Source organism: Marmota monax, unplaced genomic scaffold (genome assembly GCF_021218885.2).
Source record: "Marmota monax isolate L192 unplaced genomic scaffold, Marmota_monax_Labrador192_F-V1.1 WCK01_AAM20220418_F8-fsc00108, whole genome shotgun sequence".
NCBI classification, from domain to species: domain Eukaryota; kingdom Metazoa; phylum Chordata; class Mammalia; order Rodentia; family Sciuridae; genus Marmota; species Marmota monax.
Window position 1 is genome coordinate 3,845,243 of NW_026694593.1, and position 144,179 is coordinate 3,989,421.

A 144,179-nucleotide genomic window follows, 5' to 3' on the forward strand; every position below is an offset into this window, starting at 1 on the left:
ATATGACAAATCTATGAGTATGTGTGTATGTGCATATAGTCTATATATAAATATATAGACTATTTCAACAAATTCTGAAAGACATTTTGACAAAATTTATTGGATCTCAATTTTTACAATCTTATAAAATTTGGAGTAAAATGGTTTATAAGCTGATAAACAAATTTGTTGCAAATGAACAAATTATAAACATTATGGATAAATCATAATGCATCAAACACATAATAATTTAGTTTTGAGCTAAAATTTTAACAAATCTGACAATATGAAAATACATATGAGTGCATATATATTTCATAAAGGATGACATAAAAATATTATTATCAGCCAATAACAGGATTACATATTGAGAAAGAAAAGACAATTGATTTGAAAATGGTTAGAATTAGTAATAAAATTCTCTAAATTGACTACATGAATTCAAAATTTAGAATGAAATTATGAGCAGATATAGCCCTTTCCATATGAGTCATTAAACATGAAACATTTAGAAATCATCTGAATAAAAATTACCAGCTGTATTTCACTGCATAATCATTGCAGACTTTATGTACTTGTTTCCTTTTTTGCAAAAAATGATGTTGCAACCACCATGTGACACTTTTAAAAACTGTGCCAGTAATACTTGGAAATCATTTTTTATAGACCTGTCTTTGGTGCAAGATTAGGATGCACAGAATACTCGTGAATGTGTTGATGCTGTGGTGATGATTATGTAGTGAAATATGGTATTTAGAACCCGGAGGATGAGATTACAGAATGACCTAAGGAAGAGTCGAACTATGAAGAGTTCTTGCCATTCTCTTTTAAGAGAAGAATAATTTTCATAAGTAATAAAACACCAAAGGAGATTTTGACATTTGTTGAGGATATAGATGATTAAGTTAACGACCTTCAAAATCTCATGTGATTGATAAGAGAATACTCAGAGCATAGAGATAAATAAGCAATGGTTACATTTAAAAAAAAAAAACCTCACAAAATGGAGGAACAAAAGTAACAGTCAATACTTGGGCCATGTTCACTCTCAGGCACATGGAAGTGGCACAGCGAATACACATGTAAGAGAGTATGAATACCTTATGATTCTGCCAGCTATACAGCTTACTTCCAGATACCCAGGGATCCAGTTATATTCTCCAGAGAGAAAAAGGCAACAAATAACAGAGAATAGGACCCCCAAACCTAGAGCCAGACTGCTGGAGTTTGATTACCTACCAGGTAGTATCTGTGTGACCTTGAGCTAGTGAATAAACTTCTCTTTTCCTCAGTTTTCTTGTCTCTAAATAAAGATTATAAAAATACCTTTTCTAAAGGGTGGCTATGAAAATAAATGAATTAATATTTACAAAGATTTAAACATTGCCTGCCAGATGGTATAAAGGCATTTGATTTGTACATATACAAATGGAACCGTCAGTTTCCAGATGGATGTATTTTTCCTCTATCAAACAGAATCCTTGTATCTCTAGGTTAGCCACATGCTCAAATAAAGGATCACATGTGGCAGATTCTTTGTACACAGGGGTAACTAATAAGATACAATGAAAGTCATGTTCTGAGGCTTGGAGAGCTCTTTCAGAAGGATCTGCCCTTATACTTTTCTGGTTGGGTGACTTTCTCTCTCTTTGCCTAGTTGCTCTCGGCAGCACCTCCAGTATTGTGAACAGAAGGAGCTAGAATAGGCGTCCTTGTGTTGATCCTGATTTACAGGAAAACTTTGAGGTTTCACAATGAAGTATGATGTTGGATGTGGTTTTGTTATATGTGGCTTTAATTGTGTTGAGGCACATTCCTTTATACCTGATTTTTTTAATCATGGAAGAATTTTGTCAAATGCTTTTCTGATCTATTAAGGTGATCAGATATATATATTGATTGTCTTGTGTTAAACTTTTATTTGTAAATTAAACCTCAATAAAGTTGGGGTGGGGAGAAGAACCTATCATGTTCTCTCTTCTGTTTTTTCATTTCTTCCTCCTTAGAAGAAAGATGGTTGAGTCTCGGGTATTCTGACAGCACTAAGGATGGAGAAGTGGAAAGATACAGCGGATTTGGCCGGCTCCATTGCTGGACCCAAAGTTAGGCAGAGCATCATGGCAGAGGGCATGGCAGCGGGGATCTTCTTGGGACATGGCAGCCATAAAGCCAGAGGCAGAGACTGCAGGAACGACGAACCCTCCAGGTCATACCCAGTGACTCCTGTCCTTCAGCCATGGCCACCTGCCTTTATTTACCACCCACTGTATTCAGACTAGGATGGACTGATGAGGTCACAGCTCTCATAATCTAATCGTTTCCCCTCTGAATATGCCTGCATCGGGGAGCACCTCACATCCAACGTAACTGGGGGCTTGCTGACTGGGCAGAGACTGCTTTACCGGGGCCAGCTAATTCCAGATAAGGCAAATAACTTGTCCATGAGCTTGCCTTGCATACACAAATCAACCAACCCAAGCCCGTACTCCCAACCAGCTCCTCACCCGAGTCCCCACACTAAGCCAGTGTTTCCCCGACCTCAAGTCAACCAGGGCCAGGTACCAGGCCACGAAGGACAGCCCCTACTCCTCAGAGTCCACCGGGATTATTCAGAGTAGCCAGCTCTGAGCTCTATTCCCTGCCCTTCTTTCCTCTGCTGGAGGAAAATGCAATAAAGGTTGTGGCCTGGGCTTTTCCTGGCTCCTACCCAAAACCTGGTGCCTCCCCATGGTCTCTGAATGGCATGGTGTGCCCCTCTTTCTTAGGAAATGTAAATAAGAAATCTAAATCCACAGGAACGTGAGCAATTATATTTCTAGATAAGGCAATAAAAATTAAACTGGTGAGATATAGGGTATTACATTTTATTTGTAATCAAATATGCAAATTAACTGCTGAAGTGATCATACCAACTTATACTCCCATCCTGGCCTAGATTTATTATCTTTCACCCCTATTCTAGTTTTCTCCTAGTGCACATATGGTTTTATTTTTGTATTTTTTTCTCTGATGCATTTGGAACTTATACTGAGGCATGATGTAAAGAATAGATTCAAATTTTGTCTTTTCCCACCTGCCAAATCAATTATTTCAACGCATACACATTTCTTCTACCTACTTGAGAGACTGCCTTATTGAATACTAATTTTATATGCAGTTGGACCAATTTCTGGGATTTATTTTACTTTGGTTTGTCTATTCATGTACCAACGGTACATTGCTTTAATTTTATACATTTTATAATATATGTTAATATCCGACACCCCTCTCCATTGATAACACCCCTCTCCACTGATATTCTTCTTTGGAGTTGTCTTCTTTATTTATTTCCTGTTTGTTCTTCAAAATAATCAATTCACCTTGCTCCAGGGGAAAAAAAATAAGCCCATTACATTTTTAGTGGAATCAGAATTGTGTTGATTAGGAATTAGAAGACTGATCCCTTTATGTCATTCACTCTTTTCTAAATGATTCCTATTTCATTATGATCCAAAAACATGATATTACTCCTACTATGGGATTTTTAAAGGTGTCTTTTGTGTACTCACAATAGTCATTTTGTGAAAATTTCATGGCCATTTGAAACTCAGGTATATTCCAGTTATGAATTTGGTATACATATTCAATGTATTTGATTGATTATAATGTTTATATCCTCTATGTGCTATTTTAATATGTTTCTCTATACTTGTCCCCAAGTATCCTGTAATTTATATTTTATAAAAATTTCTGCTATGTTACTTGGTACACATGATTATTACATTTTTATATTAATTATTTAGCTCAGCAAAATAAAATATTTTTATCTTTTGTTACCATGTTTTATTAGTGCATTATAATTACACATAAAAGTGGAATTCATCAGTGCACATTTATATATGCCCACAGTATAATAACATAACCAGGTCAATATCCTTCCCCAATATTTCCCCTTTCCCTCCCTTCCTTCCTCTTCCTGGTCTGCTACCTCTTCTCTGCAGATCTCTCTGATTTTCACAGGATACCCCCCTCCATAATTCTTTTTATTTTTTCTGTTTAGCTTCCACACGCAAGAGAAGACACAATCCTGTCTTAACACAATGCTCTCAAGTTAATCCATTTTCCTGCAAATGGCATCATTTTATTCTTCTCCATGGGTGTGTAAAACCCCTTTTTTTCTGCCCATTGCCAGACATCTAGGCTGGTTCCACAGTTGGTTATTGTGAATTGTGCTGCTATAACCATGGGTAGTTATGCACTGCTATAGCTCACTGAGGAGTGGCAGAGCTGGTTTATGTGGGGGTTCCATTCCTATCTTTTGATTTCCACAGTGGCTGTATTAATTTATAATCCCACCAATAGTGTAAAAAGTGTTCTTTTTCCCTCATGTCTTTGTCTTTCAAATATTGAAACTTGAATTCTATCTTGTCCAATAGGCAGGTTTCTTATTTGTGTTTTACTGGTGTACATTTATCCTCGATTCTAGTTCCTGAATAACTAACTGCCTCGTGAGTATAGCACACAGTTGAATTTTCTTTGTGAACTAATCTAAATCTGAAAACTTTTTTGAGGTGAATTTGTTTGTACTTATTCTTTTTTTAAATATCACAAGTATCTAATGCTTTATTTTCCAATATTTCTGAAATATAGCTTACAGACAACTTCTAATTATCCAGTTTACCCAGTTTTCCACCAAACTTCCAATATCAACTCTTTCCTGATAGATACTACTGTACAGGCTCTCACCTCAACAACTTCACTCTTCTCTGGGTACATGTAGTTGACTGTAGAGAAATAATAAATAGGAAACAGGGCTGGGAGACCTATCAGTCCTAGGCCAGTCACATTACTTTATGCAAATGCCTTTTGTCACTATTACCACCACCGTTAATTGGGTTGAAACTGTAATTCCCAGGTGACCCCATGTTTGCTAAAACTCCCCACCCTCTCCCCACATCCTCAGGGGCTGCCGATCATCTGGTAATTTCTTCAGAAAAAACTCAGCAAGACAAAACCACTGAGATCCTGAAAGTTTAAGCTGTTTGCTACTTGAAGACTGGCCGACCGAATCAAGATTTCTTGCTCGCTCTCCGGCTCCTGAAATGTCTCCTGCCTGTTACTCCCTGTCCTCTGGCATGGAGAGATCCCTGGAGAAGGCTGATTTTCTCTGCCTTAGAGTGACTTGACCTTTCTGTCTGCTTCACTAGAAGATTCTCAATTTATTCTTAAAGTGCCGTCATTTTACGAGGCTATGTCTTGCTATTTTAACCGGTATGCTCCCTCAAAATAGGGACTCAGAACCTTTTAAGAAATGTTTTTGAGCTTTTTTAAAACACCTGCTTCCTTCATGATTTTGACTCCAACTACATATGTAACTGGATTTTTGCTTGTCTTTTCTATCATTTCTTTATAATTTTTTACATAATTTAAAATGTCTGTTTTTCTTATTTTTTTTCATTTCTAATCTCAATGTTTCTTATTGTGTCTTCCATTGAATAGTCTTCTTTGCTTTTGCAATTTTGTCTTTATTTCTGAAATAGTTTTGTCATTTTTATTCCATTTTATTCCTGTTTTTATTCCTATTTTGACCTAAAGTGCTACCACTTCTATTTGACCTAAAGTGCTTCACCTCTATTTTCTAGTCATATATCCCCTAATTTTTTAATTATTATCATTAGTATTATTGTTATCACCATCGTCATCATTTGTAGCTTTTCTTTGTAGTTTCAATTGTTTCATGGAATTTTGAATGTTCACGGTCAATGGTAGGTCATTCTTTTCATCTCTTTGTGGCAACATTCGACTCCTCTGCGTTTTTGTACACTGGACAATTTTAGTGCACTTTTTCGCAGTATTTTTGTTTTTTACAATATTTGTGTTTGTTCTTTTTTTTGTTACAAATATGGGATTTTTCTTGACAACCTTTTAGCCAGTTTCTGCGCAAGAGATTGAGACAGGAAGAGAACCTGGCTCGGCATTTTTCAGTGTTTCTCTGTTCCTTGGTGGAGGATGGGTGGCCACACTTCATCTGACTCTCAGCATCTAAGTGCTTCAGGAGAGGCCTGAAGGGCCCCGAGTTCCCGTCACTCACTGCAAACTCAGGACCGACCTCTGCACTCCATTCCCTTTCCCAAAATGCCGTTTCTTCAGATCTGCTACTCTAGGGTGCCCTGGGCCATCGTGGCAGTTAGAGCGCCTGCAGACACCCCCGTTCAGCCTTGGTCCTGTTCACAGATGCTCCTGCTCAGAGCCCTGCCTGGGAGAGGGTACTCTCCAGTGACTTCTGAGAACTGTCATGGCCACTCCACGGGCAGAGAGGATCCCTCAGGAGAGGATCTGCCTAGCAAGGTCCTGGGGGGCCCAAAGGCGAGCCCCATCCCCATCTGCATCCCAGTGAGAAGCTTTTGACTTAGGTTGTTCTAAAGATTGCCCCTCTGGAAATCAGCAGAGGAGAGCAAGCACATCTCGGGAGGGAGGGGAGAAGGACTAGCAAAGAAGACTGATCACATCACGAGCATGTAGAATAGAGTATGACGAATTCCACTATGTGAATAATTACAGTGAAACAATAAAAAAAAAAAAAAACAAGGGAAAGATTGCCCCTCTGAACCACTTCTGGCTTAATTTTCTCACTTATCAAGGGATTTCGCACTTATCAAGAGATCCTTGAAAGTGTGCTTCTGGGGCCCTGGGCTTAAGGGATTTGAAAAGAAGAAAAGAGTTGATAAGCACCAGGCCACACCACGAACAGGCAACAGAACTCTGTTGTTGCAAGAGATGAAGGACCAGCACCTGGGTCAGCAGAACAGACAGAACCCCTCACAGGCCGGGTCTGCCCCATGGAGAGACGTGTCACGCTGGGGCAGGTCCAGGTGTTGAGATGGGGCTTAGGGGTTTCTCCGTGATGTTCAAGGCCTAGGACAGCAGCAGCCCCTAGAGCCAGAGCTGGGGCAGCAGCCAGAGCCCCCGAGGGCTCACAGTCACAGCTCTGGGGACTCCCGGGCCTGTGCCTGTGGAAACGGCAGGGCCTATGGTGGCTCAAGCAGCAGCCCCCACCCCCAGAGCGGCAGCAGCCCCCAGAGCTGGAGCCGCAGCAGGAAGAGACTGGAGCTGGGCATGGGGCTGGGCACTTGGGGGACACTTTGGAGGGTCTTTGGGAGGAGGCTGACACTGCTGCTGGTTTTGCTGGAAGGCACTTTGATGGGAATTTTCCAACCTGGAAGTTAGTAATAAAACTTTAGGGGAGAAGGAAGATGGCGGCGAGGGGAGTGCATTGCCCCCGTGTGCTGCTTCACTGTGTGGGAGTATGACAAGTCAGGACGGCTAAAAGATATCTTGTTAGGAATTTCCAGCAATAGTGGGGTGCGCCGGAACCTGGAGGAAGGATTTCCATCGCACGAGGATCGGCTACGGGGACTCAAACGCGAGAGGTTTGTCGCACGGAGGGTAACACTGCTTATTCAGCAAATCGCCCCGCGGCTAGAGTCTGCGGCGCGCGCTGGGAAACGAGGAGATAGCGACGCAGGGTTACAGCGCTGCAGTTTCTGCCAGCCGTGCAAGCACCATACTCAGGGCTGAATTCTGGGTTCGAGACGGGGGAAGGAAGCGGTCCATCTCGGTTCTCCACACCGGTCAGACCACAGAGGAGGCCAGCAGCCACCATGTTGGAAAGCTGACGTCACCATCCCTGTTTGCGACTGACCGCAGCTCATTCAGCCATAGAACAGGTAATTTCAGGCTGCAATTCGCCTGCGGCTTGCAGACAGATTGCTAGGGTTCAGTGCCTGGGGGCTTCTTAGAACATGCTCTTATCGGAGCGGACACCGAGCGCGGGGCGGCCGAGTTCCGGCTCCCAGAACCGTCCCGGAACCGCCCTGGCCCAGGGCTGCGGAGCCTGCGGAGGCTGCTTCTTGGACCCTGCTCCTATCAGAGCAAACACCAAGCACTAAGCAGCCGAATTCCGGCTCCCGGAACTGAGCCCGCGGGGACTGCTTCTTGGAGCCTACACTTATAGGAGCTTACACCGAGCACAGAGCGGCCGAGTTCTGGCTCCCGGAACTGCCCTGGCCCGGGGCTAGGAGCCCGCGGAAACTGCTTCTCGGTCCGGGTCCTGCTGAGGGCCGGTCAGGACTCACCCGTTGTTTTGGTTGCCCGGCAAGGGGAACGAAATGCTGCCATTCGCATAGGATACCAACATGGCAGAGATCTGATGTCATCAGAAAGCGGCGGAGGAGAGAACTTCATCAATACCAGCGGCGACAGAAACAGTTGGTCTCCTGGTAAGGGGGGTGAAGCACAGACACCCGAGTCTCCTCAATTTGTCGTCGAGCCAGAGGGGAGGAGCCGGGCCGCCGCCAGCGCCCGGAGCAGGCCCAGCGGCTCGCCAGCGTGGTGACCGCGTGACCCCAATTGGAGAGGGGGCGGAGCGGAGCCGCCACCCGCGCCTGCAAGGTGGGCAGACCCGCGACCCAGAGGTACATGGGCGTGGTAGGAGGGGCAGGGCAGAGCCGCCGTTCGCGCTTGCAAGGTAAACAGACCTGTGACAGCCTGGCGGGTCAGGCCCAGGGGCCTGCCAGTGTGGTACACACGTCACCCCAACTGGAGTAGGGGCAGAGCAGATCCTTCTCCCACGCCCGGATCAGGCCCTGCCGGGGTGGTGGTCACGTGACCCCAATTGGAGTGGGGGCGGAGCGGAACCGCCACCCGTGCCCGCAGGGTGAGCAGACCTGTGACCAACCTGCAGATCAGGCCCAGGGGTCTGCAGGCGTGGTAGGAGGGGCAGGGCAGATCCGCCGCCCGTGCCTCCAAGGTAGGCAGACCTACAACAGACCGGCGGATCAGGCCCAGGAGCCTGCCGGCGTGGTACACACACCACCCTAATTGGAGTAGGGGCAGAGCAGAGTCGCCACCCGTGCCAGGAACAGGCCCAGCGTCCTGCAGGCGGGGTAGTCACGACACCCCAATTGGAGTAGGGGCAGAGCAGAGCCTCCACCCGTGCCCGAAAGGTGGGCAGATCTGCGACCGACCAGCGGGACAGGCCCAGTGGCCTGCCGGTACGACAGACACGTCACCCCATTTGGAGTAGGGGCAGAGTAGAGCCGCCGCCCGCGCCTGCAGGGTAGGCAAACCTGCAACCGACCGGCGGATCAGGCCCGGTGGCCTGCCGGCGTGGTACACTCGTCACCCCAATTGGAGTAGGGGCAGAACAGAGCCGCCGCCAGCGCCCAGAACAGGCCCAGTGACCTGCCGGCGTGGTAGCCACGACACCCCAATTGGAATAAGGAGAGAGCAGAGCCGCCGCCCGCGCCTGCAGGAAAGATACGCAAGCAGTATGAAAAGACAAGGAAAGAAAGGACCACAAGCAATGCAGGTCAACTCAACTTTAGAAGAAGTAACAGCTGCAGCAGATGGAATGTCAGATAAAGAATTCAGGATATACATGCTTCAGATGATCTGGAGTATCAAGGAAGACATTAAACAGCAAAATCAGACAATGAAAGATCACTTCGACAATGAATTACGCAAACAAATCCAGGAAGCAAAGGATCAACTATACAGGGAGATAGAGGTTATAAAAAACAAACAAACAGAAATCCTAGAAATGCAGGAAGCAATAAACCAACTTAAAAACTCAATGGAGAATACTACCAGCAGAGTAGAACACTTAGAAGATAGAACATCAGACAATGAAGACAAAGTATTTCAACTGGAAAAGAACATAGACAGCTCAGCAAGACTGTTAAGAAACCATGAGCAGAACATCCAAGAAATATGGGATAACATTAAGAGACCAAACTTAAGAGTCATTGGGATACAGGAAGGTACAGAGCTCCAAACCAAAGGAATGAGCAGTCTATTCAATGAAATAATACGAGAAAACTTCCCAGACTTGAAGAATGAGACAGAATCCCAAATCCTAGAAGCCTACAGGACGCCGAATGTGCAAAATCATAAGAGATCCACACCTAGACACATTATAATGAAGATGCCCAACATACAGAATAAGGAGAGAATTTTAAAAGCTACAAGAGAAAGGAAGCAGATTACATTTAGGGGTAAGCCAATCAGGATAACAGCTGATCTTTCAACATAGACTCTGAAAGCTAGAAGATCCTGGAATAACATATTTCAAACACTGAAAGAAAATGGGTTCCAACCAAGAATTGTGTATCCAGCGAAATTAAGCTTCAGGATGGAAGATGAAATTAAAACCTTCCACGATAAACAAAAGTTTAAAGAATTCGCAGCTAGAAAACCATCTCTTCAAAACATCCTCGCCAAAGCATTACAGGAAGAGGAAATGGAAAATAACAATGAAAACCAACAGTGGGAGGTAGGACAGTAAAGGGGGGGAAAATAATCAAAGAGGAAAACAAACCATGTTTAGTAACAGAAATAAACAAATATGGCTGGAAGAACAACCCATATCTCAATAATAACCCTAAATGTTAATGGCTTAAACTCACCAATTAAGAGACACAGGCTAGTAGAATGGATCACAAAACAAGACCCAACAATATGCTGCCTACAGGAGACGCATTTGATAGGAAAAGACATACATAGGCTGAAGGTGAAAGGTTGGGAAAAATCATATCACTCATATGGACTTCGGAAACAAGCAGGAGTGTCCATACTCATATCAAATAAAATAGATTTCAAGCCAAAGTTAATCAAAAGGGATAAAGAGGGACACTACATACTGCTTAAGGGAACCATACACCAACAAGACATAACAATCATAAATATTTATGCCCCAAACAATGGTGCAGCTATGTTCGTCAAACAAACTCTTCTCAAGTTCAAGAGTCTAATAGACCACCATACCATAATCATGGGAGACTTCAACACACCTCTCTCGCCACTGGACAGACCTTCCAAACAAAAGTTGAATAAGGAAACTATAGAACTCAATAACACTATTAATAACCTAGACCTAATTGACATATATAGAGTATACCACCCAACATCAAGCAGTTACACTTTTTTCTCAGCAGCACATGGATCCTTCTCAAAAATAGATCATATATTATGTCACAGGGCAACTCTTAGACAATATAAAGGAGTAGAGATAATACCATGCATTTTATCTGATCATAATGGAATGAAACTGAAAATCAACGATAAAAGAAAAGGAAAAAGCATACATCACTTGGAGAATGAACAATAGGTTACTGAATGATCAATGGGTTATAGAAGACATCAAGGAGGAAATTAAAAAATTCTTAGAGATAAATGAAAACACAGACACAACATATCGGAATCTACGGGACACATTGAAAGCAGTTCTAAGAGGAAAATTCATTGCTTGGAGTTCATTCCTTAAAAAAAGAAAAAACCAACAAATAAATGATCTCATACTTCATCTCAAAATCCTTGAAAAAGAAGAGCAAAACAACAGCAAAAGAAGTAGAAGGCAAGAAATAATTAAAATCAGAGCTGAAATTAATGAAATCGAAACAAAAGAAACAATTGAAAAAATTGACAAAACTAAAAGTTGGTTCTTTGAAAAAATAAACAAAATCGACAGACCCTTAGCCATGCTAGCGAAGAGAAGAAGAGAGAGAACTCAAATTACTAGCATAAGGGATGAAAAAGGCAATATCACAACAGACACTTCAGAAATACAGAAGATAATCAAAAACTATTTTGAATCCTTATACTCCAATAAATTAGAAGATAGTGAAGGCATAGATAAATTTCTTAAGTCATATGATCTGCCCAGATTGAGTCAGGAGGATATAGACAACCTAAACAGACCAATATCAATTGAGGAAATAGAAGAAACCATAAAAAGACTACCAACTAAGAAAAGCCCAGGACCGGATGGGTATACAGCAGAATTTTACAAAACCTTTAAAGAAGAACTAATACCAATACTTTTCAAGCTACTTCAGGAAATAGAAAAGGAGGGAGAACTTCCAAATTCATTCTATGAGGCCAACATCACCCTGATACCTAAACCAGACAAAGACACTTCAAAGAAAGAAAACTACAGACCAATACCTCTAATGAACCTAGATGCAAAAATCCTCAATAAAATTCTGGCGAATCGGATACAAAAACATATCAAAAAAATTGTACACCATGATCAAGTAGGATTCATCCCTGGGATGCAAGGCTGGTTCAATATACGGAAATCAATAAATGTTATTCACCACATCAATAGACTTAAAAATAAGAACCATATGATCATCTCGATAGATGCGGAAAAAGCATTTGACAAAGTACAGCATCCCTTTATGTTCAAAACTCTAGAAAAACTAGGGATAACAGGAACATACCTCAATATTGTAAAAGCAATCTATGCTAAGCCTCAGGCTAGCATCATTCTGAATGGAGAAAAACTGAAGGCATTCCCTCTAAAATCTGGAACAAGACAGGGATGCCCTCTCTCTCCACTTCTCTTCAACATAGTTCTCGAAACACTGGCCAGAGCAATTAGACAGACGAAAGAAATTAAAGGCATAAAAATAGGAAAAGAAGAACTTAAATTATCACTATTTGCAGATGATATGATTCTATACCTAGCAGACCCAAAAGGCTCTACAAAGAAACTATTAGAGCTAATAAATGAATTCAGCAAAGTGGCAGGATATAAAATCAACACGCATAAATCAAAGGCATTCCTGTATATCAGCGACAAATCCTCTGAAATGGAAATGAGGACAACCACTCCATTCAAAATATCTTCAAAAAAAATAAAATACTTGGGAATCAACCTAACAAAAGAGGTGAAAGACTTATACAATGAAAACTACAGAACCCTAAAGAGAGAAATAGAAGAAGATCTTAGAAGATGGAAAAATATACCCTGTTCATGGATAGGCAGAACTAACATCATCAAAATGGCGATATTACCAAAAGTTCTCTATAGGTTTAATGCAATGCCAATCAAAATCCCAACGGCATTTCTCGTAGAAATAGAGAAAGCAATCATGAAATTCATATGGAAAAATAAAAGACCCAGAATAGCAAAAACAATGCTAAGCAGGAAGTGTGAATCAGGCGGTATAGCGATACCAGACTTCAAACTATACTACAGAGCAATAGTAACAAAAACATCATGGTACTGGTACCAAAACAGGCGGGTGGACCAATGGTACAGAATAGAGGACACAGAAACCAATCCACAAAACTACAACTATCTTATATTTGATAAAGGGGCTAAAAGCATGCAATGGAGGAAGGATAGCATCTTCAACAAATGGTGCTGGGAAAACTGGAAATCCATATGCAACAAAATGAAACTGAATCCCTTTCTCTCGCCATGCACAAAAGTGAACTCAAAATGGATCAAGGAGCTTGATATCAAATCAGAGACACGCCGTCTGATAGAAGAAAAAGTTGGCTACGATCTACATTTGGTGGGGTCGGGCTCCAAATTCCTCAATAGGACACCCATAGCACAAAAGTTAATAACTAGAATCAACAAATGGGACTTACTCAAACTAAAAAGTTTTTTCTCAGCAAAAGAAACAATAAGAGAGGTAAATAGGGAGCCTACACCCTGGGAACAAATCTTTACTCCTCACACTTCAGATAGAGCCCAAATATCCAGAGTATACAAAGAACTCAAAAAATTAGACAATAAGAGAACAAACAACCCAATCAACAAATGGGCCAAGGACCTGAACAGACACTTCTCAGAGGAGGACATACAGTCAATCAACAAGTACATGAAAAAATGCTCAACATCTCTAGCTGTCAGAGAAATGCAAATCAAAACCACCCTAAGATACCATCTCACTCCAGTAAGATTGGCAGCCATTATGAAGTCAAACAACAACAAGTGCTGGCGAGGATGTGGGGAAAAGGGTACACTTGTACATTGCTGGTGGGACTGCAGATTGGTGCAGCCAATTTGGAAAGCAGTATGGAGATTTCTTGGAAAGCTGGGAATGGAGCCACCATTTGACCCAGCTATTCCCCTTCTTGGTCTATTCCCTAAAGACCTAAAAAGAGCATGCTACAGGGACACTGCTACATCGATGTTCATAGCAGCACAGTTCACAATAGCAAGACTGTGGAACCAACCTAGATGCCCTTCAATAGACGAATGGATAAAAAAAATGTGGCATTTATACACAATGGAGTATTACTCTGCATTAAAAAATGACAAAATCATAGAATTTACAGGGAAATGGATGGCATTAGAGCAGATTATGCTAAGTGAAGCTAGCCAATCCCTAAAAAACAAATGCCAAATGTCTTCTTTGATATAAGGAGAGTAACTAAGATCAGAGTAGGGACGAAGAGCAGGAGAAGAAGATTAACGTTTAACAGGGATGAGAGGTGGGAGGGAAAGGGAGAGAGAAGGGAAATTGCATGGTAATGGAAGGTGACCCTCAGGGTTATACAGTGGAGGGGGTAGAGAGAGAGGAGGGGAGGGGAGGGGAGAGGTGGGGAGGGGGGAGGGTGGAGGATGGGAAAGGCAGCGGAGCACAACAGACACTAGTATGGCAATATGTAAATCAATGGATGTGTAACTGATGTGATTCTGCATTCTGTGTATGTGGTGAAGGTGGGAGTTCATAACCCACTTGAATCAAAGTGTGGAATATGATATGTCAAGAAATTTGTAATGTTTTGAACAACCCACAATAAAAAATTAAAAAAAAAAAACAATAAATATACTTTGATGTTGTAATATTTAAAAAAAACAAAAACAAAAACAAAAACTTTAGCTTTTTAGCAATATACAATGAAGGATGGTAATTATGTCTCCTTAAAACTAAATTGTAGGGATGGTGAATGAAATGCGACATGTACATGTGTGTGTGCATATGTATATACACATATGTGTGCGTTTGTGTGTGAGTATATATATATATATATATATATATATATATATATATAACTTGTATATGACCTGTATACACACTCCTATAGCTATAACATTTCATTCACTGTCCTATACACACACAAATGAAAAAGAAACAGCTTAAATCTTAATAAATAACATATATCGTTGAAAAAATTTATGTAATAAGAGACTTTTTATTTATACATAACCAGACCAGGCACAGTGGCACGTGCCTATAATCCCATGGCTTGGGAGGCTGAGGCAAGAGGATTGCAAGTTTAAGGTCAGCCTCAGCAATAGCAAGGCACTCAGCAACTCAGAGATACCCTGTCTCTAAATAAAATACAAAACAGGGCTGGGGATGTGGCTCAGTGATCGAGTGCCTCTGAGTTCAATCCCCAGTACACCCCCCCCCCAAAAAAAGACATAACAGTATTTCCTAATCTTTATGAGCTTAAAGCATTCACACTCCAATGAGGTATCCATTCTCTAAATATAAGAATAAGATCCTGATGAAGTTGTGAGAGCCACACTTTTCTCAGCTCAAGACAAGGTATCTACAGTCAGCCGGACTCCTATTCCTGCTCATTACAGCCCAGGGTCAGGAGTACATCTCCCCTTTCTCCGTCTCCCTTGCCATCCTTCTGTTCTGCTCCGATCTCTCTGGTCTCCCAAGTTCCCACTCACCCTGGCACACACAGGGGAGTCCCTGGGGAGTCAGAGAAGATGAGGTGCTAGAGTGGGCATGTCTCTTATAGGGCCTGAGTTGGCTCTGGGATGGACAGGCATGTGCTTGGGTCATTCCTGACATCCCCCTGCCTCTTGTCCCTGCCTTCCAGGTGGCCTTGGGAATGCCGAGGACTCTGCTCTAAGGCTGGGGTTTAGAGAGGCTTTGGCCAGTCCCTCTCCTTCCTGTAGCTGGGTCCCTCCAGTGCTTCCTGGGAAATCTCAAGGAGCCAATGCCTGGACAGAATCTCAAGGAGCCACTTCTGAGGAAATCAGAGATCCACACCACAGCCTCTTTGGGGAAGTGTGCTTCTGGGGCCCTGGCTTAGGGATTTGAAAAGAAGAAAAGAATTGATAAGAACCAGGCCACTTCATGAACAGGCAACAGAAATCTGTTGTTGCAAGAGACAAAGGAGACTGGGATCCAGGAGCAGCACCTGGGTCAGCAGAACAGACAGAACCCCTCACAGGCCGGGTCTGCCCCATGGAGAGACGTGCGGCACTGGACAGTCTTATTCCAGTTTCTTCCCATTCCCAAGGATAATCTTCTACGTTCTGATTCCAAGGCCAGGTAGATTTTCTGAGGCATTGAATCAGGGACCATTCATTCGTGACCCATGTAAGATTATTAAGTGGATCAAGGTGGTTTCCTCAGATCTGGTGGTGTGCCTGAAATTCTTCACTTAAAAAATCAAAATGCCTATTAGATAACAGGAGTTTTTCTTATAAGGAGATAATTTCTTGAACTGGAGATCAGAGTTCAAATTATAGCTCTGAATTTATGAGCTGAGTGATCTCAAAGACTTCACTTAAGACAACAGAAATCTACAACTATATGATGGGCATATTAGCACCTTCCTTTCTGAAACACTGAGATCAGTAAGTATGACGTAGCACATGAGAAGACACAAGGGAGATGCTTAAACAAGGCCAATTTTTAAAAGAATATGTGATACATTTAGGCATTTTCTTGGGCATTGTGAGATGGACAATATTTAATTCCTGTCCTCAGTAATTCCATTTAAAAATACAAGTAGGCTAGTGTGAACTTTTAAGGATGTGCAATATGTCATCGGGATTCTGAGAAGCACAATTATTTCAGGTCAGAAGGGCAAGGGGAATCAAGAATTTTTTAATCTTGTTAGTGAGGAAAGAGCAAGGAATTTTATGTCATTTGGGATTAGATGTGTGTGTGTGTGTGTGTGTGTGTCCCTTCATCGTTTCATTTATTGATCAGAAATGAGCTTACAATACAACATGAACTTAGAATATAGCTTCTGAAAAAGCTAGCCATCCTTCCTTCTCAAACCCTTTGGCCAACTAAGGCACGCTCCTTCTTTGATTTGTTTTTCTTGGAGTCTCTGATATATCTCCCTACCTTTGAGAGTGTTCAGGTCAAGAGTGAAAAAAATTTTGATATCTGAACACAGAGCAACTATTCAAGATACTGTATAATCTCCTATCAGGTGCACGGTGCACATCTGTCCAAATCCGTAGGTTTATTGAGGCAAATGGCATGTCTTGGGACCTAGGAACTCACAATCCAGCGGACAGTCTGAGGACCACTGTGACGCCCATGTGCATACATGGTGAGAATTGGGCTGGGAATCTCCTGAGTCACTATTTCCCAAGGAGATTGTTGGGACACTGGATCATCTGATAACGCCCTAGGTGACACCATGTGAGGTTCCTCATTCTCATTGACAAAGACGGTAATGACCGTGAAGGAAGAGACGAGAGAGGCTGTGCCTGTTGGAGTGTGCTTGAGACTTGGCACCTGCAAAGCCAAGTACGAACACAGAGGCGTGGAAGAAAGCTTGGATAGGAGACTGCGAAGGTGAAGGGCACCTTGCCCCCAGGAAGCCTGTCTCAGGGGATGAAATGTTGCCTGTGTTTCTTTCTGTCCAATATGGGCGGCCACTGTGAAGGAATCAGGCTCTGAGCTGTTGATCCCAGAGCACAAGTATTCCTGGCATTCTCAGGTCCGTGTCCTCAGTCATTGCATCACCAGAACACTAGCACTCTGAACGGGGTCTTTTCCCTGTTTCTTTGTCTAGGAATTACAGCAATTGCCTGTGTAACACTGATAACATGAATGGAGGGTGGATGAGATGTTATTAGAAAAATGACTTGGGAATCATTTGAGATACTCTCTTTACATTACTTCCTCTTCCCCAGAAGGTCACTGCCCTGCAGGCTGCTCCTGTTAAATGTCTCCTAAAGACGCAAGGGGGACTGGGATTGCAGCTCAGTGGTAGAGCACCTGCCTCGCATGTATGAGGCCCTGGGTTCAATTCTCAGCAGCACATATAAATAAATAAAGTTTCATCAACAACTAAAAAATGTTAGAAAAAAAAAACTATTAAAGATGCAAAGGTTTGGGTGTGACCTCAAACTAACTCTATTACAAAACCTACTCACCACCAAACCATGATCTCTCATTGTGGTGTTACCTCTCCTACTCACCAGACACAGGACTTTACCAACGTCATTCATCCCTGTGCTCTGTCTTCTATGAACAATAGAATCCTTTACAGTTTCTTCCTGTAAAATTCATCTCTTAGCTCATTCCAACCTCTCCTCTCCAGTCCTGAGCTCCCAGCTCTTAATGCAGACCTAGAGGTGAGGGAGCCACCTATGGTTTCCCAAGAAGGGATGGATGCACAGCAAGCTGAGTCCCTGCAACCACTGCACCGTGTCTAGATCCTTCCTAAAGCCATTTGTAACTTCTGGACACCAATCTGTTAGATGGCTGGGAATCTCTGGTGACCTTTCAAGGAGGGAAGAGAGGAGGAGACAAGAATATCAGGATAACCAGGCATGCACCCTTAATGTGTAGGTGTCACTTCTTGCTCCTCTAGGATCCAGGAAGGGCCCTGGAGCTCGCCCCTGGGTCCCCCTGAAAGGCATCCCTGACCCAGTTCTGCCCCCTTTTCTGCTTACTTCAGAGGGACTTGACCTTTTCCTTCTGCCATCATTGTGTTTCTCCATGGAAGCCATCAAGGGGCTCTGAGCAGGGGAGAAGCAGGCAGACAGACAGCCCCGTTTGGAGACTGTGTTTTAAGGAAGGACAGAGGGACATGGAAGAAAAGAGCATGAGAAAAGGGGGTAGTTTGTGCAGAACAGGAACTAGCCCAGCAACAATTGTACGTGGGGCCAGAAAATAAGAGCACAGCGGCTCTGAGCTGATCGAGAACTTACCCTAAGCTGTCTGAATTTCACATGCTGTCAATAGTACAGCCCTTCCTAGCTCCATCCTAGAGAACTAGTTGGGAACACAGACTCCGCGGCCCAAGCACCTAGGCTTGAATTTTAAAGAATAGGAACTTGCCATTGAAACCTGAGACAAATTTCTTCAAGTGCCTGTGCCGCTGTTTTTTCCATCTATAAAATGTGGATAGTAGCTGTAATTACCTAATAGCAACATCGCATAAATTAATTGCTCCCTTTGTTATTTGAGTTACACATAAAACATTCAGAAGAGTGCACGCCACGTGTGAAGAATGTGTTTGGAATTATATATTCCCATAATTGCATAGCTCTGAGTTAGGGGTGGCAGAAGGAGATGCAACTTGCATGGTGAAGAGCTGGAGTTGAGATCCCACCTAATGCCTATCTGCAAGGTCAAAGAGCAGCATGAAATGGTGGCAAGGATATGAAAAGGTGTCCGAGTGTTAGGGGCTTTTTCCCATTATTATGAGCAGAGAGATAGTTGTTTAGAAAAAGCAAGAGCGTCCACGTTCTAGGTTTAAACACAGGTTCTAGTGTTTAATTCACTTTCAACTTGAATTAACTCGTGTTGAGATAGCCTCTCAACAAATAAAGTGGTCGCAGGAATCCCTCCAGGAACCTGCCCACGTGCCCTTCCTATGCCCAACTCCAGTCCTCCCCTGCACTGTCTCCGTAGGCACCAAAGGACTCATCCCCTGAACCACTAAATCTGCCACCAGCGTCCGCCACCTCTCTGGGGGACTGCTGTTGTTCCGAGGGTCAGTGTTGGTATACCCAAGGTCAAGAATCCGTCCTGACCCAAGGTCTCTTTTCCTTGTCCACCCTTTCTAGACTGACCCTTTGGGAATTCTCTACTTGATGGGAATTTGAAAGTGCTCTCTGGTGATTCTGGCCCCAATGACCCCAAATCCCCCTTTTGCCATGTGTTCTGACTACTGTTGACCCCTCTTCAATTGGGCCCTATTTCCAATAGCCCAACTCATAGTAGCCCTTAATGGCCCTCTCACCCTCCCACTTACCTGGGCTTCTCCCAAACACAGATTCCAGTACCAAAAAAATCTGTCCGTCTTCCCCGCTGCGGTGCCTTTCTGGGCTCCTTCCGAGTCCAGGGCTGGATGGAGCTGGGTTCTGGATAAATGGCCCTTAGGCCACACCCACCTCTAATTAGAGGCTTTATGGGGAGCCCACAGCACCATCCCTAAGGGTTCCTTATGCCCTTGCTCCACACAAGGGCTCTTCTGCAGCCTGGCCCACATGCTCTCTGAGACTCAGCTGAGCCTGGTCACCACTTCCACGTGATCACTCCTCCTTTCCCACCTGCTTCCCCCAACACTGCTTCCTCTCTCCTCCCTCAGCCTCCAGGGAGGCTCCCAACTCAGCCTCACGGGAGTCCTGAGGGCAAATGGGCACCACTGATTGGCTGCTGGTATTTGGGAAATTCCTTCTCCATCTGTTTGGTATTTGACTCCATTCCAAGGAAGACTTTTATGTTACCTAGGAACTCGGTAACTTTACATTTTGTTCTCAGGGTGGCCTCAGAATGGAACAAAATTGGAAACAAAAGAAAAAATAATTCTACACTAATGTATCTGGAAGTGGGACCAAATCAAAAGTATTTCTTAAAGGCTCTCCCAGGTGGTGCTGAAGTGCAGCCGGCCTTGTAGACCTCCAGACTAGACAAACAGCAAGTATTTGATGCCAGAAAAATCGATCTGGGAAGGCTCTCTACAGGATGGCAGAGTGAAGGGGGACTTGGAAAGCTACACGGGAGTTTCAAATGTGTATTCTTACAGAAAACTGGATATAAGTGTTCGTGTCTAAGAATTAAAAAATAAATCAGTGTTTGCCCCCAATACCTCCAAAAATTAACATGCTAAATCTTCATTTAAAGGTGTTAATTGGCTAAAATATTTTTTCTTAAATATATAGTCTTATTCAGTAAAATGACTAAAATGCAAGCATTTATAAAAACATGTTTTCCCACTGTACAATTTCTTGGTAGAGGTTTCAAATCTTTTCCAAAGGAGTAAAATCAGCATACTACATTGATTTTTTGTTTGTAGCAGTTCAATTCACAATATCTAAACCAGGGAGCCAACCTAGGTGCCCTTCAACAGATTAATAGATAAAGAAAATATGGTACATATACACAATGGGATACTCATCTATAAAGAAGAATGAAGTTATGGCATGTTAGGGCCTGTAAACAAGTTAGGATGGCGCCTGGCATTTTGCAGAGGGAGTGGTTTGTGAAGTAACGCCAGCGAGCCATTAAGTGTGGAGATTCCTTATTGGTTGACTGCTGTATCTAGTTTATGTTAACTAAGATAAGCTGTGTGGAATGTACATATACCCCTCCTGTCCTACAATAAAGGGCTCCCACTCCTGCTGTATCAATCTACACAAGTTGTTCGTCCCCCCCCCCCCAACCCGGTTATTTTGCTGCAGCCGGACTGCGGCAATGGCATTTGTTGAAAAATGGATGGAACTGGAGACTGTCATGCTAAGTGAAATAAGTCAGTCCCAAAACACCAAAGGCCAAATATTCTCTCTAATACGTGGATGCTAACAAGAGAGGGCAGGGAGGGGAAGTATACAAGTTCATTGGACTAGACGAAGGGGAATTAAGGGGAGGGAGAGAGAATGGGAATAGGACAGACAGTGGAATGAACTGGACATCAATTTCCTCTGCACATCTGTGGATACATGACCAGTGTAACTCCACATCATGAACATATGACTCTGAATTCTTGCTATAAGCAGCGGGAGCCATTGGATTTTCTGAGCAGGAAGAAGGGGAAGTTTTAGAAACCAGCATTCCCCTGGAAATAAAGAGAACTGTGTTTAAGTCTCAGCCTTGCCAATCTTCTTGCTTGCAACTTTTTTTTAAAAAAAAGTCATAGAAACAGCTCTGTGGCTGTTTCTTCATCTAAACTTGTCTTGACTCCAATAAGAGTCTATGGTAATAATGGAAAATGCTATTTTCCTATTGATTCATTAACCATCCATTGTTTCAGCTAATAATTGTTGAATGCCTACTTTATTCTTTGTGCTATAGGGAGCACAGAAAGCAGACAAAATTCCTGCTTCCTCAGAGCCAACAGTCTAGAGGACATGATTATCACAGCTTCTCTAAAGAGAAACTTGAAAAAAATTCAACACTAAATAAAAATCCACAAGAATAAGCAAGAAAATCCTTGTTTAGTTAAAAAAAAAAATCTCAAGCTGACCAGACACTATTACATAATAGAAAAATAAAGTTTGAAGCTCTGAGGGAAAATCATATTGTTAATAAAAACAACAAATGCCCAGAAGTGACCTCAGTAGAAATCATCTTAAGAAAAAATCACCTTGGGCTGGGGTTGTGGCTCAGTGGTAGAGCACTTGCCTAGCATGTGTGAGGCCCTGGGTTCAATCCTCAGCACCACATAAAAATAAAATAAATATAAAAAAAGAAAAATCACCTTAATAAAACCTTGAAAACTTATGTTAATGAAACTACAAAACTTTTCTATCAGAAGTAAAATAAAAGAATAGAGAGGTAAGTTTTTCCTCTGGAAAGGAGAAATAAATGCCGTAAAAAAGTCAGTTCTTCCCCAAATTATGACTTTGTAAAACTGAAAGCAAAATCTGAGCATTTGAGCACATGAAAAGATTCCTTAATTTAATATGGAAGTGTAGTTATGTGAATGTAATGTCTATATTTGTAAAAACAATAATGAAAGGACAGGAATGTATCCTACTAGACTTTTGCAATTTCTGTTAACATGTATTGATTGTACATACTGATGGAGTTCTGTGGGATATTTCCATACATGCAAATAGCATGCACTGATCAAATCCAACCTCCTGTTCCTTCCCTTTCCACCCCTACACACACTCTTCTCCCGCTCTCTAGATGCTTTTTAAAGGAGCTATAAAACTTATTGTACTTGCACAGCTCTTCTCAGAACTGAATAGTCAGGTTCTGCCTCACATTCTTCTTGCCCCTGAGAGACTGATGGACACCCTGGTCCTTGGACCTCCTCTGGTTGATGGGTGGAGTTCAGGTGAGAAAGAGGCAGAGGATTGAGTCTGCTCAGGTGTTGGCATGTTAGGTTGTGTGCCTTCTCCAGGAACTCCCTGCGGACCTACCCAGCTGAGGTGCTAGGTCATCTCCTGCCTAATCGACCCTTCCACCCACACGTGCCTCTGGGCATAAGTCCCAGTCCCAGTGTGAGGCATTGTGGGCTTGATGGTCCACGCTGGTATGTTTATGTAAATGCTTATGTTGAGAGCAGCCCTTTCACAGTTTCATATATGAATGAAGTACCCCAGAACAGTCTGTGGCACCCTTTCCAGATGACCAGCAACCGGCCATCTTTTCCTAGAAGGTCATGCTGTACCAGGAACTAGATATGTGCTCGATACACATACCTTTCATTCTTTCTTAGATCTTTGAATTTTGTCCAGAAAAAAAAAATGTACGTATTGTCCAGATATCAAGAGCTGCACTTCTCCATCCCTGTTGTACAAACAGGCAGCCCATAAATAAGATTCAAGAAGTTATTGGAACTTTAGAACTTTAGAACTTTAGAAGTTATTGGAACTTTATTGGAACCTGCCTAAACCACAGCTTTTAGGATCAGAACTCACCTGAGGTCCCTGAGCACATTCCCAGAAACAACTGGCAGCAATGTCAAAATAACAAGACCAAAGGGACTTCTTCTCTGCTGTGACATGAAGCCACCACATCCGCCAGGATCCAGCTACCTGATTTCACAATATCTGATTGGAAATAGCCTTTTTAAAACAAAATTGCTCTGATTTTGAGTTTCCATTAGAGTAAGAGAATTGCTAACCCACATGCACACAGACCAAACACAAGGTAAGACAGATCCAAACTTAATTAGATTTGAAAATACCCCGAGTGTGGAAGGCCAGATAGGGAAGAGGTTCTGCTCACCATGAAAGGAAATCCAGCAGCCCAGGTAGCAAAGGCCCTGGGGAAAGGAAGGGCAGGACAAGACCCTTACTTCAGGAGGAGGCTGAAGTTCACCAAGACCACCTCCCGAAGCCCACCTCCCTTTAGGCTGGTCTCCCTGGGTCCGGCCAGAGTAACTCAGGCTCCCTGCTTGGTAGTGTCCTTTCTATACTGTTTTGGGGATTAATTTAGGGGATTGTTTGTCTGTTTAATTTTTTTATTGTTTAAATTAGTTATACATGACAGTAGAATGCACTTTGACACATCACATATAATGGAGTATAATTTCTCCACTTCTTGGTTTATACCCAAAGGACTTAAAATGAGCATGCTACAGTGACACAGCCACATCAGTGTTTAAAGCAGGTCAACTCACAATGGCTAAGCTATGGAACGAATCTAGGTGCCCTTCAACAGATGAATGGATAAAGAAACTGCGATTAGATAGATAGATAGATAGATAGATAGATAGATAGATAGATATATGAATATTACTGCCTTAAAGAAGATTATTTGTTTTTTTAGCTGACAGGTAAACACTAAGGACAAGGGGCCTGGGGTGTAGCTCAGCGGTACAGTGCTTTCCCAGCATGTGCAAGGCCTGGGGTTCAATCTCCAGCACTGCAAAAACAAACAAATAAACAAAGCAAAAGCAAAAATAAAAACAGCAAACATGTGGACAAGAAAAACCACTATGGACAAGGACATACATTCATTATTCATTTATTTGAAAGAGCTGTATTGAGGATGAACTTAGAAAACATCACGCAAATTGGAATAGGCCAGCCACAAAGGACCCCATAGTGTATGACTTTAGCTACAGGAAATATCTAGAATTTGCAAATCATACAGAGAGGAGAGTAAGGGTCTTCCAGGTGCTTGGGAGAAACTGAAGCATAATTGCTAAAGGTACAGCATTTCTTTTTTGAGTGACGAAATGTTCTGAAAGGAGTGATGATTGCCCAAATTTGAGAAGATCCTTAAAACCATTGAATTTATGCTTTAAACCGATGAGCTGTATAATATGTGAATTATATTTCAGTAAATGTTACACAATTAGAGATAAAAAAAAAAGATATGTTAATACTTCTGATTAAAACAGAGACACAGACCTTGCCCTCGCCTGGTATAAACCTTATTTAGTGTGGGCAGGGAGATTGGGCAGAGTAGAGTCTGCCACTGTCTGTTTCTAAATCACAGGCTATTCTCTTCTATGTCCAACCCTCCACATCAGGTCTGGTCCCTGCTTTGGGGGGCTTTTAATTCAAGGAGAAAGTCAATCAATCATGTGACCCGTGCATTTCATTCAAAAGGCATCTGCGGGAAACCTACCACATTCTCAGAGCGTGTTTTCCAAACACAGGGACACCGAGGTGAATAAGTGGCCTGTGAGCTCCAGGACTGCAGGATTTGGTGGCCTCTCGGAAGATGACTGCAGAAAACCCTGGGCATCCAAAGTGAGCATGCTTAAGCCTTACCTCCTGAGTCACCGTGTCACAAGGAGACTGAGTCACATCGTCATTCCACTATCATGGTGACGTCATCCTCAGCTCCCTCATTCTCTTTGAGAAAGATGTTTGTAATGACGGGGAAAGTGGGGAAGTGAGGGAAGCTAGGCTCTGTGTGTGTGCGCGCGTGTGCGTGCACACTCGTGCACACTGTATTTACCATCTACGTGAAAGTGCAGGTGAACATGAACTCTCGTGCACAACATGAGAGTCTGCATTGAGGGACTGGATACGAGGTGCAAGACCTAATGGGATAAGCAGATCTGTAACATGCAGCCCGTGTCCCTTTACATCTCAGAAAACCCTGAGATTTGTTGAAACACCTCCCTGTAGGCATTCTTGCCTCTGTCTCTGCAGTCCTCACACCATCGGGTGTGAGCTCTCTGAGTGGGAAGACCCTTTGTCTCATTAGCCCTTTCTATGATTTCCTGGTGTTCCCCAAGAGTTCATGGGTTGCAAACCTGATCCCCAGATTCATATGCTGATGGTATTTGGAGGTGGGGCCTTTTGTAGGTGATCGGGGTTAGATAAGGTCGTGGGGCTGGCCCTGTGATGAAACCACTGGCTTTATAGGAAGAGGAAGCGATGCCTGAGCTGGCCCACCCAAGTGTGCACACCCCACTCTCTCACCATGTGACGGCCAATGACCCGTTAGGACAGAAAGAGGATCCCAGCACTGGGAGCAGCGCCGGCCAGAGCCACCGAGCTGTGACTGCTACTGACCACACCTGTCAGGAACGAAACTGCCAAGACCCAGGGCTCCTCAGCCCTGGGCTTCTCCCCTACTACTCCTGCCCTCCCAGGGTTACAGCCCTGTCGGGACTCGGAGGCTGCCAGGTAGAAGTTTCTGTTTCCCCAAGTGCTCTTCAAAGGTCTGTGCAAAAATGTGCCTTTACCCTCAGTGACAAGAAAACTGTCATGTCATGTTCCCAGTGCATTCTCATCCCTGCTAGCCCCCCTCGAGTCTCTTGGGTCGTATTTCTAACATCCATCACTTAGCTTTTCAGGCCCTAATTGAGGATTAATTTTATGAGTTAATTTGACTGGTGGTACCCATTTTTTTAATAACTGTTGGATCTTGCTGTATAGATTTTTTTCATGTGGCTAACTTTCATAATGTGATGGGCCCCATCCAATCAGTTGGTGCCCAAGAGCAAAGACAGATTTTCTAAAGAGGAAGGCTTTCTCCTCAAAAGGGCAACATAGAAACCCTATCTGTGTTTCCAGAATGCCTTTCTGCTTGTGTCTATTTATATCCCATCTTCATATCCTTTTGGTCACTGGAATTACAAGATATTTTCGACAGACAGGGCATCTTTAATGAATCCTTACCAATCATTGCAAACTCACACTTCAAAATGTTCTTTAATCAAGGAACTATTTCCAAAGATTCTGTCGTGAGCAGATTAGATAACTATGAAGCAGGATTTATGAGAATAATTGGAGAGGAATATACTACGGTGATTAAAAAAGAGCAAAGCATTTACAAAGGGAAGAATTTAAGACTTGTCTTGGACTGTCCCCTGTTAGTAAGAGCAGGAATCAGAATCCATTAGTCACACTCTCACACACTTCAAAGGTAGTTATTGATGACGTAGCCCACTCTGGAGACACAAGACAATATAGAAGAAATATAATCTCGGCCTACCTTGTCCATATTCCAAAGGAGAGACGGAGGGTTGACAGAGTCTACCTGACTATTAGCTGTAGGCATTCAGGTAGATGAGGCCATTGCACTGGGGGTCTTCAAGTGGTACGAGGAATCCCCTTAAGACCTCGCCGTGTTTCTTAGGCCTTATCTCGGTGAGCATTCTGGTGGCCCAGCAAGGATGGGTCCTGAGATTGACTAGTAGTTCATCACGTCCCATCCCTCACCTTCTGGGAGCTGGTGGAGCTGGTCTGCGAGACATCCTGTCCCAACATTATAGAGTGCAGAGGACAGTGCAGATCCTGTGGCATCCTCTCCTGGGTCCTGCAGACCTGTTTTAATGTGTGGATGTCAGCAAGGCTTAGTGGAATTAGTTTTTCCTGAGCATAAGAAGGCACTAAGAATCCGAATAGGTGGCTCTGTTCCTCTCCTCTGAAGTCCAGGAAATTAGAGCATTCCTTTGCACAAGTTCTTAAGTAAGAACTAACTTAGCAGCAAAAACTGAGCACAAATTTATAGATTAATCCAAAATTTGACTTAAATGGGATTTATTAAACATTGTCCAACTTTATAACCTTTTTATAAAAACTGACATTTGTGTCAAAGTTACCTAAAGTTGATTATTAAAGGAACATTTTCAATACATTTTTGCAATAGGATTCTCCTTGATACACCATTATACACCTACTTCGTTTGTCTCAACAGTGCATTCACATTTTAGGTCTATTAAATCAAAGCACAGATGTGTGGGGAGCCACTCTGAATGATTCGCACCTTCCATCCTGAAGCAAGAGGCTTTGACCGGTCACTGTATTTCGTAGTGACCTGGACGTTGTCCCAGTCCAGGAAGTTGAGGGAGTGTCTTCAGATGTAGGCATGTACCCCATGGGGTTGAGCTACACTCAATTCCTTTGTGATATTACCCCTTGCCCTGTTTGGGATAGAATGTTCTGTGGAAACTCCCTTTGTGTGTCCCCTTCTCTTGCTCTGCCCTTGGGTGTGGCCTTTCTAGATGTCGTGAACCTGCTGACAGCAGACATCAGAAAACTAGACTCAGCCCCCTGAAACCTGACCCCTTGCCTCATTTGAATGGCTTCTCCTCAATAAAAGGGTTCAACTCTCTCTCTCTCTCTCTCTCTCTCTCTCTCTCTCTCTCTCTGCAGACCCTTAAGGTCAGAGGAGCTGTCACAGGACCTCAAAGAAAAAGGTCTCTCTGTCTCTTGTGTGATTATTTCTTGCAGCCCAGTCCCCCTGGAGTGACCCTGAGTGTTCTAGTTGTGTGGAACGTGACATAGATGTATTTTTAAAAATTAATTCCTTAATGTTTGACAGATTGATTTTTCTCCCGTTCAGCCAAAGTTAGAAACCTAGGGATCCGTTCAGAGAGGAATAGGACTTGGTAAGTGATGGTGGAAAGACAAACCGAAAACAAACAAAAGGTGTCACAGGATCAAGGAGATCTCAACAGGGTTACTGAGGTAAAGCAGCTGTTTTACACAGTCACCTCCAGACATCAGGAAGGCAAGTGTGGAGCCAGCCCAAGTGGCTGTGCCAATGGCCACTCCTGACACAGGCCTGGTGTAGCATGTGCTGCAGTCAGGAGCTCGTGAAGGGGTGAAGGCACAGAGACTGGCCCAAGACTGGCGCAGGCCTTTGGCCTGTGGGTTGTTCAGCTGACGCTCAGGTCCCAGGCAGGCGGCAGCCCAGAGGCAACAGCAGTAGCTAGAGCTCTGGCATCAAAGCCAACGGAGGCCACAGCAGCCCTGGAGCTGAGGCCACTGCAGGAAGGGACCAGAGCAGGGTGTCTTGGGTGGACACTTTGGGGGACATTTGGTGGTGGGCCCTTTAAGAGGAGGCTGGCATGGCTGCTGGGTTTGCTGGCAGGACATCTTGGTGGGAGCTCAGTCACCCCAAAACCCAATCCAGATGTTTTATAAACTTGGGAATCTGCAACCACTGACTCCTCCTTTGGAAGCTCCCACCGGGTTCCTAGTATCTTGAGCCAATCAAAACTACACACCTACACACACATTCTCTCATTCTCTCTCTCTCTCTCTCTCTCTCTCTCTCTCTCTCTCTCTCTCATTAAAGCTTCTATCTTTTTTTTTAAAAAATGTAGATGTTGATGAACCTTTATTTTTTATTTATTTATCTATATGCGGTGCTGAGAATCGAACCCAGGGCCTCACACATGCCAGGCAAGTGCTCTACCACTGAGCCCCAGCCCCAAAGCCTCTGTCTTGTCATTTTTTTATATCCCTAAGACGTGGTACAGATCTTCAAGTCATGGAACCAGCCCAGATGCCCACCATCAGATGACTGGGTCAAGAAAGTGTGGTATGCATACACAAGGGAGCTGACTCAGCCATAAAGTGAAATATCCACAGATCCCAAACCCGGAATGAACCACACGAGACACTGGCTGCAAAAAGCAGGAGGCGTTTATTCTCACACAGGCGCCTGCGGGTGCACAGCAAAACCTCAGCCGGAGCTTCGGTGAACTGGCACACCGGGCTTTGGGGTATGGATCTTTTATAGGGAACAGGTGGGTTAGGTCTTAGCTTAGCACAGCAACAGCCTTCCTATTGGTCCCTCTGAATTCAGCAGTTGAGTCACCTAGGGGGGTAAACTTGTTTTTCCACTTTAGTTCTCAGAAAAACCATAAAATTGCATCCTGTCCTTTTAGTTCCTGTTTTTACCCTGTTTGCTCAAGTTTGGCCCTTCCGGGGTTATCTATATGGAACATCTTGCAGCTTCAGGGCACAGGGGTTAGTTTTCCTAATGTTGGGCCTGGGGCCTTGGGGTCCTTCATTCCCCCCTTTTTTTATATCATGGATATAATCTTATATCCATTGACCCATCTGCTCGGATTCCAGCATTATTTCAGCTGACGGCTCAGCATACTGGTTGGGGGTTGGTATTTATTATTAATCTAATTTTGAATAGGACCCCAGGGTCATAGGCAGTTTTATGATATACTCTCAGGCCCCATTGTTTTTTTTTTTTTTATCCAATCTTTTGATGCTTTGCCTGCCTGAGTAAAGGTAATGTTTAAGGGGTTGCAGGCAAATGCGGTACATGGCCCTGCCCCGTACCATTTCAGGCTCCTGCAAGAGTCGGCAGAAAGTGGGGGATCCTGTTTTGTTTTTTTTTTTTTTAAATTATATTTCTTGTCCCCGATAATACTTGTCATGTCTGGCTCACAGATTGGTTGGGGTTAACTGATATGGGGAAGACACAGCACAAAGCAAGAAAAATTAACAGCGAGTGAGTCTTATCTTTAGCGGATTTTGGGTACGTTGCAACTTCCATTCTGGATCCGGAGAGGTGTCTGCGGACTCCTGTGGATGTGCAGTCTTTACGTGGGAAGCATGGATCTAAGCAGCGATGCTGTCCACTTTGAGTGCAGTAGGAGTGGTCAGCAGGATAGTGTAGGGTCCTTTCCACCGCGGTTCGAGGTTCCTGCTCTGGTGCCTGCGTACCCAGACGGTATCTCCGACCTTGAAGGGATGTGGCAGCAAGGGGGTTTTAAGTTCCTCTTTGTATGCTGCGGCTAGAGGCTTCCAGACCTCGTTCTGGACCAATTGCAAAGCATGCAAATGAGTCTGCATAGATGGGGTGAGGGAGGCATAGGTTTTAGTTTTATAAAAGTTAATAGCGGGAGGTGGGGCACCGTACAGGATTTTAAATGGGGTTAGTCCATGTGGGCCTGGGGTGTTTTGGGCCCCATACAAGGCTAAAGGTAGGAGTTGTACCCAGTCTCTAGTGCCAGTTTCAAGTGTCAATTTAGTTAAAGTCTCCTTAATGGTTCTATTTATCTTTTTTACCTGTCCTGAACTTTGGGGTCTATAACCATAATGTAATTTTTAATTAATTTTCAATGTATTGGCTACCGCCTGACTTACCTGGGAGACGAAGGCAGGCCCATTAAATGTTTTCTTTTTGGTCCTCATTATCAGGATCAAAGGGAGTAAACCTCCGATAAGCCTCTTTTAATTTCTCTAAGAAGGCTGTCGGAGTTTCCTCTGACCCCTGGATAGTCTGTCTTACCTGAGCCAAATTGGTGGGCCGTCGCCCTGCTCCATGGAGACCCCCCTGCTCCATGGAGACCCGCTATGAGTAACTGGTGATAGAGATGTAGGTGGTTCTCACCTGCTTCAGTCGCATAGTCCCAGTTTGGCCGGGTTAAAGGAAAAGCTTCGTTAATCAAATTTGTGAGTTGGGTGGGGCGCCCGTCGTCCCCTGGCACATTTTTGCGAGCTTCCAAAAGAGCCTTTTGTTTTTTCTCTGTGTCTAATAGAGAAATCTTTAATTCTGCTACTTAGGGCTGGATAACCATATTAGCAAACATCAAGTCTACCTGTGTTGTCTAGAAATAAAAGCCTTAGACTAAAACTATTTTAGTAGTTCCTTTGACAGTTATCAGGCATTTCTGTCTAAGAATCTCTCTTGTAGCCTCCAGTCTATTTATTTATGGAAGTTACATTTAATTATTATTATCATTTAAGATGTCTAGGAACAGCTGTGCTTTGGCTTTGACTGTCTTTGCTAAGTGTTTAAGATGAAGCAAGTCAAACTGACTTTTGTTTCTACCTATTGTTTACAGTCAGCTGAGTTATCCTGGGAGTCCTCGGGAACTTCATAGCAGCTTTTCAGTTCTGCTAGTGCCATTTGCGCTAGGATGGGTCCAGGCCTTGTTTGACCATATGGCTTTCCTCAGAAGCATCAGGGATGTCTCCCTTTTTTAATGACCCTCCTCTTTACAGCAAATGCACCATTTGGCTTTCTGTCCTCCACTGGTCTCATTAATCTCCCTGCTCAGGAGGTTATGTGGCCTAGAGTTGCTGAGCCCTTTGGAGAAGTCCCCTATTCCCTGATTCAGACTGACTCAGAGGGCAAGAGCCAGATATTGGTTTTCTTGGCCCTTTTAATTTAACTAATTTTAAAAACTTGATCTTAAACATCCAGCAAATAAGTTAACAGCCTTATATTAAGAGCACTGGGCTTTAATGTCTATCTCTCTATCCTGTAGGTGATAACTCTTTATCTTATGTTGACCCAGGTTGTGTTCTTAAAGCAATACCTCTTTAGAATATTAATAGGCAATCCTTAAACCATCTATAAGCAAACTACAAAACAAAACTAACTAGGGTAAAAACATATTTAGCTTATATAATAGCTACCTTGAATTCTGGCAGGGTTATACATCATAATTTTCTGTTTGAGATCCTAGTAATCTTGGCAAAAACCTACTTTTGGACACAACTTTAACTGTACTGAAATCTGGCTTACCTTTTTTTATAGCCATTTTCACATGTAGTGAGATGGGACAGAGCCTTATCTCAAGTAAGGCAGGGCTCTTTATAAATCTCAAGTACTATAGTTCTGAAGCTGATCATTTTACAAAGTTTACATAAATTGTTGTTCAAGTTTACATGAACATTAGCTAACACAACATAATATCACACCTAAAATATGAATTAAAGGCTGAAAGCTTTTAACTTCTTGTAGAAAAGTAGTAATGTCCTTTTGTGTTTTGCAATTAAACCTTCACACAGATTAGGCTCTTATTAACTTAAAAATACATAAATTGTATCTTAGAGTAGAAAGTAACATGGAACTGTACATATCTTATTGATAACAAGTTCAGTTATAGAACACAAATGATATAATTGAATTTTTAACATTTTTTTTTAAGCCTAAAATTACCATACAACTTTAGAACACCAGCTTGATATAATGTTCTTTTGAAGCTTTTACCTTACAGACTTGTATACCTGGAAGATATGAACACATTAATAACACCATAATTACATAAACCTCCTTTTGTTCACATTTTGAAACAATACTTGTAAACTTTTAAATTTAAGCAGAGTTAACATTTTATTAGGGCCTTTTTGAACACCTAGAGAAACTTATAAGCTTAATTTTGAGGACATCTTTACTTTTATCTGTTTACCCAATCTAAATTGAACCGTTTGAATCACGTGAATTAAAGATATTTGGATCTATTTTTAATTTTTTTTTTTTCAGGCTACCCAGTTCAAAATTGAAACTTTTAAAATTTTTTATCCCAAGTATTTAAGTTTTCTAGCATGAACTATCTGAAATCAAACTAAACAATTGTTTAAACCCAACTTTTAACTGCAAGATAGTGCAATGCTTTAGAAACCCATTCAGATACCAGATTGTTACAATAAAAATTATTATTATTTATTTTTTAGACACATATTTAACCTAGATTATCCCTAAGAAACAATTAGACAACCAGATAAGAAACTATCTCTCCAGGTTTTGAACTTTCATTTAATTATGACTCCCATCAGTGGCACCATAGATTTTCTTATGAGTGGACCAGATGTTTTCACGTAGGGGCAACTATAGGTGTAAAATCAAGGGTCTCAGTGTGACTGGCTTTACTGCATTCAGTGTCCCTTTTTTTTAAGTAAACAGAGGTTAAGTAAACAGATCCTTAAGATGTAGATAAGGACCCAGGGAACTCCCCAGAGCTAAATGGCTCTGGCAGCTGCTGGGAGTCCCTTAATCCTATCTTTCACCCACAGGATCAGTTCCTCTAGTTTAGGTATTTTTTTTTTTTTAACTTGTTAGTAGCCAGCTCCCAAAAAGTCCATCCTCTGCTTGCAGTTGTTTCGAGTGCTAGGCTTCCCCAAGAAAGCAGAGTGGGAACTCCTTAAAAGTCCCCTTGAGAGTGTCAAAATTTGTGACTGAAAATTTGGTTCCCATCTCTAAAGCCAATTAACATTAATTTAATAATGAGGACAGGGCTTTGAGAAAAGTCAAAGCGAGATTGCCGCGTCCGGCCAAGGGAGCCGAGTCCGGCGAGGGACGGCGAGGTTAAAAGACACACAGGACACCAAGGTTCTTCATCCAGGAGTCAATAATCTTTATTGCTAACACACCTTTTTTTATACCCCAAGCAGCAGAAGTGGAAAACTACCCAAAAGCAGGAGGGAGGGGGGAGAAATTTAGTTTCAACATCTATTATTGTCAGGTACCGAAACCTCCCTTAACAATAAGTCCATCAGACCAGAAAAGGTCAAGGCATTCCCGTGGGATACATATGTCTCAGACGGATAAGCAGGAACAGAAAAACCGCAAGTTCGCCATGGCCTTGTGAGCTGGCCACACTGGCATGCAGAACAAACTAGTGGAGGTAGGGCTCCAGGGGCCAAGGTGGACCTGTTGCCAACAAGTCCCCCTCTTTTGTTTTTTGCATGCCAGTGGGAATCAAGTAGCCCCTGTCTTAGGTCGTTCACAGCCCTTGCGATGCTTACCCGTCTCTGGGAAGGCCCCGATTCCCTGTCTTAGGTCGCACAGCAAGCGTGAAAGTTGCCCGTCACTGGGTACTACAAGATCAGCTCAAGGTGTTATGACCTATCAAGACATTATTGCGGTGAACGCTTAACCGTCTCCACCTACGGGACCCACGACCGTCACCGCCGAATGGCAGATGTGATTGGACCGAGAGATTAGACAGCAAAGATCCTAATACAGGAAGGCAAGAGGGAGAGGTATGCATAGAGAAAATATATGGCAGGAGTTCTTCTTTTAAGGAGGACACTCATCTTCGGATAGGTCTGAAGTATATCTCAGAGAGGCGATCATCCATCTTCAAGCGTTGATAGTGAACCTGTATTGGCTTAGAGGCTAAGATATTAATTTGATCCTTAATGAATTGTACTATCTTATTTACAATGCAGGGTCCTATTGCCACTACTAGAAGGAGGCCTAACAATGGTCCCAATAAGGGAAGAAGATAAGGCAAAAATCCATTAAGTCCAGTCCAGAGAGGGTTCTCAAATAATTCCCTCCTCCTTTTTTCTAGGTCTTCTTGGAGTTGTTTAATTTTTGTGCGAACTATGCCAGATTTGTTAGCATAAAAACAGCACCTCTCCCCAAGGGCTAAACAAATTCCCCCTTGATTGGCAGTAAGCAAGTCTAAACCCCGCCTGTTCTGAAGAACTACTTCTGCTAGGGAGTCTATCTGGTCTTGTAAGTCTTTAATGGTTCCCGACAGGGTTTGCACATCATCTATAAGCTGTTGAGATAGGCGGCGGTAAGAATGTATAGCCGTACCCAATCCTGCCGTGCCTGTACCCACAGCAGCGGTTATTCCAAGGCCAACAAGGAGTGGTAAGGCCTGCACAGCTCTCTTGTGTCTTCTAACTAAGATGTCTAGGCTAGGAATGGGTAGGGGTTCATCTCCTGAGATAATCGTGATATCAGGAAGCAGTAATGCCAGAACGCAACCACCAGTCCAATTTGTTGGGAGCCTGGGAAAAGCTAAATTTCCACCACACATAAAGACTGTACCATTAGGGGGACAAATGGGTGGAGTAGGTGAGGAGTAATTCTTTATTAATGAGCAGTTTCCAAAGGAAGAGACTCCAACATCAACATCATAGGTATTATTTTGCATCATGCCTAGAAGGCATGACATAAAACCACCTAGAGGCTGCACCTTAAAGGGCAGCCCAGATTGACATGTGTTGTCATCATCAATGGTATAATTGATGGGAACCGCCAATGGCATGACTGCACCTGCCGTCATGCAGAGCCAGCAATCACCAGCAAGGGTAGGGTTGGAACTGTTAAGTAAAGAAAAGGTGGTTTCTAGGATATCTAATGTATTGGCATCTAAATCAGGAAACTGGGATTTGGGCAATATCAAGGGGTGGTATGTAGGCTTAGGGATCTCCGGCTTTAAAAGCTTAATCACCTGAAGGTGTTTGATAGCATCAGTGGGTCCCCCTCCGTCAGAGATTCCGATAGGGGCCTGCATGGGCCAGCAGGAAGGTTTACCCACGACGCCCTCACATCCCGCCTCCGTTAACCGAGTCGTGATGCCTTCCCCTCCCCGGTCACCAAGAAAAGGAATATAATTATAAGTGGTCCCCCATTCTCCACGAGTGTTAGTTAGGATGGCCTCAAAATACTGTTTTCCTTGATTATTAACACAAATTGAGGCCGATGTATAACAGGAGATGTGCATTGCCGGGGTGTAATGACAAGTGGCGGAACAGCTTCCAAGAGTCTTGGTCGGATTAGGGACAACAAGTCCGGGCTTATTAACACATACCCATTTTGGTTGTTTAAATCCTCCGATGTTTTCATTGAGTTCAGCCGCCATGTAGGCTACTTTAGTCCCACAATCAATGCTCTGGATATAACCAGAGGGGGCCGAGTGCTGGGGCCCTCCCTTACACTCACAAGGGGCTCCAAAAAGATATTCATGAATATTCCCAGGTGGGGGGTCAAGCCCTCCTTCAGCAAACCTGTCCAGAAGGAATGCCACAAGAGGGGTCCAGCTCATGAGGTGTGTCTCGGCACTCACTTGAAGGGGTGAGAACAACAACGGCAGGATCAGCCATCTTGGGAACTTCATTTTGTCTTGAATTTTCATTCACCGGTCTGGTGCAGCGCTCCGGGATCCAAATGGGCTTCTCAGTTCCTGGGGGAAAAACACATACAGCTCCCCTCACTCTAGCTAAGAGTGGAGCCGGGGGTTGCCACTTTCCAGTGGATAAATCTTTCCACCTTATTTGAGCATCTTGTACAGTGGGAGGGGAAAAGTGGCGTTGTGCAGCCGTGCGCCCTCCAGTGTCAGTGAGTAAAAAATTTAAAGTAAATAAGGTTATGCTTAGAAGTGCTTGTGGTCCCTGACAATTCCGGTATATCTCCCCCTCTTTTGTTTTTTGTAAATAAGTTTTTAAATGTTGATGGGCTCGTTCCACGATAGCTTGTCCCTGTGGATTATAAGGGATTCCAGTCTTATGATTAATTTCCCATTGGGTGCAAAACCGTTGAACCGCCTGACTTACATATGCGGGACCATTATCAGTTTTGAGGCATCGTGGGGTGCCCATGGAGGAAAAGGCTTTTAGAAGATGACTGATTACATCCTTAGCCTTCTCTCCAGTATGTAAGGTGGCAAAAATGAAGCCAGAATATGTGTCAGTGGAAACATGTATAAAGGAGAGCTTACCAAAGCTAGGGAAGTGTGTAACATCAGTTTGCCAGACATCATTAGGTTGTAGTCCTCTTGGATTAACTCCAAGGGAAGGAGAATGAATAAATGGTGCACAGGTTGGACATAATGAGACAATCTGTAAAGCTTGGTCTCGTGAACATCCTGTGTGGAAGCGTAAAGACTGTGCATTTAAATGAAATTTGTTATGGAATTGTAAGGCCTTATCATATTCGGTGGTCACACAGGAAAGGCCAACAGCATGAGTAGCAGCGTCTGCTTTTGCGTTGCCCTCTGACAAAGGTCCAGGGAGCCCTGAATGGCTTCGGATGTGGCCAATGTATAGAGGATCTCGTCTAGCCCAAATGAGAAGCTGTACTACCTGTAGTTGTTCTGTGATGGTGGATTGCTTTCCAATATATGATGCTGTTTCTATGACTAGAGCCAGATTGGCTACATACAAGCTGTCAGTATACACATTAAGAGGAATAGAACTATAGACTTTGAGAGCTATGATTAAAGCTTCAACTTCTGCCTTTTGGGCCGACTGGCCTGACACAGGTTGTCGGAGAATTTGAGATCCATCAAAAACGACAGCAAATCCATTTTTGGCCCCATCTGTATATACAGTTTGGGCCTTTGGAATAGGTTCCCTTTTCATAATCTTTGGGAAGATAATGGGACACCTTTTAAAGCCCTCCAAAAGTCTATGTTTAGGGAAGTGATTATCAATCTGACCCTTGAAGCTGCACAGGAAAAGACACCAAAGGTCATGTTCTTGTTGTAACTTGTGTATCATATCTTGAGTGTAAGGTTGAATAAGTATGTCAAAGGTTTTTCCAAACAATGCATCACCCAAATATTTAGCCTTCCAAATTAAGTTAATAACTAGCTCATAAAAGGGAGTCAATACCCGGGGGTTAGAAGCTGGCAAGTGGACCCAATAAATGGGACCCGTTTGCCAGAACACTCCTGTGGGAGTAATTTTAGAAGGTACAACTATAAATGACAAGGGCAGAGAATAATCTATCTGCGTAATCTGCATGTCCTGCAGAGCCTCTTCTATTAGCCTCAGTGCTCGTAAGGCTTCTGGTGTAGGTACTCTACACGACGTAGGAGAAGGATCTCCTCGCAAGAGGTCATACAGGGGTTTGAGCTCTCCAGTTGGAATATGAAAGGATGGGCGCAGCCACTGTATTTCTCCGAGGAATGTCTGCCACTGATGTAAAGTTTTGAGCTGATTTATCTGGAACTGGGGTCTCTGGGGAAAGATTCCTATGTTATTAATGATGTATCCCAAATAATTGTAAGGGTGTTGAAACTGCACCTTTTCGGGTGCTATGACCAGCCCTGCCCCTTTTAGAAGGGATTGGAGGACTTCATAAGATTGAAGAAGCCTTTCTTTCTTGGGCCCTGCCAGTAAGATGTCATCCATATAATGAATGAGGTAGAGCTGTGGGAACTGCTGTCGAAAGGGTCGCAAAACCTCAGCTACAAAATATTGGCACATTGTAGGACTATTAGTCATCCCTTGAGGTAGGACAGTCCATTTATACCGTTGGTAAGGTTCCCTAAAGTTTGTGGAAGGCAAGGAAAAAGCGAAACGCTTTCGGTCTCGTGGGTCTAAGGGGATAGAAAAGAAACAATCTTTTAAATCTATGACAATAAGATGCCAATCCTTTGGGATCGCAGTAGGAAAGGGTAGCCCTGGTTGTAAGGGTCCCATGGGTTGCATAGTTTTATTAATAGCTCGTAGGTCCTGAAGAAGTCTCCACTTCCCAGACCCCTTTTGTATAACAAAAATAGGGGTATTCCAAGGGGAGGTAGAGGGCACCACATGTCCTAACTTAAGCTGGTCTTGAACTAATAGGGAAGCGGCCTGTAATTTGTCCTTAGTTAGGGGCCACTGTTCTACCCACACAGGGTCATCTGATAACCAAGTAATGGACAGTGGAGGTGGCCGCACTTCAGTGGCCCCTAGGATAAATTTCCCAGTCCTCTCCGGTCTCTTCCCAGCCGGGTAACCTGTTCTGCTGGATCCATGGGTGATATTTTGCCCTCATGTCTCTTTCCTAGTCCCCTTCCAGGGATCCATCCCATGTCTAGCATTACATCATTAACAAAGTTATTATTTTCTTTCAAAGTCTGGGTAGTGAGAATAGCCCCCATTTGATGAAGCAAGTCCCTCCCCCAAAGGTTCGTGGGGAGTCCAGTCACCACATAGGGCTGGAAATGGCCACTATGTCCTTCGCCATCTCTCCATTTTAAAAAGGAGGCACTTCTTTTTGGTCGGGTCTGTCCTATCCCCTGTAATATGGCCGAGGGACTCTGGAGGGGCCAGGCAGGTGGCCATTGTTTTTCAGAAATGACAGAGACATCCGCCCCCGTATCTAGTATTCTCTTGAAAGCCTTGTCCTGTATCTCAATGGTCAGGTTGGGACGCGAATCCAAATGAGCTACCCAAAAGGCCTGGGGAGTTCCAGTGAAGCCAAAGCTGCCGTCGCCCCGGGACCCACGGAGGGCGTGCCCAGGAATGGAAGCTAAGGGTAGCAGCAGCAATTGAGCTATACGCTCCCCGGGGGGAAGAATAACAATTCCTTGGGTAGCTTCTACTACTATCTTTATCTCTCCCTGATAATCAGCATCAACAACCCCCGTAAGAATCTTCAAGCCCCACTGAGTTGCGCTACCTCGTCCCAACACTAGTCCCACCGTCCTCTCTGGCAGGGGTCCAAAAACCCCAGTAGGCAGCGTCTGAGGTCCCATTTGGGGAGTTAATACCGCTCGGGAGGTGGAACTGAGGTCCAGTCCTGCGCTTCCTGGTGTTCCCCTGGGGAGTTCCCAGATAGAAAGGGGTTGGTCAGTGGGAGGCGGCGGAGACGCCCACTCCCTGGGGCACTGTTCTGTCCCTGCACTGCCCCGTACACTTTGGCTTCCGGGGCCCGGGGCGGGCCCCTGCTCCCGTTTCCCGATGGTATTGGGTTACCCTGGATGTCAAATTTTGACCTGCACTCACTGCTCCAATGATTTCCTTTATGACATCTAGGACAAAGTCCAGGCATCCCTCTGCCAGCACCCTCGCTCCTTTCCGGGCAGTTTCTCTTTATATGTCCCTCTTTCCCACACTTAAAACACCCCTTAGAGCGGGTTCCCCTGTTATCAGCTTTTTGCATTCCAGTCTTAAGGGCAGCAGCCAAAACCTGACCAGTAATATGAGGCCCATCTATATCTTTGCATGCTCGAATCATGTCATCTGTACTTTTGGCCCGGGAGGACTTAATAGCATTTTGGCAGTAAGTGTTAGCGTTTTCATATGCCAGTTGTCTAATAAGTGGCATAGCCTGTTCCAGATTAGGGAATATTTTTCCAGCAGCCTGCATTAGGCGGGCTATAAAGTCTGAATAAGGTTCAGAGGGTCCTTGAGAGATCTTGGAAATTTTTGCTTCAGTCTTAGAAATGGGCAGGGCTTTCCAGGCATGAACTGCAGCTGAGGCTATTTGAGCATAAACACCTGGGTCGTAATTAATTTGTTGGCCTATGGTGGCATACTGCCCAGTTCCTGTCAACATTTCAGCATTTCGCCGTTGATGGCCCGCATTCAGGTTAATCTGAGCCAGCTCGCGGCACCTTTCATGATATTCACTTTTCCACAATAAGAAATCCCCTCCAGATAACACAGCCCTGCAAAGTTGCTGCCAATCATTAGGTATCAGTTGACTGGCTGAGAAGGACTCGAAGAGGGTCAATGTGAAAGGGGCATGAGGTCCATAATTAATGACCGCCTCCTTAAGCTGTTTTATGTCCTTGAAGGCTAGGGGGACATGGGCTCTGGCCGGCTGTCCATCAGCATCGGCGTTTTCAATCATTGGAAAAACCTGAGCCGCTCTAGAACCCCAGTGGACCCCCGCCCGTCTAGTAGGGGCGTCCTCATTCCAATCAGGATTATAGGGGGGAGGTGCGGCAATTGAGGGGGCCCTAGGCACCCTCACATTTGCCCTTTTAAGGCTATGTTCTAGTTCCTCTATCTCCCTTTCTAATCCCTCCTCTTCCTCAGAGAGAGAACTGAGGTCCTCAGGATCCTTTTTGGGCTTAGAAATCTGGAGGCGTTTCCTACCCTCCGAGCCCGAGTCCTCAAGAGGACCCTCATCCTTTAAGGATTCTGCCATTTGCTCTTCCTGCACCTGATTAAGGGCCTGTTCACATTCAGCAAGCTGATCCTTGATCTTTACTTTATCTGTTAATAAAGCATCCTTTACCAACCTCCATAAGGAAAAGGTGGCAACTGGGACACTGTCCGAGCCCCGGTCCCTCAATAATTTCTGAAGGTCATGCCTCACCAGGTCCCAGTCACTATTATTAAGAAATCCTCCTGTCAGAAACCAAGGACAAGCCTGGGCAATAATTTCAACGAATTCGGTTGCAGTCTTAGTTTTTATTCCTGTTCCTTGTGTATTTAACAGCTCTTTCAGTTCGTTGGCCAGACGAACCTTCGCTGTTGAGTTACCCATGGTACGTACCCTGTCTCTTTAAAATATCTTTAAACCAATCCTCCCCCTTCTTTCTTAGAAGGTGAGCCCCGTCCGCTTACCCCTGCTTTCCGGATCTCAGTGGGAGCCTCCAATTGCCGCGTCCGGCCAAGGGAGCCGAGTCCGGCGAGGGACGGCGAGGTTAAAAGACACACAGGACACCAAGGTTCTTCATCCAGGAGTCAATAATCTTTATTGCTAACACACCTTTTTTTATACCCCAAGCAGCAGAAGTGGAAAACTACCCAAAAGCAGGAGGGAGGGGGGAGAAATTTAGTTTCAACATCTATTATTGTCAGGTACCGAAACCTCCCTTAACAATAAGTCCATCAGACCAGAAAAGGTCAAGGCATTCCCGTGGGATACATATGTCTCAGACGGATAAGCAGGAACAGAAAAACCGCAAGTTCGCCATGGCCTTGTGAGCTGGCCACACTGGCATGCAGAACAAACTAGTGGAGGTAGGGCTCCAGGGGCCAAGGTGGACCTGTTGCCAACAGAGATGTCAAAGTTGTTAAATCCCCAGCAGGCATCTCTATTTGCACTCAAGCCGGTTATGGGGGGGGAAGAAAACATTGCTTCCCTAGTCTCAGTATTCAGCCTTAGATAGAATTTATCATCCGCCTTGGGCTGCATTTCCAAGCAGCCCGACTCCAGGAAGACCCGTTCGCTTCCTGGGGTGGAGGGGCCGGGAGGAACAGGGACGGGACAGATCCGCCATACCGCCGGGTGGAATCCTCCCGGCGGACTGCGTGGATCCCACCCATGCAGGAGGGGATTCGCAGAGGTCCTGAAAGGTTAAAAGCCATGATCTGGATGGCCATGCGGCCCCGGCTGAAAGACAATCTCTGACTTTGCAAATTAGAGAGAGAGATGGAGGGACTCTCCTGGGGGCCATTTAACTTCGAGGGTGGGCCAATATTGGCCACTCCGTGGTACAGAGTGTTACCCATTTTTTTCTTTTTGACTGCCACGGACAGGTTGTCTGCCCGATCTTGAACGTCTTGCCAATGATCTAGAGTTAGGCTCAAAGGGGTTGTTAGTGATTGTCCCATGTTATTCTCAGAGAGGAAATAGAGAGACAGACACAATGACACAAAAACGAAACCAAACAGTGAGATCGCTGCGCGGCTTCGGTGGAAACCGAACAAATCAGATGGCCTGGGAGAAGTTTGTACTTCTTTGTCGCCTACAAAAATGGTGTAACCCTCGGAAACACCGGGGGCCCCAAAGAAATGGACCCTTCTGATCCCTGGGACGTCTCCCAGGGTGGCAGGGGAGAAGTCCGAGTTCGTCAACTCCTTCTCAAGCTGCCTCAGAATACTAAATGACAGAACTGCCTCAGAATACTCAGAATACTAAATGACTATGCCTAGGATCATATAGTCTTACAGACGCTGCGCGGAACAAAGAACAGATAACCAACAGGACAACAAGACAGTCAGTTTGAGCTGGCCAGCTTACCTCCCAGTGATGTCGGGTGTCCTCCGGATAGGGACCGGGATCGGAACCGGAACCGGGATCTTGGATCTCGGTGGGGCCTCCACAATGAAATATCCACAGATCCCAAACCCGGAATGAACCACACGAGACACTGGCTGCAAAAAGCAGGAGGCGTTTATTCTCACACAGGCGCCTGCGGGTGCACAGCAAAACCTCAGCCGGAGCTTCGGTGAACTGGCACACCGGGCTTTGGGGTATAGATCTTTTATAGGGAACAGGTGGGTTAGGTCTTAGCTTAGCACAGCAACAGCCTTCCTATTGGTCCCTCTGAATTCAGCAGTTGAGTCACCTAGGGGGGTAAACTTGTTTTTCCACTTTAGTTCTCAGAAAAACCATAAAATTGCATCCTGTCCTTTTAGTTCCTGTTTTTACCCTGTTTGCTCAAGTTTGGCCCTTCCGGGGTTATCTATATGGAACATCTTGCAGCTTCAGGGCACAGGGGTTAGTTTTCCTAATGTTGGGCCTGGGGCCTTGGGGTCCTTCCAAAGGAGAAGGAGATTATGGCATTTGCTGGTAAATGGATGGAACTGGAGACCGTCCTGCTTAGAGAAATAAGCCAGACAGAAAGTCTAGGGCCAACTGTTTTCTCTCATAGGCGAAAACTCAACCAAAACAAGAGGGGAAATGGGGAGGACCCCATGAAAATAGAAAACTGATGAAACAGAGAAAGGGGGTTGAGGGGGAAGGAGGAGGGGCAGACCAGGAGGAACTGTGGAGTGAACTGGCCACGTTGTGCTATGCACATCTATGAATACACCACAGTGGATCCCACCTTTCTGTACCCTGTAAAGCACCAGTTGTAAAAAGCTATAAACCCACAGAAGGAAGACCAGTGGAGTAGAGCAGGGAACAGGGAGGGAGGTGGGGAGGGAGAGGAAGTACTCTGAACTGAAAGAGAGCGAATTATATCACATGTGTGCATGATCACATCAAAATGAGCCCACTATTGTGCATAACTATAACAAACTAATAAAACATAAAGGATACGGCACAGTTCTTATCAGACAGAGTGCCCAATAAAGTAGAACTACATTACATAAACCCACTCTTTTGTACACTTCTATATTCCAATGTCTAGAAAAACACACAGTAAGTAGTAAAAGTTTTACAAATAAGTTTTGCTATATGAATAATATATGTGTGAATAAATGAATGAGAAAAGAAAGACAAGAGTAACCAGGAAGGAAGGGAGACAGGAAGGGAGGGAGGGAAGAAATTATATTCAGGGTAAAGGAAAAGATACAGGATGGCCCTTCCTGGTGACTTTGGGTCTCACCATTTTCTTTATGTGCATCTGCCTTGCTCCCTGAGCATCGACAAATGTGTATATGAGATATAAGTGGCCTGGGATGAGCCCTCCTGTCCCTACTGCCAGAGGCCACTGAGACACTGTCAAGATTTTAGACTAGCCACGGGGACTCTGATTCCCAGGCTGGGAGGTGCCAGACCCAGAGCAAAACCTCTCCTCCTCTTCCCTTCTCCCCAGGACCTCCAACCCAGCCACCTTCAGCTGTACTGCTGCTATCCTAAAGACCACTCACCCGGTCAGACCCAGTGAGGACCAGGTAGTCCCTGAGGCGTCAGGATGAGCTGGGCTCTGACTCTTTTACAGGCAGCTCTGGCTGACTGGGCTCAATGTGAGCCACGCTCTGGGCCAAGCAGGAAGTGGCTCCTCCCACAGATGGGTACCCACAGGGCCATTCCTGACATGTCCCTCCCCCCTCTTCAATCCATCCTCACCAGGAAGGTCTCCAGTGACTTTGAACCTGGAGACCTAAGCCTCACAAATTACTCCCCACCCCACCCCACCCCACCCCACCCGGGGTGAGGTGCAATGAAGCAGCCTAAAGATTCTGGGCCCTTGGACTAGGAATCTGGTTTCTTAAGATATTATGGTCCTGGTTGTTGTTGTTGTTGTTGTTGTTTTAAGTTAATTAATCCCCTTCTTCCCAATTCATTCTGTGATCCAGCTTTCCTTGACCCTTACAGAAATGCACCTTTAAACCTTGGAGCCAGCTGCCAGCTCTGAGCTGGGCAGCTTTGGGCTCCCCTGAATGATAAATAAATTAAAAAATATATAAATAAATAAAGTATGATTTTTAAAAGAGGACTCTTTCCCCAAACAAGAACCCATAACATACATTGAACTCTGGATTCTCTCTCTCTCTCTCTCTCTCTCTCTCTCTCTCTCTCTCTCTCTCTCTCTCTCCCCCCTAGTATAAAATTTATTAAACCATTAAGTCCAAGTTTTCAATTCTGCAAATATTTTAACATAATTGACACAGGTACATTAAAATAGGTTGAAAATAATAGTCTAGAGCTTATATATACATATATGGTATATTGATAATCTAAATATGATAATTATATCTTTATTCTTATTACATAATTATATATTCTATATTAAATTTAAATTTTTGTAGCTCCACATCTGGGATAATGGGACAAAATGGGTTTAGCGTCTACTGCATCACACTCTGGGGCACTGGGAAAGGGTCTGGTTTTCTGTCAATGGGCTTCTATAAGAATTGGATACGTACATTCTTTTCCCCTTACAAAATCTTCCCAATGTTAAGGAACTATAAACTTTGCTCTATATGATACATAAATATTTAACATTTCAATACCTCTCTGCTAGCAAGGGCTGGCAGACAATAAAGTGAAAAGGGAAATTCAGAAGAATTTTTTGCAATAGGTAGACTTATCTTCACGTCACATTTTGTGCCAGTAAAGTCATCACTAGTTCTCACCATGGCATGGGTATACCACGGTTTCAAATCTTCCTTTTACCTCCCTGTTCCACCCTATTAACCTACTAGAGATCTCATCAGTGTGTGTCCAGGAAAATATCACTCACATTGACAGCCATGATAAGAAATGGGGGAGACAGGTGTTGGAGAACGGGAAAGACAGATGGGGATTCTACCATGACGCGAGCCGCTGTTTCCACACCTGAGCCTGGGGACCAAGGGGAGAAGTGGGGGTTCTTGGAAACTGGAAAACTGGACAAGGGCCTCTGCAGCACTGGAACCTGGGCCTTTGAGAAGGGCCCTGGCTAGACCTGCTGGTGCTCCTGTGAGAAGGAGACGATAATTCTAGACACAGGGGGAAACGGGAACCAAACCAACTGCTGCAGCAGTTTTGAGGCAGGAGGGCGGGCGGATTGCTGGAGGGGAGCTCCAGGTCCCCCTCTCCTCCCCGGCTGCTCCTTCCCTCTAGCGCCCTCTGTTGAGGGATTCTGATGGACAACTAGAGCAAAGGAGAGGGGAGGCTCCCAAAGCCCAGGCAGGATCCCAGGGAATGGGAGGGCAGGTCTGGAGCTAAGGACTAGCGTTTGCCGGTCAACAGAGAACCACCGTGGGTAGGTGGGAAGGCTGGGATGCCAGCCTGCATCCGTGCTTTTAAAATGCAACCTGGAGTCAGAAAATAGAAAGTAATCTGTGTGACTCCAGTGGGGTCCCTATTCCTGAAAAATGGGAGTGGGGAGATGATGTCGGAAAAACAAGTTGTGGTCAAGAGATGAAGTTGAAACTTAGGAAAATTTTTGACAGATCTCCTAGAGTACTTAGGAGTTACTAGTTTTCACAATAAAGGAGTAACTATGTCACTCAGTAGTAAGGGGACCCTGCACAGTTTTGTGTGAACCTCAAAGTTGGTTAAGGCCCAGCACTAGATCAGAACTAAAAAAAAAAAAGAAAAAGGAAAGTAGGTTCTACCTCTGGCTTTGCAGCATTTCATCTGTGACTTTGGATTAATTTCTTTGCCTTAATGAGTCTTGGGTTCATCTGACATAAAAATATTTTAAAGGCAATGTATTTAAAGTAGCTTTATAAATGAAGTGCTTACCTATTGCTCCAAAAGGGGAAGAATCATCATCCTAATAAATTTAAAAATGTGTTTTGATAATAAAATGATTGGATAAAATTCATTTATCAGCTAAAATTAAGAAGAAGAAGAAAAAAAAAACCTAACTTTGGGACTTCCTGTTCAAGAAGGCTGACTGAAGACACCCTGCAGGATTTTACTAGTCACTAGTTAGTAAGATAAGAATCGTCTGCTCAGTGACATGTCATCTGAGGTTTAGATGGAGAATGCTATTGAAGTTTGTCAAATGCTTTCTTTACATCCATTGAAATGGTCATTTTTGGTTTCTTTATAAATACACTGAATTACATGGATAGATTTTCTAATAACAAAATATCCCTTGCCAACTGTCACTGTTGGGTAGAAGGAGGACTAGTTCTTCCAACTAACACAACTAGGAAACTCTGATAAAACCACAAGTTGTATTTTGGAAGGCAGCACAGAAATGCCAAGCCGATGTGAACCAAAGGGGAAAGATTCCAAAAAGAGAAGCTGACTTCTGCCCCCACTTTACCCAGGACCGTTGATCAATGCTGGGCAGGCAGGACGAGAACACAACTAGGAGGCAAAGAAATCAACTGAACTTTTAGCAGAGATTTGGTGGCCCTGAAGCAAGCGGTCGGGTTTTCCCTAAGGGTACTTGCCAAGGTTGGCTGTGTACTACAATAAGCTCAAACCTACTGGAAAAATCTAGAACATTGCAAAGCTTCTGGTGATTTGTGAGACAAAGATTAGTGCAGCCCCCGACCAGCGTGGGCTACTGAACCAAAGTCACTCGAGTGAATTTGGGATGATGCAAAAAGACACGCAGACGTGGAATACCTTTTTCTGAGCTTCAAGACAACTTTCCCAGCTCCCGGCCTCAGGCTCCCACAAGGCGGGCAAGAGAAAGAGAGGCTGATGGAGGTGGGGGGGGGGGCGCATGTACTAGAGCTGACTTTTATTGGGGGACACTGTTTCTTAGAACATTCTATCCGAAAAAGGGCAAGGGGTAGGATTACAAATGAACAGGTGAGTGTAGATCAACCCCACCAGGTGACACCTACTCCTGAAGCCACGCCTCATCATCCGAGGTGGGGTAAATGTCCTTGTATTGCGGGGAGCAATAATTGCTCAGTACCTCTTTACTCAGGGCTTAAAGGTGTGTACACAGCTACTGTCCAGAGCGGCTCCCCACAGATTAGAGTTCAGGAATACGTCAGTTGAATGTGGCTTCAATTACAGCAACAACAGAACTCCCTTCCTGTATCGTCAGTTGTGGTTGCTGTTGTCCCCACAAGTGACCTCACATTTTTACATGGAGACTCACCGCAGCTCTCCTCTCCCACCCAGCACCTCGTGATGCACTTCAGGTGCCATGAAGTTCTCTGAAGAGCTTCTCCAGCCACGGCCTCAGTCCCTCTCTCCTACCCCAGCTCTCATTCACATTTTGTTCTCAACGCCTACCAAGTTCAGCTCCATCACTCCCCAAGACTAGAGCTGATTACACTACCTCCCTCCCGAAGGCATCGACAAAGCAACGGTGGTGGACACCCACAGGCAGTGACCCCAGGGCTGCGGCCTTGGCGGGCACCTGTGCTCCACCACTTAGCTCACAGGATCAGAGCTGAATGTCCAGTTCTCTGTCCTCCTGTGAGGCTGTGAGCTACTCAAGGGCAGAAACGCATCCTGTTTATTTCCAAACTGCCAGTGACCACAAGGGACGTGTTCTGAATTCAGGGTGTGCGAGCTGAACGGATAAATAAAAGTGGGATGGCAGCCAGAGGGTTTGAGCCATGGTTGATGGGACTGTCATTGAAATTTCCTGTTTACCCTTTGTCATTTCTCAAAATATATGTAGCACATTGTTGAAAGCCTGGTTTTGTGTGTGTGTGTGTGTGTGTGTGTGTGTGTGTGTGTGTAGAGAGAGAGAGAGAGGTGGGGGAGATAGAGAGAGGGAGAGAGGGAGGGAGAGGGAGTATGGTGCTGCCTCTTGGGGTGGGACAAGGACCCCTACTTGAGCTGTGCACTATATAACTCAGCTCAGAACTGAGGGCTGGGGTCCCGTGTTTCTCAGCCCACAGCTGCCTCGGGAAGAGCCTTCTCTTGCCCCCACAGAACCAGGTCCTCCTGGGGGGAGGAACGGAGTTGGAAGGGTGAGCAGACACGTTTGTTCTGCAACAGGGAGAGGGAGGTAGGAAGACAAGGTGGGGTGGTGGAGGGGCTGGTGGTGGGCAGCAGGACCATGACCAGGAAGAGCCAGACTGGGAGGAGGAGGAAGCTGAGGAGCCCGTGAGCAGCCGACCTCAGGATCTCCTGCTCCCTGTCTGCTCTCTCCCAGAGATGTCCTTGCTGCTTCCTCAAGTCCTCCCTCCCTCTCACCCCTTCACTCTGGTTCAGTGATGGGAAGCCCTGAGGGTGATGGAGCTCTGTGTGTTTGGGACAGTGGATACCTGCAGGGGGCGCTGTTCACACTGGGTCATGGGATAGCCTGTGGGGACCTGTGCAGAGAAACCTCGGAGGCTTGCCCAGGAGACCTGTCATCTGTCCTCCTGGCAGGAGGGAGAGAAGGGAGGAAGGATCAACCATCTCTTGGGATCCATTTAAATCCAAATCAGTCTTAATTTTCTTTCTCCCCATTCTGATCGAAGGACTGACGCCGTTTAGCAGGAGAGAATCTCCAGCTGAACCCAAGAATGTGCAGAGGCTGGCCAGAACCTCGGCATGGACACGCATTTCGCTTGGCTTTAGTTTGCCCAGGCTCACTGACTCCCGTGGAGATGCCCTTCCAGCAGAAGCAGCAGCAGTGCTAGCCCCCTCCCAAGGGCCCCTCACCCAGAGGTCCCCCCAAAAGCCCAGCACAGTGTCTGCCTGCAGCCTTCTCCGGCCGTGCTCCGAGCTCTGAGGGCAGCTGCTGCCTGAGCACCACCGCAGTTCCCACTGATGCCAGCGCCAAAGACTCCCGTGACACGGCAGTGGTCAGCAGTCTGGGGGCCCTGGGTGTGGCCACAGCTCTGGGGGCTGCTGCTGACCTGAATCCCAGTGCTTAGGTGATTTCAGAGGAAACAAGGATCCCAGGATCCGAGGAAAAGCCCCAGATGCACCCTTCCTTAGGTATCCCAATTTCTCCTGAACTGCACAGCCCAAGTGTTCCCTCGTGTCATGATTTGGATCTGGGATGTCCCCAAAAGTCTCGTGGGTTGAAGACTTAGTCCCCAGGAGCCATGTCCAGAGAGTGGGGCCTCGTCGGCAAATTAATCCATTCAAGGGACTGATCCTTGAACGCGAGGAGGTGGGAACTGTGAACAGGTGGGGAATGACTGGAGGAAGCAAGTCACGAGGGGCATGCTCTCGGGGACAGTATCTTGTCCCTGACCCCTTCCTGTATCTTCTCTCTGATTCCCCTCTGCCATGAGCTGAACAGCTTTTCTCTGCCCCATCTTGCCACCACCAAGGTCTGCCCCACCTCAGGCCCAAAGCAATGGAGCCCGCTGGCCATGGGCTGAGACCCCTGCAACTGAGCCAAGGTCAACCTTTCCTCCCCGAGTCATTCTTCCGAGGTAATTTGGCCACAGGAAAAAAGGCGACTAACAAAAGTACTGTGAATCCCAATGTGCCAGGTGACATTTTAAGCACGGGGGATAAACTTGAAACAGACATCCTTTAAAGTGGGCACTTTCCCACTTAATGTAGATTGGTACCTACATTTTCTTGAAAATTATCAATTTTCATCCTTTGTGAGGTGGGCCTCACTCTAGGGGGAATAAACCCAGCTGAAACTAAACTTTAAAGCATGAAAAGATATTTTTGTGGGGTGGGGGTGGCTAAGAAAGGCATGTATTGACTATTGTCTCCTCGTCTCAGCAGGCCAATACCTTTAGCGGGAAGAAGATAAGTTATTAATGAGAGAAAAATAGTGGGTGTCCTAATCACTGTTGTTGCATAACCAGTTACCCCATAAGCTTCTTAGTGTAAAAACAACAACTTGAGTTTTCTCACAACTTTGCACATCAGGTATTCAGGAAGGGCTCAGGGTAATTCTTGTTTTAGGCCCTTGCAGTCAGATGTTCACTGATGCTCTGGTCACCTGAAGGCCTGGCTGGGAGGGACATTCGAGAAGATTCATTCAGATGATTGGCAGTCAGTGCTGGACAGCTGGAACGTCCTCTGGAGTGTCACCTGGAGGACTTACACCTGGACCCTGTAGTACGGTGGTCCCAGTTGGTCAGACTCCTCCCACAGCACCTGGCTTCCCTCAGACACAGCACCCCGGGAGGGCAGATGGCCTTCTGTGACTCACTGGGAGTCACGCAACATCACTTCTACCATGGCCTAGCGGTTGAAGCAGTCACAGGCCTGTATCTACTCCAGATAGGGGATAGAGAGCCCACTTCTCATGAAAATACGGTCAAGGAATTTTGAGGCATTTTAAACATTTTTTTATTACTACATGATAGTTAGACATAATATTGGGGTTCATTTTGACATGATCAGACCTACGGGCATGGAGCATACTTTTCAGTCCCCAGAACTTCCTCTTTCCCTCCCCGGTGCCCCTTATTCTACTCCACAGGTTTTCCTTCCACTTATTTGTAGTCTCTTTAATTGGTGCTTCATATACACATGGAAACGTGGAATCACTGTGATATTCTCATATATGCCCACAGCGTAAGTTGGCCACATCATTCCAACATTCCTCTCTTTTTCCGTCTTCTCCGCTCTCAGTCCTCCACTGACCTCCCTTCTGTTTTCATGGGATTCCCCAACCCTATCTTTCTCCCTTATTTTTCTCTAACCTCTGCATATGAGGGAGGGCTTTAGACCCTTCACTTTCTGAGTCTGATTTATTTCACTTAGCGTGATGTTCCCCAATCCCATCCAGGAATTGCTGTGACACAACAGGAAATGCCATGACTTACTTATTATTTATGGCTGAGTAAAACCCCATTGTGTATATATACCACATATTCATTATCCATTCATCTGTGGATGGACACCTAGGCTGGTTCTCTCACTTGGTTGTTGTGAATTGTGCTGCTGTAAGCATTGATGTGCCTAGACCACTGTAGTATGATGATTTTAGTTCTTTGGGATAAATTCCCCATAGTGGTACAGCTGGGTCATATGGTGGTTCCAATCCTAGTTTTTTGAAGGACTCTTCATATTGCTTTCCAAAGTGGTTGTACTGATTTATAGCCCCACCAACAATATATGAGCATGTTTTTCCTCACCTCATCGCCAGCATTTATCATTATTATTATTTATATTCTCGTGATTGCAGTTCTAACTGGAGTGAAATGAAATGTCAATGTAGTTTTGGTTTGAGTTTCCCTGATTGCTAGAGATATTGAACATTTTTTTTCATTTATTTGTTGGTCATTCATATTTCTTCTTTTGAGAAATGTCTGTTTAATCATTTTGCCCACTTGTGGATTGGGTTTTGTTTGTTGTTGTTTTTTTGTTGTTGCTGTTATTGTTTTGGTACCAGGGGTTGAACCAAGGTCACTGAATCACATCCCAACCCTTTTTATTATTATTATTAATTTTCAGACAAGGTCTCACTACGTTGCTTAAGGCCTCCCTAAGTTGCTGAGGCTGGCCCTGAACTGGCGATCCTCCTGCTTCAGCTTCAGAGTCACTGGGATTACAGGCCTGCCCCACCACGCCTAGCTGATTGGGGTGATTTAGGTTTTTAGTGCTAAGTTTTTTTAGTTCCTTATATATTCTGGACATTAATCCACTGTGAGAGGAATGGGTGGAGAAGCTATTCTCCTGGTCTGTAGGATCTCTCTTCGTGCTGTTAATTCCTTTCTCTGCTGTGCAGAATTTGAAATCAGGCACTGTGATGCCTCTGGCATCCGTCTTCTTTCTCAATATTGCTTTGGCTATCCCGGATCTCTGTTTCTTCCATTTGAATCTTAGGACGGTCTTTTCTAGTTTGGTGAAGATTGTCATTGGTATTTTGATGGGGATTGCATAGATCTGTACACTACTTGGGAGTGTGACCGTTTTGATAATGTTAATTCTGCCTCTCCAAGAACATGGGAGGTCTTTCCAGTTTCTAAAGTCTTCTTCAGTTGTTTTTTTTTTTTCTTAAGAGTCCTATAATTAGGATGGTGATGCAATACCAATGTCTTGTCAAAAGATAACAAAGTTATTTGCATTCATCATATTAAATTTATATCTCACTCTTTTAAAATAAAATGCAATGGGAAACATTACTCAGCTGATTTCTACCTACTAGAAACACTGATGGAGTTTGATCACTTACCACTCTTGTCAATCGTGTTCTTATCACTCCCATCAGCTCTGGGGCTCTCAGCCCAGGTTGGGAGGACCACGTAGCACTGAGATTGGAAGAACCAGAGGATCAAGGACCAAGGAGGCTGGAGCTTCTCCTCTTTCCTCCTCTCTGCCACACCTAGGGCTGAGCTTCCGGGGTGTTCTCTGAAGGATCCAAACTGGCCCCTGAGGCCTATTACCTGTGAGTTCCAGGGCTCTTTGTCAACTCCCAACTCATGCCCCTGACTGTGACCATGTGAAAAGCCACCACTCATCCTCACCCCGACCTACAACCCCCCTCAAAAGGGTCTCGGGCACTGGGGAGTGTGTATGACTTGCTAGGTGCCTGTCCTGCTGCAGGCTCCTGCACCCTATGTCGGTCAGCCCAGGAGTGACAAAGACAGGGACGTGTTAAAGGTCGCAGTGAATGAGGGCAGCTTTATTCTTCACAGGAACACAAAGGAAGATGAACCCCTGAGTTCCTGGAAACCAGCAGGATGACCTCTGGGGGACACTCAGCTCTTCCAGGAACATCTCAGCAGGAAATAGAGAGGGAACAGCAAGACCAGGCCAGGGCCGGTGCCAATCATTTCAGAACTTCCTTTTCTCCAATGCTTTCACTTAGTTTCATGATTCAAGTCATTAGCAGCCCCCATATTTGTGGCCACCGCTGGAGACTCCAAACTTCTGACCGCTGCTGCCATCACAGGAGTCGGAGCTCTGGCGACGGCATCGGTGGGACCTGTGGTGCCTGTGGTGGCTCAGGAAGCAGCCGCCCTCAGAGCTGGGGCCAGCACACCCTCCTGAGCTCGCAGCGCAGCCAGAGGCTGCAGGCAGACACAGTGCTGGGCTCTTCGGGGGGCACTTGGGTGAGGGGCACTTGAGTGAGGGGCACTTGGGAGGGGGCTGGCACTGCTGCTGGTTCTGCTGGAAGGACATCCTGGCAAGAATCTGACCTTGAACAAAATAACACGAACATTTGAGCACAGAGTTTCAGACCAATGCCTCCCCACTTTGCTTGTCAGACCTCCCCTGCTCCCACAACTCAGCTGATTTCTAAGCAAAGACCAGTGGGAGAGACGTGGGAGCTTGGAGGGACGCTTGCATTTGGATAAGGCATCTTCGAGGATGTCAGATGGATCCGTGTGACAATAGGCTCAGAACAGGAAAGGATCGTGAGGTCCTGTGGCTTGTGCAGTTTGTGGCTCCCTGACTCCTACCCCCATCTCCCCCCTTGCCCTCATCTCCCCCAGCTGCTCCCTGTGGGTTCTTCCTGAGCTTCTATCTCAGATCTGAGCTCGTCTCCCCACACACTCTGAGCTGCAGATCTGTTCCTGTGGGGCACTCACCGGGTGCAGGAGGCAGAGAAGGCTGTTTCTGAGGAGCCCAGGGCAGGGAGCCTTTTATACCCTGCAGAGTGGGTGACACATCACCTGAGCATGCTGCTGTTTCCACAGCCAGGGGAGGTGACAGTGCTGGACACTTCAGAGTTACCTGTCTCCAGTGTCTTCCTGGGCACGTGCCTCGAAGTCTCATAGGTGAGGCCAGGATGTCCTTGTGACCACCCAGTTACTTCCCTCTGCTCCTCCCTGACCGTGCTGCCCCGCCCTTGCCCATTCATTGAGAGGCCCTGTCCCTTTCGCTTCATTCAACAGTAGTCACACGAGATGCACATGACACGTCTCTTCCCTTTGAACACCTTGCAGCCTTGACCATCACTCAGAAAAATCAATATATCAGATCTGGTGAGATGAGCACTATCAGAGGTGTTTACAAAGACTCAAGCCTCAGGGCCCAGCCTCGTCAGTCAGTCCCCCATTGCACTCCAGGCCCCAAAGAGCAATAGAGCCTTCAAGTGCTCACTGGGAGTGGCAGCCGGACAAGGCCATTGGCCTGAAAAACTATGAAGTGTGGGGTGAGGGGACCATCATGCCCCCCACGTGGCTGCAAGTGGACAAGTAAAGGAGTTGGCGAGGATAAGGCCCTTAGAACTCTACGGTGATAAGGCTTGCAACTGAGGTTGTTAAGAAGGACGAGGAGGAGAATACTGTGTCCCTGTCTACCTGGCTGTAGGATATGGGTAGCAACTAAAAGAAAAAGTGGTTCATGTGTTTGGAAGAGATGTGGAAGAGATGAAGAAGTGATGAATGACATCGAGCTTGTTTTTAGATGGTTGGTAATTGTGAGGTGGATGATGGTGGAGGGGGTACGTGTGCCCCATTCCACAGGTTGGCTACGTTTAGTGTAAACAATACCATTATCCCATTGGATTTCATTCTGAAATTACAGTTGCAGCCCTCATAGAATTTCAGCTCAAGCATGATAATAAAGCATATTACAGATATTTACCAAAAAGAAATAATATTGAAGGGGACTTTAATTCTCACATACTAAAATTTAATTAGTTCAAATAAACCTTACAGTGAATATTTCAATCTGTTGTAAATTTGAAAGAGTGGCAGCCTGTTTTTAGATGCTAAATACATATTGAATAGAAAAAGCTAGTGTCCTTTTCCTCTCCAGTCTAAAAATTACTCTTTTTAAATCCATGATTCCTTCCTCAGCACCACATACAAATAAAGATGTTGTGTCCGCCAAATACTAAAAAATAAATATTAAAAAAAATTCTCCCTCTCTAAATCCATGATTCCAAAAGTTCTTTCCGATGTGTACAAGAGCACAAACGCCCCTGGAACATAGATAAAGGGATTTCTGGTGACAGCAGGGACAATCTGAGAGAGCCCATGGTGCACATATGCCATATTTTCTTTATCCACTCATTCACTGAGGGACACCCAGGTGGATTTCATATCTCATTATTGTTAATGATGCTGCAGTAAACAAGGAGATGCAGAAACCTCCTCAACTACCAATGCCCTTTTCCTTTGGATATAAGACCAGTAGCAAGACTGATGGATCATAAGGTAGTTAATTTTCCATTGTTTGTCAGACCTCCACACTACAATAATGTACATACTGCTATGTACACTATGGTGACGGTTGAACCAATCTACAGTCCCACCAATACTGTACAAGTGTTCCCCTTTGTTCCAATTCCTTACCCAGGGCTGTTCTCTCTTGTCTTTTGAATAGAATCCATTCTAACAGTTGGGAGGTAATATCTCATGGTGGCTCTAATTTGCATTTCCCTAATGATCAGTGATGTTGAAACTTTTCACAGACCTGTAGGACATCTGTATGTCCCCTTTGAGAAACGTCTAAAAGGGTCCTTTGCCCACTTTTCAAGTTGCATTATTTGTTTTCTGTTACCGAGCTGTTCTTGTTCCTAAATACATTCTGGCTATGAGTTCATTGTTGGATGTAAGGTTCACAAATATTTTCTTCCATTATTCAGATTATCTTTTCACTCTTGCTGTTCTGTGCATAAACCTTTTATTTTGATGAAATCCCATTTGTTTTTGCTTCTGTTGCCTTTGCTTTTGGTGATCAAAATCCAAAACTTTTTTTCAGGCCCATATTGAGAAACTTTCCTCCTATATTTTTTTTCCTAGTAGTTTTATAATTTGAGTTCTTATATTTAAGTCTTTAATCCGTATTAGCATACAGAAATGTTTGTATACACTAATAACAAACTATCCCAAAAAATGAAATCAAAAAAATAATTTCATTTACAATATCACTAAAACAATACTTAGGAATAAATTCAATCCAGGAATTGAAAGGTCTGTGCACTGAAAATTATAAAGCATTGATGGAAGAAAAATAAAATGATACAAAAAATGGAAAGCTATTCCATATTCATGGATTGACAGGATTAATATTGATAAAATCTTAGAGGTGGTGTCAGCAAGATGGTAGAATTCCTCAGCTCCACTCTCCCTCACATAAACCCAATTAGCAACTCTCTACAAACAAGAACACCTCATGAAGACCCCAGAACTCCCGAATGAGGCTGAGACGCTTCCTTGGACCACAGAACTAAGATTAGCTACAGGCAAAGGGTAAGCAGAGAGGCTTCATTCTGACCACACTGACTCTCTCCCTGATGGCCCAGCTTGAACACAGGACTCAGGGAGACCCACAGTCTGTACAGGAGTCAGTTAGACACGAACACTCGGCTCCCTCACCATTCTAGGCCCTCTTCCACAAAGCATTCTCCTGTCTTACAGGAAACACCGGAGGTGTCAGTAGGGTGACATCACCTGGTGCTAGTTAGAAGCAAGGGACACGTGTAGGGCTCAAAATGACCAACAGCGTGATCTTTTGGTTGCTCTACATTCCAGCCAACAGAGGTAAACTGACGGAAAGTCTAGAAGACAGCACTGTTGTGCAGTAAGTATGGCCAAGGGGACTCCCAAGGTTGGCTCTTCGGCTGACTTCCCTACACAGCTCTGGTGCACTCCCTGAACCTCCATTGGACAGGAAATTAAACTTCAAGGGCACCACAGCTATTATTTACTAAGGGAGCAACTGAACCCATCTGATCTCAGCTGCTGAGCCTCAACCCAGATAATCCTGAGCATACTCCTTAACCCTTCCCCAAGCTGAAAATCAGGATCAAGGTTGCACTTAACTACAGAAAGACATCTGGCCCCACCCAGGCTTCTCCGTAGCAGCCAAGTGGTTAATATACCAAGCTCCAGTGCTCCACTTAAGGTTACTCTAGGATGGGGGCTCAGCCTGTGTGCATGCAGACCTTTTTTAGCACATTCTCTAAATTTCCTCACCCTGAAGAGCAGTCCAAGATAACTTGCTCAGTCTTTGTGCCCAGCATATAAATCCCAAACTTTAGTCCTTGCTAATAAGAAACACAACTTTCTAAAATGCCCAGAAACAACCCCAGAGCTCAGCCAACAGCCCTGGCTGACTTCAGAGGTGAGCTAGTGGTCTCACCAAACTGGGGAGGACAGCCAGCAATTCCATTCAACTCCAGAGCACAGTTTACATTCCAGCTCCACTAGAAAATCCTACAGCCAGGGCTGCAGCAGACTGACCCAACCAGAATCCCAGGACAGACTAAATAGGGAATGTCAATCCACCAAAGAAGACCAGTGAAGGCTAGAAGAAATAGCTTTTCCTCAAACACGTAGGCACGATGCAGGACAGAAGATTATGGGAATATCAGGGGACAATTACACCATCAAAAAGAAACTAATCAAGTTCCAATAGTGGACCCTAAAGAAACAGAGATACATTAAACGACTGACATGAATCCAGGACAATCTTCTTAAAGAACTAGAAAAAAATAAAGATCAAAAATTAAATTACATGTGGAAAACAATTTATGAAGAAAATGAGAAGTTTTACAAATAAATACAAACAATAAAAAAACATAAATACTAGAGAAAAATACAATATGGAACCAAAAGTTTAATAGAAAGCTTCAACAGTAAACTTCATCAAACAGAAGGAAAAAATCGGTGAACTTGAAGATAGAATGTTGAAATTATCCAGTCAATGGAGCAAAACTAAAAATAAAGAATGAAAGAAAATGAAGAAGGCGAATGGAAATTGTGGTATGTCATCAAGAAACTCACCTTGGCAGAGTGGGAACATTATCAGAAGAGAGGAAAAGACCCAGAAAACATAGTTAAGATAATAAAGGCTTGAAATTCCCCAAACATGGAGAAAGATGATAATGACCAGATATAGGAAGCTCAGGGTGCTCCAATGAAATTCCACAAAAAGGGAGTCCATCACGACACATCATTATCAGACTATCAAAAATCAAAGACAAAAAAAAAATACTGAAAGCAGCCAGAGAGAAATTGTCCCACTGAAGGTAGTCTCCATACAGCTGGAGTAGATGTCTTGTCAGACACACTGCAGCAGTCCAGGAGAAGGTGGGATAATACACTCAAAGAGTTGCTAGCCAAGAATGCTTTATTTCACTGGTAAGTTTGTCCTTAGAAATTAGGGGGAAATAAAGATATTCCCAGCTAAACAAATGCTAAGGGAATGTATTACCACAGGGTCTCCTGGGCAGAAATTGGTTAGAGGATTTATTTCAGTTGAAACAAGAGGATATAAGCTAATAACATAAAACATATGAAAGTTAAAAACTCAGTGGTAGAAGTAGAGCATTGACTTATTCAAAATTCCCTACAACTGTAAGAGTAGCATATAAAGCAATTTTTATCTCTACCATGAGGGTTAAAAAAATCAAACTATTAAAAACAAGTATAGCTACAATAAATGTGATTCCCTGCATTAACAAGATCAAGAATAGGAAGCATGTGACCCTCTAATTGATGCATAGAAAGCATTTGACAAAACTCAATACCATGTCATGATAAAAGTTCTCAACAGGTAAGTATAGAAGGAATGTATTTCAACACAATAAAAGCCATAAAAGGAAAATCCATATCTTGGTGAAAAGTTGAAATCTTTTACTCTAGTACAAGGTACAAGCAAAGATGTTTATTCTCATCACTTCCTTTTTAATAGCTCTCAAAATTCTGTCCAGAGCAATTAGGCAAAAGAAAAAAAAGAAAAGAAATCCAAACAGGAAAGGAAGAAGTGATTGTCTGCACTAATGATATGACCTCATATATCAAAAATCTTAAAGGCACCACCAAAAAAAAAAAAAGTTAGGACTGATAAATTAATTAAATAAAGCTATAGAATACAACATCAACATACAAAACACTGTAAGATTACTATCACTAATAACAAGTTGCTCAAAAGAAAATTAAGAAAAAATTTATAATAGATAAAAATAATAAATATTCAGGTGTAAGTTTAAAAAGTAAAATTCATATAGTGAAAATTATAGAACAATGATGAAAAATTGAAGAAAACTCACATAAATGGAAAGATATTCTGTTCTAAAGAATTGGAAAGATTGATATCGTTAAAATGTCCTTGCTACTCGAAGTGGTCTCATATTCATGGCAATACCTACCAAAAGTACAATGCCATTGGTCACAGAACTAGAAAAAGCAATTGTAGCATTCATATAGACCTGCAAAGAGGATGGAAAGTCAAAAAAAAAAAAAGTCTGGAGCAAAATTAACAAAACAGGAGAAATCACAATGTTTTACTTCAAAATATATTACAAACTAATTATGATCAAAACAGAATGGTACTGGCATAAAACAAACTCATCAATCCGTGGAATAGGATAAAGTCCAGAAATAAACCATGTGGTTACAGTGATTTATTTTTCACAAAGTTACTGAGAACAAACAATGGGGAAAGTGTGGTCCATCCAATAAATCATGCAGGGGAACCCGGATATCTACCTGCAGGGGAGTGAAATCAGACCCTACTTCTATCCATGTAAAAAATCAATTAAAAATGGATTGAAGAGTTAAATGTAAACCCTGAAATTGTAGAGCTATTAGAGAAAAACATAGGCTGCAGCTCTGTGCCCAGCTCTTACTCTGGTAACTGCTCCCTTTGCTCTGCTGCGGAAGCTTTTCAAGTGCTACATCTGGCTTTTGGCTCTTGCCATTATTTCCTGAACTACTGGCGTCCTATTCAGGAAGTCATTGCCAGTGCGTGTGTCCTGAAGTGTTCCCCTGGTGTGTGCTTATGGCAGTCTCCGTGTTTCAGGTCCATTTTGAGTTGGTTTTTGTGCAGGGTGAGAGAGGGGGTTCTAGTGTCACTCTTCCACATAGGGGCATCCGGTTTTCCCAGCAACATTTGTTAAAGACAGATTTCTCTCCAAGGCATGATCTTTGGCTCACTGACTTACCAGAACCAATGGCAGTAGCTGCACTGGTCCTCTTTTCTACTCCATTGGTCTGTGTCTGGTTTTATTTCAGCTCCATGCAACTTCTTGTTACTATGGCTCAGTCGTATATTTTGAAATCAGGTATTGTGGTACCTCCAACATTGCTCTTTTGGCTTGGATGATTCTTAATTTTTTTTCATTTTGAATGTTTGGGGTCTTTTTCCTTCCATATGAACTTTAGGATTGCCTTTTTCTGTTCTGTGAAGACCGTCAGTGGCATTTTGATGGGGATTGCTTTGATTCTATAGATCGCTTTCCGTAATATGGTCATTTTAACAATAGTAATTCTGCTGATTCACGAACATAGGAGGTCTTCCCATCTTTCTGTGTCTTCTTTAATTTCTTTCTTCAGTGTTTTGTAAATTTCATTGTTGAGGTATTTTACCTCCTTAGGTTTCTTCCCAATCCTCAGTGTATACCCAAAGACATTAAAGTCAGAAAATCTTACAGATGCCTGCAGACCTATATTTATAACAGCACTAATCAATAAGTCTAGGTTCTCATCAATAGATAGATGAATAAGACATATGAGGTGTAAATAAAAACAATGGAGTATTTTTCGGCCATAAAGAAGAGAAAAATTATGTCATTTGCAGGAAAATGGATATAACTGGACATGATAATGTTAAGAGAAATAAACCAAACCCAGAAAGACAAGTATCACATGTTTCATTCATATGTAGATCCTGGGGCAGGGGTCAGGAAAGCAGGACATGAAAGTAGCATGGAGATTATTAAAGAAGAGGAGGGGGATGGGAGGTCGTAGGGGGAGGTAATGGGGGGGGGGGCATGACCAAAGAATGTCATTTGCATGTACAAACATGCCCTAATGAAACCCATTATTGCATTAACCAAAACACTAATTAAAAAGAAAACTATGACATTGCTCTGGGCAAGGATTTTTTGGATATGAAACCTGAAAACTCAAAAAAAAAAAAAAAAACCAAAAATAGACAAGAGTGCCTCAGACAAAGAACTTCTGCAGAGCAAAGGAAAACGTCAGCAGAATGAAAAACAACCCACAGTAGGAGATAAAATATTTGCAAACCATATATATGATAAGAAGTTGATATCCAAAATATATTAGGAACTCAAATAACTCAATATCAAGAAAACAATCCAGTTTTAAAATGGAACAGGGCTGGGGATGAAGCTCAGGGGTGGAGTACCTGCCCAGCATCTGCAAGACCTTGGGCTCAATCCCCAGCACTACCATAAAATAGTAAAATAAAACAAAACAAAACAATTAAAAATGGGCAAAGGACTTGAATAAACATTCTCAAAATAAAATATACAAATGATCTTCAAGTTCATGAAAAAAGTACTGAGCATCACTAATCATTGGAGAAATCACATTAAAACCACAAGATATCACCACCACACACCACTTAGAATGGTTTTTACCAAAGTGGCAAAAAAAAAAAAAATAACAAGGATTGCTAAGGATTTTAGGAAAAGATGGCTCTTTACACTCTTTGAGGGAAAGTAAATTAGATCAGCCATTATGGAATATGGTACGGAGGTTCCTCAAAAATGCCACACGATCCAGCCACACTGCTCTTGGGAATTGTGTGTCAAAGGGCTTCTGTAGTCCTGTGTTCCTTGCAGTATTGTTTATAGTATCCAAGGTATGGAATCATCCTAAGTGTCTATCAACAGAGAAATGGATAGAGAAATGTAGTATATATACACATAGTGGAATACGAGTCAGCCTTAAAAAAATGAATTCTGCAAATTCTGTCTTTGAGACAGACATTATGGTGACATTATGTTAATTTTTAAAAGGCAAATTCCACATGATCTCACTTGTAAATGAAATATTATAATTCACAGAAGTAGAAGAACAGTGATTAGAAGAGGTGGGTCAGGAAAGAAAGGCAATAAGTATTTACTGGTCAATGGATGCATAGTTTCAGCTACACAGGGGAAGAGTTTTGATATCTATTGCACAGCAGGGTAACTCTAGTCAAGAGTAACATTATATATTTTAAAATAAGTAAATTTCAAATGCATCATCAAAAAGATGTCAAGTAAATCAGGTGATGGATATGCTAATTGGCTAATACATATATATTAAATTAAAATTAAAATTTAAATATATTAAATTATATATATAATTGTACTCCATACTATGATAGTTATGATTTGTCAAGTTAAAATAATATAAACAACTAAATAGAATAGAACGTCCATACTACACAACACAGTATATAGATTCAAGAAAATATCAAAATTCCAATGACATTTTCACAGAATTAGAAAAACAATCCTAAAATTCATATGCGATCACAAAAAAAAAACACGAATAGCCAAAGAAATATTAAACAAAAAGAATGAAACTGGAAAAATATACTGCCTAACCTTAAAATATATTCTAAAGCCACAGTAAAAATAATATAATACTCGCACAAAAATAGATATATAGCTCAATGAAACCAAGTAGTCCAGAAATTAATTCATGCATTTAGTCAACTGATCTTTGACAAAAGTACCAAGCATACCCTGTAGGAAAAATTTCTTAAGAAAATGGTGTTGGGAAATACTTGGAACCATGCATTAAAGAAACAGTTTAGCACATCATCAACTTTATTTAGCATGAGTCTACCAACACAATTCACCAGAACTGAGCAGTGTACAGAGACATAATTTTAAAAACCCTTCCATCAAATTATGTGAAATTTGTATATGCTTTATCTAAAAATCGGGTACCTGAGAGATTTATAGTGGTACAAGTTGAGGGAATGCAAAATGTCAGGCAAAATTACCCGGGATTTTCATTGTTGGCACACTCTTGATTAAGCAAAGGGGAAACTTCAGATATGAAGGAAATAGTTCAAAAGTTTAATTCATAGAAGTAGAAAGACAGTGATTTTTTATACATTTTTTATACATTTCACAGTTACTGATAATACTCTACATTATATAAGTGAATACTGATTGGGAAAAAAAGAAAATGGCCCTAGGGAATCTGGATGTCTGCATGCAGAGAAGAGTGAGAGTCAACCTTCATCTCACCTCATACGGAGAAATCCTCTCAGCCCACTCGGGTGAATTTTCAGTTTCAGGCTAACTGCTGCCCTGGGAGCAGCCAGTGACTCGCTCTGGTGTGGTCCCAGAGCAGAAGTAAAGGGCATGGATCATGCCAAACTGGATGAGAAGGCTAAGGAGGGACCAGAGCAGAGGACACACGGCTTTGCTGGTGGTGTCAAGCCTGCAGCCTGGCAGACTCGGGTGGGGCAGCCTCAGTGGGAGGGTGCTCTCAAGGAACTCAGGGTGCTCCCTTGGCTCTATTCTGGCCCATGAGCGGTGACCCTCACTGGAGACCCCACTCGGTGACTTTTCTCCTAAGTCCAAGGTTTGATCTGAGCCTGTGCCCTTCCTAAGTGCCACCACCAGACCTTATGTCATTCATTCCCTATGTCATTCATTCCTTTATGTCATTCATTCCCTTATGTCATTCATTCCCACAATCCTCCACTTGGGAAGCCCAAGCTGAGTAGGAGCTAGATCAGTAAGTAGTTTGCTCAGGCTGAGGTTTAGCAGAGAATAAGAGGCACAATCGTGGCCTTCAGGGATCTGACAACCTGGCCCAGAAGATAGTCTCTCCACAAGGGTTCACATGTGATGACTGAGCCCCGAGGGATAATGTAGGCACTAACGGGAAATGAGAGGAGAGCTGACTTTGACTTGGGGTTCAAACCTAGCTGTAGAAGAGAATAATTATTTTTCCATGAAGAATGATGTTACGGTTTGGCTATAGGGAATCCTAACAAAACCTCCTGTGTTGATGCAGGAATATTTCAAAGGTAAAATGATGATTAGGTTGAGAACTGTCACCTGATCAGTCCATCCTAGCTGGGTGGTAAATGGAGGTAGGTGGGGCGTGGCTGGGAAAGGTGGATCATGGGAGACCTATCCTAGAAGGATCTCCACCATGCCCTTCCGCCATGATGCTCCTCTTCACTGGGGCCCAGAGCAATGGAGTTGGCCAACCATGGACTGAACCCTGAAACCGTGAGCCAAAAGAAATGTTTGCTCCTATAAGTTGTTCTTATCAAGTGTTTTGGTCCCAGTGATGGAAAAAATGACTGATACGCGTGGTTTCCTGGAAGTAATACAAAGCCTATTTTAATCCCAATGACATAAACTTTTGAGTTGCTGTGAGGCAATCCATGTCCCCCAGAGTGACTGGAGCACTTCAGAATCCATCAGCAAGATGATTTCCTTTTCCTCATGCATCAGAAGCTGACTTGTGGGTGGATTATTCTCAACCCCATCTCTGATTGTTTCCATATCCTGATGTTCCCAATTTTTTCCTTCTTGAGATGGAGCTCTCTAACTCACACTTCTCTTATGGAACTTCTCCCACCTCTAGACCCACCCACTTGTTCTCAGATTCTACAGTGAACCTGAGGTGGTGGGAGAAGGTTATTGAACCCACAGCCAGGTTACTTCTCCTAGAGCCTGGGTCAAATGCTCTGCAGTGACATTTGGTAATGGCCTTGACATCCTAAGGACCTGGGATAACAATGAAGGAAAAACTTACCCGCCCAGCTCCAAATCGTGATGTTATGACCTAATAACATGTGCTTCTGCTAGTCCAGGAAGTGTTTATTAGAGGTGTAGTTCCTGGGCGAACCGTCTAAGCAGGCATATAAGTAATGAATGAGCAAACAGTTAAACAAACAAGGATCATCCATTCTCCTTAGCAACATAAGACTGATGCTGTGAAAGGCAGCTGAGTCATTCTTGGAGAAGATCAGATGAAAATCCAAAAATGCCCCTGGATGAGAGATTTATTTCTGGAGTTGATAGTTTCCTACTATAGAGTTTTAGGTGCATAGATTTGGGTTAACCTGTTGTTCATAATAGATTGCTCATCATCAGTCCACACTGAATCTTCTTAATTAATTGATCTATCTGCGTAACTACTTGCCCGTTTTTTAAATAATACACACACACACACACACACACATACAGGAACCACCTAAGTGAAAACCAGTATTTGATAGTAAGTTATATGTACCTTACACCTGACCTGTCCCATCTGAGATAACCATGATCCTAAATCTTGTATTTGTCATTCTTTTATTTCATTTTTTCATGTTTTATCATTTTTTATTCCTAAAAAAAGTTTTTTTGATTTTTATGTTTCTATTTTAAGTGGATTTCCTGAGGTATTATCATACAAGCCAAAAAAAAAAAATTTAAGTCCCAACCAACACCACTACATGTAAACACGTTTCCAGTTTGGATACAGCAGTCCTATCACCCCAAAATAGTCCCTCATGTGCCTTCAGAGAGTCTCTCCACTCTATCAGCCTTGGGCGATTACTGACCTACTTTCAGTTTTTACAACTTTGCCTTTTCCAGAAAGTCACGTAATTGGAATCATATAATGTGGTGTAAAGTCTGGCTTCTTTCACAGAGTACATATGATGCACTTGAGATTCATTCCTCTCGTTCTGTGCATCAGAAGTTCCTCCATTTTTACTGCTAAGGCCTTCTATTGTATACACACACCATGTTTTGTCTTGTGACAGCCATTCAGCAGGGAAGGCCATGTGGGTTGTTCTGAGTTTGGAGCAGTTATAAATAAAATCACTATAAATTCTGGCCTCGGATTTTATGGGAATATAAATTTTCTTTCTCTTGGGTAATTATTTAATAATGAGATTTCAAGGAAAAATAGTAAATGGATGTTTAAGTTTTTTAAAGAAACAACTAATCTTTTCCCACAGTGGTTGTATGATTTTGCATTCCCACCAGCAAAGAGTGAGAATTCTAGTTGCTCCACATTCTTGATAGTACTTGGTATTGGCAGTTATGGTTTTTTATTTTAGCCATTCCAAGGTCTGTGGAATGGAATCTCATTTTGTTTTTAATTTCCATTTCCCTAATGATTAATGATGAGTGTCTTTTCATGTGCTTACTTATCGTCCATGTGACTTCTTCATTGAAATGTGTCTCCAAATATTTTGTCCATTTTTACATCAGATTGTCTATTTTCTTATTACTAATTTTGGGACATTTTTAATATTCTGGATAGAATTTCTTAATCACATATGTGTTTTTAATTGGCTCTTTTTAGTTATACATGACAATAGGGTTCATTTTGACATAATCATTATTATGGCCTAGCTTAGTAAGCACCCTATAGATTATAGGATATCAGTAAATATATCCTATAATTTTAGGATAAGCAATATTAAGTTATTCTGGTTATAAGTTAAAGAACTTAGCCTAAGTAACTCCATTTTAAAAATAAACCATCTTAACCTAATTAACAAACTTAATTGCTGCAACCCCTGCCCAACCACAAATGTCACCCCACCCCTAACAAAAAGTCCGAAATGCTTGCTCTAGACACTGACAACCCTGTAGAGGTTCACCTAATTGCTCATTTTAGCTTCTGTAACTGAACTTGCTTTGTAACTGAGCTTGCCTGTTCTGTGCAACTGCAGACCCCTACACATGGGGGAAGTGGTGTTTATGTATACAGGAAGGTGGGCACTGCACCCTGAACAGCATCTTGCTAAGGGGCAGTCGCGGGCCAGCTAAATAAAGACCCTCCAATTTGGACAAAATTCGGACTGAGAGTGTTTTCTGAGCAATGGGCACCCAACAATTATAAAAGTGCAGAATATGATTTGTTCTCATTCAGTCCCTAGTACTCCCTATTGCCTCCCCCTTCCCTCTCCCCCATTCCTTTTCTCTACTGATCTTTAAAAAAAAAACTATAAGTAAATATCACATATGTATTTAAAAAATATTTTCTATAAGTCTGTAAATTTCATTTGCATTTTCTTAAGTATCTTTTGAAAAGCAGAATTTTTAAATTTTGATGAAGTCTAATACTTTCTTTTAGAAATATGCCTTTGTCATAGCTGAAAATTTTTTACATAACCAAAGTTATGAAAATATTTTCTCTTGTGTTTACACTAGAAGTTGGGTGGTTTGTGTTTCACATTTGGTCTGTTATTGAGTTAATTTACATATAACTCCACCTTGAGCTAATCTCTATATAGTGATAGGCAAGACTTTTTTAAGCATATGGATGCCCAAGTGTTTCAGTACCATTTTAGAAATGACTACCGCCTTTGCTTAAAATAATCTAATCATCTATTCTGGATCTAATTTTGGACTCTGTATGTCATAGATTCACCTCTTCTTTGGGAAAAGCCTCTTTCTCTCACTATTTAAGTCCAAGATTAACTTTTTGTTGTTGTTGTTCATGTCCTTATCACATTGAGGATGTTTGCCTTCTATTCCTTGTTTTCTAAGAGTTTTTATCATGAATTGTACTGGATTTTGTCAAACGCTTTTTTCTGCTTTTGTTGAGATGATTCCGGATTTGTAGTTTCCCTTTATTCGATATGAGCGCAGTATGTCTCAACTATTCGTCGTTTCTCCTTAGAATCGCTGTCCTGTCTGAATTTTTCTACAGTTAAAAAAAATGGGTTGGATTTTAACAAATCATGCATATCTTTTATAATGTGTGATCTAGCTACGAATTGATTTCCTCAGCCTCTGAGTCCAAGACGAGATCACCATCACTACCCTTGTCCAAGTCACCGTCACTGAAAGGACCAACCATTCAAGCAGTCACAAACCAGTTCCATGTCATGTTTTAGAATCCACAAAGGGATGTGTCCAGTGTCACAGAAGCCAGTCGGACAGCTCTCGTGAGTCACGGTCCATCCAGCGCTGCCTCTCCTGCTCCAGCTCACAGCCTCCATGTCCGCCCTTCTCCTCTCCTGAGTCACCTAGAAACTTGGGAGCTTACCCAGCCATTGAGATTGGCCTTGCTCTTCAGATACTGTTGCCTGTGGTCTCTAGATTGTGCTTGTTTAAACCAAAAGGAGTCTTCGTGTTTGCTTCTCTTGAACAGTATTAGAAATGCTGTCCATTTGAGCAGACTGATCTGAGCCCCCAATGAGGTCAGCTTTGTTCTTCCTCCACAGAATCTGTCATTTGTACTGCAGACACACCACAGTGGCAATTCGTTATTTGGTGTGTCCCCTGTTGGCTGATGACCGGCATCCTTGTGCGGGCTGGCTATACCTCCTTCCTCTACACCTGTGTTCCTGTTGCTGAGCTCAGTGGCTGACCCACAGCTGACACTCGGTGTTGGCTGAAGGGTCATTGACTGAGAGAGAAGAAATTCAGGAGAATGGGTGGATGACAGCCAAGAGTAGGATCTGGTCTGTGGGAGCAAGGAAATGGCTGATCTCATTCCTGGAGGTCAGACGAGACTTTCTTGAGGAAACCTGAGCCCTGGCAGCAGCACCTCCATTAGGCTGGCCTCTTCCTCCTGGTGACCATCTGCACTAAAATGCCTTTGGGTAACTACTGTGGGACACAAGTTGTAAACTAGGACCCTCTGGGTTAAACCGGGAGACTCACCCCATCCATAAGGCATTGTCCAAGCCTTGCCCTGCCCAACGAAGCTGACCAGGAAAAAAAGAGGCATTTCCACTCTTCTCTCCCTGTTCACCTCATCATAAGTCTGCATGGAAAATGGTGTCCATCTTCCTGACTCACAGTTTCTCCTTTCCAATCAAGAACCTATTTACGGGCTCCTCCAACATGAGGGAAAGGGTTGACAGACCAACAGGAGGCAGGGCCCCAGGGGTATCGGGACAATGTCAGGTGCAAATCCCCTCCCCCGCTGTGCTCCCCACCCCTCCAACCTGAGCTGCGTCCTAAGGTTCACTGTAAGACCTTCCCCAGTGGGGTCGTGAGATAACTCATAGGATCTCTCGGTTTCAGAGTGGAAGAGTCTTCAGATGGAGTGAGAAAACACAAGTGTCTGAAGGTAGGAAGTAGTTCTATAGGTTTTAATAGTCATAAAGAATAAAAGACATTTGCTATAAAAATATTTCACTCAAAATATCATATGAAATAGTATTGATAGTGTAAAAATGTAACCAGTTGTGTCCACTGCTTATTACCGGCTTTTCACCAATTAACACTAAGCCATCAACATTTTTATCCACAAGAAAATATAAACCCAGGATAGAATATTATTTTAATAACAAAAGGTATTTAAATGACGTGTGCATTATTAAAGTTTAATTATAGCCTTGATTATGTTTTTTCTTTGACCATAGCATGAGGTGACGATTATTCAGATAGGCAAACAGATTTTAGATTACATGGATTTACTAAAATCAAACAGAAGATTTTTTAGCTCTGAATAATCCACTTATTTGTCCACCGATCGCTAAGTGGACTCTGCCCCTTAATGCTCAGAAAATCAGGGTGCCTCCTGGATGACATGAGGGGCTTCCACCAAACAAGCCCACACATTGCCCACGGCTTCCCCATTGCCAGGAGCTCAGCAGGCCACCGTGGACGGCATCTAGAGGCCACGGCCATTGGTTAGCCTGGAGACTTTGTGCACATTATATTACAAAACTTATCGCTTGGAATTTAAAAATAACAATAGAAGGGAGATCAGTAGGGCACAGGAAGGGGATTAGAGGAGGGGGAGGGAAGGGAGAGGGAGGAACTGGGGAATGACCCACAGATCATGTCACGTGCATGGATGAATGTGTCACAAGGAACCCACTATTGTGGACAACCAAAGTGCACCAATAAAGAACATTACAAAGAAAAAGAAGAAAGGAAGGAGAGAAGAGACGGAGTGAGGGGAAAGGGGCAGGCCCTCTGGTAAGCCGGTGGGAGGTGTTGGGACAGTCCCGCTTCCTGGGGGTTCCAGGAAAAGGCTGGAAACCTCGTCCTGGGCATGTGCCCAGCTGTCACCTCCCCTAGTTGTGAAAGCAGCAGCTCAGGTGACGCATCACAAACCGCGTGTAGGATAAAAGGGCTGCTGCCCTGGGCTCCCCATCCACAGCCTCCACAGACCAGTCTCCTCCTGCATCCTCTGCACCAGGTGAGTGCCCAGCAGGGAGTGGGCCCAACTGGAGGTGTTGGAAGGTCAAGGTCACAGAAAGGGGAAGGGAAATGGTGAGGTCTGAAACAGAAGAGCACTGAGGGGGTAGAAGTGAGAAGAAGTGAGGTCAGGAGTGAGCCCCTGAGGGACACGGCAAGAATTCTATGACCTGAAAGGCCGTGGGAACTCCGATTCCCTCCCACCCGCTTTCTGTTCATGCCTCATCCGTTTCTGTGACATCCGTCCTCCAGAATGCTTTTCCCTGTAAAGAGACGCGATCCACCAGGGGTTCTTTGGAGACACGAAAACTTGGGTGTCCAGTTAGATTGACAGCAACCGTCCTGGGTGGAGAGTAAAGTATGAGGCCACTGCTGTGACCCAACCAGCCGCAGTCACAGCAGCATCCCTCGCCCTCCTGCCGCTCCTGGCTGGAGGCAGCTGACCTTCCAGGAGAGGGGGAGTGGCCCAGAGCTTTTACACTGACCTTGTCTTTGGTCCATCCAGACTCGCTGACTCCCGTGGAGATGTCCCTCCAGCAGAACCAGCAGCAGTGCCAGCCTCCTCCCAAGTGCCCCTCACCCAAGAGCCCAGCACAGGGTCTGCCTGCGGCCTCTGGCTGCGCTGCGAGCTCCGGGGGCTGCGCTGGCCCCAGCTCTGAGGGCGGCTGCTTCCTGAGCCACCACAGGCACCACAGGTCCCACCGATGCCGACGTCAGAGCTCCGACTCCTGTGATGGTGGCCGTGGTCAGCAGTCTGGGGGCCCTGGCTGTGGCCACAGCCCTGGGGGCTGCTGCTGACCTGGATCCTGATGCCGAGACAAGGGATTTCAGAGGAAATGAGAATCCAGAGTCCACGGAAGCCCCGTCCTGACGCACCTTTCCCAGACACCCTGCTCTGGCTCCCACAGGCTGGGCGGGGGGCTCCTGCCCAGGGTCCAAACTTCCCCAGAAGGTCTTTCTGTCTCATGTCCAGGGTCTCACGATCCCCCACCCTTCCCCTGCTGGGTACACTAAGGCTCTGCACTCATCCCTGTACCTGACCCTGTCAAAAAATAAAGCTCCTGGTCCCCATCACCACTGGTGGCTCACTGTCCTTCACTGCGCCTCCCCCAGGTGGATGGTATGTGCCCTCCCCTCTGCCCCTTGAATCCAGAACTTCACCCAGAGGGTGCAGGACCATCGCTCTAGACTGGAAAAATGGTGCAGGTTTTACTTAGTCATAAATAAAGTTGTGTCATTTGCTGGCTAATGGACGAGACGTGAGGACATCAAGCTAAGTGGAATGAGCCGGACGGGGAAAGTCTAGGGTCTATGTTCTCTCTCCTAGGCAGAGGCCGGAGAGAAACAAGGAATTTTAAAGGGGGCTGGGGGGGGGGGTCCCATGAAAATAGAATAGAGAACAGTAAACTAGCAGAAGGGGGTCGAGGGGAGGGAGGAGAGATGGGACAGGGGAGGAACAACAGAATGAAATTGACCAAATATGCTCTGTGCATGTATGAACATCTCACAGTAAATCCCATTTTTGTGTTTCTCTATAATACACCAATAAAAATGATAAACTAATAAAAGATCAAAAGAGTAGAAGAAGGGGATCGGGGAGAGGGAGAGGGAGGAGGGGGAAGAAAGGGGGAAATACTGGAGACTGGAATGGAGCAGATTATACGCATGTATGAAATGGCCAAGTGAACCCCATTGTTGTGTATGACTGTGATGCACCAATAAAAACGAGGTTTCCAGCCTTTTCCTGTCAGGCCTTATATGCTGGATCTACGTGCAGCACGGGAGAGGAGGATGGTCTAAAGCCTCCAAAAAGGAATGACGTATTCTATGAAAACACATCTCATAGCGAACTCCCCAGGCTCTTATACAGAGCCTCCATTGCTTTCAACTAACTGTTTTGGCATTTCAATTTAAAAATGTGAATTCTTAGTAGGCAAGTATATATATGTACATATATATTATATATAGTAGGCTATGTATGTTATAATAATTATATATAATATATAAATATATAATAGATATAAATTATATATATATGTATATATACATATTGCTGTTGTTATTGTTGTTAAGATAGAATAAGCCCCTTTTTTCAGTTGGGGGGAATTTGATCCTCCAAAGGACATCTGGAAATACCTAAGGACATTCTGGGTTGTTAAAACTTGAGCTCAGAAAGAGTGCTACTGGCATTTAGTGGGCAGAGGCCAGGGGTGCCCCTGAACATCCTACAACAAAATTATCAGTCCCCAAATACCAACAGTACAAAGGCTGAAAAGAAAACCTGACTATAATTAAAATATAAGAAAAGGAAGGGTTAGACACAAGAATAGATGACTCCATCTATCAATAAAAATTCCACAGAGGGATAGGGAGATAACCAGTTAAAACTAATAATGTTGTGGATCAGTGGAGGAGATAGGCTGAGAGTTTAAAATGTGCAAGAATGTGAAGAGTATTGCTAGAATTGTGAATTAATATGATTGCACAATCAAAAATTGTTAGTGCTTATCATGTGCTAGGAATCCCTGAGAGACTATAATGAACTCATTTAATTCTCATTTAATTCTCTGTAAGCAATCTGTTCTCTTAATAACTACATTTTTACAAATGGAGAAATTATAGATTCTAATAATTTTATACCAGGACCCAGTACACAGGCTCAGGGCCACTTGCCACTTCCCCTTCCCTTGAACTTTTCAAGACATCGTTAAAACCGTTGGGTCTTTTCCACTTAACATTTATTTTGGCCTGTTGAACTTTGTGGTTTGATTTGTTTTTATTTGATTTTTTTTTAATCTGCAGAACTAATAGCTCAACATATGAGTCATAACTTCAGTAAAACTTTTTAAAAAATTATTTTTATCCCCATATTTGGAAACTAAAATGTGAAACTTAAATGCCTCCTAGGCTGAAATCATCTCCTGAGGGGTGAGCCTCATCCACTCCACCTGCCATGTGTTGAGACACTGGAATTAAAGAGTAGTCCATCAAAGGCAGGCAGAACAAGCCCAAGGAACGTCACAGAACTGAATTAGATTCCAACATTGAAACTGTGGGAGAAATTAATATGAGGCTGGTATACCAAGTGAAAAAATAAATCTATGGAGCACTTTTAGGATTTGTTGAATCAAAAATCAGAAATGATTGGAAAATGTCCGACCATTTTCACTACAACATCAAAGACTCAGAATTTCCAAAATATTTAGAGTTTAAGGGGGAAAAATATGAACTTTCAAGGAGTGATGTGAGACATACACTCTGACCAGGTCAGATCCACTGTCCAGTCAGCATAATCCCCTGAGTTGGAAACTACAGCTGCCAAGCTTAAATTCATTACCACAAGCTGCTTCTCACTTGAAACTTGAGAAATTCCTGGGTAGCACTCCACCATGGGACAGAAATTGTGTCAGGTAATGTTGAAAATATACCTCAAAAAACGTCCAGGCTGGGTGAGGTTGGCTGGGAAGTTGGACTTGCCACCATGTGTGAGGTCTTGCCAGATGACCCGAGAGTCACAAATCCCACAGATCTTGACAGAGAGACTTCACTAGTCCAGAATTGAGGGTCAGTTTGTGAAGAGTGGCCAGAACTCATGGACTACACTGCTAACTGTGCATTAGCAACAAGAGGAAGAGCTCAACCTTGGAGGAAGTAAAGTCTGTCATCTACCGAGGATCACAGAATGAAGGCTGAAGGTTCAGAAGCACCTGCCAAGTCTAAGCTCTCAAGGCCAAAGTGCAGTTTTTGCAATAGGGGGTCCACTAGGAAAGGAGAAGAAACAGGAGTCAGACCAAGTAATAAAGTTTGGATCTGCAACACCAGGACAATCTAAGATAGCCATAAGTTGTGCCGTTCACACTGCTCTGTGGACCTCGAAAGGTGAGACAGCTCATGGAGTGAGGAGGTAACCCGATTCCCATCAGGAAACCACCTCCGCCCAGTCCAGGATCCAACAATTAATAATTCATTCATTCAAAAACTCTTGCCAAGTATGGTGACCTGTGCTACTTGAGAGGCTGATATAGGAGGATTACCAAATTTGAGGCCACCCTCAGCAATTTAGCAAGACACTGTCTCAAAATTTAAAAAATAAATAAATAAAAAGGGCTGGGAGTATATAGCTCAGTAGTAGAGCACTTCTGGGTTCAATCCCCAGTAACACACACACACACACACACACACACACACACACACATTTATTGAGCATCTGCTAAGCCCAGACACCACTGTAGGTGCTGAAGATACAGGGAGAACCAGAATAAGGCGGCATTCTAGGGAAACTTCTGACCTGGTGAATCTATTCAAGACAATCCCCTAATTTATTTGCACAACAGTAGAGTAGGTACGATCATCCCTATTTCTAGCGGATTTCCTAGTGGAAATTGGAGACAGAAATGCAAGTTTGAGAAACACAATGAAGGACCCTCACCTGGAACAAAATTGAGTGGCTTTGCCGGTGGCAAAAGGCTCCTGTGATGACATCTTGCTTTCATCTTAAGGCAGCAATGGGGGGGGGGGGACACGAGGGTGACAGAGGATGACGGTACATGCCCTTCCCAACCTCCTTCCTCCAAGTCCCAGTGTGTGCGTGGGTGGGGGTTGCACCTGTACCAGGAAGGCAGTCAGTTCCCTTACCTCCACACGGGGGGGGGGCAGAAGTGTAGGACTCCCAGAGCAGGATAAATCGATAAATAATAATATTGATCAAAAACTACGTTTTAATTGCATGTGTCATATGAGAGATTTGTCCTAGTCTTAGGTTTGATTATGCTCTAGAAGAAAATGCTTCTCTAGTGCTACAGTAAAAGGCAACAGGAGAATCCTCCTTGTCCACCTTGAATGCAGTTCCACAGACATTAGCCCACCACCTCAGGGCATTGCGTCAGTTGTACACAGAAGCACTCCCAGGTCTGTGCAGTGTGATTCACCTTCTAGTAACGACAGTTCACCTTTCAGCTAAGTTCCCCTGGGCTCTTCCAGCCTAGATGGATCATCCCCTCCTCCGACCTACTCCTGAAACTTAGAGCAACTGACCGCCGGACAGATCCCTCATCCCACCCAAGTTTCCACTTTAACACCGATGGCGCACTGTGCTTCTTCATCTCCCCCAACTCTTCCACCCTAGGACAGCCATCACCTGTGGAAAGAGGGAAATGAAGGTAGGAGCACCTGACTCCTCAGCCAGTACGCTTAGAGAACATTCCGGACCCTTTATCCGCCACATCCTGCCCTCAGACACCGGCTCCATCTGCCACCACCCCTTTCCAGGACACCGCTGCCCTGGGCTTCGTGAGCTCCCAGGAACGGCTGACCTTGGAGAGGTGGGGCTCCTCATCCCGTGTCCCTGCTGCATGCCATCTCAGCTCTGATGTCACTGACCTCACCTCAGCCACTCCCCAGTGATACCGATGACAACCTCCAAACACACTGGGCAACAAAGACCGATACCCCAAAGCCTGGCCCACGCCTGAGGACTCCCCACGTCTTCATTACAGCTCTTATCACCTCAGGTCATGGACACGGGACCCCCTGTCCATCTACCCTACCAGGTGGGGAGCCCCTGAGTCAAGACCACACTCACTCACACCTGCCACCTCAGGGACTCTGTGTCTGCGACACGGCCTGGTCTGCACTGGTACCAGGTTTTGAAGGAATAATAGAGCATAAGAAGGAAGAAGGAGTTTAAGAAGAAAGGAGAGGCCAGAGGGAAGACACCAAGCAATGGCGGGTTGAAGGAAGGGCATCTGGGCAGTTGGGGGCCCCCTGGATCCCTTCTCATAGAGAACCCTGCTCTCCCCTCCCCTTTCCCTCCCTGCCCCCGACTGCAGCCTGTGTAGGAAAGACAGGGAGCCTCGGCAAAGCCCTGTCCACGCCCTGGGGGCCAGCATCCCTGGGATGAGTGGACAGGGCTTTGCCTGAGGTTCCCTGTCTTTTCCCAAGGTGCTCCGACAATCCTGTAAGTACTGGGCATTAGTCGCTAAGGTGCACTCCTGCCTAGGCACAAGCAAAGTCCTGGGCCCTCCATGAGGAGTTGGAGAGGAGAGTTTAGGAGAACACGGCAAGGGCTGAGACTAGAGAAGGCAGCTGGTCCCTGTCCAGAGACTGGTTACTGCCAGCTAAAGAACTGGGGGGGGGGGTCCTGTGGGTGAGGGGACTACAAACCCAGGCAATCCATCTACGACCTCCAGTTCTTCCTCTGCCACCTCAGGTGATCTGATCTCTCAAACCTGGCTGTACAGTAAAATCACCCAGAAAGAGACTAAAACTCCCTGGCTGCACTTCACACCAAGTCAGTCTTTGGGGGAGGAACTCAGAATTCAGTAGTTCTTAAAAACTTTCCCAGATGGTTCCAATGAGCTGCCAAAGGGTTCTCAGTTCTCTCCAGAAACTGCACCCTCTCTGATCTCCTCATGGCACCTACGGCCGACCCAGTTCCCAGCTCCTAGCTAGCCTTTGTACCTGGCTATGACTTTCTGAAGTAGCTAGATTTCTTCAGCTCCCTCTGGCTGCCCCTACCCTGAGGGTTGAGCCCTGCTAAAAAGTGAACACAGGAAAGAGCTTAGCTGACAGGTCCCCCTATGGCCTCCAGAGAGGGCTGTGACGGTCCTGTGGAGTTTTCCAGACACAATGTTTGCTAGCGTTGACATCGGAAGCCTTTCACCTCCTTTACCACAAAGGCCTGAGTTTACGAAGCAGTCATTAATGCCAAGAAGGAATGTTTTCCTAAAAGCAGTTTGGGAAATGTCACACAACTCATGAAAGGTATTATAAGTAAATAAATGATTTATTTACTGACTGAGAGTGGGAAGGGAGAGGAACCAAGAAAGATCCGGGCTACAAAAATCTTCTAAGAGCCTTTTAACAAGTGTATCAGGCAGTCAGAACTCGGTGGGTACAATTTCTTTTGCCCCCCTCTCTGTGTTCTCCTGTGCTACACAAACACTCCTTTGATGATATCTCGAGTATATTCCAGAACTTTCTAACCACTTTCAGATATTCAGTGATTCTCCCCTAATGTCTAGAAGTATATCCACCTAGATTTACTCGATTCCTGCCCCCCACCCCTGGTCCAGAATAGCCCAACCATCTCCGAAAGGACGGTGTGGGAAAGACGCACGGTCAGTCTGTCACCCACTCCCTACCTTCTCCTCTATCTGGTGGGTCCACTGTCTCCTTCACAGAGGAATTTTAAGGATACTTTGAGGTGAATGAAAATGAAAACACAATATGTCAAGGCTTATGGGATACAACCAAAGAAGTGCTCAGAGCACTCACAGCTGTAAGGTCCCATATTAAGCAAGAAAAAAAATCTCAAATCAATAACCTAAACTCTTACCTTAAGACTGGAAAAAGAAGAGAAAATTAAACCCAAGAAAAGGGAGGAAACAATAAAGATTAAGTTCATAGCTACACTCTTCATAATATCCCCAAATTGGACTATTATGTAACTTAATTCCCTCTTCCTCTGAGGATTGTTAGGGTCATACCGTCCACATCATTCTTCATTGGAAGACCATAAGCACAACTTTGTAAGTATTGCTTCATGCAGTTGTCTTTTAAATCACATGGAGACAAATGCAAAATACATTTATCCTATATTTTATATTGATCTCTGTACTCTATCAGCACTCCTTATATCTTTATTCCAAATGTTCATTATTCAGCCATGAGAAGGAATGAAATATGGATACATACCACAGCATGCATCAACCTTGAAAAAATATGCCAAGTGAAAGAAACCAAAACAGAAGACTATATATTGTGTCATTCCATTTATATAAAGTGCACAAAATAAGCAAGTCCAGGAAGGCAAAAATCAGATTAGTGTTTGCCAGGGAGACATGGGGAGCAGAGAGTGACGGCTGAGGGTACAGCCTTCCGCTCCAAGAGTCATGGAAGTGTCTGAATTAGTGCTGATGGTGTTTAGAATCTATTAAAAATGACTAAATTGTACACTTTTAAAAGATGGGGTTTATGGTATGTAATTATATCTCAATCCCCCAAAAAAGGTAGTATTGTCCATCTCTCGCCTCCCATCTTACCTATGATTCAGTTGGGTGTCACCAAGTCAACCTTGTTGGGTGACAAGAAAGTCTTGACTTGACCATCCACGCTGATCAGTTGGAAAGGAAGATTCATCACTGACATATAAGTTATGTCACTGAATCAAACTGCACCCAAGGAAGTTAGCCTGAAAAGCCACACGCCTATCTGCATACTACCAGTTCACTGATGAGTCAAGAAGTCCTGCTAAGATCGTGAGTCCAGACGGGCCGCCATGTGTCCTCCGCCACCCCAGGATGGTGGGATACCTATTCTCCTAGAGATGACGCTCAGGCAGGGTGACCCTGCAGCGTTGCTCTGGTACTCCCTCCATGTTCAGGGAAGGAGCTCCTTCTCCAGGATTAGAGAGGAGAGACGAGAGTGTGAGGCACATGAGAGGCAGGCAGATGGGGAGCAGAGGAGACCTGCGTTTCCTGAAGGACAGAGAGGACCCCTTCCTCACTGCTCGCTTCTGAACACTCTGACTTGGAACTTGACAAACTGGGGTCAGGTATTTTTCAAGCACTGTCCATGAATGACTCAAAACTTCATCTGTTTAATCAAAAATGCCCCCGTCCTTACTTCTAGAGAGTCGTGATACATGTAAAATAAAAACCCACTTCTTCAGGGCGTCCCAAGCCCCAGACTTGTCTAGGCAAGGTTCACAGAAATGGGAGCGCCACCCTGGAAATGGTGTCCTTCCTCTCTTGACCTCTGGGGTAGGCCGTAAACTCTCCCTTGTGCCCTGGGTATTCCCAGTTCTGTCCACGGTGCCTGGCCATGGTTCAGGCTCCACAAAACCTTTCTGAATTCAGACATGCAGAGGTGAATGGCTTAAATGAGAGGAAGTTCCAGGAGGAAGGGTAAGGGTGACAGCTGGAAACCTGGCACTTGCTTAGATTGTTCAGGTTGCTATGACAAAATACCATAAACTAGGCAGCATGAAAACAACAAAAAGTTTCTTACATTTCTGGAGGCTGGAAGCCTTGAGATCAGGTGCTAACCTAGTCAGTTTCTAGTGAGGACCCACTCCTAGGCCCTATTCCTGATAACTTAGTTTTGTATTCTTATACGGCAGAAAGAAGACTAGAAAGATCTCTGGGGTCTCTTTTTTGAGGGCGCTAATCTCCTTATACGAAGGACTCACTCTGATGGCTCAGTCGCTTCCCAAAGTCCCAACCTCCTAATATTGGGGATCAAGATTTCACACATGAATTTTGGGGAGAGACGAGCTTTCGGTCCACAACAAGGCCTTGGGCCCAATGCTAAGCCTGAGGAAGTCAGGCCGAGAGTGGCTTCTCCTACCAGGATCTTAGACCAGAGGCCGGGTGGGTCTTACATGTGACGCTGACTTCCCTGGACGTGACTAGTGCATTAAGCTGTGCCATCACCACAGTGTGGCGTCCTCCCTGGCACCGGTGGCAAAGCCCGTGGATGGGGGCCGTGTCTTCCTTCATTCTGCACCTGTCTTCAGCCTTACCTCGTAGGGGGCAGAAAGGCTCCCACTGTCCCTCCTCAGGAGCACCTTCTCCTGAACAGCATCCATTGGGTGGGACACAAATGTGAGAGAAATAGCCCCGAATCTGAAGGGAGCTGAGGGGCTCCCCAGCCCTCCCCACTGACCACCCTGAGCCACCATCTCCTCCCACCCAGAGCAAGCCATTAATCCACGTCTATGAAGAAGGACTAACAACATCTGTATGTTCAAGGAAGACTTGGAAAGGGAGACGAAGGGAGAAAACGGGGGACGGAGGGAGGGGGTAGATAGAAGGAGAGAAAAAAGATGGAAGGAATTAAGCCCCCCTATAAAACAAGTAGTCAATCATATGGTTATATTTAATATTCATTGGAGAATAGGACATGATGTAAAAGCGTTGATTTAGAATGTCTTATAAATGATCCTTATGTTCTTTTATAAACTGCTAGAGCAAGTTATAAATAAGCATGAGTATATCTGTCTGAAAATAAAATAATACAATTTAATAGGAAAAAAATTATAACTTCAATGGTATTATTAAACTATTCTTCTTTGAAAATGTAGAAAATGCACAATAATAATTGGTAAACTCCAATCAGAAAAGCCTCCATCTTCCATAAGGAGATACAAACTTCACGTATTTGCTGGCTCTATTAACTTGTTCTACACGACAAACACCAAGTCAGCGCCACTGCCGGCTTCCCTAGGAACCCCACGATGGGATCCTCAGGGGACAGGAGACTTCTCGGTGGGCCCTGCTCCACCTACAGAGCTCTATTTCTCCATTCTACACTCATTCCTCTCATCAAAGACCCTCAAGAGGATAGTAACTGCTCCTCTGGAGGTGTCAGGGTGGGGGGTTACGTCGAGGTCGGACAGGCTCACACCAAAGACGGGGCCTCAAGCCTGCAGACATGGCGCTGGTTGCCCTTCAGCATCTTGCACCTGACACTTGATCATACTGACAAATGTGAAGGTCTTCATATGTCCACCTCTCTTTCCTGACAGACAGTGAGCTACCAAGGTCAGAAAAGTGCTATCTTGATCCTTGTAGCTTCTTCCAGCAAAGTCCCTGGGGTGGAGTCTGTGTTGAGAACCGTGAGCTGAATGAAAGGTGTGAAGGGGTCGAATGGCCACCTCCTGCAGGCCCCAGTGAGTGAAGGTGGTCAGTCATCAGAACTCCCTGGCTCCCTCCTGCCAGACATCCTAGTGAGTGAGTCCAAGGGAAGAGGATGAGTGGGTGGACTTGGCCATGTCCCAGCTGTCACCTCCCCGGGTTGTGAAAGCAGCGGCGTGCTCAGGCTGTGCCTCACCACCCTGCACTGGATTAAAGGGCTGCTGCCCTGGGCTCCCCATCCACAGCTGCTCCAGGCTCAGCCTCCTCCTGCTCCTGCCTCTGCTGCATCTGGTGAGTGTCCAGCAGGAGGCCATCCTCATCCAGGAGAGGGGCGGGGGACAAGCACAGCCTCCAGTGCAGAGGAGGGAAGCGGAGGTGGAGGAACAGGGCGGGCCTTGGAGGGCCTCTGGGGACAGGTCAGGGGTCAGAGAGCACAGAACCTCTGAGGGAAGTTAGAGTCCTGGCTCTCAGCGTCCTCCCCGCTCTGGTCCTTCTTGAGAGACCACGTGTGCCCACAGGGACTCTGGAGTCACCAGCCAATGAATGCATGTGCTGGTGTTTCTGTGAGGACAGAGGGGGTGGGACTCGGGGCGTCCCAGCATTCTCCTCTGGAAGCAGGGCAAGGGGAAGGACGGGAGGTCCTCCAGGTCAGAGGATGGAGATGGCTCTCCATTTTCCTTCCTGAAGCCACAGCCCAGGAGGCAGAGGGCCTGAAGAGCCAGGGCTTTACACAGCCGGTCCCAGGGGAGGAGTGGCCCAGAGCTTTACACTGACCTTGTCTTTGGTCCATGCAGGCTCGCTGACTCCCGTGGAGATGTCCTTCCAGCAGAACCAGCAGCAGTGCCAGCCCCCTCCCAAGTGCCCCTCACCCAAGTGTCCCTCACCCAAGTGCCCCCCCAAGAGCCCAGCACAGTGTCCGCCTGCGGCCTCTGGCTGTGCTGTGAGCTCAGGAGGGTGTGCTGGCCCCAGCTCTGAGGGCGGCTGCTTCCTGAGCCACCACAGGCACCACAGGTCCCACCGATGCCGTCGCCAGAGCTCCGACTCCTGTGATGGTGGCCGTGGTCAGCAGTCTGGGGGCCCTGGCTGTGGCCACAGCTCTGGGGGCTGTTGCTGACCTGGATCCTGATGACGAGACAAGGGATTTCAGAGGAAATAAGAATCCAGAGTCCACGGAAGCCCCGTCCTGACGCACCTTTCCCAGATACCCTGCTCTGGCTCCCACAGGCTGGGCGGGGGGCTCCTGCCCAGGGTCCAAACTTCCCCAGAAGGTCTTTCTGTCTGAAGTCAGTGTCTCACAGTCCCCAGCCCTGCTGAGGAGTGGTAGCAGCTGTCCTTGATTCTGTCCAGAAATAAATGTTCTTCTTCTATTACCATTGCAATGTCACTTGTCATTTTACCTGTCCCTACCCTCAGTTCCTAGCCAACACAGCCCAGCTCTGGCGCAGATGATTAGCTGTGCACGGGGGGAAAATCACTGATCTTATTCCTCTACTCATGGAAGGGCTGCAGAGAGTCAGGTTGGAATGAGAGGAAGAGAAGGATTGCAGGCTGAAGCCTGAGGCCCTGCAGCTCAGAGAGGAAAGACTGACATTTCCTCTGAAATCTAAAAAGACCCAAATTTGCAGGCTGTGATATTGGACCTTTCTGGATAAGACATTTCTAGGGTTTTAATTAAGAAGCGGTGGATCAGGAGGTGGGAACACAGACATTAGGCAGATGAAGAGCAGAATAAAAAGATAGAGGAAGGAAAAAGATGGAGCAAGACTCAGGGAGGAAGGTTAAATTAATTAACTCTATGAAGATCCAGGGAGATGAACGCTTAGAGACTTATTTAAATTAATCAGGTTAATTGGCAGAGATGTAGCTGGGAGTGATGGGTATACAAAAATCAGAATTCTCAGAAAAAGGAAAAGAGAAAATGAGAACAACTATTGCTGCAACTATAAATAAATACAATTAAAGAAGCAAATATTGATTAATTAAGCAAATATTTATTAATTTTGAAACTCTACCAACACATTGATGTGTTATAACCTCATACAGTAGCATACTTCGGCCTAAATTATAAAATCCAGGTTCTCTTGAGGTTGAAAAAAATGCTTCTACGTGTGAACCAAGACCAACATCTCATTTTGACAGAAAGCCAGTGAAATGGCACCGAGCTCCCGCCCCAGCTCAATTGCAAATATTAAGAGAAACTGATGTTAGGGATTGAGTAGAGCAGGCAGGAAAAAGCTATAGATAATGCTATTTGGCTAATAATTAAGAAAGAATTTCCCCCAACTGTAAAGTAATTCTGATAATTTGGGGGATCAAAAAGACCAGGAGAGCACAAACAAAACAAAAGTCAGAGAGACCCTGAGAGGGACCGAACATCAGACCTGCACCAACTGGATCCAATAAGCAAAATGTTCGCTGAAGGAGGAGCCACAGGTTTGGCCTTCCATCCAAATTCAGTGTAAAATCCCTGGAGAGCACTTAGCCAGCTGGGGACAGGAACCACGTGAGCCACGTGGAGCGGATGGGCGGGCCAGCTCCCAGAGGACAGCTGTGCACCCTGAGAGAGCCTGCAAGGTTTCACAAGCTGGGTGCAAGTGACACGGACGCACTGGAGACTGTGCCACAGGCTGGACAAAACCGGAGGATTAGAACCCACCCCTGATAGGGGCTGGTGAACATGCTCAGAGGCTCAGAGGCGCCTCAAACCACCACTAGGAACAACAGCAGAATTCCCGCTGTGATTAGCGTGATCTGATTGAAGAGAAAAGAGAGCAGAGTCAACCGGGAAGTGCCTTGCTGACGCACCAAGGAGATACTGGGAAGCTGAGAGGAACAAGAGCCTCTTAAAAATGGAGCCCAAGAGGAGGTCCCGGCAGAGGACAAAAACTAATCCCCCAAACCCCGTGAGGGTGACAGAAAGTCCCAAGCCCTGGATCCATGTATTCATTCAACACATTTTTATTGAGCATCTGCTGTGCACTCAGTTCTGAATACCAGAGATTCCGCAGGAAATCAGAGAGACAAAGTTTCTTCTCTTGGGAATTCAGCATTCAAAATGGGCCCAAGAGAGACTTTTCCCAATTATATGTGCAACACAGAGAGCGAAGCATCATGATCCATTCTTTTCATTGTCCTTTCATCCCTTGGTGGTGAATAGACCCTGGCATTAATTTAACTAACCCAAAGAAGATGCCCAGCTCAGACAAAGTATTGCAGCTTAAGACAGAGGCTTCAGCAGTAGGAGGGTGGAAAAGCCCCATTTACTAGCTAGCACCCAGAAAGACAATAGTCAAGAGGGCAAAGGGATAGATTGTGAATACTAGATACTGTGAGACACAGTTAGTGTGCAAACAGGACTCTGTCCCCGTGCCCTTCCCCTCTCCTCAGCCCCAGGAACCCTCTCTCCCAAGTGCTCTCTTCTTCCCATGAATGTTATCTATTTTATCACCTACAGGGGATTGTGGACCCTACAGCCTTCCTGTATCAGGTGGCCAGATACAGAACAGTTATAAAGCAATAAAACCACATAACCCCTGCGACTGATATTTGTGATTTAAAAGACTAGTTCCTCCATCCTGGTTTCCACAGGGGCTGTACTAACTCAGATCCCCACCAACAGCCTGTCAAAGTCCCTTTTCCCTTCATCCTCACCAGAATTTGTTATTTGTGTGCTTGATGCTTGCCATTCTAGCCTCAAAAAGCTAAAAATAGATCTAACATATGATCCAGCTATACCACTTATCCATCCAATACAACAAAGTCAGCACATTTCAGAGATACATGCATACCCAGGTTTATTGCAGCACAATTCACGAGAGTCAAGCTATAGATCAGCCTAGAAGTCTGTCAACAGATGAACGGACAAAGGAGATGTGGTGTATCCACACACTGGGATTTTATTCAGCCCTGAAGAAGAACAAAATTATGTAATTTGAGGGAAAATGGATGGAACTGCAGACCATAATTTTGAGCTAAAATAAGTCAGACTCAGTGAAAAAAAAAAGTATCATTTTTTTTCATACATGGAAGCTAAAAGGAAAAAAGTTAGGGAGGGGGTCATTCCATGAAATTAGAAGGGAAACTAATAGGTAGGGGAAAGACATCGGGGAAGGGAAGAGGGCAGGGTGGAGGACGAATTACAAAGTGAAATTGATAAAATCATGTGTTATGGACACAAAACCATGCCACAATGGACCCCACCATTCCATATAATTAACATGCACCAAAACCATTTTTTTATTTTAATTCATTATATATGACAGCAGAATGCATTACAATTCACGTTACACACACAAAAAAAAATTTAAAGAAATATTTGTCTCATTCTTGAAAATGTTGTTTCAGAGAGCAATACACCTTTAATGTCAGGACAAACACAATGGAAAAACACCACACACCTTACAGTATGATTCAATTTCTGAGCCCTCGGTCAGTCGCGGCCAAGCTTCCCCATTATGGACCAAAACATCGCCACACCCATGAGGATCACCCACAGCTCCACTGATCTCCCTAGCCACTCCCTCCCCTAAACTACTCCTGGAGACCTTAGAATAAATATCCACATCCCTGGGACCCAGGGTCACAGTCCTCGGGGTGTTCCAGTTTTCCAACCGTGGCGCCTGCTCAGCCAGATTTCTTACTCCCTCTGACTTACCCTTGGCCTACTGTGCCTTTTCCACTTTTAACTCTTTCTCTCCCCCATAACAGCTGTTCCCTGGAGAAGCAGGACCCAGACTCGGCTACGCCTGACTCCAGAGCCAATGTTCTTAACAAGCCCACCTTTGGCCCATTCCACTTTGTCTTAGATCTCCCCGGTGTGTCCGGGCCCTTAGTTCCTCTCTCCTCCAGCACCAGCCCTCTCTCCCACAGGCACGGGCACCCTGGGCTCCAGCTGGTGGCCCGCGCACAGATCGGGCACGTACACCTCTGCCGCTACCTATCCAGATACTGTCCTCACAAGCCAGGGACCTCGACTCACCCCTCATGTGCAAGTCATAGCAGGTGACCGCTTCCACACACAACCTCCCCTTCAGAGTCCACTCAGACAGAAGGGACTCACACCGGAGGCCCTGACCTCAGGCCTGAGGACTCCCCACCAGTCATGCAGTCACCACGTTGGATTACGCTTTTGTTAAGTGTCTGCCCCGTGGAGGGAAGACCAGAGGCCAAGGGGACCGAATCAGGACAAATTGTATCATGTTTTACAATCATTTCAAAATAAGTCCTAGTGTTATATATAGCTAGAAAGAACCCGTTTTTTTGAAATAAAAGGCCTACAGGAAGTTTGAATCGTAGGTATTTTTTGAGTTATAGGCATATGAGGGTCCTTTCCTCCCAAAAAAAACTCTTGGCACTTGGCCAGGAATGTACGAAAGGCCTTAAAATGGACATTACAAGGAATTATCCACTTTAGCATATTCTAAAGAAGGAAGGAAGGAGAGAGGGAGGGAAGGAAGGAGGGAGGAGGGAGGGAGGGAGGGAGGGAGAGAGAGAGGGAAAATAAGAAATGACCACATTTCTAAGAGCCACCAATAAATTCTTGGCTGTCCCTGGGATCTCATCCTCTCTGACTCCAAACACCCATCCCCTCCCTCTTGGGAAGTGCTTAGGTCCACTCTCTAGCTATAAGGTAAAGGTTATTGTCCTGAATGTGGTTATCTTGAAAAAAAATTCTAGAAAAAAAATTACTATTTTAATATTAGAGATTAATTGGATGAGAAATTCATCTCCAAAATTAAAGTGAAATCCACAGGGAAAAATAGCATTTGTTTCCATCCATTCATCAGACCCAAAATACGGACACTGTCAGATCCCCTTCACTAAATGAGATTCACCCAACCTCACCATCACCCTGATCAGCTGCAACCCATTCCACAGATCATTTTACCAATTACCATTCATGTTTGCAAACTTCCTCAGCCAGGCAGAGGGACCGCTCTCCCTCCACAGTGCTAGGATCTTTCAGTGAAGCACACTTGTCCCCTGGGGTCTTGACAGTAACACGGTTCCTTAGTAACATGCTGCCTACCTCTCCTCGCTGCACTGTAGCTCCCTTAGCGGAATTCACTTTTCCATCACCACTCCTGCCAATCCACTCCTGCCCGGGGGCCCCATGTTGCCTCCAAAGGCCGCAGACTCTGCAGCCAGTCACGTTTATCACAGAGAACAGACTCCTTAGTCATCCGTCTGTCCAATTATGCAGTTCATTACTCCAAAGCCAGTTACGGAACAAGGCCTCTGTGAGTGCACATGTGGCCTGAGTAGAAGCAGTTAGCAGGGCTTCCTGGGTCCCTATTGTCATATGCGTTGTCCTGCATCCAGGAGGACACCCAAGGCCTGAAGCTGGGCCGCGGGTGTGTGGAGCCATCCCCCTGCACCCTGCAGCCCACCCCTGCTGTGCATGACAGACCGCAGTCCTGTCTGGGACTTCTCAGCCCACAGACTCCTCAAGGCAGCTTTCTCCGGCTTCCTGAAATCAGACCAGTGTTTAGCTGGAGGCAGGCCCTGAACTGGAGGAACTGGGGAGATGAGAACAGGCCTCCATCAAAGGAGGGAGAATCAGAGGGTCTGGGGTGGAGGCCGCAAAGGGAAAACGGGCTTAGTGAGCGCCTTCAGGGTTCTGGGACTGCAAAGGCCGGGGGCCCTCAGCACACCTCGTCCTTCTCCTGTACTTGTTCCGAGAGACTTGCTCATCCTGCTAGACCTCCTCCAGAAAGCTCTAGGTTTGATCTCTGTGATTTCATGGAGATAAGATGCCTTGGGTGCTCAAGAGAAAAAGCATCTCCTTCCAGTGAATTAACTCCACATCGGCCTTCCTTTCTGAGTTCAGAATTAGAACGTGAGATCTACAGAAACCATCAGAGACACTGACCAGAAGCTGGGCCGCGGGTGTATATACCAAGCCTGTTTGAATCTCTCCAGGATCCTCTTGCTGAGATGCCCTACCAGCCAAAGCAGTAGCCGTGCGGATCCCCATATCTCCCCAGAGTGCCTACCCCGGTGCCCACTCCCATGCCCACCTCAGTCTTCTGCAGTGGGCCCAGCCCCAGGGGCCCATCTTTTCCACTGGCACCAGATCCAGAGCTAGAAAAGTGAGCCTCAGCACACAGGGGCTGAGGCTGAGGTTGACCTGGAAAGTGTGGTTTAGACGAGAAGATTTAGAGGAAATCTTCCAGAACTTCAGGAGTCTCGTCTGAAGTGTCTCCCCACCTCCTGCCAGTGGTCTGAGCTCCTGAGCTGAAGTCTTCCCCAGAAGTCTCCTGGCTGCCCCTTGTTGGTGCTCAGCATCACTCATGTCTGACCGTAATGAACAGGGCTCCTGCTTCCCACTTCTGTGTGGACTTTGCCCCTCCTGGGATGTTCTGCTGCTCTCCCTGGTTACCTCCCGGGTCAGTGCTGCACAGGACTGGGATTAGCAGACCACACTTCCCTCCATTCACAGGGAGGCTGAGGAGCTGGCCTGGTGGGTCAGGAAAAAGGTTGGGTGGGTAAATGGCTCGGGTAGGGGACGTTCACTTCATTTCTGTGGACAAGAGCTGAGTGTTGATGAGGTGGAAGGGACTCTGACAACTGAATAGACGATGGCTGCAAGGAGAGAAAAGGGGAGAGGATTGCAAAGGATACCCCAAGAGAAATGTAGGGAAAAAGAAAGGTAAGAATGAGATCATTGCAAGGCACATAGATTGGGTATATTCATAATCTCCAAGATTTGTTCACTACTTACTGTGCACAGAGGCCTGACATATAGTAAATAATTGAATCCTCACTCTGATCTTTTGGGGTCTGCACTACCCTTCTCCCATATTACAATGGTGGGGGGGGGCAACATGGAGTGGTGGCCCACGGTTTCATAGCAGCTACAGCATGAACCCAGATAGGTTAACTGAGGAAACCAAGCTCCTGAGCACCATGGTTTCCTGACTTACTCTACAATGTGCTCAAAAATTTTAGCAAATGGTGGATTTCCTCTGTAATTCTTTAAGTCCTCAGTATTTTGGGTCACAAGCCATCCATGGGTTACATGTGTATCACAACACATCGAAGCCTAGTGGATAGAAACTTCTGATATCTGGGAAGGTCCAGTGGACATTATCTCTGGTCAACTGCCCAGGGACATTGTGAATTTCTATTCTGCTCTGCCACGTCCCACACAGCACCTGAGATGGGTGTGACCTGCCAAGATGCCAAGCAACCAGATGACTGTAAGACATCAGGAAGCAAGACTCCACCCTTGAATCCTTATCCCTGCCTTTGATGCACCTCCTCAAATAAACCACAGGAGCCATATTTCCTTTGTCTAGATCCAGCTCTTGTATGTGTGGATCTTTGTATTTTGTGCTTCACTAATCATTTTAGACGCTTAAGTTTTCAGGTGGCTTACACCCTCTTCAGCAGGAAGAAGAATCCCCCAATGAGACACCGACCGTCACCCCCGTTAATTTTGCTTTTTAAATGTTATAACACTAAGGTTCCAAACCACATGAGCCTTTAAGGAGTTGTTCTTCCAGAGTTTCCACCCAGAGTGTGGCACTCAGCGGCACCAGGCACTGAAATCACGGTTCTTGAGGTGCACTAACAGCACCAACTCATTTTGGGGATGGCGATGCACAGGGTGGGGGAGAGTCAGCCAACATTCAAGCCAGAATGTTTATCAGGAAAATTCGGAAATCCATAGAGATATCATAAACTCAGAGCTAATAAAGTGAAGTAAATATTAAGAGAAGCTAGTTTAGGGCCACATACAACAGGGAAATTGGCATATCTGGTAGTATATGAAAGAGGTAAATTTTAAGCTTCTTTTTAAGGCCCTAAGGAAATAGCAAAATGGAAATTAGTTCCCTCTCCTATGTTCATAGGCCTTCGTTTCTTTAAGACCAAAAGGAGCCCCAGGAAGGACCTGAAGGCAGACAGCTCCAATAAGTTTGGATTCAGTGCTCAGCTCATCAGGCTGTGAAAAGATGTCTTTTAGAAATTGCTAGTGCTGTGGGAACTACTGATTCACGGCCGCACACCATTCAAAGTTTGAGCAAGCTTTTGGATAGAACCAGTCCAAGGACATGAAAAATGTTGAGCTAAGATGCAGTTATTACATAGAGAAGGAAAAAGGGTGGATAGTCTTGATTTCTGGAAAATATTTTGCCATGGGTGGTAAAATGGATGGTGAGTTCGCCTCATGGCCTTAAAAATAATATTTCAGGATGGACATGACAGAGGTTTATGGGTCAGGTTTACAACCCCACATGGGCAAGGAAAGAAACAGATCTCAGCCTTTGGTTTGCCCATTAAACCCTGCAACATGTCATCGTCTACCAGGACTCTCTAGAACCAGGCGTAGGGACTTAGCAGAGCCCTTCCAGTGAGGTGTAAGCTCCAAGATGCCGCCAAATCCCTGCTATTGATGAATCTACTCAGAAATGCAAATAAATGAGACCAGAATGAACCAACAGTTTGGATTTGAGACACGTGTACAGTCAGGGGCATCCAGAAGTCACATCTGTTAGGGCTCTCCACCTAAAGTTGACCCAGATAACTGAGTTCTCAGTAGTTATAGAGAAACAGATTGTTCAGTCCTTGTCAGGAGGCTCCTAGACCAGTGCCCAAGTTCATTCATTCAACAATTCATTCATTCAACAAGGGTTTACGTGGTATAGGTCTAGACGCTTAGTGCAGAACAAGACCGCATGCTCTCTCCTGGACCTTACTTCCAGTGGGACTCTTGGGGACAACTTCTGATTTTCCTTGCAAAAGAGCAGATTTAGATGAAGGGGTTTCTATATTCAGTTGGATTCTCATTCTGGGGTATTGGATGGATACACAAAGGATCTCTAAACTCATTAAAGGCATCTGTCATGGGCAAATTTTTGAGAATTGGATATCATTGTTTTGGTGGATGCAAAAGAGACATCTAACTGTGTGCTTGGTTTCACACCAAAGGGAACAGCTCAGCGAGATGGGGACAGATTGAAGATTCCAAGAGTGAAATGTTCGTCTGAAAGCTGATCTGTTCCTGTCTCCTTCCCATCTCCCTTTCTCAATCCCCAAGTCTCAGTGAAATCCCCACTTTCACCCAAGTGTCTTGAAAGAGCTTCAGTTATCCACTTGGTTGTAATATTTGTGACCATCTAAAATAAATTGGTCATACCCACAGTCTTTCCTGTATCAGAATAACCAGACACATTGAATATAATGGTTTATCAAAATTTTTCATTTTAATATATCTTTGAAATTTAGATGGCTGTCATTTCTTTTACACATTTTAAATATATTGGTTCAGGATGAAATATTTATCTACTATTATACTAAATGCAACAGGAAAGCACTATAGAGCTTAAAGAACCGCACTTACCACAACTTTGGCCCACTTGATGCCCCGTGTTCATAATTATCACCATACTGACTTCGTCATAATCACATCCATTTCTGTCATTCATTTGGGGGCTGATCCCTTAGCCATATCAAGCCACTTTGAGTAAGCCTCTTCCCTGGCTCTCTCAGAAGTAATACTACAGGCACCAAGATATCGACACAACATCATTTCAATGTCCATTGATCTGTAAGTCATGTCACTGCAGCATTTATAGATCTCTTATCATCTGTGATCTTACCTTGACATTTCAGGTCAGTGTGCCTCTGTATAAATAGTGCTGTCTCTCCTCAGAACTTTCTACCTTAAAACAACTCTTAGGAGCAGTATGGCGGGATTCAAGTCTCCCTGAAGTAACAGCAGTGCCCAGAGCTGAGGCTCCCCAGGAAGAGAACGCAGGTGGCACAGAGCAGGATATTGGAGTAGGCACTTTGGGAAGTACTCGGCGGGGTTTGATACGACCCTAGTTTTATTTCCAGGACATCTTGGAGGAAGTTTAGTGTCTTCCTTTACTTGTACTTTAGTGACAAAGTAAAAACTGCAAATAATAGCACCTGAGAACATTTGTTTTAAAACTTGACTATTTTAAAACTTGACTATTATGTTTACAAGCAGGAAGTGCTCTTAGTGAACATTTTATTCTGTCCCTGAGATCTGAGATCTTGGGTGCCCCCAGAGCTCCCTCAGCCCCATTCTCCGTCAACCCCAGAATTAACTCTCCCTCCTGGTGGCCCTTCAATACGTCTTAGGTCTCCAAGCTCCTTTTAGTCTCCCCCCTGGTTTACTACCCCTCGTCAGGTACAGGCTCTACACCTTGCTCATCCCATTCCCCTTCCCAAGAAATGCCGGGTGACAACATCTGGATTCACCATTCACTTGAGTCACTGCTGAGCCACCCCAAAACTCTGACGTCAGGCCTGAGGACTCCCACATATGTGAATTACAGCAACGTTAGTGATCTCATGGTTATCTAACTGTTTCTCTCTCAACCCCACATTGTCAGCCTAAGGGCCAGAATGATAACTTCTTTGTTGGTGAGTCTCCTTTGCCCAGAGCAGTGTATAATATTATTTTAATATAAATTGTTTGAAAGAATGAATGATTTCAGTGAATGGAAAATCAAGAATGGCAAAACTACATAAAGACTGAAGAACTGATGTTTGAACAGTCTTGGGGTTTCCTGGATTCCTTCTCTCCTCAAAACCCGTGGTATCTGCCATGGAGATGCAGAAGGCTGGAGTCAGAGCTGCCCTAAACAAGACTTACTACCCTCACCCCTTCCCATCCGGCTACCCACTTCCTGCTTGAAAACTAAAATAAGAAAAGAACTCCGTCCAAGATTTCAAAGGTCCTCACTGGAATCAGGGGCCTTCAACCCAAGTTACCTTCTAGCCTCCTTTCTCCTCTACTCAGGAAGTTTTTTCTAAACTTTGTATTCAGAGCTATGAGATGTGAAATAGTCAAGTTTTAAAATAAATGTTCTCAGACACCATTATTTGCAGTTTTGTCACTAAAGTACCAGTAAAGAAAGACACTAAACTTCTTCCAAGATGTCCTGGGGGGCGGGGAAAACTAGGGTAATATCAAGGCTGTGCCCAGTGTCTCCCAAGTGCCTGCTCCAACGTCCTGCTCCCACCCCCCTGCATTCTCTTCCTGGGGAGCCTCAGCTCTGAGGGCTGTCAGAGCCTCAGTCCTGACCAATCACAGACTTCACGGGTCCCACTGGGCAAGGTAGCAGAGCTCTGGCTGCTGTCACTCTGACAGTGGCCAAGGCCCTGAGAAGCATACAAAAGGAGGATTGGATGACCACCACGTGAACCAAATGCCTGGGCCAGTCTGTTGCTTGTCCTCCTCCCCGTCGCTCTGCCTCCGAGGCGGAGGAGGCCCTGAGACATTGCTAAGGACCATAGGAGGAGGTCCCTCACAACATTTGCTGCTTAATCTGGAAATCACATATATCATAAGTCCTCGTTATTTTTGTTTTTAAACCATATGCATCAATACCTGGTTTCCAGCTCTCGGTGTATCCTGGTCTTTGTGACCTTAGGTCTAACTTCCAGAATGACTCTCGGCAGAATCCTCTGGTGTTTCCTAGTCACCATACTCTCGTGGTGCCCAGTCCAGATTTTCCCTGTCCAATGTCACAGGGTTTCTTCAATGCTCCCATGGACATTACCTCTCGACCACTCTGCTGCTCCTCATTCCATAATGAACAAACCTGAGTCCATTCCAGGTGAGACCTCCCTCAGATCCAACGTGGTTCCCTTGAAGACCCAGTAGCCATCACTGAAAGGAAGCACCTGCCCAGGACCTAGCACAGACCCTCCGTGCCCCAGTGTGTCAACATAGACAGGAGGTCTTAAAAAACTAGTAGAAGAGAGAATTGTTCCCAAGAATCCAAGGGGGAGAGGGCAGGTATCACAGCCACAGACCTGTCCAGGTCAGGTTGATCAGTTCCCCTGTCTCCCAGAGAGTTTCCTTGTCCTCACGGACCTGCAGGTAAGAAGCACACAGATACTCCTACCATCCCACACACACTTCCTCTCCTCCACTTCTTCATTTTCAAGATTGTCCTATCCTTAGGAGACTTCCTCTCTGACCCCCAAACTCCCATCCTGTCCCCCACCCCCAGTAGCTTCCCAGTTCCCACGTCCCAGTGTCTGCTGCACCTGTGTGTGGACAGTATGAACTTACCTGAACCTGTGTCCTGACTGTCCTTCGTGAACTGGAATCGATCTGGAATTCATTGATTGGAATTGATACTAGAAAAGCCAGTGGGAATCTGACTGCTCAGATCTGCCAGATCTGAGAACTTGATCTTTGTAACAAGATGCCCAGTTGTTATGAAGGTTTTTTAAAACCTTCTAATTAGTATATTAAACACCTAAACTCAGTGTGGTAAAATGTCTTCCAGCCATGGTCTTCTCCATGAACTGAGGCTAAGTATATCCAGGAAATTCCACACTTCTTCAGGCATTTTTGTGGATAATTAAGTCCAGATCGGTCCAGTCCTGAACAAAACTTTAAACTCAAATCCTCCCTCCCCTAGGCACTGCCATTGTTATGGATATGGGAGGAAGCAAGCAAAGAAGGAACTCTGAGTTGTAAGCAAAGAGAAGAATTTTGTGTTTGTTGATTCATCCTAGATTGCAGAGATGCCATGTCCAAAATACACCCCAAAGAACTGAACCTGAGATCCTGCACTGCCAGTTCCTATAGTACCAATTAGAGTGACTAAGTCATAATATTCCCCCAAGATTCACCCAGACAGACTATTCTCTGTTTCCTTCAAATCCTGAGTCTGCCGAGAGCCAAGGCTCCTCACAATGAGACCCCTGGAGGAAGTGGACAGATCATCACCTTAAAACCAGTGTCTGTCATCACAGGACGGCGGCTTTGCACATGGGATCTGCAGAGCACTTGATCTGATGAGGAAAAGGAGGGTGAGAGAGGAGCGACTCATAAAGGTGGAGATGATGACGAGCTCCGTCTCCAGGTCTCGTGATGAGACAGGCAGTCAGTGATGGGGCCAAAGGAACAATTTTTCAGATGTCCCCTTGTGTTTCATAAACGAGGTAAGACTATCCACCGGACGTCATCAGCAAGGACGCTTGGATCCTTTGAAACATACCGAAATGTTAATGTCACTTTTTCAGTTATCTCCCCCTCCCTCTGCTCCCTCCTCCTGTGACTCAGGGTCGCAGCCCTGGGGGAAACGGCTGCCATGCGTGTTGCTGACAGTAGACAAGGCTCGCATCTCATCCCACAAAACAGAGAGACATAAAGTTCGTTTTTGCATCAAAATCTAGGCCCCAATACCTTTTTTTTTTACATGCCCATGTCACTTAGAATTCCTTGTTGGGAGCCATTATTCCTGGTATAATTGATATTTGATCTGCTAGACTGTCAACTTACTGAATAGAGATCTTGAGTCTCTCTGTCAATTGCTGTGTGCCTACTACTGTCCATGACATCTGGTCTGTAACTGTTACCAAGAAAAGAAGGAGTAGACCCGGAGCGCTGCAGCAAACTGGCCGGTCTCTAATTGGTAGCTCTGATGCTCTTCATTGAACACAAATGATTAACAGAACTTCAACATCCGACAACATAGCTCTATGACCATGAGGAAGCATAGTGAAACAAGACCACTCTGGCATCAACAAAAACAAGAGCATTGTCGAGACCACAAAAATAACCAACATCTCCTTTTCTCTGTGAGTGACTGCTATCTCCTCACTAATCACAGAATGAGCCCTACTTCATCAGCCCTGGTTTCTGGTTAAAAATTAAAATACCAAGTTATAGAAATACCCTTGCTTCCTTACAGCATCCAATCTAGAGCAAAACTTCACACCTTTGAACCTTTGCCCCAAATTACCTAACACATGCTCAAACCCTGTAACAAACACTTCTTTTTTATTATTATTATTTGTTCTAATGAGTTATACATGACAGCAGAATGCATTTCGGTTCATTGAACACAAATGGAGCAAATTAAAAAAAAAATAGAGGTACTACCCTGCATTCTATCAGACCACAATGGAATGAATTTAGAAATCAATGATACAATTAAAAACAGAAGCTACGCCAACACCTGGAGACTAAATAAAATGCTATTGAATGACACATGGATAACAGAAGACATCAGGGAGGAGATAAAAAGAAAAAGTTCTTTGAGGTGAACAAGAAGTCCAATACAACTTACCAAAAGCTGTGGGACACTAGGAAGGCAGTACTACCAGGAAAGTTTCATTGCATTGAGCTCATTCATTAAAAGAAGAAAAAGTCAACAAAAAATGACCTCACACTACATCTCAAAGCCCTAGTAAAAGGAGAACAAATCAACACCAATAGTAATAGAAGACAGGAAATCATTAAAATCAGTGCTGAAATCAATGAAATTGAAACAAAAGGAACAACTGAAAAAATTGACAAAATAAAAAGCTGGTTCTTTGAAAAAATAAATAAAATTGATAAAGCCTTAGCCACCCTAATGAAAAGAAGGAGAGAGAAAACTCAAGTTACTAAAATTTGAGATGAAAAAGAAATATCATGACAGATACTTTTGAAATACAGAAGATAATTTAAAACTATTTTGAAACTGTACACTCTAATAAAATAGAAAATCTAGATGACACCAATAATTTTCTGGAGAAATACGACTTGCCCAAACTGAATCTGGAGGACATATACAATTTAACAGATCAATTCTGAGCAATAAATACAGTTATTATGATAGTAAACAAGGTCAATGAGAAATTTATCTTTAATGCTAAAATAAGGAAAATAGGATCCAGATTTTTTAAAAAAATTATCCTAATTGTGACTCACAAGATATCAATCACTACCATCATCAATTTCATCATTAGCAGCATATTGAAAAAAAAAACTTCTACCTTTCCTATCCTCTACAACAGTTACTAATATGGCATTATGTAAAAATGTGGATGTGTAACCGATGTGATTCTGCAATCTGTATTTGGGGTAAAAATGGGAGTTCATAACCCACTTGAATCTAATGTATGAAATATGATATGTCAAGAGCTTTGTAATGTTTTGAACAACCAATTAAAAAAAAAAGAAAAAAAATCTTTAAGACTCCAATCAGTTATCTTCAATATTCTATGCTCATGGATCATTTTCTCTTCTTCTTTTGTGTGTGTGGTTGGGGGGGAGTTACTGAGGATCAAACCCAGGGCCTTGCACGTACTAGGAGAGCAAACTACCACTGAGCTATATCCACAATACTTGTTTTATTTTCTTATACTCAATATCATTCAACTCTCAGAAAGTTAAATATGGGCAAACTGACTTTTTTCACCTTAATTATGAGTCTCGTGATCTCAATGCCGGTAGGCCCTTCCACGGGTTTTTCCCATCATCCATATAATACTACCCTTAGTTCTCTTAGGAGCCCCACTTGTCTCAGGGGCTGAGATTCCATTCCCTATCCATTACCTAATACATCTCATTCCCAGGGGCTAATGGTCTCAAATCACCCAACTTCCCCAAGAATCAGACGCCAATTGCATGTGAACAATTGTTCTCTCTTGGGAATACACAGAGCAACAGGGACATTTGTATTGCAGGAAGAATCACATGATATCAGACAAATAGATGTAATCTCTGTCAGTCCAGTTAAACTTGAAATGCTCTTGGTCAGGAAATGTGTCATATACATCTCCATTCTCACTGTCCAGCAAAAAAATACAAGGCACAGAAGCCAAGCTAAAGAATATGAGCTGAATGCATGAAAGAAGGAGTAATGGCGGGGCCTCAACACGCATGAAAAGCACTCACCCAGATTTCCTCATTCCCTCTTGTCAAGGTCCTGGAAGGAAGGAAGGAAGGAAGGAAGGAAGGAAGGAAGGAAGGAAGGAAGGAAGGAAGATGGTGGACCTGGATGGGAGTGGTTGGTGCCCGGGTTGTGAAAGCAGCGGCGTGCTCAGGCTGTGCCTCACCACCCTGCACTGGATTAAAGGGCTGCTGCCCTGGGCTCCCCATCCACAGCTGCTCCAGGCTCAGCCTCCTCCTGCTCCTGCCTCTGCTGCATCTGGTGAGTGTCCAGCAGGAGGCCACCCCCATCCAGGAGAGGGGGTGGGGGGACAAGCACAGTCTCCAGTGCAGAGGAGGGAAGCGGAGGTGGAGGAACAGGGCGGGCCTTGGAGGGCCTCTGGGGACAGGTCAGGGGTCAGAGAGCACAGAACCTCTGAGGGAAGTTAGAGTCCTGGCTCTCAGGTCCTCCCCGCTCTGGTCCTTCTTGAGAGACCACGTGTGCCCACAGGGACTCTGGAGTCACCAGCCAATGAATGCATGTGCTGGTGTTTCTGTGAGGACAGAGGGGGTGGGACTCGGGGCGTCCCAGCATTCTCCTCTGGAAGCAGGGCAAGGGGAAGGACGGGAGGTCCTCCAGGTCAGAGGATGGAGATGGCTCTCCATTTTCCTTCCTGAAGCCACAGCCCAGGAGGCAGAGGGCCTGAAGAGCCAGGGCTTTACACAGCCGGTCCCAGGGGAGGAGTGGCCCAGAGCTTTACACTGACCTTGTCTTTGGTCCATGCAGGCTCGCTGACTCCCGTGGAGATGTCCTTCCAGCAGAACCAGCAGCAGTGCCAGCCCCCTCCCAAGTGCCCCTCACCCAAGTGCCCCTCACCCAAGTGCCCCCCCAAGAGCCCAGCACAGTGTCCGCCTGCGGCCTCTGGCTGTGCTTTGAGGTCCGGGGGCTGCACTGGCCCCAGCTCTGAGGGCGGCTGCTTCCTGAGCCACCACAGGCACCACAGGTCCCACCGATGCCGTCGCCAGAGCTCCGACTCCTGTGATGGTGGCAGCGGTCAGCAATCTGGGGGCCCTGGCTGTGGCCACAGCTCTGGGGGCTGTTGCTGACCTGGGCAGTTGCAGTTGAGAAAAGAAAATTTAAGAAAAACAGTGTTCAAGGACTGTCCCCACCTGCTGTGCTGCAATACTCCAATCTCCTCTAGCCTTGAGCTCTGGGCTTTCCCTAGTGACTCTCGGGTCTCTTCTCCAGTTCCTGACAGGTTGCCCACCTGGTATCTTCCAGGGCTGGCCACATCGGCCTGATCAGTTTTCACTCCCTACACCTGACCATGTGAAAAAATAAAGATTTGTCTTCTCAGCATCTCTGGGTTCTCTCTGACTTTGATGTGGCCTCTGCTCTGACCCTCCAGCCGGCACAGCCTTACATGGGGATCAGGCCTTGTCTCTAGAGCGGAACAGCAGCAACTCTAACTCCTCCGAAGGCACAGGAAGATAAGGGACACGGGTCTGGTCCCCCCCAAAGAAAGACCTGGTTTCCCCGTAGTATGGTATGGGAAGTGCTTTAAGTGGTGCCCAGACCCTGTTGGAAGGTGACTGCCATCGTCTGAATATGACAAGGTGACCTGGAATCCCCTGCTAAGAGGCAGGGAATGGGAAGGTAAAGGATCTACAAACAGAAAAGTTGCTGAGACACCAGGAGAGGAAGAAAGACTGTTAAAGTTAAAACTGGAGAGGTTTGGCAGAAGGGCAGAAATGTGGCTGAGTTCTCTAAATAGGAGTCTTGGGCCAGAAAACAGGAAAGAAGAAACAAGTCAAAGTGAGAAGCTGTGCTGCTTTTGTAAATGAATATGTTCTTTTTTAAATTCTGATTTGTTATATATGACAATGCAACGCATTACAATTCATATTACACATATAGAGAGCACAGTTTTTCATTTCTCTGGTTGTATACAAAGTCTATTCACATCATTCATGTCTTCATACATGTACTTTGGATAATGATGTCCATCTCATTCCACCATCATTTATAAACCTCTGCTCCCTCCCTTCCCCTCCCACCCCTCTGCCCTATCTAGAGTTCGCGGATTCCTCCCATGCTCCCTCTCCCTGTCCCATTATGAAACAGCTTCATGCTGGTTGTTTTAATGAATCGTAATAATAGCCAAAAAAGAAAAAAGAAAAAAATCAATTTTGATTCTAAGATTATAGTAAGTTTTAGAATTAATTTTATGGTGGTCTCTGCAAGCTTGTCATAAAATAAAGGTTAGTCTTTCCTTCATAATTTATTAGAAAGTGAAAAGTTCTTTAATTAATCTTCCCAGCAACCCTCTGAGGTGGGCATTTTTATTAGCTCATGTGACAGATATGGAGACATAATTGTATCGATTGTCTGGCTACAAAGATGATCAACACAACTATCAGGCTATTTTGATTTTCTTCAAATCAAGTGAAAGAATTCTTTTTAAATTATCTTTAGTTTATAATTTTAATATGTAACATATACAATTTAGCTAATAATTAGCTCAATGTGCTTAGCATTGCTTTTTGAACTCTAGGCCACCAAGATGCCAGTGCACATAAGTCACAGCTTCAGTAAGTCCCCATATGTGGGAAGGTCCTGTGGCAGACCTTAGGCAACTGTGCAGCAATCAAATGACCACCTTCATCCAGGACTGAAACCATCGCTTTGCCTCTGAACCCACAGTGACCCTTTCCACTGAACGAGACTGAAATGATCATAAAGCAAAAATAATCCAGGCCTAACCCAGGGTGTTCCTTAAAACAAAACTAAAAAATCAAAAAGACACCATAGAATTCCTCTCCTAAACATATACCCCGAAGAATTGAAAGCAGGTGCTCAAACAGATATTTGTACACGTCGGTCCATAACAGCACTGTTCACACCACCAAAAAGGGGGAAGCAACCCAAGTGTCCATCGAAAGATGAATAGAAAGAAAATGGTGTGTGTATTCTATATGTCACACGATGGCATTATTCAGCCTTAAAAAAAAGAATGAAAGTCTGCTACGTGCTACAGCATAAGAGAGCCTTAAAAACAAACATTAGGTGAAATAAGCCAAATGCAAAAGGACAAATATCCTGTGAGTCCACTAATAAAAGGTACCAAAAGCTGTCGAGTTCAAAGAGACAGGAAGCGGAGTAGAAGTGTCCAGGGGTTGGGGAAATAGGGATTGGGGATTTACTGTTTACTGACGGCAGAATTTCTGTTTGAGATGATGGAAGTTTCTGGATCTGAACACTGGTGGTGTCTGCACATTATGAATGTACCCAATGCCACTGGGTTACACACCAAAGCAAATGGATAAAATGGTAAATTTTAAGTTCTATACATTTCATCACAATTTTAAAAAAAAAGAGTTTTTAAAATATTAGATCCTGAACTAAAGTAAATCTAGTGCAATGCCACATGAGTTCACAGAGTTTAAAGTTTTTTTAAGTCCCTTGAGAGTTGGTGAACTTCCCAAACTTCAGTCAGTTTCTCCTCCAGCAATCATGGACACCAAGTTCCTTAGACTTTAGGAACAAAAATGTGCCAAACAGTCCACGAAACAGGACAGGGTTGATGTCAGATGACTCTGAAATGTCATCTGTCTCAGACAGGATCATTCGAGGACATGGCTACTGCTGTGGAATACAGCAGGCCTTGGGTTCACAGCCACAGGCAGGTTCTTTATTACCCCAAACTATGAGGGATTCTTAAGCAGTACTTATCCCAAAAAACATAAGGATTTTGAGTTATAATTAAAACACCCCACATACATACACATACATGCAATGGTATCCCAGGGTATAAAAACCTGGCCTCAGATAAGATGTATTTCTGTTTCTATGAGAGTTTTCGAGAACTAACAGGGAAATTATTTGTGCATTTATGGCCAAGAAAAAATCACTGATTTCTAGGAGACCATTTTATCGCCTTAGAACACTTATTGGGATTCATAAACCCTATTTGTGATTGCATGTGAGCAGCCAACAGTGTTCAGTCTTTGGGTTCAAAGTGGAAGAATTGTAAGGAACCATCTACCAGGAGCTGTGGAATGAGTCACGGAGACTCTGAAGTGCCTCAAGATGCCACTCAGAAAAAGCCCCCAGAATTCCAGATGTTGGGACATCTCATGAAAAGAGAAAAGAAGGCAGGATCTAGTATTAAAGTTCAGACCTAAAACACCTAGGAGATCATGGGAAGCCTGAAATAATGCATGCTCGGTCCACTTCTTTAAAACCTGAAGGAGGTCTTAGGGGTTGGGAGAAAGAGATTCCCCAAATACCACCGGATCCTGCTCAGGATTCTACAGTTCTCTAGGGAAGTAAGTATGTATTAAGTTATCCCATGTGCCACATGCCAGGCACCATGATAGGAAATAAAAATATAGGAGAAAAGATATAGAGTCACCTCTCTCAGCAATTTGTGTTCTAATGAGTCTGTTAAAGACTATTCCTTAATCTGCTTCCAATGCAGACCACAGACGCCTTGTGATCAGCAGACGTGGACCCATGTAGGTCTGGTAAACTCGTGGACAACAGGACCTGGACATGGGGCAGGAGCAGAAGTGTGGAACCCACCTCTGTGCAGCAGCAGTTGGCCCAGTTGAGGCACCCGGGAGCAATTCATGGGACCCTGAGGCAGCAGGGGACCCAGGAGGAAGAAGAGGGAAGACTCTAGGAAAGGGGAGAATAGGACGGAGTGGGGAGTCCGTATAAAATGGGAAAAGAATAGCGCACTGGTCTGAGCAGAACCTTAGCTTTGGATATGTCATATTTGGTGGTGACCACCAACATACTTACATGTACTTCTTTTCACACCAAACATGACATCAGAGCCCAGAAAGGGACGACATTACTAACACCGACGGGGGATTAACTTGTCACCTCAACCCCTTCTCAGGCTCCCTTACTCATTCTCCAAACCTGCATAGAGAAAGTATGTTTCAACCCAAATATTGAAAGAACCCAGTTTTCTCCATGTTTTTAGAATTTCTAAAAGGTAGAGGCCACTTCTATAGATTTTTATAAATATACTTGAAAAGTAATACCACTTAAGGTAGCACTAACCTTCACTCTCTCAAGAGCTAGCATTTTAATTTATATATGTCCTGTAGAAGAGTTTTGGGGTGGTTTTGGGGGACACTATATTTCAGGGAGAAATGCACCTCTAATACAATGAATTCATTCTAAGGCAATGAAATAGAGTGGGGAAATGTCAGCGCATATAAGTCCACTATCCACAGACCTGGGGCGTCTTGACTAGTTCACCGTAAGGGAGGGGTTTCAAAGGTGAAACACTAAAGGGTGTGAAGATGATGATGATGACGGTGGTGAAGTAAAGGTGGTGTCGTGGCACAGGAAACAAAACACTGCCAATCACATTTTCTCCCTAAGTTTTGTCAAAAGCCAGCATCATCCCACTTCACCATGATCCCCTGCCTGAAGTCATTTGGTAGATGACAGAAGAGTCACACTACTGAATTCCTGCGGTGGAGCCATTCTCCCACCCCAAATCGACATGTTGGAGGTGGGGCGGTGATTCTTCTGGGAGCTAGAGCCAGGCCCCCCTCGGACCCTGTGGGCAATGCCCAAGGACTTGATGGTATCATCTGAAGGCAGCATGTGGCTGTAGAGTCCACAGTGGATGTCGATGCCATACTTCATGGTAGCATTGGAGACAGTTTCCAAGTCCAGGAAGCAAAGATGGAGGAAGAACTTCGTGTTCCCCTCAGTCGACATTCACATCTGCATTCACCTCCCTTAGCTGTTCCAGTCTGTGTGACTTACTCCTCTCTCTCTCATATTCCTAAATGTCTTAGAATCGATTCCACAGCAAGCTGGATATTCAGATTACCTTACATCTCTTCCTTTTCCTGTTTTGTCATCTCAACACTCAGAGAGTCCTAATATCTATGCTTGACTCAGCCTTAGTCATCTCTAAGTGCTCCATTGCATTGCAGTCACTTTATGGCAACACCCCTCTCTCAAATCCCTCTCATTACCAGCCATTAAATGAACAAGCAGTTGTGTATCCAAGGTCATACTAACTGGCAAGCGGCAGAGTTGGTGTGTGTGCATGTGTTTAAGTGTGTGTGTGTGTGTGTGTGTGTGTGTGTGTGTAATAGAGAGAGAGAGAGAGAGAGAGAGAGAGACTTGGGTTGTACTCGATAATTCATAGCTGTTACTAGCAGAGTCAAAAAAAGGTTCATGAATCTAATTCAACTTAGGAATGTCTGACCCCTGCCAAAAATCAATACTCCTTATAAAAACACTATTCTTCCATGAACTCTGTACCTTCTTCTGGCTTCCCATCCAGTCCCATTCTCCCCTCCAAAGGAGAATTAGCTTTTCTTCCTTGTGCCCCACTCATGCTGCCTCTAGGGTCCCATGAATTGTCCCTGTGGGTCCCAGTTGGGCCAGCTGCCCCTGTACTGAGCTGGGTTCTCCACCTCTCTTCTGCCACATGTCCAGGTCTGTTGTCAAAGACCTTATCTTGTTCACCATCCCAAGTGAGAGCAGATAACAAGATCAGGACTCATCTCATCATCCCTCGGTGTCACTGTCACTCAAAGGCTCTTACCCAACCCCTGAGGATTTCCCACATATGCATGTTACATAATCCATCACATTAGGTCATAACTGTGCGGGTGTTTGTCTACCTCACTACCCTGTCGGTTACTCAAGAATAGAAACTTAGGGGCTGGGGTTGTGGCTCAGCAGTAGAGCGCTCTCCTAGCACGTGTGAAGCCCTGGGTTTGATCCTCAGCACCACATAAAAATAAATAAAATAAAATAAAGATATTTATTCATCTACAACTAAAAAAATATTTTTTAAAAAAGAATAGAAATTCAATTTTATTCCTTTCTGAATCCTCTTTGCTCGGAGCAGTGTGTGTAACATAAGGAAGGCTGGGTGTATATTGAATGAGTGCGTGAACAGATGAACAAAAAACAAACCAGCACCCCAAGCCTCCAGCAGGTCTAAAGGACAGGAAGTCATGCCACAGAGAGAACTTCCTAAAACTTTTCTAAAAACTCTTCAGAAAAAACTCTAGGCATTTGTCTAAGGAGAATCAGAGCCTTGGACCTGGAGGGTGGAAACACAAGGAGCTTCCCCTCAACAAGACTCTGTCCTCCCCCTGCCTGATCCCACCACCACTTCCTGCCCATAAACAGGAACAGGGACAGAGAAATATGTGCTGGCCACCGGGAGTCAACCCCAAGGCATTATCTCCTCCCCTGCTGGGAATGATAGGTCAGGAATTTCCCCCAGCTATGACCACAAGCTCCAGAATATATGGGTGAAGATAACAGGCTTTTCAGTGACTGCCACCACTATGTCCTCGTCATGTCAGCACAATCAGCAACAACACCAACCCCTTTGGTGTGTCCCAACCTGCCCTCTGTGGTCAACTCCATGCCCTCCACTGTCGCTCTCCACGTGGCCCCAGCTGGGTTAATTCTTCTGCCTGAATGAGCTCAGGTCTCTGAGAGCCAGCAGAAGTCAAACCAGACTATCCAAAGCCCGGACAGTGGTCCTCAGGTTCCAGCTGCAACGAGGACCACTTTCTCCACTAATCCACGTGGCACCTTTGAGGAATTACAAAGGTGGACACAGACTAGAGCTCACTATAGCTGAATCTGGGCCACTACAGCTATATTTCATCCAACCTTCTCCACGGGCCAGGGGGGACTCAAAATATGGTTCAGGGCCTGCCACTGATGGCATCCCTGAGGACCGCAGAGGAACAACATGGAAAGACACAAAGGGGAGATGACCTCCCCGAGCCTGGTGTCCCCTCCAACCTCCTCTTCTCCACTATTGAAGCTGAGCCCCCAGAATGTTCTGCAAATGGATCTAAATGGGCTCCAATAGAGCTCATGCAGTTTGTTTTGGGGGCTTCTCATTCCACACATTCCGCCAACCCCCCGGCCTTAGGGGGTCAGCAAGGTGGCCTCCAGGAGGACTCACTCGCCTGCCCCTTCTCATCTCTAGTGTCAGTGCGCTTACCCGGGGCCTTGGGACCTCTGGCCAGACCATAGCCTGCTTCCCTCCCTCCTCTCTGTGTTTTCCCATTGGCCCTAATGAATGATAACACTTCCAGTGACTCAAGTCAAATCATCATCAAAAACACCCAAAGAGATGCCACAAGGTGGGAACAGGTCCAGCATGATCCAGAGACAAAAAGGAGGCTACACTAGAGAACACGGAGGGAAGGGGAGAATAAGGCAGGCATGTAGGCTCTTCAGGCCAAGGATGTCATTCCAAATGCCACTGAGTGCTTTAAAGCAGAGGAAGGTCGGACTTGATCTACGCTTTTCCACATCACTTAATAATTCCGCATGGTCTCCCTCGTTTGCAGAAGATAAAAAGGATTTAGATATGGACAGTAGAATAGAGTAAGAAGGGGAGGAGAGACCACGAGAGGGTGGACAATGGGACCAAACCCAACTAGGGGGGAATCACTCACAACATCATGCAGAATAACAGGACAACTGTACTCCTACAGCAGTGAATTTCACATTTCAAAATAATTAGAGAAGGGTTTGAAGGTTCTCAACACAAATAATATTTGAGGAGACAGAAATGTTGACTTCCCTGATTTGCTCATTACACATTATACACAGGCATCGGACTACAATACGTCATTCCATAATAAGTACAATATGATATGCCAATTTAAAATTAAAAACACAGACACGAAAAAATAATGACTTACTCCGGTGGGGAGAGTGAGACAAGGGGAAGGAGATAAAAGTGGAAACAGGATGCCACTTGTGCTCGAAGGAGGGGATTGTGACCCAAGCAAGGCAGTGGATAGAGAGACACAGCAGATGTGGGACTACTTAGAACGTGGACTGAACAGTTCTCTCATACATTGATGGATGCTGTTTGGACTGGATTGGAGACACGGGGAAGACAGCAATGAAGACTGAATCCTCTCCCTCCTCTTCTTTCTAAGTGACAAATGCTGTGTGGGGGACGGAGTTGGCAATCTCCCTGTGTGGAGGCTGCCAGATGCCACGCTGATGGTGATGCAAAGCCAAGTTCCGTGCTGGGTGCGTCTTCATAGCCTGAGAAGATGGATGGTGGGCATCTGCCTAAATAAGAGCGACCGAATCCCTCCCAGGGAAGAAAACTGCTAAGCCCCCGAAGGACGTCTGCCTCCTACCCAATAATGCCCAGGTCCCTCAGTATCCCCCCAGTGCCCAGTACATCCGGCCTTACCTGCCTGACCGCCTTTCCAGCCTCCTACCTGCCTGCTCCAGCCCCAGGAACAGTGTATTCCTTGGAAGACATCCCACCCTCTGAGCCTGGCTGGTGCGACAGGTGCTTGATCTGAAGTGCCCCCTTGGCCTGGGGCAATTTTGCCCATCCTGCGGGACCCATGTCCCAACAACTCATGAAGTCCCTTCTTCCCCGGAGCTCCGCACCTTCTTCCTCCCACCCTTGACCCAACAGGACTCAGTGCCTGGAACGTCACTCTCCCACCCTTCCCCACTAGAAAGGAAGCCCTGAGGCCGTCCTTGCATGCTGCCCCTTCTTCCCCATTCATGGTTCTGCATGGTGTGTCGCTGTCATGCCCGTCACCATACCAACTTGCACTTAGGACCCTGTGCCACTTGTCTCATAGGGTCAGTGTGTGCCTATAAGTGTGTCACCAGAGGCAGGCTGGCTGGAGCCCTGTGGGTTGATAGCGAAGATCTGTGCTTTCGATAATAGGAACCGTTGCACGGATATGCCTCTAACTCACCCACTGGGGCCCGTAGGGACCCCAAAGCCCAGGTTGAGCCCGTTCAAGGATGAAGCCGGCAAGAAAAAGGAAAGCAGGCCTAGGTCAATGACAGTATCCAGGCCCAGTTGAAGACAGATGGGGGGCAGTAGCCACGGCTGCAGCTTGGTCAGTACCAGGGGCTTGCAACATGAACCATCGCATGAGGTGAGAATGACCAGGGCCACCTCGCAGCCATCTGTGGCCAGAAGCACCTTCAGGTCAGTAGGGAGTTGCCCTCAGAGTCGACTATGGAATTTGCAGGACCAGGGAGCAAAAAGACTCTCAAAAAGTTTAAAAAAGGAAACAGATGGACAAGCTGAGTAAAAGTATTGTATAGACTATATTCAGGGATCCGAATATTCTTACATATTATTCGTTCTACACAATTCCCATGTAACGCAAATGCCAAAAGTTCCAACATTAAGACATAAAAAAATTATCACCCAGATTCTGAAAAACTGATAAAGAACAAAGGAAATTCACAAAAGAACTGTAACTGAAAAAAAAAACATTAAAATAGATTCCACCTTTTCAGAAAATCAAAACAAAAAAATCCCATGGATATAATTAGCTCTTTTTGTAACGTCCAGCTTGTGGGCACTTAAGAGATGTGTGGCAGTCAGAGTGACAAGTCAGACGGTGTGACCAAAGACGTTGTTAAAAAGTAAAATGATTTGATAGAGTGGTAACTATTTCTACGAAAAAGTTCCCAGCTAAATCATTAGAGATCTTCTTCTTTAAAAAAAAAAAAGTATATGTCACTCTTCAGAAGTAATGAAGTAGAACCAGCCTCAAGGTCCTCAATAGGGAAGAGTGAAGTGGAATATTGTGCATCTGTAAAACAGGTGAAATCCTGCTGCATTGCTACAACATGTTACAGATGGGCAAACTCTCACCATGAATATGGAAAAGCAAACTCTGCAGAACTGAAGTGTGGTCTCAACTGTGTATGCAACACCCTATTCTCCTGTTCTCATTGTCTTCCAAAATTTAATCATCTAACTATCAGACAGTAACTTCTTTGTTTTTAAAAGGAAACACTTAGGCAGGGCTAGATGCCTAAGAATTAGGAGTCCTGAGGCTGCCTGGCCCAGACAAGAAGGGACCTAGGGCCTCAGCTCTGGACAAGCCGTCTCTCCTGCTCTGACACAGAAGAAACAGACGTCCCTTGCTCTTCCCAGGTCACAAAACAGTAGCAGTCTCCATCGACCACTTCTGCAGGACAAAGCCAGCCCCTTGCCCCGAAGAAAAGATGACCAGGACTGCGGCTCACCTGTGCAGTCCCCAGGTCCTACCCTGCCCAGAAAGGAGCCGTGAGCTCCCCACGCCTGTGGCAGCTGTGCTCCAGGACCGGCCCACGCTGCTGGGCACAGCTAAGGCCACCAACCTGCCCTGACCTCAGAGGGATTGCTCAGTCCCACTTACAGCCCGCTTTTACTGCCTTCTACTGATACTTACCGCTTTGATTGTTGTTTGAAAATAACAATTCTCTTGTACTTAATTCCGTGAACTCCTGGTGACTTTGACCGATTTTATCTCAAACAAAACCCAGACCTTTCAAGGAAGCGCCCCTGGGTCTTCACTGAGCCAAGAAGGGATGCTGAGGAGGTCGGAGGTCCTGAACCCACTTCCCAGGTGCATTCTGAGCCTGCTTCCCGCCTCGTTGTGCAAAAATCCTTCTTTTGCCTGCAGGTGCCTCAGGAAACAGAACTGCACCAGGGAGGGACCTGGGCGGGTTGAGGCTCATGTTCACATTGGAAGCCACCTCTGTCCCCCCCAGGGGAGTGGAGGGGGCGAGAGGAAACCCTTTAGTGGAAAACAATATCATAGGCTTGTCCAGTTAGGATGTGTGAGAGGGAGAGAGCGAGATTGGGGGTTGAACCCACTGGCTTTATTTCCAACCCTTTTTAATTCATTTATTTTTTGAGAGAGGGTTTCGCTGGCCTAGAACTTGTGGTCCTCCTGCCTCAGCCTCCAGAGTCCCTGGAATTCCAGGAGTGCCCCACCGTGCCTGGCTGGCCCCAGTTAGGAATTTTTATTGGGGAAGTTGTCCTTATTTTCTGTCTAATGTTCAATACAATTTAAAATTAAATTGAGTTATAAAGAGAAAAAATTTAAACTGTCATCATTTTAACTTAGAACATCTCACAGATTTTTGTTGTTAAAAGGACCCAAACTACAATTGAGACTTCAAGAAATTACAATGGTTTCCCGAACTGTCATCCTCATTAATTTTAAAACTACTTTCCTCTTGTAAATTGCCACCACACTTGCCTCACAGGTGACTGCAGGGATAACGTCATCCTGTGCTTCAATCCGACGTCACTGGAGCAGGTGTTCCAATGACAGCCCTTAAGAGTGGTTGTTTCCCCAACAACACACGCACATGCGCTTAGTCATACATATTTTCCTACACACTAAGCACAACCTGGAGTACAAAAATAGCTCTCATACTTATTTCACATAATTCTAGAGTAGGTGGATCATCACTGAAGCCAGAAGTCTTTAATTTGGATGTCAACCTAAGGGTGAACCAATGGCTGCTTCTCTTTGAAATCCCCTGAGGCGTCTGTAGAGGGCAGCACCGCGCAGGGGAAGGAGCCCTGGGTTGGCATTCCCCTGGCTTGAGTTGAAACCTGGTGGTGCAGCTTCCTCTATTACCTACCAAGGTAATAAGCACTTTCCTGCCTATGAGAAAGGGTTAAAGATCAGATTGAAAGATAATGACTTAAAGAAAATGTAGGCTGAGCCTGAACCTAATAAAATTATTACCTGTGGACAGAGAGAAGGGCAGAAGTTGGGCTTTAATGTGCCTTGTTTGTTAGTTTTTACTGGGGATTAATACAAATGTTATTTACATGAGTAAAAATAAAGTGAAAAATAAAGTTAAAATCTTTAAACATCAAAAACGAACTAACACAAATGGGTCTAACTCTATATCAAGTTGATGGCATAACCATACTAAGAAAAGAATTATCTAAAGTACTTTTAAAGGAATGTTTTTACTATACCTCTCCACGCCAAGGACCAAATGAGTTCCAAAAAACTTACCTAGCGTTGAAAGACCCTATCAATAATAATCATGTAAGCCTTATCACTCTGAAAGTGACAGAGTTGTAGTGTAGATTAAAACAAGAAAGACTGAATTTTTCAACATAAGAGAAACAACATACAAGTATAGAATCCAAGAAGTTAAGCAGATAGCCTGAAATGCTAAATTTGAATTGGAAATGTCATTATTAGTTAATAATTTTCACTTTAAAAATATTTTTTCAACTTGACCACTAAAAACATCTGGCAACAATAAAAACTCAGTAGCATTTTACAACCATAGTGCCCATAGGAAGGCCTCTAAATACTATTTCCCACCAAAACAAAGTAGGGATCCTTGGAGAAACACCTGAGTCTAGTTCTGAGATAGGTGACATACAAGGTGTGCTGAAATATTTACTGTACCAGAAAGCAGGGACGCTAAGGTAGACCATTACAGTTATGTCACAAACACAGGAGAAATTTTTCGAGGATGCCTGCTGTCAAAAACGTGGGACTGATCAATACATATCAAAACAGAGAATCCATGAGTTCGTAATGATTTTTTAAGTTATCTTTGAAAATTGCTAGGTCACCTACTTATTATTCTGAAAATTAGCAAGAAAAATAACTTAGCATTTATTAAATCTGTTTTTTCCCGTAAAATTGCTACTTCAGGCTATCAAACGGTTAATGAAAAAGGTATTTCAATTTTAAAAGCAATCTATTCTAGTTAATGAATAAGTCATAGAATTGGAAAAATGCCATTTAATTAACTCCTAATGAAATAATAGCTCTACCAACAATCATTGAGACATGTTTATGCAGTTAATTGAAAGGTTTCTGGGAACTTCTAAATTGGGTAGGTGGACAGTACTGACAATACTCAAATCTCCACATCCTAGCATCGCTAGCATCCCAGAAGTAGAACACCCAGACAATATTTGTCCTCCTTATGGTCCAATAATAATGGTACAATGACACATTTGATATATTGCCAAGAAAAATTGAACCTGCAAGCTTCTAGATCTGATTACAAGTTTACAAGAACACCAAAAAAAAAGAGCAATCAAATTCAAAATTTGAGAAATTTCTCTAGATGAATAAGCCAATTCCTTTTTTATGCAAAACATCTTGTTTATTTTGTGTCATCAACAAAAATACATTTTATAATTATTTTATATCAATAAAGTAAGTTTAAGAGTATACAAAATAAACGATGTGGATATATTTTGTTGATGAGCCCATATCTACCAAATATGTGGACTTTGCTTACAGCTGATTCAAATGAACCAACTCTAAAACCACATTTTGGAGATAATTGTGAAAAATGGGAGCACAAAATAGATGTTCTGTGATAGTAAGGAAGTACTGTTAATGGTTAGGAATAGTAATGACTTTGAAGTTATGCAAAAGAGAGAAATGTCCTTATGTGTTAGAGATATATATACTTTAGTTTTTATGAATGGTAAAAGATGTGATTTTTGTATTTTGCTTTAAAATAATCCAGGGGATGGGAAGATGCCAGGATAGATGAAATAATTATTTCCAAATGTTCCCTTTTTTTTAACCATCTGAGGGCTAATTGATGGATCATTGTCCTATTATTTCTGCTGTTATAAGAATTTGAGTATTTCCATAATAAAAAATAAAAATGACATGATTATTGCATTAGGTTAGCATGTGAACCTTCTTTGTGAACTGTCAGGCTGCGTGCATGTGAGAGGTGATATCGACAGTAAGCAAACAGAGGACAGAACTATGGCCAAAAATAGAAGCCGGGCTCAGGACAGGAGACGGGCACAGGTCAGCACACCAAGCAAGCCCTCCACCGTGGCCGGAGAGGTTGACTTAGCACAAAATGCAGTGATTTCATCTGTACAGGTTCACCTAAAGTTTATCCTGTGGCTATGTGACCATCCGCCTTCCCTGCCTGAATTATAGACTCGGCCTGTACTCTCTATCTCATTGCCCGGATTTTTTTTTTCATAGCAATTATCACTGTTTGTGATTATAGGATCCACGGTCGGTTGCTAATTTTCAATCTCCCTGTCCCTCATCAGAAGGAAACACTGAGGCCAGGAACTTTTTTCTCTTTCTGAATCCTCAGCTCCCAGGATAGTTTTGGGCAAAGTTAAAGGGCTTGATTAAATATCTGTTGAATGAATAAATAATGCGAATTACATGCGTACTTATTTATACTGGAGTACTGGAGGCAAGAGTATGCCCAACAAGAAGGAGTTTGTTATATAAATGGTGGCCCATCCAACAAATAGATAGCTATTCAGACATGAAAACCAGGCTATGGGTGAATGTTTGCTGTCATGAAAACATTCTATATACCAACCATAGTGCCAAGGTATTATGTTATTGGGTGGAAACTTCAGATAAAGAAATAACATTCACAACCTGAATATGATATTGTTAAAAGAAAAATATTTTTCATTAAGAAAAATCTTGACAAATACATGATAGGTGATAAAAATTATCATCTAGAGTTATTTTTTGCTTACTTTATCTATCTTTTTTCTGCAATGAATGTAATTATTCAATAATAGGAGAAAAAGTTACTTCAATCTAAAAACTTAATACAAATATTTTCTTTAATTTTTTTTTCAAAATAAACTATCATGTGAAGCAATAAGCTCACATCCTGTTGCTAGAGGTGTTCCACATTAACTAGGTCACTGTAGAGGGACATTCTTCTGAACTGACTGAGTGGTAACATTACATGGTCTCTGAGAACCCCCATCAATGCTTAAGGTGTCATGAATTTAGGACTCTTTACTCTTCAAAGTTTTTGAAGCATACTTTGAACTAAACAAGTAATACATTAATCACTTCCACTTTATTATTGATTATAAATCAGTTCCGGAATGGATATAATGTCAAAAATGAGCCCAGGCATTTTTCGTCTGTTTCTGGACTGGGTGGAGTACAGGGTTGATGTGCTCCTTTATATTGAAATGCACCACACCTTGAGGTAATTTTCTGATGAGTATAAAGTATAAAGCAAGGATTAAATTATATAGTCTGTGCTGTCACAATCAATCAGCAGTGGCGTTGAGCAACTTCTGTATACCAACCACAGTGCCAGCCAAGTCGGCTGAGAAACTGCAAAATGTGTAAGATGCAGTCTCTTCTTGTCCTCAAGAAGCTTAGCATTCACCAGTTGTATGAGAGATCTGCCATGTTTAGCAATGGAATGAGAATCAAGAGTCAGCCCCAGGGTTTGGCTTTCTTTTGAGATTCATTGACATCAGTACCAGTGTTCCCTCCACAGCAATCCTCCGGGCATACTTGACCCTACAAAAAGCAGAAATTCTTTCATTTCCTTAACACAACTTAGACAGTTTGGATCTTCCAGAGCATCAACTACTGTTTCTGACAGTAATTTTTATTAGAAAATTTTAAAATCTGTATACAATAATCCTTTCAAGTATTAAATGATATATAACAAATATCTTTTAATGCCTATGTAAGCTTGCAAGAAAGTCAGAAAGATTTATGTGTTCCATAAAGGAGGGGAGAACTGAAAACCCAAACCAAATAGGAAGCCCATAAGTTTCTATAGCAGCTGCCTGAAGGTCATATTCTAGGATCTAAGAGCAGGAGGAGAAGGAAATAGTTTGGGAGCAATAAAAGAGACTTCCTCACTGAAAGAGATGACCAGAGAAAGAATGTCATGAGACATAAAGAAGTTGCCTGTCTTCTCTTGGGTTTATGAAGAGCAGAAAGAATAAGCCCTTGAAGTTGTTGACCATGACCAGCACCTCACGCCTGTTTCACACTCTCCAAAGGGTGCTGCACATGTGAGAATCCCCACGCTCGGTAACTAACATGAAAATTGATCTCAGACATACAACAGATTACCTGGGACACCTGACAGAAACAAGTCCAGAATTAATCTAGAGGGACTTGTCTCCAGCATAAGCCCCCAGAGGACACCCACAAATTAAGTCTCACTGACATGGATTTTTTGGTCTATTTTTTGTAATTTTGAATAATGCGTTCATCTTCACAGAGAGTCAATAAATACTATAAACAATAGGATTCGACAACCAGGAAATTCCAGATTTAAGAACTACCAGATAAATATTTTTAAAAATATTTTCATTGTATATGTAACAGACTTTGAATGATTATGCTGTTTTGATGTGAATTCAATTGTAACAAATGTGCCACTCAGGTGGGAAATATTGGTAATTGTGCACAGGTGGGGACAGAGTGTATATGGGAGATTTCTGTGCCCTCCTTTCTATTTTGCTGAACTTGAAACTAATCTAAAGAAATAAGGCACTATCATGCATAATCATAATATACAAATAAAAACATAATAAAAATAAAAATCTTTTTAAGTAGGCTTAAATGATTAAACACAATAAGCAAGAATTTAAAACATGAAACTATAGAGAGACTATGAAGAAAGAACCCCATAGAACTACAAGAAATTAAAACTATGTTCACTGGCATATGAACAATCAATGAATGGGTAGATGAAGGTTAGATCTGGTTAAGAATAAAAGTCAAAAAATATCGTAGGTGAATAAGGTCGGATTTTCACACATAAAATTGTTTCCCACATAAAATCCCAGACCTTGGCCACACAACCCTGGCATTCGGGCTCCCCGGTCTCTGGGACAGATTCCTCTTCTGCCCTCTGTGGCAAGCCTAGTTGGTGATGCTGGTTCTTGTGGTCCAATATGCAGTTCCAGCCACCGAGACACATCCCAAGTGACAAGAAGGAGAAATGGATGAAGAAGGAAAGTGGCAAAGGGCTGGGTCTATCCCCTGGGGAAAAAACTGCCTTACAGAAGCTTCCACTTGCATACTGTTGCCCGTCTGAGACACACGGCCACGCTTAGCTGCAAGGGAGCCATGGATCTCACTAAAAATTAGTTGTGTTATTAATGTGGGAGGAAGGGGATATCAGTATGAAAATAAATTAACATTTAAGTGGCAAACAGTACATTAAAAAGAGTTGAAAAGAAGTCGGACACAGCAGCACACACCTATAATCCCAGGGACATAGGAGGCCAAAGCAGGAGGATCACAAGTTCAAGGCCAGCCTCAGCAACTTAGCATTACCCTGCCTCAAAATAAAATGATTAAAATAATCTTCTTATAAACAACTGGAAGTTGTAGCTCAATAGTAAAGCACCCCCTGAGTCCAATCCCCAGGATCAAAATGAACAAATACATAAAAATAAAAAGAGGTGAAGGAAAATTCGTGAACTAGAAGATAGACATTCAGGGATGAAGATGTAACTCAGTGCCAGAGTGCTTACCTAGCATATCTGAGGCCCTGGGTTCCTCCCCAGTGCTGGAGAAAGAAAGAGAGAGGGGTGGGGGACTGGGGGGGCGGAGAGGAAGGAAGGAGGGAGGGAGGAAGACACAGTCATCCTTGGAATGCATGGGGGATTGGTTCCAGGATCCCCAGGATATTCTAGCCAAGGATACCTAAATCTCTTACATAAAACGGTTTAGTATTTGCATATAACCTACATACACATGTAGGTTAAATCATCTCTAGATTATTTACAACACGTCATGCAATGTAAATGCTTTGTAAATGGTTGTTCTACTGTATTCTTTAGGGAGTAATGACAAGAAAAAATTCTGTACATGTTCAGTACAGATGCAATTTTTAAAAAATATTTTCAATCCATGGTCGATTGAATCCATGAGTGCAGAACACACAGATAGATAGAAGACCGACTGCATGTTGAAATGGTTTAATATGCAGTGGATTCTGGAACATAGAATGCGAAAGTCCTACATGCAGCTAATGAGAGTTCTAGAAAGAAACGTAAGAAAGAATGAATGAGAGGCATTATTTGAAGAGATACTGGCTGTAAATTTTCAAGAATGAATGAAAGGATTGAATCATCAGAACCACACATCTCAAGGGAATCTTATAAAAAGTGCCAGAAGATGAAACAGATTACCTCCCTTTAAAACAGGAAAATCAGGCTGGAGCACCCTTCTCAACTTTTAATTTCGGAAAATAGTGTAAGAATCTCTCAAAAGTGAACTGAGGCAGTATTTGCCAACCTGGAATTCTATTTCCAGCTAAAATATCATTTAAGGGTGGGAACCAAATTAAGGTATTTCCAGATGAAGATTGATCTTACCGCTGACAGATAGTGGCTCAAGGCCTACCAAAGTATTTAGTTCAGGAACAAGGAATCGAACCCAGAAAGAAAAAAATGATCTAAATCAGTGGGGGAGATGAATGTGGATAACATGATAAGCTGACAGTATGCAATAGAAGAAGTGATGATGGCTAATTTAGGGTGTTAAGGTGAGGCTATAGAACACTGAACAATAATGTTTAGCTAGCTGGTTCCTGCGTATGTCGGCATGGGTTGACATTTCTACCACTACCCTTCTAGCACCTTATCCTACCTTTGACTTCCAAATTACCCACCCATTTCCTTGATGAAGATTCAAAGATGGTGGGTGATAGATAAAGAAGGAAAAGAGTGAGAGGGAGATCTACTGGGAAGGGAAAGACAGTGCAGCGTGGATTCTGTTTAGATGCAACATCAACGGAAAGGAGAGAGAGATCTCATTGCAGTCTTCAGGGTAGATGGTGACAGTGTCCCCACTCTATGTAGAGGAATCTGAAGGAGATTTTTAGTTTGAGAACTAATTGGGTTTGTTATGAGAGGCGTCTGAGGTATCCAGATGAAATTATGCTGGGAAAATCAGAGACTTTCAAACTTCAGTTTGCAGGACATTCCATGGCTAGGGATAGGGATTTTAGGGACATCCACAGAAAGGAATCACCCAATTAGCATCTCCCTATTTGAAATCCTGACCAAGGAGATTAGCACATATGAGGTCCTCAAGTAAGTGTGAGAAATGTGTGAATAAATGAACGAGATTTGTCTGTAGAAAGGAAAAGAACCTTAGGAATAATGGGCACTTAGAAGGGGGCTAGGACAAGGGCCAGCAGAGAAATTCAACAAGTTGGGGACCACGGGGCGGGGGGGGGGGAGGAACGGTGCCCCGAGGGAGGCCTGGGGTGGTCAGCAGTGGGAAGTGCAGAGGTAACTGGCACAGAGGGCTGGGGTCCTGGGGACCGAGGAGAGGTCACTCGCTGGATGACTTTGTCATGGGAGTGAGATGATCCCACAGAAGGGTCAGTAGGGTAAGAACTATTCAACAGGGTCAAAGAAGATTTAAGGAAAACGTAGAACTGGGAATGGCGCTCTCTGAATTTAGAAAGACACTAAGAAGGTTGGTGACCATGGTAACCAAAGAGGAGCTTAATGTGACCATTTCTTTTTCTTTCTTTCCAGGACCGAGGATTGAGCCCAGGGGTGCTCTACCTTTGAGTTCCATTCCCAGCCCCTTTATATTGTTTTTATTTCTCACCAAATTGCCCAGGCTGGCCTCAAACTTGTGACTCTCCTGCCTCAGCCTCCTGATCAACCAGATCACAGGCACGTGCCACAGTCCCAGCTAATGGGCCCATTTCTTAAGCTAAGGTATCTTTTTAAACTTCTTGTTGATGCATATTAATTACACAGAATAGTGGCTTACTACACCCACATAACGATTTGGTCAGTGTAGCTCCCCAGGACCCTCCCTGCCCATCCCTCACCCCTCCCCAACCTTTTTCCTCTACCTTTCTATTGTCATGAGATTCCTTTTTTTTCCCTTTTTTTTTCTTCCTACCTTCCAAATATGAGATTAATTTAATATGACTGAAAACACAAGAAAGAGATCTAAAAAGCTCCCAAGTGCCCTGATCTACTCTGCTTCCAGGATACGATTCCAAAGGCTTTAGGGAGACACAAAAAGCCCTGCCTTGTGCATTCTCTGGCCTCCGTGGGCTCCAGCCATGCACGATTGCTGGCTCACCACACATGTTCACCTCTCCCTGCCCTTTGACTTGGTGTTGTTTACTTTAACTTGAATATTTTTCTAAGTCTCAGCCACACAGCCCCTACACATCCCTCAGGATTAAGTACAGACAATACCTTTCCCCGTCCCTCAGCTGACTGAGTCATCTCCTCCGTGGTGTTGGCTTTATGGGCTGACTTTCAGCACTTATCACGGTACACTACATTATGACATGCAGCTCTTGCATTAAACTACTGGGGAAGAGTTACTTTTTTGTACCATGAAGTGCCCAGAATATAATAAATGCTCAATAAATTTTTAACGAATGAAAGATTACAATAATGAATGGATAGTAAATGATTCAGAAGGTTAGGGTAGAGGGTGAAGTCTAATTCCTGGCTTTCAGGTACATATAATGAAATTTCATATGGTACAAAATGATCTTTGGAGCGAAAAAAAGAAAAGATAAATAGTCTTTGGAGAAAATAGAAGAAAAATGGCTCTGAACATAGCAAATTACATATCCAAACAAGAAAAGTTGATGTAACTATTACATTGGAAATACAACTAATAAATTCTTAAGAATGAGATACATGATTAAATGAGATCAATTAGAAGCCATCGCTTTTTAATTTATTCTAATTTGTTATATATGACAGCAGTCTGCATCTCAATTCATATTACACATATAGAGCACAATTGTTCATGTCTCTGGTTGTACACAACATAGAGTCACGCCATTCGTGTCTTCATACATGTACCTAGGGTAATGATGCCCACCTCACTCCACCGCCTTTCCTACCCCTATGCCCCCTCCCTCCCCTTTGCCCTATCTAGAGTTCCTCTAATCCTCCCATGCTCCCCCCTTCCCCACTATGAATCAGCCTCCTTATATCAGAGAAAACATTCAGCATTTGGTTTTTTGGGATTGGTTAACTTCACTTAGCATTATATTCTCCAACTCCATCCATTTACCTGCAAATGCCATGATTTATTCTCTTTCATTGCTGAGTAATATTCCATTGTGTATATATATGCCACATTTTCTTTATTCATTTATCTACTGGGGGCATCTAGGTTGGTTCCACAGTTTAGCTATTGTGGATTGAGAGAAGGCATCACTTTTGTCCTGATGCAATATTTTTAAGAGGAGATGGTTGCTTTCCTAGGACTGACTCTAACTTAGTGAAGGCAAGTGGACATATTTCAGATTTATCAGAACCAAATCATTTCCATCTACTGTAGTCTCCTCCGCAGACTCCAGGATGTCTTCCTCACTCACTGTGAATGCCAGTTGGCCTGTTCAACCTGTTCCACCTAACTCAGATGAAGCTGCCATCCCTCCACCTGGAATTTCTTACTATAACTGTCCAATGTTTCAAAGATTCCTAGATGCATCAGGCACTGGGCAGGGAGATCCTGTGTGACTAACTTGATCGGGTGACATCCTTAGTGCCTGCAGTCTTGCAGTGTCCTGCTTCTCCTCCGCCTGGATTTCTAAAACCTAGGACTTGAACTAGCCTGTGACTTGCCTGGACCAAAGTAGTTTACCTGACACTAGCATCATCGCTGTCTTCTCTTGGAACTCAGCTTCTTCCTTACTCTTCAGTTCGCCCCTCAGCCCACCTCTTCTGTTTGGCCCATTCATTCATTCATTCGTTTGTTCGTTCGTTAGTTCTCTTACCACCTATTTACTCCATGCCTCTGAGGCTTCAGTCTCTGTTCTTTCCACTGATTTCATTGGAATGAATAAGATAGACCAGATCTGCTTCCCCACGACTCTAATTGCAGAAGTGAGACTACATCCAGGGTCAAGGACCAGGCCCCCTCACCTGTGCACAGCTTACTGGGTGTATCTGAAACCCCAGTTTTCGAGGATTCTGCCTAGAGTTCCAGTCCCACTGACTCATGGCCATGTCCTGCCGCACTTCAAACCTGGCACATCGGGACAGAACTTCCTCTCCCTCCCCCTCCAGTTCTTCCTGGAGACTTCTCTATTCTTCCATCGATGACATCATCATTGCCCAGTCACCAGCCACCAAGCCTAAGAGACACCCCGGTTGCTTCCTCTTCCTCAGCCCTAATACTGCGCCCAGTTCTATTCATTCTTCTTTCTTTGGAACAAATGCATCTCACAGCGTCATTTCCTTTCCTTACCCACTGCCAAGGTTCAAATCCCCTTTTCAGAGCGGGGGCATAGCATCTGCCTGCAGTGATAGCTTCCGGAGCATTCTAATCGTTGGCTACCTAGGTAATCTTAAAGTCACATCAGAGGGCACTGTAGATTTCATAGGTGAAGTCCATCTTCCTAAAGTACTTCTTTCAGAGTCATTTTTCTATCACCATATGTCACAGATATAAAACGGTTTCAGTTCTTTGAAATGCCACTCCACCACCCCTGACCTGGACCTCTCTCCTCCTCGGAGGCTGCATCCTCCAAGGTCTTCCATGCCACCACCTCCACCTTGTGTCTCCTTTTTCCTCCCTCGATCCAATTTTAAGACTACTTCCCAGGAAATGCAGAGCATCGCAGAGGGTTCAGAATGTCGATTTTGGAGCCAGACACACCCAGTCCAAAACTGTCCTGCCAATTACAAGCTGTGTGACCTTGGGAGGGTGACCTAACAACTCTGTGATTTGGTTTTCTTACCAAGAAAATGTGGGAGAAACTTGCCTCTAGGGGAGTTGTGAAGACTGAATGGAATAATGCCAAACTCACAGTGTCTGATTGAGCTCAGCAAATCAGTGGCCAAGCAGCTGGAATTCCAAGTCCCTTTTCCAGTAGTTAAAGTGTGTGGTGGGGCCAAGAGAACCAGAAGTACCCCTTAAATGCTTGTCACCTCAGCCTGCAAGCCAGGGAGGAGCCCCGTAGCCCTGTGCTTCCCTGCTCCATGTCTGTTGGGTTTCAGCCATCTGTGGGACTCCAGGCACCACCACCATTCCCATGCCTGGCCATTGGATGGACATAGCGTGCCTCCTGTCAAAGGTGTGTGCTCCCATTGGATTCCCGTCTCTCTCTCGGGGAGTCACCTCTCTTCTTTCCCCAATCGCAGGCTTCAGCTTCCTGCTTAGGGGTTGTCCCTGGCCTCCAGATGGCTTTCCAGTCCCTTCTGAGTCAGGCGATCCTCCCTTCCTGCCTCACTGTGCATCAAGTCCAGCAGCCTGTTGCTTCAACACACTTCACTGGGTTGGAGAAGTCAGCCCTCCCTCGTGACATCATCTGTTTGTAAACAGTTTCCGCAGGTCACCATCACCTCCCATTGGGAGCCACAGACTCTCCCTGGCAGAACTGGACTGCCCTTCAGCGCCTCCTGGCAGGAGGTCATGTGGCCTCAGCTGTGAGCAGCCTGAATGAATCAGGGGAGCATTTCTGAATTTGCCTCTGACCAAATACCTCGGCAGCTGGCTGCTGGGTGGATACCACTAGGACGCTCCCCAGTTGTTGGGTCACTGATGCAGCAGGAACCAAGAAGTCAAGCTGCAATTTTGAAAGAGCCTGGGTGTGTCTGCTGAGGCCTTCTGAAGCTGTAGAGCATGACACTGGGAATGAGACGTGGCCAGGTGCTGTGGCACATGCCTATAACCCCAGCCACTGGGGACAATGAGGCAGGTATCACAAGTCTGAGGCCAGCCTCAGCAACTTAGCAAAACCTTGTCTCAAAATAAAAAAATAAAAGGGTTTGAGAGGCACTCCTAGGATCAATCCCCAGTACCAAGGGGGTGGGGGGTGGGGACATGGACTCTGGTGTCAGGCAGCGGTTCAAGTCTCATCCCCATCACTCACCATCATGGGGAGCTTGGGCGCTCACTAGCAGACAATTTTGTGCCAAATCACTGATGCTCTCTGAACCCCAGTTTACTTACATATAAAAGTAGGAAAATTAATGTCTGGGGTTTTTTTTCTGATAATTGTAAGGAGTAAGTGGGATAATAAATGTGCCTGGATAAAAGTTAAGCCTCAATAAATGATAGCCATCTTATTACATTATTAACATCCTTACTCTTCCTTTCTGAACTAAAGGGCACAACTCAGAGGGTTTTTCCTGAAATGTTTCCCCTTCCTGAAAACGAATGATGCGGGGGGGCTGGGTTTCTGTCCTACTCAGCTATTCAGGAAGCCCCCCTCCCGCGCGCGCGCGCACACACACACACACACACACACACCCTGTCACTGCCACACTGCCATCTCTGCAGAATGACATCCCACATTTCTGAGCACAGCTTGGGAAAAGATCCCAGAACCCAGGGGTTGATGATCTTCCATGTGAAGAAGGAAAAGGAGGAGGAGGGGGAGGGTAAAGGAAGAGGAAGAAGGAGGAAGAGAAATAAATGAGGAAGAGGAGAAGGGGGAAAGGAGGAAGAGGAGGAGGAGGAAGAGGCCAAGGAAGGGAGGAAGGAGAGAGGGAGAGGAGGAGGGAAAGGAGAGAGTCCGGGGCCCATTCCAAAGCCCCCCGGGCCAGGTGCCCATCCTAACCTTAGTCACAGAGCCCCCAACCCTGGTGGAGGTGAGCACCTCCTGTCAGGGCTCTGCAGGACTTGGGGGGACCAGCAGAACGGGCAGTTAGTGCGCATGTCACAGCACCCTTCTGCGGGTCCTTCCAATACCAAGGACAACCCGCGTGTGGTGGCTGCTATCTAAGTGGCGACCAGAAAGCCACATTCCCGTGGGGCATGAGGTGTAGAGGATGACCAGACCCAGGCTGAAGGAATGAATAGGAAGGTCTTCTGGGGAGGTAGAGGCTTTATTACCAAGTCTTCAAAGGACAGTCCAGTCAGTGGGCGCGCGCTGGGCACGCAGAGAGGGGGCCCCCCAAGGCTCTGGGTCCCCAGAGAGGAGACCACTTCGGGGGGTGGGGAACCCCGAGGGCTGAGACGGTGCGCTCAGGTCGGTGCAGCGGGGCGGGGCGGGGCGGGCGCGGCTCAGCAGCCCCCGGAGCAGCAGCCGGAGCCCCGGTTGTCGCTGGAGCACTGGGACCTCTGGCTGCCGCCCCCGCAGCAGCAGCAGCCGCCTCCGCGCTGCCGGCGGCGCCTGCGGGGAAAGCAGCAGCAGCCGGTGGAGCCGGAGCCGCAGCAGCCGGTGGAGCCGGAGCCGCAGCAGCCGCGGCCGCAGCAGCCGCCGGAGGAGGAGGGCGCGGGCGCGGGCGCCGGGGCGGGGCAGGGAGCCGGGCCCTGGGAGGACCCCTTGGAAAAGCCTTTGGCGGAAGACATCGCGGACTCCTCCGAGAACCTGGGGAAAGACACCGTTTCAAACAGGAGCAGTGGAACCCGGGGCCTGAGAGATGTGGCTTAGCCACCTGTCACCCGGGCCCTGGGGGGACGGGGGTGGGGTGAGGCACCAAGGAAGAGGGCGAGCAAAAGCCCGATGCAGGTGTTCCAGGTGCGCTGGACACTTCCAGTGAGTGACACGTGGAGACGCAGGACACACTACAAAGAATCAGCAGTGAGGGACCCCCGACATGGAAAGCACAGAAGACGCTGCGGCAGTTTTTCTGTAGGATCCAGTCCAAAACCTACTCTTGGTTCTTCTCCTGTCCCCAGTTTTACTTTGATCACAGATGGTCAAAGCTCTGTTTGAACATCTCATGGGCTAGAAAATACCCAAATGGCACCCGTGCCCCTGCCTCCTGGGGTTAAAGTATCCAGGGACACAGAGGCAAGTCGGGGTCCTTCTTTCTTGCCTGTGTTTCTCACCCCCTGCCACCATTAGGAAGAAGACAAGGCATGCAGAGAATGGGGACATTTCCGTCCAGAGAGCCAAAGGACCTGGGTTCTAACCGTAGCTCTTCAACAGACTTTCTGGATAACCTGGAAAAATGTCTCCCCCCTGCCTTCTTGTCTTCCTTGGCACCATGAGAGCCTGGCTCACTTGAAGCTTACAGTCTCATCCAGGGCTCCTTCTGCATCTACCTGCTAGCTATGTTCTGCCCACTCTTTCCCAGACCCTGCTTGACACTTACCAGACCCTGGCTCCACTGGAAGACTCACTCAGTTCTCCAACTGGACCGTGCCACTACCAGGCAGTGAACTGAGCAGTGAACAGCCAGAGAACCTTTTATAATATTCCAACTAAGCACAGGCTCTGGGGAGGGGCCCATTTCTCAACAGATGTGCTCAGATGACACTCACATCCCAGAGACATTCATCACTCAGGTAGCACCGTAGGTGGTGCACGTGCATATCCAAGTCACTTCTCAGAGGTGCCAGGATTGCTGGGCTGTGTTTACTCTCCAAACAGGACACTGTCCGTAGCTGGGAGGGCTGTGTGTGTGCTAAGAGAGGCACAGGGCTCAAGTGAGGAGAGGGCTGGGCCCCCTCTGTCCTCTTCTACAATGCACGTGTGCACGTGCGTGCATGGTCCCCCTAGCCCACGCGTCCGTCCCTGTGTAGTCACCCACCTGGTCGTTGGTAGATTACTTGTCCTCTTGATTCACTGTCTGCTCTTGGCAGCGAAGGCAGGTTGCAGGCTGTGTGTAAACCTGCTGGGTCTCACGCAGATGCTCTTAAGTGGAATTGAGTGAAGAATGAAGAACCTGATGGTGGTGAGACTCCCAGTAGTGATTTCCCTCTGTCCCTGGAGACAGGAAGAAAATCCTGGGCAAAGTTAAGAGACCGTTCAGACCAGAAAAGTGGTGAATATAGTCAGGTAACCATGTCCCCATAATACAGCCCTGCTGGGTCCAGGAGGAAAATGAGTGGGGCCGGTGGCCCAAATGCAGGCCAGCCTGGGGGCCTTCTGCTGCTTCCCCCACCCCCGACTCCCTCGGAAGAGCCACTGTTCAATAGGGAAGAAAAGGAAAGCATAAGGAGAGGGAAGGAGGAAGGGAAGGAATGAGGGAGGAAAGAAAGGACCGAGGAAGGAAGAGGGGGGAGGAAGATGGGGAGGGAGGGAGCGAGGAAGGGGAGAGAAAGGCTTTGCCGAGGCCCTCAGTGTCAAGGATGGCTGTTGCTTTTAGCATAACTAATTTTTATTTAGTTATTTAGTTAGTTTTGGGTACTGGGGATTGAACCCAGGGGCACTTTACCACTGAGCTTCAACCCAGCCCTTTTAATTTTCTTATTTTGAGACAGGGTCCCAATAAGCAAAACTAACTTTTAAGAATTAGAGGAGCCTGTGGACACGAACTGCCTCAAAACTTCCCAGGCAGCACAGCTACCTGGCTGTAACTGGGGACACCAGCAGCAAGAGAAGGCCTAGATCTCAAGGGTTAATGGAAGAGATAAAGGGGGATAAGGGAGCTGGGAGTGGCAGGAGGAAATGGACCAGGAAAGGTAAGTCACAGAAGAGACCAGTTTCATTTAACGTGGCTTTGGAGCCTGATTAACAGGTTGCCTGTGCCCAGAGCATCTCTTGGCGAGTACAGGTGCGACATTTCAAGAAGTGAGGTCAACACTAGAAGTCAGAAGGAAATCATGCAGCAAAAAGATGGATGGAGGCTCTCCTCTGGGAAATCCAGCAAAGTCTTTTGTAAAAGAAAAAAAAAAAAGAGCGGAGAAGCCGGGTGCAGTGGCACGTGCCTGTAATCCCAGCAGCTTGGGAGGCTGAGGCAGGAGGATGGAAAGTTCAAAGTCCTCCTCAGCAACTTAGCAAGGCCTGAAGCAACTTTGTAAGACCCTGTCGGTAAATAAAGTATAAAAGGGGCTGGGGATGTGGCTCAGTGGTTAAGTCCCTGGGTTCAATCCCCAGTAACCACCCCCACCCCCCAAAAAAAAGTGGAGAAGAAAAGGTGTTGATCGGAACTGATATGAGGAGTGAATTAATTGGGCAAGTAGCTGCTCATCAGATGGAGAGCTCTAACCTCTTATGCGGCTGTTAACTCTTATCAAAGGAGGGATCAATTGTTTATCTCTTATGGAGAGGCTGTTTGGAATTATCCTTTCAATCATAAGGTGTTTTGTTTTGTTTGTTTTATTATTTGTTTGTTTTTTACTATCTCCTGACAGAACCAGTCCATTCCTAAGGAATGTTCTCTGGAAACTCCAGCGTAGTGGCCAGAGCCTCCCTTCCTGCACCCCCTGCACATGAGGAGACAGTCTTGACTGAAAGGGTGACCTTCTTGGTTCTTGGGCTCAAACCCAGCATTCCAGGATCCAGGGGAAATGCTCCGACAGGTCACTCCTGCCTCCTGACTCCCCACCCAGCTCTGCACTCTGGCCAACTGACATACGCCTGAGATCATCTGAAAAGTAGTGGGTCCATTTATTGAAGCCCCAAATGAGCACTTGAAGCCATCATGTGCCCCCAGAATAAGAGAGAACCTTTTCCAAACTAAGACCCATACCTGAAGGAAGGCCTCCCAGCGTGTCACCTCCCTGAGAACAACCCACCTCCTCGCCCCAAACCATTCTCGCCCTCCTCCTGCAGGTGAGCTTCCTCCCCTGGGGTCAGACGGGATGCTGGCCTTCATTGTTAAAGTTCCCAAATTCAGAGCCTTAAAGGGGATATCGCCTCCCAGAGGTCTGATTGCCAATATGTGCTCTCAAAACAGAATTTCAATATGTTCACTTGCACTTAAAAGAAGGGGAAGGGGAGGACAGAAGATGGCTTGGTGCGGGAGGGGCGTGTGATGGAAGAGGGGAGGGGTGCACAGAATGTCATTGGGAGGCCGTGACATCAGGAATAAGGAGCTTTATTGTTGCAGAGAAACACAGCTTCGTGGCTTAATTTCAACACTTCATCCTCCAAAGAAGGGTGTGTGAGAGGGGACCCAGGCCAGGGAAGGGCAAGACAGCCCAGTGGGTGAGCCTGCGCAGACAAGGGAGCCCCAGAGCATTAGAAGCCCTGGGGGGGGCGGGGACAGAAGCCACAGCCTTGGCACATCTTCAGCGAGTGCTGCTTCTCGGTGCTTCTCTGGGCCCAGGTTAGCAGCAACCTCCAGACTGCTGGCTACTGCCACCGCTGCTACAGCTGCCACTGCTGCGACCGCTGCCCCCACTGCTGCCACAGCAGCCGCCGCCACCTCCACTGCTGCCACAGCAGCCACCGCCGCCTCCACTGCTGCCACAGCAGCCACCGCCGCCTCCACTGCTGCAGCAGCCAGAGCTCTGGTGTCGGCGACGGAGAGACCTGCGGGGCCGGTGGTGGCTCAGGCAGCAGCCCCCACCCCCGGAACTGCAGCAGCCGCTACCCCCCAAGCTGCAGCAGCCGCCACCCCCAGAGCTGCAGCAGGAAGAGACTTGAGGGCTCTTAGGGGGACACTTTGGGGGGCACTTGGGGGCCTGGCACTTTTGAGGGCACTTGGGAGGGGGCTGGCACTGCTGGCTCTGCTGGCAGGACATCTTGGCAGGAACTGAGTAAAGCTGAAAGACAATACAGAAGCTGTAAGTTCAAGTAGCCCAAATCGTGAATTTACAAGACTTTCTCTATGATCCTCAGATTCTTAAAACCCGGTCTCCTAACACCAATTACAAAGTATGTATACACACACACACACACACACACACACACTTTATACTTTCAAATGAATTGTTTGCAGCTTTGCAAAAACACTGATCTCTCGTGCCCTCTCCATATCTTCCACCTTTCCCTTCCAGAACCCTCCCTTCCAAGCCCTCCCTTCTCCTCGTCTTTCTAGGAGATTAGTCTCAATCCACCCAGGTCCTCTTTCTGCCCAAACACCAGCTCCGAGAGTCCCTCCTGATCCCTGAGATGTGCTCTACCTGGTTCAGGCACTGGAGTAGGTCACTCGGGATGCGGGTGGACTGAGGTGCTGTTAGAAGCTGCTGCCTTTTATACAGTTCAGCTCTGACCTGGTATCAGATCACGCGCAGGATGCCGATACCGTCTTTCATAAGGTGCATGGGTGGCTCCCTCCCCTCCTATTCCAAGGACCCAATTCCTCCCTCCATAAGCATCTGAAGTATTAACACAGGAGGGTGCCCTTCTAGGATGGTGATGGAGCTTTGCGCATTGCACAGGATACCTGTCAATCTCACAGGCAGCTCTGCTATGCTCCCTATTTCCTGAGCTGGGCCAGGCTGGTTGTAGACCTCTGGGGTGAAGACAAGATCCGTCTTCTCTTTGGAATAGGAAAAGGAGTGGGAGAGTCCCAAGGTGGAAATGAAAATGGTCTTTTTAAGAACAAGAAGTGCTCCAGAATAAGATCCAAGATGGCTTTCTTCCTTCTTGGGTGGTGCCATAACCTGAACTAGGAATGCTTGATATCCTGATGGGGTTATTTTTCACAGGCCTAATGCACATGGTGTGGGTGGTTGGCCTCTCTCGCTCCCTGAACTTGACACACTAAAGGAGGTCACAGACAGCCCTGATTCAGCACTACCAGTCTTTTTGAGTGAGCAGAAGCCTAGGAATGGCCTCTGTGTCCTCATGGGGTCCTAAGGAAAGCACTTTGGCGAACCCAAGGTGGGGTGCGGGGACTGGGTACACAGGAGGGGAGAACTGGGGCCTCTAAAAGCTTGCAGAGAAGTGAGGCCTCAGCTCTGATCATCTCCAGGGAGAGCAGGGAAGATCCTTTTAATACAGATGACCTCAAGTGGAGACCTTCCATGCAGGGGATGGGGACTGGGGGCTGGTGGAAGGGAAGTGTCCATGGGTTTTGAAAACCCATAATAGAATCCAGAGCTTATTTTCCCTACAAATAGTATTATGAAGGAAAGTTAGGTCACCAGGAAAGTAGCCAAAATCGATTTCCTGAAAAAAGGTAACTAAAATATGACATATTCAATGTGAATATGTCATATTTTAGTTACCTTTGGTAACCCACACGGGGTTAAGTGGTCTCCTTTAAATTGCAGGGGGTAGCAATGCAGCTCAATTACAATGCAGACTCCAAAGAGACTGGCACCAGTTTCCAGGTTTGCAATCTCAGGAAGGTCACTTAATTGTCACTGTAAAATGAGACTAATAACAATTCTTAGTTCACTGAAGAAGGAAATGTCGATAAAGTTCTAACAATGGTGTCTGGAACTCTAGGTTCAAAATGCTAATTTATAAAGAATCTGTATCAATATATCAAAACATCACATGGTACCCCATAAAAATACAGTTTTTATGTGGCAGCTTTAAAAAGTAAATTCAAATCCTAAAATCTAGGGGATTTCAAAGTAAAAAGAACCTAGTCACTGTGGATTATTTCTATGAGAAAATTTATACTAAATTCCAAATTATTTATCTGTTTATTTTGGGAACAAAAACGATTTTTGTAATATTAGAGCTTAGCCCTCATGTTTTCTTACAGCAAACACTTTAGAGTATTTACTTCTGTAATTCATTTTTTAAAAGTTATTTATAATTCCATTCCAAAATCACTACTCGTATTTTGCTATTTTCCTTGCTTTCTTTTTAACCATGTATAGTTTTTTGGTGATTTGTATTTTGTTCTGAGCTCACCCAGTCTTTGTTTTCCACATTTCTGGTGGTTTATTATAGTTGTACAAGATGATGGGATTTGTCGTTGCCCATGGTTTTCACAGGCACACAGACGAACAGTGCAATCTGGCCATACCACTCCCCAGCACCCCCCTCCCTTCCTGCTTCTTGGTCCCGTTCTTTCTTCTACTGGTCCCCTTTGCTTTTCACGAGATCCACCCTTCTTTTTCTTCGTCCTCTCTCTAGCTTCCACGTATGAAAGATAACATGACCCTTGACCTTCTGGGTTTGGCTACTACCACTTAACACAATGGCCTCAAGTTCCATCCATTTTCCTGCAAGTGACACGATTTCATTTTTCTTTATGGCTGAATAAGACTCCCCTCTGTATATATGCCACATTTATTTGTCCTTTCATCTGCCAACAGACACCTAGGCTGGCTCCGTACTTTGGCTATTGTGAACTGTACTGCAATGGACCTGGGTTTGCATGTATCACTAAAGTATGCTGACTTCAATTCTTTAGCATAAATACTGAGGAGGTGTGTGGCTGGGTCATGTGGTCGTTCCACACCTAGTCTTGCACTGATTTCCATAGTGGTTGTACTAATTCACAATCCCACCAACACTATAAAAGGGTTCCTTTTTCTCCACGTCCTCTCCAGTATTTATTATTGTTTCACATAGTCTTTATGATGAGAGTCTATCTTATTAACTCTTCACTTAACATTTTAGCATAAGCACTCCCATGTTATCCATTCTAGGGAGCGTTATTTTGGGTGCAGAAGAACATTTCCTGCAGGGTGCAGAATCTCCTGCTAAGTGGCTGGAATTGTTAGTTCTAGAGCCAGTATCCAGGTCTGGATACCAGACTCCCACTTATCAGCAGTGCCCTTGGACAAGTCAGAAGAGCTCTCTACCTCACTATCCTCATCCATGAAATGTGAAAGGAAATAATGCTTATCTCGTAGGGTCATTTGTATATTAAACGTGTTCATATTTATTCAACTCTTGGAGGAGTGCCTAACACATAGTAAGCACTCGATAAGTGTTAAAAATAAAACCTGACACTGTAACACTTCTAAATTTCATCAGATAGGGTATAGAGTGGGCTTAGATAAAGACCACCAGGCGGAGAGGAAAGAGGTTGGCTGCTAGATCTCTGTGTCTTAGGTTGTTCATCCATTCCCCCACCACGCCCCGCCTTACTTAGAAATATAAGAAAGAAATATAAGCCTCAAAACTTCTAGAAGAAGAAGAAGCTTAATAGAAGTTAAAGAAATCACCTGTATTACTACATGCATATTATGAACTTTAAAAGAGACAACGGCCTTCCCGTTTAACTTATAATTATTTGGATATACAGCCACCTACCTGACTACATGGGTCAGAACCCCTATGAGAGCTAATTTGGTGTTTGTAGACATTATACACTCATTTTTATTTCCTTGTTCACTTTAATTTGCTGTTCAGAAAGGAAAACAGATGCGTCCAACAAATCTGGACCCAGACTTTCATTAACAAATTTGGGACATTTCACAGAATGATAGAAGATATGGAAAGGATCTTGGCCTTCATTCAGAGCTAGTGGTTTTCAACCTCTGGACATTGACACTCTCTCAAAGTTCATTGGTGGTTCTAAAGCACAGTCAGAATGGAGCCTCCCTTCTTTTACAGAAAAGGAAACTGAGACTTAAAGATGAACCTAGATGGCGCGGAGCTAAAGGCAAAGCTAGAATTCAAGCCCTGCTATCAGCCTTCTCTCTGATACAGCATTCTGCCTCTTCAATGATTATTTATTTCTTCTTGTGATTTTTTTCCCAGTGAGTTTTATGTTATATACAGAGAACCCTCCATATTCGTGGGTTCTGTATCCATGGTTTCAACCAAACACAGATTGGAAATACTCTGGGGGGAAAATACATCTTTATTGAATATGTACAGACTTCTTCTTGTCATCATTCCTTAACTAATACAGTGTAACAACTCTACACACAGCATTCACATTTACATTGTATCAGTTATTTTAAGTAATCTAGAGATGACTTAAAGTGGGCGGAAGAGGTCCACAGGGTAAATGCAAATACAGCATCATTGAGCATTGAAGGATTAGGGTATCCACAGGGCGTCCTGGAATAAATCCCCGAGGATACTGAGGGACAACTATAATTTGCTTATTAAACATGGCTATTGAAATTGGAGTGAAATAGTAATAAATGTGTTGAATCATGGCCTGAATCGCATATCTGGGGGGAAGTAATCGTCACCTCTCCTACCCTTAGTAACCAGGAGTCAGGCACCTGTTTCTGAAAGACAGTGCCAGGCATCACCAGGGAGGGGCCAGCTGGCAGGTCCCCAGGAACCTCCCGGATGGCACCACCTCGATGACTGCTCCATGGCTCAAAGTTCAGCCGTGTGCGTGCCTCTGAGCTTATCAGTCTCAGGGACACTGATTCACTACACCTCACACAGAGACTGATGACATCAGTTTACAAAGAGAAACCTGAGTGACAAATGTGGGCCTGACAGGTACATCCTCCCCTGGGGAGAACTCCTCCAAGACACCAAGTGTTCATCTAGACCTGAAAAATGACCTCAGGTTTGTTGGTGGACAAAGCTAGAGAGCTCCATCAGGTCATCTGAACACCTCCAGCCCTGGACAGATGTGGGTGGACTTGAACACCTGTGTTCCCTGGCTGCCCTTTCCCTGGGCTCCTTTGTGCTGACCCCAGCCTGGGAACTCTCCGTCTGGGGCTTTGCAGGGCACTGCTCTCCTCTAACATTGAACATAGCAAAGGACACTTCTTTACCTGTCTGATTTTCACCACTCACGGTTGCCCTGATGAATAGTTGGGTAGACAAAGAGAAGTCCATCCTTCCCCCACCAAAAAGAATCCACATCCTCACCCCCAAAACCTGTGAATGCAGTACTTTACATAGCAAAAGGGATTTGTAGCTGTGATTGACTTAAGCACCTTGAGATGGGGAGATTTCCTTGGACTATGCAGGTGGGCTCAATGCAATTCTAAAAGTCCTTATAAATGGGAAGCAGAAAGGTCAAGGTCAGAGAGAGGAGACAGGGCAACAGAATCAAAGGTTGGAGTGAGGCATTATGAAGATTATAGGAAGAGGCCATAGGCCAAGGAATACAAGCAATCTCTGGAAGCCGGAAAAAGGAAGGAAATCAACACACCTCTGCCAACACCTGAGTTTAGCCTAAAGAAACCCGTGCCAGTTCTCACCTACAGAACTGCAAGTTAATAGGCTACCAAATTTGTGGTAACTTGTCACAGCAGCAACAAGAAACTAATACACACGTTTCCAAAAATAGCTTTAAGTTTCACAACGTAGCTTACTTACTTAAAATTAGGTCAAATTTATTAAAAGTTCTTTCCATTGGTGCTCTGATTTGAAGGCTCACATCCTCTGATGGATAAGAGGTCTTCCTGATACCTTTGGGGTTGTTAGGCCATCCTTTGGCCAAGGGGGATTTTAGAGAAGAGATGACAGAGAAAACCCTCACAGATAAACAAGGTTTATGGATTTTATTATCCGTAAAATGAGGATAATAATATCAGTGCCTAGCTCATAAGAGGCCCGTTCTATGAGGATTCCATGACAGAGTGCCTGTAAATCCTTTAGCCTGGACCTGGCGTACAGCAAGCGCTCAGTAAATGTTGTTCTTGTTCTTGTCATTATTACTTTCGTCTTAATCACAGTCAGTGAAAACCCAGAGATGTCAGGACTGTTCCTAGGACATGCCCAGGGCCCTCTCTGGCCTTACACCTCCAGCTCCCTATTTCCCCCGAGAGTCGGAAGGCCAACTTGTACCACCTCGAGCAGATTAGAAGTGTCAAGCTGTTTTACATTCATCCTTCTATCTGAAGCTTTACAACAACCCCAGAGAGTAGAACACTTATTACTCCTGATATTCAAAGACAAAAATCAGTGCTCAGAGAGGCGTTGGTCTAAGATCACACAGAGAAACTTAAAGCTATTTTTGGAACCGTGTGTATTAGTTTCTTATTGCTGCTGTAACAAGTTATCACAAATTTGGTAGCCTATTATCTTGCAGTTCTGTAGTTCGGAGTTCAAACTCGGTTCTTTGGGTCCCAAATCTCCTGAATGCTTGTTCCTTGAACCACAGTGACCTTTAGCCCAGTATCTGTATTCTGTCAGGGAAGAGACACAAAGACTGAGAGTCCCCAGTGGGTTATAGGCTACAATGCACATAAACAGTCTATAACTATTACTCTTTTGGAAATTACTGCAATATGGCTTCAAATGGAGCTCTCCCCTTGCTCCCAAATGAAGGGAACGCTGGGTGGAAGGGCCTCTAGCAGTCCTGACCTCAAGCTATAGTGCTATCTTCCCTTCCTGGGCAGCCCCACCTCCAAGAAATGAGTGTCCAAGAAGGGTTAAAGGCAGGGACACCAGAGGCTGACTCTCAGCTGCTGGGGTCCCCAGGTGTGTCAGCACTTCCTGGAAAGGCCTTGCCTCAAGGCCCAGCCAGCCCCCCCAGCCTGCTGGTTGGCCCCGAGATGCTCACAGCCAGCTGGGGTGTTATCTGCCCCGTGAGGAGCATTTCCAAACCTGGAGCCCAGCCCGAGGCAGGGATGCCCAGGGAGCCTCGAGAGTGAGTAACTAGAGAAAGCAGGATTCCTCCTCCTAGAGAATAAATAAATACCCGGGGCGGAGGATGCGAAGGAGTAAAAATAGCCCAGGAGGCTCCTGGAAGCGCATGCACTGAGGCACCTTGTTTACCCAGCTGGAAAGATGGGGACTGACTGGCAGCACAGGTGACGGAAGCAGGCTGCAGGGAGGGGCTGGCTGCAGAGGACCCCCTCACACTGCAGGGCCCCTCCGTCCAACAGGGCGTCCAACAGGGCGGTGCGATTTCTCTCCCTCTGGGGAGCTGACTTGTCCCTCACAGGTATATAATGTGTCCCTGTTTGCCGTCATCAGAAGAATGTCTTCAGCAGGGAATTTTTTACTTCTCCACCTTCCATTGAGGACCTCCAGGAAGCCAGGCCTGGGCTAGACAATGAGAAGGCAAAGATGACGAGCCACTGTTGCCCACGGAGAGTTGTCAGGCCCCTGGGGGAGACAGGTGTCCCCCTGGTCTGCCCTGGGAGAAGACGTGCTGGGTACAGACCCAGTGAAGTGCATTAGAAAAGGGTACAGCAAGTTACAAAGGCACAAACTATAAGACAATTTATGTGAGACTCTCTCGATGCACCTGTAGCTTTATATGTAATATGGAAATAAACAGAAAAAAAGTCTGTATGGACATGCACTAGGACCCTAACAGCCATCACTTCTGGGTGGGGGTCACAAGCATTTCTGTTTCCTTTGGCTTACCCACATTTTCTAATTTAGCGCAATGAAGATGCGTGACTTGGGTGATAAAATGTTTAAATTGGCACAGAGACACCAGGCAGAATGAGAGGATCCGAGAAAGTCCCACAGACATGGCTTTTGCTTTTATTCACATTTTTAAATGTTTTGAGCTTCTGCTAGCACCAGGCACCATGCCTGGCACGACTGACGGGAATTCCAGCAGGTGCTGTGGTGCCACTCCTGAAGCTCAGTGTGCCCGTCCATCCGTCCATCCGTCCATCCACAGCTTGAATGCCTCCTCCTGCCAACCTGGCCTCCCGTGGCCTCCCTGGCAGACTCCACTGCCTGGGATCAAGAACTGTGTGATCTGTCCTTCCACTGAGTGCCCACAGTATGGAGTGGGAAACACCAGATGTCCTGGGAACTCCTAGGTAGAGTCAAGTGGAGGGAAGGGGCATCAAGACCCACCCGAGTGAGTCTTAGTGCCAGGGGACTGAGGCGCTCGTGGTTCCCAGTCCTGGGCTCCAACTAGGGATCAAAGATGGTGAGCCCCCTCTTCTGGGTGTCCCTCACCACCAAAGGGTTGCCTCAGTCGTGGCTCACATGTGTTTATTGAATTGAAATGACCCCTGGGGAAGCCGGGGAATACAAGTCCCTTACCCAGAGAGACCACCTTGCCCCTGGAGAGCTCCGAGCTCACTTGGACGTTTTGTCTGTCTTTGCCCACCTGGGGCCTGCCTTTGACTGGGCACCAGGCATGGTTAAAGGGAAGGAAGGGAGGGAAGAAGAGAGAAGGAAAGAAGGAGAGAAAGAGGGAGAAGAGAAGGTAAGAAAAGAACAGGGGGAACTAAGAAACAAAGGCAGTCCTCTCCCTACATGTCATCTGACAGCAAGGAGAGGTTCTGTTGATAACGATAAAGAGACAGAAAGCGAATCTCTCTTGTAACACAGGAAAGACACCCGTAGATCCCAGCAACCAGGACTGGTGGCTCTAGGTTGGAGCTGCTCTTTCCTCTGCTCTCTCCGCCTCCAAAGCTGGAATCCACCCACGTTGCCTGTGAGCTCAGGACTGAACCTGCCCTGTGGGGCCGGTGCTGGGGCTTCTGGGGCATGCCCAGTCACGCCCCACCTCTGACAGACAGGAGGAGCAAGCCTGAGTCACTTTACAGGCGTCTGAGCAATTTCAAAGATGCCCGGAGTCTCTAGGTAAATGGCCAAGAATTTCCTGCTACCTTTGTGCCAGCCTTTTCCGCCAGAATGCAGAAGAGCCATCTGAGAAGAGCCCTGTCTCCACCCCAGGGGTGCAGAGTGCTCCATCTGAGGAACTGGCTTAGACACTTCCTATTCCCCTCCACGACTCCTCTGCTCCCTCCTCTGCCTCAATAGCCACACGTCCTCAAGATGCTTTAAAGATTCTTTCATCATAAGGATTCCCCTTGGCTGCAAGGTAAAGGACCCTCTCCCTCCTCCCTGTCCTTTACCCCTACCCTCTGATGACAGAAACCTTGTTCCTCAGTTTCTAGTAACCCATGCACACAGATGCCTCCCCACAAGCCTTCTCTATTCACTCAGCATATAACCCCAAGACCCAAGTCTGGGGGTACCCTAGCTTCTATCCCTTAAGTCGACATCTAGGGTGCCCTGGGTTTCCTCTCCCAGCCCCACTCCCTCCTTTCCTCATATCTTTTCTCTCTCTCTTCCTAAAAGTCTGAGCCTATTTAAAACTTTTTTACCCACAAGGAAAGGTTCCTCCCAGTGACACCCAGATTCTCCTTACGTGACATCTTACCTTCACTTAACTCCCCAGCCTTACCTCCTCTGCACCACATGGACCCTATGGCCACATCAAGTTATTTCCACCCCTGAGTGCACCGAGGCACAGCCCTGCTTAGAACACCTTCCCCCTTCACCCCTACAGGTGCCTCAGGATCCTGCCAAGGACTGTCCCCTGGGAAACCTGCCCAGACAAACCCCAGCAATGGCGCCCGTGATGGAGTCCCTCTGTGCTAGGGTGCCTGTCCTGCTCTGTGTTAGCCATCCACCTCCCCGATGTGTTCTTGAGCCCTCCACGTTAGGGACTGAGTGCTCCTGCATGACCCTGAGGGATATCACAGAGTCCTCACTTCATCAGCACTCAGGGGAGGCCATTTCTCTGCAGAGGGCTTCTTGGGGACAGGCGCCTTGAGTCCCTTCACCAAGTGTACCCTCAAGGCCAAGCACAGAGCTCATAGCACTTAGCAAGTATTTGCTGGGTGAAGAAAGAAAGAACTAAAGAATGAGAGCTTGCATGGTTGTCATGGAGGGAGGAGGCCCACAACAGGTTCTGACCTTGACTCAGTCTGATCCAGTTGAACTCTGTGGCTGACACCACTTCTCCCTGGCATCTTGTCTTGGTCTCCCTGGGATGCTGGACAAACCCTGGGAGTTTGGATCTCACATTAGATCAGCTGACCCCAGGTCCTACCTGAGCGGTTCTTGGACTCCGTGGGTCATCTGGAGTCTGTCAGAGTTCTGGCCCAGCCCTCCTCATCCCGAGGACAAGGCTGACTCCAGAGGACAGATTAGCACCAGAGCTCCAGCCACTGAGCCCGGGTCCTTCCCGCCGCCACTGTCTTAACTACATCCCCCTCCAGAACTAGGGAACCTGGGGAACATAAAATGAGGACCAGGTCCCGCAGCTCCTGACAGAGTGTCCACTCCACTTCTATTGCCCAGTTAGTGCTGGGAGCCCAGCAGACTCTGGGAAGGTCTTGGGGGAAAAATGACTCCAGTTTCCACCTCTGACTCCCCTACTCCAAGCAGCTACCTGAGAGGAGCAAGAACTGGGCCCCTGGTTTGGTGGGGTCAGTTACTGCCCTCCGGAGGAGGCTACTCTGCGGAATCCCTTTGATTGAGGCCAGTTCTCTGAGCCTATGTCAACTTCTGGAAGATACTGGAATGTTACCGATGCTCACAGGTTTTTGGGTACAGAAAGAGAGCTTGGAGTCTGGGCCAGAGTCTGGGCCAGATTCTTCATGCCCCAGAGAGAGCTGATCTCTCTAGATTTCTAGTTCTACTTGGAGCATAGTATACGCTCCTTAAATAGTTGTGGGAAGAAGAAAGAGATTGGGAGGGAAGGGAGAGAGGGAGGAAGGAAGGAAGTTGAGCCATGGGCAGCTATTTGAACTAACTCCCACTGAGCTGACCTCAGGAGCAGGGTGAGTCTCTGTGAGAGGCCAGCCTGCAGCCATCCACCACCAAACCCAAGATTCTTAGACACAAATGCTGATTTACCTGAGTAGAAAGCACCCCGGGGTCAGAAATTTTACAATCCATAGGCATCCTTGTGCACTTAGCAGGTACCCGCAAACCTTCTGCTGTTCTGTCTTTCCAGTTCTGTCTATTTCTGGAACTTTTCACACACATCTCTGCCACCACCTATCCCTAGTACTGTGGGAAGACCTTGTCTCAGAAGCACTAGGCTCACAGTACTTTGAGCCTCAGTTACTGAGGTACCGTGCTTCTTACTGTGAACCAGGGAATGGGGAGACTGGATGAATTCTAATAGAAGCATGAGACACAAGGACCAGTGGTAAGCCAGTCATATCTTTAGTGCGGAAGAAGAACGAGTTGAGCATAATACTTACAGTGAAATAAAATTAAATATAATACAGGGAAACCTGCCCTTGAGCATCAACTGTGCCATATGAACCCTGCAACCTTGGACACGTCGCATAGTTTCTCTGAACCTACATTATTTTCATGTCTAAAATAGAGGCTAATAACATGCTCCCTAATCAAATGAGATCACATACAGCAAGGTACTTGGTGAGCCACAAAGTACTATAAAAATATAAGCTAATAGTAACAATGACATAAACATAATCAAATAATGATGATGATGAAGATAACTAAGGTCAACCTAAAAATGGTGTGGTCCCTGGCATAACCCTACAGCTTTACAGGACGTCAGTGATTCTGGGGGCTGGAGGAAGGCAAGGCTGGCCACGAGAAAGACCCTCCTCCAGGTGCAGACTGGGCATCATGGCACTTTGGGGATTGTCTGGTGCCTACCTGGAAGACGGCGCAAGGGCAAACACGATCCTGGCCCAAAGAGCATGAAAGAGCAGGAATGAACCCAATGGCTAATCTCCGTGACCCAGCCCTGACCCCTGTGGGACTCCTCTGACGATGGAGAATGAGCAGTCCAGTCTCCCCAGCTGGTTCTGCAGGCCCTCAGGAACCAGAATGTCAGGTGGGGTGGTGCCTGGATTGGGGCAGCCACTGTGCCTCCCGGAGCTGCCCAACCTCCCGCAGACGGGGAGGGAGCTGCGTGAGACCACCGCTGCATGCCCCTTCTCACAGATCTCCCCCAGACTCTCTCCTTGGGGGCCTGTCGTCCACAGAACTGTGGCAACACCCCACCCTGTCAACAACATCTCAGCAATGGGTCCACGCAGGAGCAAGCCTGCCTTAGAGGATCTTCACTCTGACCTGGCACTTAGAGCATCCCGTACAAAAGACATTTGGCCCCGCTGTTGGAAGGCTCATCCATCAGTTCATCATTTACTCTTCAAAAACATAGGAAGTACCAGTAACATGCCAGGCATTGCATGGGCCAAAGATACAGATGGTAAGACAGCAGCTTCTGCCCTTAGGACCTTCCCACTCTGGGTAAAGGCAGGGTGAGGGACGGACACACAAGCACATTCTTTTTTTATTATTATTATTTTATAGTTGTGTATGGACACAATATCTTTATTTTTATGTGGCGCTGAGGTTCAAACCCAGTGCCTTGTGCATGCGAGGCAAGGGCTCTACCACTGAGCCACAGCCCAGACCTTCAGCTCATTCTTACAGCACAGGGTGAGAGGTGCATAGACCCTCCCAGGTTACCTTGGTGGCAGTGGGTGAGGGCGAGGGTCTTGGAGAAGATACTCTGTTCTCTTTCCAGAGTCACATGTCCCTCTGCAGTGCCTAACAGGAGGCGAATGACTTCCCACCAGCAGCTGTGTCCACCCCTTCAACCCTCTAAGCCAGGAGCCAGAAAGTATCACAGCGTCACCACTGATCATGTAGGTACCTTAGATAACCTTAAGTTCCTTAGCTTCTTGGGTACTAAGAGCAGATGGGAACCCAGGCATCCAGGAGTAGCTCATCCACTCATCAATCAACTTCACCAATCAAATAAAAAAGACTTTTTTAGCAGCAGCTGTAGGCTAGGCTCTGGGAACACATCAGTGCCGTAGAAATGTGGCCCCTGCTCTGGTCACTTACAGGCCACTAGGGAAGACGGACCTTAAGCGAGGATATTAGTGCCAGAGCTGTAAAAGGAGAAACCAGCTACAATCATTGTCCTAGAAGTGCTATGGACATTCAGCTAAACGGTGAATATGAAGGCGCTCCTTACGCTACGGAGTGTTGTATAACGTGTGCCTTCCTCTCCCCTGTGGCTTTGTGGCTCCCACTTAATACTGGGGAAGTCAGAATATGAGAAAGATCAAAAAGAAAACAGGCACCGATTGAGATATTATTAGGTGACAGATAATTCCTCATACCCTCTCTCAAGGTAGATATTATTTCAATTGTTTGCCAACAGGGACAGGGATGCCCCGGGTGGCACAGTTCAGGGGTCAGAGGAAAAAGTCACCCAGGTCCTTCTGCACAGTACACAAGGTGACAATTCCCCTTCCTCTGCATCTCCACCTCCAGCCCTGCTCCCCGGCCTCTGGTGAGTGAAGAAGGTGCAGTCTGACTCCCAGCTAAGAGAGGGTGCTGAGAGGGGAGATGGGAGGTCCACCCAGGAGGGAGCAGAAGGAGAGGCAAGAAATGGCCACCTGGCAGACAGCCCAGTCTCTCTCCTCTTCTGCTCAGACTTGTGTCCATTCTAAAGGCTCTGCATGGCGGACAAGCCTCAAGATAAAGGAAGGAAGCTGTGTTCGGGGGTTTGGGGCTTTATCCCTAGGAGGAGTCCCGGGGAGTGGTTTGTGGTGACCCCTAAGGTTTTTCTCCCCAGGAGAGAAAACTGAAGCCTAGAGTCAGACTAGGGGAGCAGCTTGTCCTGGGTCACATTTTCTGAATTTCAGTCCCTTCATGAAAACCAAAGATGCTGTAGACATCAGAAGAGCCAGAGAGGACCCTTCCCCGGCGTCCTTCCTTGTGGGACAGTAATGGTGACCCCACGTGACAAAGGGGAAGTGAGGTAAGGGTGCAGCCTGCTCTCCTGACACTCACGGAGTGGGGAGGAATGCTGTTCTCCATCCAGGAAAGCCCCCCTTGCTAACAGCCTCAGCAGACACAGGATGCTTGGTCCCCCAGAGCCAGGCTCCTTCTCTATGAAGTCATTGAGTCGCCCCCTGGTGGTGTGATAGGAAAATCTCGGGCCTATCTGTGGCCTTGGGGAAGTCATTCCACCTGTCTGAGCCTCAGTTTCTAAGTCTATAATGATGCCAGAAATACTAGCTGACTCTTTGCACTAGGCCTGAGAGTAAATGAGAGCAAATCTGAACTCCTGGGCCTGGGGCCTGACATACGTGGGAGACATTGAATGGGCTCCCTCCCCCGTCTTTTTTGTAATAACAATTCAGAGTATTTCATGGAGTTACTTAACATAAAGTCAAAGTGTGAGGTTAGACACACTGAAATTAGAATCTTTAGAAAACCCTCAGAGTAACTCTATTAAAATAGGCTCCTGCCTCTTTGGGACTGGTCACCTCAGAACTTGGCCCAGTCAGTGTTGCATTAAGTAGGAGTCAAGGTGATAGGTTCTGGCCTTGGATTTGGGACCTCACTCGTGGGTCTTAGCTTCTTGTCCAGGAAATGAGAAGAGAGATCAATAACTCAGCAACTATTTATTAAGGCCCTAATGTCTTCCAGACACCAAGTATAAGACCGAGGGAGGAAGGAGAGCCTGAGGGGATGGACGTGAAGTAAGACTCCATCTTGGCCACATAGGAACAGAAAACCTGGGTGTGGGAGCCAAGACGCACACAAGGAGCTGGCACAGGACCCAGTTAGAAGCACAGCCTTGGAGTCAGTTGGCAGGATTTAAGTCTCAGCTCAACCTTGGGCAAGATACTTAACTTCTTTGGAACATGGTTCCTATAAACTAAGGATAAGAAGGTCAGTTAATGGGGTTGGCATGAACACATTTAATAAAACAAACTCTATCGGGACAAGACTGGCTTAGGCTTTATACATATGTGCAAGCGTGTGCTTGTGTAATTTATATATAACATAATAAAATAAAATATAAAATTAAAATATCCGATCACGTATAACACGTAAGTTTATTAAAGCATGTCAGTGCCTGACACCTAGTAATCACTATTTAAGCATTTACTATTTTAACTAGACACACGACCTAGAAGGCAGACCACAGTTGCCTGCTTTGTGGAGGAAAGCACAGCTAACTCTGATTTCTAGGGAGCGGTACCATTACATGAGGTCTCCAGAGAGAAGGAGAGTTGCCAGGGTCTGCAGAGGCTTGCTGCTCTCAATTCATCCCACAGAACCTCCAGATGTACTGCCGGTTCTGGGCTCCATGCATTGATTCTGTCTCCCCCTGCTGCCCGGTGCGCGTAAAGCAACTGGGTGGCTCCGTTGCTGGGCCAGCACAGAGAAGGGTGGACAGTGAACAGCCTGATTTTAAAGACTTAGGGCGTGTGTCAGGGCTGTGAAATAGGAGCGAACTACAGAAAGGGGCAGCGTTGGAGGAAAAATGGAACAGAGAAGCCCTCAGGAGATAGATGTCACAACCAAGTGCTCAAGCAAAAGAGATTGATTTCCTCACAATCCTGGAGACTTGAGGTCCAACATCAAGACATTCATGGCTGGTTCCTCCTGAGGCTTCTCTCCTTGGCTCGTAGAGGGCCATCATCCTTCTGGGCCTGTGTCCTATTTTCTTCTTGTATGGAGACTAGTCTGGTTGGGTTAGAGCCCAGCCCAATGACTTTATTTTAACTAAATTACCTCTTTCCATGCCTTACCCCAAGTCACAGTCACATTCTGAGGTATTAGAGTTAGAACTCCAAAAGATGAATTTTGAGGAGACATAATTCAGCTATAATAACAGATGAGGGGAATAGTCTCCCCTTTAGGAACCAAACTGGCCCCTATATAATTACAGTTCCCATGGAGAGGTGGCAAGATGGAGACAGGTGGAAATAGGCTGAAACGCCCCATGCCCTCCCCAGGAAGGGTGCAGCCGACTTTGGAGAGTGGGTGGAGATTCCCTGAGGCTTCGGGGAAGCAACAAGTCTAGGCAATTTCTAAACGACGGGCTTTGAAGCTTCTGCATCTTGAGCACCAAGAAGTTACTCTCATTATATCCCTGGATAGTCTATAAATAATTCTCCAAGTAAAACATTTCCTGGAGTAAGGAATTGGTATGTTTGAGGAAATAGTGTGGCTTTTTTCTCTTTTCTCCACTGGTGAATGAGGAGGGTTTGTTTTTCCCACTTCCCAGGCTAAGTGAAAAATCCACTCAAAACGCTCAGCGAGACTGGTGGTGACTACAGTTAGTGTGACAGATGTATCCGGGGGAGGCCTGGTGTGTGGAGCCAGAGGCCTTGCAGGTTGGCACCGTGAGTGAAGAACAGTGAGGGAGGCATGAAAGGGCTGTCTGGCGCCTCTGATGTTGGAAAGCATTCCTGATTGCATGCCCCAGAGACGTGAAGAAGGAGGGGAGCCCAGGGAAGAGCACATGCAGGAACATGCAAGACCAAACCCACCCACTCCTCCCTCGGCAGGTTCCTAGGACAAGGGTGCTGGGTCAGAGTGGATGAGGCAGAAGAGTCTTTTAATTATCCTGGACCGAAGTTTTAGCCCCTGAAAGTGACCAGAAAGCTATAAGAAGCTGCCTGGGAACTGATGAAGATTGCAAATAGCGGGCTGGGGATGTGGCTCAAGCGGTAGCACACTCGCCTGGCATGTGCGGGGCACTGGGTTCAATCCTCAGCACCACATAAAAATAAAATAAAAATGTTGTATCCACCGAAAACTAAAAAATAAATATTAA

The 144,179-nt window shown here is 45.2% G+C and overlaps 3 protein-coding genes and 2 long non-coding RNA genes across 5 annotated transcripts; 3 read left to right on the top strand and 2 right to left on the bottom strand.

The window, feature by feature from the left end:
- Positions 1-29,813: 29,813 nt before the first annotated feature.
- LOC124077447 (uncharacterized) lies at positions 29,814-32,540 on the bottom strand. Its single transcript, XR_009224662.1, has 2 exons — positions 30,990-32,540; positions 29,814-30,442 (listed from the first exon to the last, which is right to left on the bottom strand). It is a non-coding gene; the product is annotated as an uncharacterized LOC124077447 (long non-coding RNA).
- Positions 32,541-71,100: 38,560 nt separating this feature from the next.
- LOC124077444 (late cornified envelope protein 3D-like) lies at positions 71,101-71,603 on the top strand. Its single transcript, XM_046421858.2, has one exon. The coding sequence runs from the start codon at positions 71,101-71,103 to the stop codon at positions 71,371-71,373; it is 273 nt and encodes a 90-aa protein (XP_046277814.1). The 3' UTR covers positions 71,374-71,603.
- A 10,423-nt stretch (positions 71,604-82,026) lies between these two features.
- LOC124077442 (late cornified envelope protein 3D-like) lies at positions 82,027-82,551 on the top strand. Its single transcript, XM_046421856.2, has one exon. The coding sequence runs from the start codon at positions 82,027-82,029 to the stop codon at positions 82,324-82,326; it is 300 nt and encodes a 99-aa protein (XP_046277812.1). The 3' UTR covers positions 82,327-82,551.
- A 16,097-nt stretch (positions 82,552-98,648) lies between these two features.
- Positions 98,649-98,990, top strand: LOC124077443 (late cornified envelope protein 3D-like). The gene has a single exon (XM_046421857.2). The coding sequence runs from the start codon at positions 98,656-98,658 to the stop codon at positions 98,953-98,955; it is 300 nt and encodes a 99-aa protein (XP_046277813.1). The 5' UTR covers positions 98,649-98,655; the 3' UTR covers positions 98,956-98,990.
- A 28,136-nt stretch (positions 98,991-127,126) lies between these two features.
- LOC131423302 (uncharacterized) lies at positions 127,127-128,282 on the bottom strand. The gene is made up of 2 exons (XR_009224661.1): positions 128,173-128,282; positions 127,127-127,812 (listed from the first exon to the last, which is right to left on the bottom strand). It is a non-coding gene; the product is annotated as an uncharacterized LOC131423302 (long non-coding RNA).
- Positions 128,283-144,179: the final 15,897 nt, after the last annotated feature.

What these genes read in the sequence shown, in the direction of transcription:
- LOC124077444 (XM_046421858.2), top strand. Translation starts at nt 71,101, where the DNA reads ATGTCCCTCCAGCAGAACCAGCAGCAGTGCCAGCCTCCTCCCAAGTGC.
- LOC124077442 (XM_046421856.2), top strand. Translation starts at nt 82,027, where the DNA reads ATGTCCTTCCAGCAGAACCAGCAGCAGTGCCAGCCCCCTCCCAAGTGC.
- LOC124077443 (XM_046421857.2), top strand. Translation starts at nt 98,656, where the DNA reads ATGTCCTTCCAGCAGAACCAGCAGCAGTGCCAGCCCCCTCCCAAGTGC.